Raw genomic sequence first — 144,179 nt, 5'->3', positions numbered from 1 at the left:
CCAGAATCTCTTGGATCATCTGTCTGGGTCTACCTTGATGTTGGTGAATGGCATTAGGAATCCATCTGTAAGCAGGTCAAAGGTATGGAGTGAAGAATTAATCCTGTCTAAGCATTATAGACGTGTGTCATGCATAGTCTCAAAACAACTAAAAATAAGCCATTTCCCACTTATATTGAAAGACAACCTAATGTAGTATTGAGTATTATGTTTGTGTGCTGCTTATGTTATAGAATGAATAATTAAGCGAAGAAAGATGTAAAAGAAACAGTCAGAATCAGATTAAACAAAGTATTAATTTCTTGGAGAATATTAATTTTATGAAATGAAGTAAGAAGGAATTTCTTATTAACATTTAAAATTATGTTCTGAATTTTCTATTTATGAAAGATTTTTTAAAAGTCCATGTCTACTTAAATTATAATTACCACAGCATAAAGCAAAATGAAAAATATATGCATTGAATGACAACAGATGATATTCAGTTATAGTTCTAATTTCTGGATTGAAATTAAAAACAAAAGGATGACATCACTGAAGTAACTGTAGTTATGAAGTGGATTGAACTGATCAGGTTATGAATAAGAAATAATAGGAAATTAAGAAGTAAAATTTGCATACAGTAAATTTTGAGGAAAAAAATTAAGTTTTCTGCTATGTATTCTTCCGAGAAGATCCTGGAATACTCTTATTTTTAATATACATGGTTGTGGAGAAAAAAAATCAGAAACTTTCAATACCTCTTGAAAAAGTTCCTTTGACAGACCAGGAACCTAAAATCTGTGTAGACTAAGCTTTCCTTATAAAAGAGGGCTTTTAGAAAGACACCTCTTCAGAAAGACACTCACTTCAGTTTCTTTTTGTGGTCATGTATTAGTGGGAAGAAATTATAAAGAAAAGATGATAGACTTCTGGCAGGTGGTTTCCAAAAATGCACTGCTGAAGTGGTGCTGCTATGCTACACTTCACTATAGTGAAATGTCTCTTTAACTTTTGTAGACACTTTACTGTGTAGTGAACTGTCACTACAGAAATCAAACAGAACAGATGATCAGTATGACAAGTGTAGTGAAACACAGAAATCCTAGTGATACATCCAGTATTATAAAACTTCATCAATGAGAATCAAAATTCCTGTGTTCTAATTATGCAAGAAGAAAAAAACAATGTTTTCTTTGTCTGAATTAAGATAGGAAACATATAGGTACAATACACAATCAAATTTGCTGCATCCTGACACCTATTATGTTTTTTTAGGTGGTGGCATATCTAGCAAGGAGAATGATTCTTAACCTGGTGAAAGACACCTAAATTGAAAAATAAAATGGTTTATTTTGCCAGAAGTGTTAAATACTCTTTTGAAGTTGTACTAATGTGCAGAAGAAAAATCACAAGAGCTAAAGAGAGACTAATAGTATCATAACCAGAAAGCATACTGGCTCTTAGTATGTGTGTGAGAACTGGGAAGTCTTGAGTTCTGGCCTCTGCTCCAAAACAGTTGTTTGTCTGTTTTTTGTTTTTTTTTTCCATGGGTTTCCCTTTTATGCAGTGACAGATCTATTTCCTCTCTCCCAAAACAAAGGTAAGAACTAATGGTTTTGGCACAACTTTCTGGGAAGTGAAATTTAATTCTGTTACTTACGTATCAGTGAGTAACAGCTGACATGTATTAACCTTAAAAATGTTGATTTTAACTTCTTAGAGCACATAGAATACAGAAGTCTTTTATGAAGTGTTGTTAAGGGCTATGTATAAACCTCTAAAGTATTCTTTCTGACTTTCACAGGTGAATCTCACTTTATGTTCATACACCCGTACTTGCCCAAACATGTGATCAAGTTGACACACTGCTATATTAAAGTTAATAAAACGAATCCTACAATAGGAAAGGCAAATAGGCTCCTCTAGTTAGCAAGTGTTTACTGCACTCATTAGCTGTAGTTTTACTAAAGAAACTTTCAGTACTGCTCAGAATTCACCTAAGAGCTCTCTTGGAAATAAATAGTGAAACTTCTTCAATTTCTGAGGAAACACAGTTATGTTAATGTCAGCAATTTAAACATCTGAATTTAAATGTTTTTGCTGTTTCTAACTATAATATTAATCTTTTCTCCAGTTTTGATAGCTGTCTACAGTAGAACTGGAATCTTGCTAAAAGCAGTATGATAAGCTGTGTGATAGCAATGATAATTTTCTGAGTTAAAAGAATCATTCAGAACCGTGAAAGTGATCAGGAAGTCAGCAGCAGAATTTTAGAAAACATTGTTTTGCTTAACAAGAACGACATCTTGCTGATGGATGATGCTATTCAGGAAACAATTAAGAAACTAAAAAAATCACACAGGCCAATAACCAGTAGCATTCTACAGACATCACTGTGGCAGGAGTAGATAGCGATTAGTTGTATATACCTTAGAACATTATGCAGGGAGAAGAAGAGATCCCTAAAGAATAAGGAAAGTCATGCTTAAAGGTGATATCCAAAAAAAACCCCCAACAAAATTAGGAGCTCTGCTCTCACTAATCCCTCATTTAAGCAAAATTCCCCTGGAAAATTTTAAGATCTTCACCTTTGATAGAAGAAGACACACCTGAGGAGCAAGCCAGTATCTGCAAACACTGAAGGGCTGCTGAGGCTGAATGTGGACAGACACAAAGAGATCAACAGAAAACTCTCCAAGTGTTTCTTTTATTTAAAAAAAAAAAGACTTCATTTAGTTGTGGATGACTGAGTTCATTCTAATATGATGAAGTCATTCGAAAGGTACATCTACTGTCTAGCAGAAAGATGGACTTGCAAAAAGGACTGCTGGTCTTTGGGGTGATGTTTTCCAAGCAGTTGCTTCCATCTGTTGCTGGCATGATCTCATGGGTGAGTTTAATGACAAAAAAAAGGGCAATTTTTGATACCACAGTGAGGAGGAAGGTTAAATTCTTTGTCCATGTCTGCCTTGTAGAGGATGCTTGTCTACCAAAGACTGTGATCTACAGTAGTGGCAGACTAAGCAGTAGACTGTTCAGAGAATAGAAGATGGATGGCAAGACAGAAAGGCTGCTGAAGAGGCAAAAAGGAAAGTGGAGCACAGTGAGTACGTTAAGTGTACCTAACTCAGACTATGGGGCAGAGAAAGGAAGCATGGGCTGAAGAAATGAACAGAGATGAAAAATTGTGTGGTTTTGGCTGCAGTCCTAACTCTTCTACTAAGTGTCATCTTCCAATATATGAAGTAATTTCATATATTTCCATCAGTAGTTTCCTATGTGGAGTGTGGATAATATAGCTTAGCAAACTACCTAGCAGAAGAAGAGCAGGAATAAATTAGCTAGTTTATGTAAACTGTGTAATTAAATATTAAGAAAAGGCACTGTCTCTGAGACACAGAAGATACTAATTCAAATAAAGGCCCAACATGTAAAGCAGGAAAGTAAAAGCACAGTTTAATGACCAACTTGGTGAATAAGATTACATGATGTTTTTGTGCTGCAGTGTCATAGAAGAATTAGCTTGTCACATTTATTATCTGTTTTACTCATGTGTTAAATGGTAAGAAAATGACACAGACAAGTAAGAATTAACCAGATGCTGTCCACTTGTAATTCTGTTTCATTTTATCAGGGGATTATTATAATAAAGTCCCATACTATACATACTAAAACTGTTTGCCTTTTAGGGTTACATAAACTCTGTTTTATAATGCATTTCTGCTTTCACTCCAATCAGAAATTGATTTTTTTTTTTTTTTGTATTTTGAAGAGTTGAAAATTTTGCTTTAAGTTCATATTATTAGTTCAGTCTTTAAATATCTTCTGCAGGTGCTTTTTGTAATAAATTGTATAAACTGTAACTGATAGAAAAAGACAGCAGGGAAAAAAGACCTTAAACATAGGAAGATTAGTAGAAATAGGTATACAGGCTATGAGGATTCCAGTATTCTCTGCTCTTACATCCTTTGCAATCTGTTACAAAAATACACTATTTCATAATTTGTCACTATGAACTATGAACTATTTGATATTAGTAAGTGTAGTAATAAGAAAGTACCAGTACTTTATTGGTTCCTCTAAATAAGTAAAATACATTTTCCATTGATGCATTACTTTCCATCATATACATTTCAAGGAACCTAACAGTTAATGAAACATCCCTGGTAATATGTCAACGCAATTAAATTTTACATCTAATGGAAAAGATAAGGGCTATAGTTTTATATTAGAGGAAATAAAACCTGCACAAAGTCCAAAAATGATCATCTCAGAAGGCAGAAGTTCAAGTAACAATGTTCAGTCAATTCCAGCTTTCCCAATGGCAGTTTACAACATGCAGGCTTTGTCTGGAAAAATTTATATGCACAAACTCACTGACTGGAAGGTCAGTGTCCTTAAATTAGACCACACTTGTTAATTAATGCATAGAGTTACTGAACCCCTCAAATCAAAAACAACTTGTCTGCATCGTGGACACAGATATCCAGCAAGTATGGATCTATGAGGACACTTCTTTGAACTTGTAGGAGTGTTTTTACTGTGTCTTTAAACTCCAAACTCCCTGGATAAGAATATGTCTTGAAGACAAGAAACTTCCTGTAAAATTACCGTGTGTAGTCTATGATATCTTCAGCCATGGCTTTCCCCGCCCCCCCCCCCCTTTTTTTTTCCTTTTCTCCTTTTGGTCTATTCTGTGGGGGGATTCTGGTCCTGAATTATGATCTTGTATTTTCAGAGGGCCACAGTTCAAGCATACGGCTTAACTTTCAAGACCTTGATCTTTTAAATGTGAATCTGACACACTTTAAGGCCCTGCATGGATTTTGAAAGCAGGTTATATGCTGTTAAATTTATATAACCATAGCCTGCTCTTTGAGATCTAAGGGATGATTCTGTCAAAGAATGACTGGAGCACAGCAGACTTATAGCCAAGTCTTCTTTCCTTATTTTCACCCTACACAATTTGCCATATTTCTGTTCGCTTGAGACTGTCTGTCAGCATACACTTTTCATGCAGTTTTAGAGAAAAAAAGTGTTCCATCATTATGGCCTTAATTTAGTAAAATGAGTTGTAAAAGTAATAAGGAAAAGGGGCTTTGTCTGTGTTTTTTTTTTTTTTTTTCCTTTTTTTTTTGGTCATATGAAAAAACTAACAGATAATAGGACTAGTTCACTGTTCTTTAGACAGGCTCTTAATTTAATCCAAATTCTAAAATGTAGCCTATTGGTGTAATCTGAGAAATGAAGGTAAATGTTGCGCTTTCCCTGCCTATGGAAAAAGTACATTTTCTTCCTGGTTTTCAAAGGCTGAAGAAATACCTTCATTTAAAAAAAAAGAAAAAAAGGAAGAAAAAAGCCCTGTTTGTTTGCATTACCCTACTCATTATCTGCTGTTTACTAGGAATATGTGTAGGAGCACCACCTGTAATGAATGTTTTTTTCTGGGGGGATGTTTGTTGCCTCCCCCAACGAGAATTTGGTATCAAGTGCTGTTCACTGCAGAGCTGGACCAGCAACCTCTATTACATCACTGCTAGTTCCCTGAGCCATTTCAGGTTAATACCATCTGGACATTCCTATGTTTTGTAGTAAACGTTTGGGCTAAGGTATAGCCTTTTTGTTTCTTATGTTACAAATCCATAAAAAAGCCATGCACTAGCATTTCTAACATTTCAAAGGGATAAACAGAAATGCCTACTTCCTCATATAACCTTTAAAAAAAATCAGTACAATTTTAACAAAGGACAAAAGTCAGACATCTCTGTGTGCTGCAGATAACTCCTAAAATCAGCTTTACTAACGTGTCACTCAGAACTGCAGTAGCTCCTTTTCTTAGAGACATGACATATATCTTGCATTTTTGATTAAATCTTCCCAAAATTATATAGTAAAATGCCTCAGTGCTATTCTAGTCATTTGCCAAGAGGTAACTTGGCAAGGACTTTCCATATTAAAAATGTGGTATTAGGCTTTGCTTCTCTGCCTTACTCATTTCTTTTATTCTGAAGCGTTTTAAAAGAGAAGATATATAACATGAAGCCTACATGACCTTTTCATTACCTGTCTACCTCTTGTTATTGATTGTCTTTTTTTCTTTGGTTGGTGATATCAAAATCTGTCCTAAGTAACCACCTGTACATAGTAGGTTCTACTCATGCAACCACTGCTAGCTTTTCATGTCAGTCTATTCAGTTACCTTTCTGACTAGCATTTCTGTTCTTTCTGTAGTTAATGACATCCCTTTCAGTGCAAGCTCTGAACTATGCAATATCATCTTCAGTAAAGACATGAACCACTTTCCTTTGATTTTTCTGTTCCCTGTTTTAGCTTTTTTTTTATGGGCAAATATTCTAGTTCTGTTTTTTTCAGAGATCTGTTTTTTATTCTCATGTTTTTCACTAAAACTATTATCATTTGTATTCAGAAGTTCCTATACCTTCAGTGTGCTGGGGGCTGTATAGTCCTAACAAAACATCCAGAAGCACAAACATTCAGCACTGAGATCACTCACTATTTTAAAGGTTCAGAAGGTTTCCTTTTTCCTACATTTGTTTTTTGCTCAGGTGAGGCAAATTATGTCCTGAAAAAGAAAGTTAAATTGTAGCTAAGCAGTTGCTAACCATTGTCTGTTTGCTTTTATTACAGAGGTATCTAGAGGTCTTATGACTGAGATGGCATCTTGCAACATGCTGTGTCCGCTGTGATGTGCAGGTCATAGAACTACTTCTATCCAGCTTTTTTGTTTCAGTGTCACTGAGGCTTAAGGACATATTTTCAGATAGTTGTGAGCGCATGTGCTCTTTTAAATTAAGGTCTTAGGTTCTGCTTCGGCAATCAGAATTAGGCAGGTGTATGGTGTCATGGGCACACAGTTCTCTGCTCACTGTGAATGCAATTACATGCTGAAGTCTTTGCTGACAAATCATACTGAAGCTAGAATGTGCACATCTGTGGGCAGATAACCATTGTTCTTAATTCATTAGAAATGACATGTACACACACACAAAGAGGTATGTCTCTGCAGCCCTAATTAATACATTCAATGAAATGTATTAATTACTTTGGGTAATGTTTCAGTAGATATGGGATTAATAAGTAAGTAAGTCTTTTCAATAATACTTTTTAAATATACTCTTAATTTTTTCATTCTTTTAAAGGTATTTTAAATTTAATTATATGTATACACATAAATATACTAATATGTATGTATGTGTGCAGATAAAAGTAATTACACATAGCCTTAGTGAAAGGTCTTAAAACCCAAAAGTACAACTGTTAAGAAGTTGTTCATTAACAAAAGTGAATTCTGTCCCACAGTAGATGTCAAGGGATTTTTCAGGAGAAATATGAGAGAGCTGTGGCCTTCTCTGCCTTCCACCTCCCATAGGCACCCAGTCATATGACTGGTACTGACAAACTCTTCTCTGTATAGACCATGTATCACAGCTGTGTTGCCAAGGGATTAGTCCATTGGAGGGAAGCAAACTGATTTTTTTCCACTGTTAAGCAAAGCTTTTGAATGGTCTGTATTTAACAACAGCAAAAGTGTCTCGAACATTAATTTATAGAAATGGCAAAATCATCAAAGCATTTTTTCCTATTTCTATTTTTGTGTCACAGACTTCCTTTGCATGCCTTTCACAGAGCCCATTCCAAGCTGACATCTTATATTTTAACCTGAAATTTACATTAAATGTTAATGTTTGGTACTTCTTTTTTTCATCCCAGCACTGTCAGAAATTGCAAAGATAGTAAAAATAAATAAAGTAAGGGGACAAGAGAAGAATCAGCTGTCACTGGGAAGAATTTCAGTCAAGATTCATTCTTAGTTCTAGCAGTTTGAGTAGTTTTTCATTCTGTGCTCTTTGGGTCATTTTTTTCTGGTTTTAGTTAGAAATGCTTGTCCTAAATTTTGCTTAAAATTTTACACCTTCTAAGTTTAAGATATGAATACTTCAAATTAAGGCTTTATATCAAGAGGCTGTAGGGGTACAGAAAATAACACAAAAATGATTTTAGTCCTGTCCACTTTAATAGATAGATTTTCTTCTCATTGCTGACAGAAGCTGATTAGTGCCTAGGGGAAGAGGAAAACAAATCAAGCTAAATAAAAGGAGATCTGAGGTGTGATATAGTTAAACAAAACAAAACAAAACAAAAGGAGAAGACTGCTAGAACAGTGTATGCGCTATGTATTTACTTTGTTTATAATGGCAGATGAAGTTAGTGATAGTCACATTCCTGTCTGCTTTGAGCCACATCAGAGGGGAATGGAAAAGAAATCAAGTAGCTTATACCTTGTGAAAAAAAACAAAGCAAAACAAAACAAAAAAGCAAAAAAATCTGGTCAGTTCTCTTTATTCCACTAAATAAGATGAAATAATCTCCCAGCAGACTGTGCAGTAGAATAAAAACAAAACCATTTCCATTCAGGAAAGGGTCTCTAGTGAAAGAATAAACTACATGAGCAAAGGCTTCCAAATACTATAGCTGCAATTTCTTTTAACTTTTACTTTTTAACAGAAGAAGGGCTACAATTCTTCCTTGGGTGCAATAGTGGGATCACAACCTTGAATTCAGAGTTTTTAATAGCTTTACTTTCTATTTTTAGATGGAAGAAGAGCTCTCTCCGTTCCTTGATGAAAGAGTTTTGAAACCCACAGACTTGCCATAGAATTTTAAATGAGAAGTGCTTATTTAAGGGAGAAATGTAGCATCCTCCTGTGACTCAGCCTTCTCAAATAAACATTTTTCTAGTCTGGCTTGCTATTCCCCACTGTATTTCAAGCTGTGTAGGTAGCAGTAGTAATTTTCCTCTCTCTTGCTCCCTGCAACAGACCCGTCCCAAATAAAGTTTATTTTCAAAAGTTCTTATAAATAGCACAACAGACAGAAGTTCCTAATCCTAGGAGCTGTGACTATGATAATGCCATCACTGATTGGCCTCCCTCTGCTTCCACTGTGCTGATGTGCCCACCGCTGCTGCTGTACTACCATGCTAACAGAAAGCAATGTAAGTGATTTTTGGTCTTCACTAGTTGTGCTAATATAGGAATGCCTTTAGTTGCGAATACTTTTCTCTGCTACCCAGAGCTATCATCACCTGTGCCACAGTCTCAGTAACACATACTGACCTGGCTGAAAGATTTCTAGTAAGATTTCTAATTAATCCTTTTTGGTTTTTGTTTTTTGGGGTTTTTTGCTACTAACTTGGTGGTAGAATCAACATTTCAGCCTATAACTTCACAGACATTGGATTTTGCAGTTAGTGTTGCAATATCTCGAGGCATTTGTTAGAAGCATTAGTTCCAGATGTATTCCCTCAGATTCCTACTCTGACACGTTCAGACAAGAAGATGAAATATTTGCCTGCACTCTATTACAATTACATATTTACAAGACTAGGGTTGATACTATATTTTTAGTCTATTTTCTGCACTCCATTTTCCTGAATGCCACCAGTAGTATTATGTTACCTTCTGTTTGAGTTCATTTGTCTTCCAGGGCTGAAAACTATATTTTTCTGTGTTATCATATCATCTGAAGAGACAGCCTGTAACACCTTGCTCAGTCTTGTAACAGTTTATGATAACATGGAAAGTGGGGTTAAATGAAACCAATTTTAGGCCAGTTATTACCCCAAACTGCGTGCAAGACCTAATAAACCTTTCTTTGCTGAACAGTAGTTCAGTAGAATCTGGTTTTACTCTTAGTTACATACAACGTGCGACCATTACGTTACATAGTAGGTTACGCCTACAAAATTTTAATCTTTGTGGCAGCAGTGTGCTGTTAAACATGAAATATAAAAAATGTTTTGTTGGATATTATGAACAAATATATGTAGATGTTTCTAACATTTGAAATATTGTTGATGTGTTTCCACATTTTTGTCTTCTGATTGGACAATAAATTTCCATTAATATAAAAAGTTGGAATATCTTATTCCCTAAGGCAAAGGGAAAATAAGAATTTTTTTGTTGTTGTTCTTGCATATCTAAACATAGATTTATTGTAATGAGGTTATGACTAGGTATGCTTTATGCCCCTTATAGCATTCTTTACTTCCACCTACTGTGATGTTGAGTTTGTGTCCATGTTGTAACCTATACTAGTAAAATTGCTTTCAAAATTGTTTAAAATACATCTCTGTAGACACAAATTGTTAGAAAACTTCATTTAGACCAATGATCTGGATTACTGTAGAGAACAGAAGTAAATAGATTCTCCCTTGCTTCACAACATTAAGATCCACAGATTTCAGATCTTCTCTCATAAAAGTGAAGGGAAACATATGGACCTACAAAAGCTTCTTTGAAGGTTAGTGTGTATTCTGCTTGTTAAATTTAGGATCAGAGCTAGTGTGATTAACCATTGTTCTCCTTTGAATATTTTCAGTTTTATTGTGTTAATTTAAGCTTTAATGTCTAAGTCAAAAGTAATTTGTCTAAATAGCTGTTTGAGGGAACTATAATATTATGCTCTGCAATTTCATTCAGGAGATATAAAGTTGAGGCTACAGAGCTGAGCAACCTCCTTGAGAATAAATTTAATCCAGGGACTACTATACTTTTTTTTTTTTTTTAACCAACTAGTTAACTTCTATAATCTTGGACACCTTTAAATTCAAGTCATGCATCTTGGTATTAATAAAAGGAGTACTTCAGGTACTAATCCAAATAATTAAACAGGGTTAGACTGTGAATAAAAGGATATGTTCATTATTCTTTGTAAAACGTGAAAACTAAATCACATAAAATTAGATTTAGGAAAGAATGATGTTGGTTATTTGGTTTTCTCTTTCCCCCACCCTGTCTTCTTTTTGTGTTGCAGAATATGAAAAAAAAAAAAAAAAAAGGAGAAAGGTTGTGAGGTAAATAGAAAGGAAAAGGGACGTGCAGAGCACATTTCAGAAACAAGTATTTTTTCATTAGAAAGTCTTAAAATATGCTTTAAAAATTGCAGAGCTTTTTGAAAGAATAATTGTAAGTAGCACAGATACACATTTTCACAAAGCAGCTCTATCATGTCTAATAGGGTCTATAAATTACAAAGCAAACATGAACAGAAAAGTTAATACATTTTGCATATAAAAAGTATCCCATTACAGGCCTATTTAGCATTGTTACAGAAGGTGCAACTCTTCCTTAATGAGAAAAGATATTACTTAAATATAGTGAGAAGCACTTCAAACATCCACATGCATTTCAGAAATTCCTGATATTTGATATTTGACTCTATATTACCTATTGTCACACATCATAGAACTGATTTACTCAGAAAAAGATCTATGGAAAAGATCAGCTCTCATACTCTGGCTATAGTGAAAGATCCTGACTTACATCAACCATGATGCGAGTCTGGGCCACCACTTTCACTTGCAGGCCTACTAGACTTTAGTATAAGAGAATACATAAAATTGTATCATAGAACCATTTTCATGTAGAAGATAACTGTAGACTTCAAACATTATCATTGTTATCCCATACTATTTCTTACCTTATGTAAAATACTGTGAGAAAGAATAGGTAAGACTATTAGTAGTAGTTTAGCACGTAAGTTTCACAACATTATCTACACAATAGATGATTTGTGTCAGCTTAGCATTAGGTTAGGCTAATAGGAAGTGACATAATCAGGAAGCTAGTACTAGCGATGTCAGAGAGGTGAATTGCAGCTTTGCAGAGGTAAAAAAGTCAGAATAAATAGCTTAAGTGCAAAGTAGCTCATAGATATAAATTATACCCTATAACCATAAGTGATTACCTGTATAGATTAAGATAATGTTATATTAGTGACTAAAATGTTAGAAGAAGGATGTCATACCAGATAGTGTTGCTCTGACCTTGAGATACATTAATGCAGAAAATTACATCTTGAAACATTTCAGAATTGAGATGCTAGTTAAGTTTTATACCCTAGGAGATTAAAACTCCTTACTACCCTGCTCCTTAAAATAAGCATTTTTATCTTTATTACCCTTTTTCCTCCTTTTTTTTCTTGTCATTTAGTTCCCACAGTATCACCAACTGCATATGCTTTGTATCATTATATCCAAGGTAATAGTTATGTCTCTATTGCACTGTTATTTATTTACTCAGTACATTACGTCATTAGGTTGTTAGGTAATATTCTTTTTATCTATTACTGTCAATATCGGTTACTACTGTCATTGCGGAGGCATCCTTTAACAAGAGAACTATCATATGGTTCTTAGCTACTGTTTGGGAGTGGGGGTGTCAACAGAAGGGCAATGGTACCTCTGATACTCCAAGATGAGACACTGGGTATGAATGAACTCGTTCAAATTCAAATATGGAAACAAGACATTCAAGAAAGTCACATTCAGGAAAGGAAATTTTGAGCACATTTTTATAAGCAGATTGTGCTTATATGCTTCCTGAGCTGTGAAGGGACTAACTCACTGGAGCTTAGCCCAAGGGTGGTAGGCAAATATAGCATTCCAACACTTCATTAGTGGCACCTAGCTTTCTGTTCAAAAGTTTAGAGGGGAGCATGCTTTTTGTTCTTAGCCATATCAGGATGATCCAAATTCTGTTCAAGGCTCAGTAAACATTTAAACTTGCGATCATTACTGTGTTTATGTTTTTATATATAAATATATATATATTTAAAATAGACTTTTAAAAACATGAGGCATGCACAACTTTGTCAGGCCAATAGGCCATCTATGCAAGTCATCTCAATAGGACTGTTATCTCTCAGTAGGAGAGAACTCTTATCTCTCAGTAGGAGATGCCATTTAGGAAGACTGTGCAAGCCTGGCTACCCACCAAGCCTGATTAATTTAATTGGCCTCTGTACCTTCCCTAAGTCTACTCTGATATTCTTCGATATAGCAACCTTAAACTGTCCATTCAGCAGAAACCTTGCTCAAGATATAAATGTGCCAAAGGTTTTAAATAAAGACAAACTGATTCCCTCTGTCTTGTTGCCATTAACCTTCCTGATGATGCCCAACATTTTGTTGTCTTTTCTGGCTACCACCATGCATTGAATTGAAGATTTCAGATACCTGTTAACAATGACTCCAAGATCTTTATCCTGAGTTGTAAGTGCCAGTTCCAGCCTCAGCCACATGTAGGCATGGTTTAGATTATGTTCCCCTGGATGTATGATCTTGTGTTTATCTGAACCGAAGGTCATCTGCCACCTGTTTTGACAATTAACTCAAGTTTGGGAGATCCTTCCGGAATTTCTTGTCATTATTGCAGCTGTCAATTACCACAAAGCTTAACCTCAGTGGCACTGGACATTTCACTGTGTGCTCCTTTCTTTAGGTTATTGCTGAAGAAGTTAGCTAAAACCAGTCCCCGTCCCAGTCTTTGAGGGACTCCAATACAGACTCTTCCTACTCTGAAAAGTGAGGACTAAGCCCTCTCCTGCACTTTATGTACATAAAGTTGTATTCAGTCCCTTATGAGACCAATCCACCAATTTTGTGGCAACTTAATTTCTTTAATAATTTTTTATGTGGAATCTTGACAAAGGATTTTTGAAAGTTCAGATATGTCTACTAGATTCCTTTATCTGTGTGCTTATTGATACTCTCATAGCACTCCAGAATATATTTCCAAAATATTCTTGACTTAGATGTTATACATAGTTGAGTGGAAATGAGGATGACAGTAGGTACATGTTTTGTTTGTCCAAAATACAGAGACGATCAAAAATATTGAGGTTAGTTGTTTACATACTCTTTTTCTTTTATATGTTAAGATTTAAATCAAAAGTCATATTTGTTTCCTTGAATGTATCTACAACAAAATGGCTTTGCATTCGCAGTTTCATTCAACAGTTTACTTTAAAAATTATCTTTGCTGGGATCATTTTCTCACTGTTACATATAAAAGTTCATATTACTGTAGAGAAGAGAAACAAATGTGTTTCTTTAAAAAGGAAAAATGAAGCAGACTGTTCATTTCAGAACAGAACAATACATAATTTTATGTAAAATTGTGAAAAATCAGGGCTTTATAGTTGGTGTCCTGAATATGTGTTTTGACATTTCTGTGGAAATAATATCTACTAGCCAGAAATGCTCAAAAATCTTGAATACTTGTATTATAGTATTTATTATATAGCTTACAAGTAGAGACAATTACTGCTTCTTCGCAAGCATTTCTTACTCTTTCTGCTGTGCAGTCATTTGTGGCTAGTGTTTCTAGAGTTGTAAGAAGAGACATCAGTTTTAAATAGGAGTTTGCCTAAAAGAGCTAGAGATTTTGTAAGCTGGCCTGGACACTGGGACTTTTAAAGTATTGGAATTTAGAGACATAGGTGCTATTCCTATTTTTGCTAGTTAAAACATCATGATCTTCTAAATGTTTTCAGTTAGCTGATCTGCAAATGCTAACTAGGATTGGCAGCCTTGGAAAAGGTTGCTGGAGACTGTACACCAAGAGGAGGATGCATTTAAAGGGTAGTTGTGGAGTATTTAAAAACAGTGATTTTTCCAATGCCGTACAGATGTTATAGAAATATTTAAAGGATTTACATAGGAAGAATATAAACGTTTGACTGGCCTGTGTCTAAGTCTTTATTTCAGACCTTTTTCTTGTCTGTGTTTTGTGACCCCTTAACATGCAAACAGATACGAACTTTTTTATTTCATAGCCTGTTTAGAAGTCTAATGAACCCATACTGACAAAATCCTGTATGGCTAGTATAGGAAAAACAGACTGCATGTGTTCGATCATTCTGAATAAAAGCAAAGTAAGAGCAGAACCGTATCCACACTACTTTCATTTTGTTTTCAAGTCTTCCATATCTGCCTGTAAGACACAAATCTACATGCACGGTAATGTTACTGTAATTGCTTTTATTCATAGAAACTTATATTGTAAATTTACTGCTGTTTTCCACTAGTCCTCCATTATTAATACTCTGGTTTTTACATTAATTCAATCAGAGCAGCAGTAATGTTGCTACTTCCTCTTGACCTTTCTCTTTTACCTGCTTATTTTACCATTCAGCATTATCAGTGAAGATAAGACTGATTCTTTCTTATATATGCCATATCTTTTCCTCCCTTGTGCTGTTTAGCTGTCACAAAGAACTTTGCACTGGTATATTCATAGTTTATGGTATTTTCATCTGTTGTCAGCCTGTAGTATCCAGTGTTTTATTTTCTCGCCACTATTACCTTTAGATTGTTCCCATGATCCACACCTTTTCCGCCACCATAGTAAGGGGGGATACCTCGAGATTGGTCCCATGATCCACACCATTTTCCCTCGCAGAGTAAGAGGAGATGTAAGGAAGCATGTGCATCTGGGGGTTCATAATGAGCTAACTACTTCAATATGACTATGTAAATTACTTTCTGAATGGAAGCAGTCATGACAGATTCAACTCACCTAATTTTAACTACCTAAAAATTAGACATTTTGATTAAACTGTTTATCCACAGTGTTGCAATAGTCAATGAAGAAAAATTGACTGCGTCCAGAAGGAAGTTCTTCTCCTCATCTTTAGATCTCTAAAGTTAGGTGAGAGCCTTCATTTACTCCCAATGATAGCTGCTAGCTCTCCAATCACTTCTACTGAAGTGAGTTGGATTAATCACAAATTTCCATTCCAGATAATCTTAATCTGTCCCACCTTTTATTTTTAGCTGGTAAGAAATGCATCTCTCTTACCTGAATTAAAATAGGATTCTCCAAATTTGTGTTGGGAATTATTGGCAAAGTAGGTGAAGGTTGAACTCTGGATACTTGGAAGTCAGACAAGGTATTGATTGATCTGGAAAGTAGCCTGTGGCATCTTTCTGGACCTGCTTATGCAAGGGAGGTTATGGTGTGCTTCTGGTTCAAATAAATAAATAAAAGCCTGCAAAATTATGAGAAAGGTAGTATGTTCCAGTTTTGCTTTCCATGCAGATTTTTTTCACCTAGCCAGTCTCAAGAATTACAACTACTTATGACAGCAGTGCATTTTTAATTACTTTCTTGACGTGAATCAATTCACATTGAGACAGATTACTTCCCAGCAATCCATTTGGATCATTTCATTGAACAGTTAATTTCAGCCTCTATTTGTGAACTCTCTTCAAAAGCTGAATGAAAGCTGTGAGGTTTTATTTTTGTTAGGCTTATTGGAAGTCAGAATTTAACTAAACTGCGAATGCACAAAACATTCAGCATGGATTTTAGCTTACATGGTATGAATCTAAAATTCTTCAGAACCCATTTGTCAAAGTCTCAGCATGTTTTTGTTACAAAGTAAATGTATCAGTTACTTAATTCCGTTGTTACATATTACTGTATTATTTTCTGCATTACATAGTCCACCTGTTCAGCAATCACCCTTAAGGAACTCTGATTCTTGTCAGCTGTGTAAGTGAGATCTCTTGGATAGTATATTAAAGCAAACTCCATTTCTCAGATATGATTGCCAGTAAGTCTTCCAGTGTTAGGAGACCAACCAGATCCCAGCTCAGATTTTTTCAACAGTTATTCCAGTATATACACAGAGACTCAATCTTGGCAATGGTTAGGGACTAAAGGGAGATATCAGTGTCCAACTTCCTTCTCTATCCTCCCACTTTAACCTAATGGAGACCTCGATGACGTAGGCCCCTGAGCAGTTATGCTTGTTGCACGCCTCTGAAACAGTAAAATTTTTTGCGTATTCTTGGTCCAAACTGTATGGCTGCAGTGGGAAGATGGCGGCATTGTTCCTTCATTCATAGACTGAAATACAAGTCTTCCAAAACCAGACGCTGGTTCTGATCCTCTATCTCACAGAAGCAGTTCAGTCATTGCTGAACACGTTTGCGTCCTATAGCATAGCTTTTTCATCATCCCTAGTCCAATTTAAAAAAGAAAATTAGCAGTTACTTACATCTTTAATACTGAACGCACTTTTAAAATTTTTGAAGGGTGATCTTGTCTAAGAAACTCAGGATAAGAAATACCATCCTAGAAAACTGAAGATTCAACCTCCTAGCTGGATTATCCTGGAAATGGGTGAAAAGAGTATACATACAAAGACTGTAAATCATTATTCTATTACTAAGCCAAGACTTGCTCAGTCATATATGCTTGAGAAGGTGATTGAAGAGAGAATATCACGTTAGTGATGTATGCTGTACCATTCACAGTCAAGCAATATTAAGCCAATGGATTACACAAACAAGAAACACATTTTAAGTACCAAAAATACTGATAGATTATTTTGTAAGTGAGGGCCATGTTTCTCATTTCATACAAAGTTTGATAACTAGCAGACCTCATCCTCACATGCAGCTCACACATCTTCCTCATCCTCAATACTTGCAGTTGGAAGAGTAAAAGGTGTGTAATTTTCAGATTTTGGATTTAAAAATATTGTGTTGCTGAGAAGTTGTGCTTCTGTATGAGCTCCCTTATAAAATTCCATTTATTATGTAGCAGTAAAAATGAGATAATAGTCTGTTTCTGCACTTCCACAGAAGATGGCCATTTTAATTTTCTGCCTCCCTCTGTGGAAGTCTAAGTAGCAAAAGGGACAGATCACTTAGATATCTGAAAACAGCTGACCTAAGAAAGCTGAGTTTCACTTCATTTTGATAATGAAGGACAAGTCTGTGTGGATAACCAAAACATTTTTGCACAGACATAGCTATTAATAGAATGTCAGGCTTTAGGCATGTTTGTGATAGACACAGTATTAGAATTATCTGAACACAACACTCCCTCCTTTCTGTGTTAGCAGTCTTTTTGCCTTCTACTGGAGCATGATTAAACAAGAAAAGAAAAGCAGCACAATAAGGCTATAAATCCTGTGGATCTGCAGATGGGGATGCAATATAAAAACCAACTAAAATGTGAATGTGTTAGGCTTCTACCCTATCAATGACGTATCAAGATGGCCTAACCTCAAATTTCACTTGTTTAACTACAGTAATAGTTATGGAAAACTATCAATTATCAATACTTAAATAAGTTGCTATAGTTCTCTGGTTTCGAACACTAATTAATACTATATTTGCCTTTGTACCATTTAAACTATTTTTAAATCACAGTATTATTGTTTTATTGCACAGTTTGCAAAAGGTATCATAAAACTAACGCTCATAAAATAACATAAACTGATTACACTAGTTGTTGCAAATTGTTTGTTAATAGAATTGAATATTCTGGTTTATTATTTTTAATTGGGTATTATTTTCTCCAGTGAATAATTTCTGCTCATGACCTGTGAATACTCTCAATTTGCAATATGAAGGAAAAGTATCTCTGATTTGGTAATTGCAGTGGTTGATGTTCACTATTTTTGTGACTGGATCATGTTATTTTGTCAGGTAGCAAACCAACCAAACATAACTTTCAAGAGTCCTATCACGCTGTAGAGGAAGTGGAAGTGGAAAAAAAACCCAAACCTTTTAGATTAGAATGATGATCAAAAGAGAAGACTGCAGATGGAGAGTGAACAAGAAGACAAGTAACTGAACAAGGAATGAAAGAGGAAGAGCGAGTAAAGTCAATGACTAAAGGAAAGTTTGTAGTTATGTGGTTTATTTATCATTAAGAGACATTGCTGTGAATAGAATTCTTTCTGGTGGAGCTAGATTACTAATTTTAATTTCTGAAAAAAAATGGTTGTGCAGTTTGCACCGGTAGCATGTCTTTGTGTGCACAAACCTGTCATTTTCAGTTGCCTAAATCAATTTCTGTGCTTTTTCCAACTTTAATTAAATTAATATTTGTATTTGGTTTAGTTGCCCCCAGGCTTCCTGATTTGACTCTTTATTTGGTTATAATGAAGAGATTTCACAGAAGAAAAAGATGATGCAATAATCAAACAGGCAGCTACGTACTTGGCAGGCAAAAGGGCTTTGTTGAGTATTTTGGTTGTGAATTATTAAATTATAAGATGCGTGCCTTTAAGTTTTTCAGTATTCATTATGTGTTTGGGAACCTTTTTGACTGTTTTGACTGAAAGGCAAGAAAGAGGATCCAGGAAACTACAGGTCAGTATGCCTCAGTCTGGCAAAGTCCCCAGGAATATTGTAGAGCAAGTCTTCCTGGAAGCCATTTTACTACACTGGAAGAGCAAGAAGGTGATTGGAAGCAGACAGGATGGATTTACCAAGGACAAATTCTGCCTGTCCAACCTGATTGCCTAATGATGGGATGACTAGTTCTGTGGATGTGAGGAGAGCAGTGGACATTGTTTACCTTGACTTTAGTGAGGCTTCTGACATGGTTTTAACATTCTTGTAGCCAAACTGACTGAGTGGGCTGTGTGGGCTATGAGGTCAGTGGAAAGCTGCCCAAACCATCAGGCTCCGTGAGTAGGTTTGAAGTCCAACTGGTGGCTGGCTACTAGTGGTTTTCTTTGGGGGTGATACTGAGGCCAGATACTCTAATGTTTTCATTAACAACCTATTTGATAGTACAGAATGCCCCCTTAGTAAATTTGCATTTCACAAGAGGGTGAGGGGAGCAGTTGATATGCTGGAGAGCACACCTGCCATGCAGAGTGATCTTGACAGGCTGGAAAATGGGTTGACAGGAACCTTATGAAGTTCAACAAAGACAAGTGCAAAGTCTGAGTCTGGGATGCACCAGTCTAGGCTGGAGGCTGACCAGATTGTGCAAGTCTCTATTTGTTCTCTTCAAGTACCTAATCGGTGACTGTAGGGAAGGTGGAGCCAGACTCTTCTCAGAAGTGTGTAGCAAAAGGGCAAGAGGCAAGACACAAATATTGCAGCAAGGGAAAGTCCAGTAAGACATAAGGGGGAAAAAAAATCACCATGTCAAATACTGGCACAGGTGCCCAGAGAGGCTGAGGGCTCTTCATTCTTCAAGGCATTAGAAATCACCTGGAAACACACCTGAGCAACTTGATCTAATTTCAGTTATCTGTGGCTTGAGCAGGAGGTTGGATCAGATCACCTTCAGAGGACACTTCCAGCATGAATTGTTTCATTTGAATGATTCATTATTAATGGTAAGCTATCATCAGCACAATGCCAATGTCTGCCCCCTAGTTTTTAAGATTTACAAATGAATTTGAGAAATCATGGGTTTTTATATTCTTTTTAAAAAAAAAAAAAAAACAGTTCACAGTAGCTCAGACTATAACATATTAGAAACAAATTAATAAAAGAAAAGTCATTCTTAGTAGTAGCTCAGGCTCCAGGGCTTGCCTACTAATTACTGCTACCATGACCTTGTTGTCAGTTAAAAAGATGCATATTTGTTTAGCAGATTATTTACATTATAGTAATCACGACTGGAATTGGAGACTACTTATGCAAGGTAATGTGCTTGCCAAACTGGAATCAATGTGAGCACATATACAACCTGACTATCATATGCCAGGTGCTAGTAAAAGAACTGAACTGTACATAACTACTACTTCTTTTACTTCCCCTCAGGGCCCTTACTTAGGATCATCATTAGGACATAAATTCAGAATTTAAGATGCAGTGACATCTTTAGTTAACAGTATTTGCCTTTTACTAATGATGGACATGTCAATGATATGAATAGTTACAGCATGAAAAATATGGCAGAGGAATCCAAAGTCTTTGCTCATTTGCACAGAACTGAGCTTTGTGATAGAATATGTCTGATTAGGAACAAAATAGGTTCTAGTGTTGTCTCATGCATCATGGACTAGACATGGAATAAGCTAGCATTTTTTCTCTATGAGCAAAATGAGGTATTCAGAAGAATTCTAAACTTTTGTGTTAAAGGCAATGGCCAAAGAAAACCAGAAACTTAAATCACTTGGAAGGAGGTTGTATTCAAGTTATTGCTGAATAATCACTTAAGATTAGAGTTTATTGTACCATAGTTCAGCAAAGTGTTCAGCAGTGGAGGATAATTCAGCAGTAAAAATTTAATCTGCATAAGGTGTGGTCCTTTTATCACATAGCTGGAGAACTAATGAGAGAAGACATTATGAAATGTATACTTGTTTTATATTTTCTTGCCAGGCTTAAGTATGCCATGGAAAGACAAGTCCCTGATAAATTTAGGGATTTGGATGGCCAATGCTGCATCCTTAATAAAGTAAAAGTAATATGAGCACTGTGTCATCCAGCCAAAGCCTTTTGAAACAAATTTAATCTATCAAAACTTTTGAACAAGTCAAATCCAGAAGAGCAAAATCATATTCAATCTGTTTCATGTCCTGTGAATCATTGTTTTGACTCTGAACCAGAAGTCCTAAATGAGGATTTATTGTATGATATCCCTCAGCCCTCCCTTTTGAAATGGAGAATCTGAGCGAATCAGCCCTTTTCAAGCCTGTAAATGGAAAGGGAAACTTGTCTGAGTCAGTCTTTGGAAAGGAGAGGCTCCGGTTTCCGGAAAATTGATGGAAGTGGAGAGTGTAGAGACTGGAAAGAAACAGGGGAGGCCCAAAGTAAGAATCTGAGAGGATGTAACAGTTCTTTGTCCAGTCTTTGAGAACTGGGACCTTTGAAGGCATCTCCGAGAGAATTTGTGAAATTTAAAGTACTCTAAATCACATTCAAAAATCTTGGGCTGAGAGTAGCATCCTCAGTTGAATCTGTTATTGTAATGCAATTAAATTCAGTAATGTTGCCCATTACTAGCAATAAATAATGATTTACTTAAAAACAAAGTTAACGAGGTACTCCAGGATTGTGTTTTTTTTATTTTAAGGATATATTCAGCCTTCAGCTGAACTGAACCCTAGCAGTAAAACTCAGAGCAGCCTGATCACCTTGAGTAATAAAGCAAGAATAAACTTAATCTATATCCTGCAAATGGAATGCGTTCTTTGACTTATGATATTGGATGAACTAGGATAAGAACTGCTCTTGTATATATTATATATGACATATAAACATGCACACACATATGAATATAAATGTGTGTGTGTATACATGTAGGTATGTATAAGGGGACAAGTAGGTTTGAGCCATAGGCTCTGTTTTCTTTTCTGACATGTTTACCCAAGGAAAAAAAAATGTTATTTTGTTGTTAAGCAAAGGGTAGGTGACAGATAAAAATAATTTAGATCCATATAAGTGCCTAAACCCTTTATTCCTATGAGTGTTTAGACCCTTTGTTTTCTTCCGATGTGGTTTTAGAGCGTAACACAAAGTCCACTGAGGAGTGGGCTGAAGTCTTAACAAGAGTCTGGATAGACTGGAATTTCTCTACCATATGTACCAGATTTTGAATCAGTCCCATGCTGAACAACTCATTTGGCAGCGTTTCCTATACATATTCAGTTACTTTTAAAGATAAATTTTAAGCAGATAAAAAAGGATGAAAGAGAGAGCTTTCACTATTGTTCTTATAATGGAAGTCATGTATGAAGAATTAGTGAAAAAATAATAGAAACAGTAAATCCAACAGCAATCATTTATATTAACTTTTCCTCAAAAACACCAAATCTAGTGATCAACCTTACGTTTCTGGGGTTTTTCTTTTTTTCTCTCTGTCTTTTTTCTTTTTAACCTAGGACTTAATCTTTAGTGCCCCTTTCTGAAGAGATTTGTTTTTTCTCCATACTTGCATATCTTGTGCATGAATATGACTGTTCAGGAATGTTGTAAAAACCAGTATCAATGATGTATTTATGGTGTATGGTGTAATTAATTTACAGACGCCTCCTATAAATATCAGTTCGTGTGGATTATTACCCTCCATTTTAAAGTTATTTGTGCTTTTTTTTTTGTCAGTTCTTGTTTGATACCAACTTTCCAGACAGAAATGAAGCTACAAAAACCGTTTAATAAGAAAACTGCTTCTCTTAGTTACTATGAAATTTTGTTTGCTTCTCTGCTCACAGTTTTTGTGTGTATTTGTGTTGGACTGATTGTACTTTCATGGCTACTAATGCAGGAGTTAAAACGAGGTAAGCAGTCAATTTTTAACCTTTTCAGGAGTTCTTCAGTAGCAGTTCAGACTTTTTCAGACTTTGTCATTGTATTTTTCAAATTTCATGCTATGCTTTTAATGCTTGAGGGTTTTGTTTTTGTTTTTTTTTTTTTTAACACTCTCCTCCCCTTCTCCACTGGAAATAGATGTAAATAAAATACAAGCACTTAAAACATGATCTGAAGCCTGCTGAAGTCAAAGAAAAGACTTTTAGTGTTTTAGACTTTGGAAGAGATCCTTGGAATACAATCCAAGCTGTAAAAGTTTTAGCTATTCAGTCAATTCATTAAAAGGAGAACATAACATTCTGAATTGTTTCTAAATTGTGCCTTTTTTTTCTCCATGTGTAAGGTTTGACTCAAAAAGACATTGCTAATCCACTGAAGTCTGTGAGGAGTTTTAGGTGTACTACATCTCTTGGAATCTTTTCTTTATTATAAAATAATTTTAAAGAAAAATATTGCTGTGAGAGAGATCCTGCATTATACAGTCAGCTGCCAGCCTTATGTAAAGTTAATTGTCGATATATAGTCAATGCTCAGAATGTGATACAATCAAGCTACTGATATTGGAAGTAAATTAAATTAAAAAAATCTAAGTAGGATGATTTTCAACTGAAAATGAAATTTTGGTTTAAAAAATTTGTTGATTAAATGTTGATTAAATCGTCAACAGTTGACATCTTGACAGTACACAGCATCATTTTTTTTAATCTTTGTTCTACACATTTCAAAATACCAGCATTTCCCAAAACATAAATTCTATTCTCAATAATTCTTGGCACAAAGAGATTTCAAGAATATAACAAAAGAAGTATAAATCCTTGAATTACAATACAATAAGAGGCATTCTCTGAAAACAGTAAAATCAAGGGAAAATAAGATTTAGAGGAGTTGACAGTTAAGAAAATAAATAAGTAAGATTTGGGACTTAAGTAGTATAACAAAGCAGAAAAGCGTACACAACTTGTAAAAATTAAAGCAATGGAATTACACTGACTTGAAATACCTTCAGAGTTTGACCAAATGTTTATTATTATCACTGATACCAGCAGCAATTTTTATTTACGTGGATCTATATTTTTGATTGTGAAGAAATGCATCTGTATCTATGTATGTTTTTAATCTACCAATCCTAGTAGCAGAAAAAAAAAATTCTAAGACATTAAAGTTACTGACACCTTCATTAACCAAAAGTTCAAACTAGTTTATACTAAAAAATACAAAGACTAAAATAGCTGTAAGGCACATGTGAAAATCCTGTTTTATCAGAATGCTGCTATTTATTCTTTTGGTTGCTGTTGTTTCGTGTGCTGGATTTTAAAACTAGTCTCCTTATTTACTTTATTCTCCTGTCACCAGAACACAAAGATATTCTACTAAAATAAAATGGGCCTATCTGTGATGATGGTGTATCATTGCATCTAGGTACAGATAAGCTTTGAAGGTAAGAAAGGCATAGGTAGGAATTTTGTCATGTACAAATAATAATTTTAAAGCACCCTTTAAAAGGAATTATGTTTGGCATACAAAACAGAAAGAAAAAGAAAAAACCTTAGTATTTAGAAACCTTTGTTTAAATAGATTTGCAATTGTTGTAAGACAAAATGACCTTTGAGAAACTTAAAACAGGCTAGTGTTACCAGCTGATATTAGGAAGCTGGTGTTACTAGGTTGACACAGAGATCCTGTGCCCTCATTCACAAGCTGTTTATTATAGTGTTTTTTAGTTACCTGCTTTTGTATTAAAACTGATTTTAGATCTAAGTACCTTCAATCACAACCTAAAAAATATTGCACGTAGTGCAATTGTTTAGCAAAGGGCATTTTCTATCAACCACGTCAATTCAGGTTTTATCTGAACATTTCCAAAGTGTTGTATGGTGGGGAATTACTTTTCATGTATAGTGAATTGTTTTAAGCATATCTTATATGCTGTAGCTTGTTAAAAGTCAAGATTAAATTTGCAGTAGGGACCGATTATCTAGTTTCCTCATAAATTCTTCCAGCATTTCATGTATACATTGGTAAAAGAAAGGTCAGCTCAAAAATATTTTAACTAGTCTGATGTAAGTAGTGTCTTCAGTGCTGCCTTCAAAAATGATGTACGTTTATATAAAAGATACACAGATTTTAATATAGAAAGTGTGAAGTAGTAATTATACTTTAAATCCAGAACACACAAAAAATTCATAATTCAGTAGCCATCACCCTTTCTACATGTATTTGTCCCCTGTATGTTACACATAGCTTGACATACTGTCTCCTTTAGCGATTGTCTCCTTCACAGTGCTCCTGACAAGTCCAGTGTTTAATACAGAATTGAAAGTAATGAGAACCAAGGACACATAGCATTCATAAGAATACGTTTATAGTTGGAAATACTGTCCTTTTAACAGATGAAAATCATCAGACACTTTTTTAAATCAGCAGTAGGTAAAGCAGGCCTGATTAGACAGGAAAACAGAAAGCTAACATTTGCTGTATTGATGATCTGTGTGTAATAAAATCTAACACAGTGTATTGCATATATTTCTATATAATTCAAACATTTTATTTTTAATAATCCAGCTGAAGCAGATGGAAATACTTATGGCTATGTGGGGACATTTAACATACTGTCTGGGGCATCATTCAGTCCTGAATTGCAAAACAGATCATCAGCTGATTTCAAGATCCTTGCCTTTGATGTTGAACAATTGGTAAGAACCTACTGGTCTGATTAATTCAAGAGTATGTGATAAGTGTATGTTAGCTACATTAATTTCCTAACAAGGCCTGCTGTTGATGCCTTTTTTCTCTTTCCAAATTGAGATATTTTAGGTATTAAGCCTCGTCAGAACTCAGTATATTATTATATGTGAAGATCAGTGAAGCATCGAAGAAAAAAATTGGCTTCCATAGCCTAGATTTGAGGAGGAAAGATTTTTGAGTGTTAAAGTCACGAATGAAATATGCAGCTGGGTGTATTTTTAATTATCATGTTGGTCCAAGATTTTTTTTTTCTGTATAGATACAAGAAATCTTTCAAGCAAGTCTTCTGAAAAATGAATTTGAGAGATGTGAAATTTTGCAGTTCAAGTAGGTGCAGTTTACTTAAACTTTTCAAGTAAATGTAATAAAGTCCTCATTTAGCTGTTTCTTTCAGAAATAGTTGCAAATAGCTTTTAAAGAGATCCTTCGGAAATTTCTATATTATTCCTTCTGTTTCTTTCAAGTGCTGCTGTGGGAAGTTTGGCACCACTGTGTTCCCCTGGGCAAACTTCCTTTTCCGACTTCAGTATGTCCATTCTTTGACCAGATCAGTAAGGCTGAATACTAGCCTAGCCACTAGACCTAGCCACAAAACATCCATATTTGAAAGAAATGCTAAAAAAGCTCTCTTTTTTTAGCAAGGTTTATTAGTTGTGCTACATCTGCAGGGCTGTCAGTCCTTGCCAGCTTAAAGAAGGTTCAGGAGAGAGGTCTAAATTTTCTTCTGGCCTAAGCTGAGATGAATGGAAGTACACTGATATGTCCATATGGCCACAGACCCCACTGAATTTATATCCTTTGAGGCGTTAACAAGTGGGGCTGTCATTTGAGACCAGGTAAAGTTGCACCCTGTGTGTCCTAAAGAGGCACAGTAGACATTCTTCAGTTATTAAAGCTTGTCAATATCCCATTATGTCGGTTGTCTTACTGAGGACCGGATGTCAAAAAAGTCCAATAAATACAGAGAGTGATGCGGTATTAATCTTATCTGCACTGTTCTAGATAAGATCCTGATTCAGCAAGGCAAGTGTGTAGTACAGTCTCCCATTATTAAATAGTTTCAGATCACTTCCATCCTATCCCTGTGATTGTAAATTCAAGGTGGATCATATGCTAATTTTTTTTCCCCACTACAGGAAATATGAAGAAGGTCTTGAAAGCTCCAAGAGTTCTGCAATTGGGTAATTACATGTTTACTTATATATGGGCAAGAGACAATTATTCTATTAAGTTAGAAAGTTCTACTATGGGACAATGAATGGATGAAGGAATATGGCTTAGGGATTAGATAGGTCCCTCTGAAGAGCATATAAAGCATGCTTTAAAGCATACCTTTTCTGCAATAACATTCTTTAAGATTACCACAAAAGAAAATGTAATAGTCCCTGGTACTGTCAATTTAGAAAGAAAAATGGAAAGGTACAAGGACAGTGAAATTGTTTAGAAACTAGCTGTGAAGGAAGGGATAGTAGTATGTGCTGAGATTGTTTATGGAAAGTTGCTCAGGCTTGGGGTTGATCTCACTTGATATTATCATTAGTAACTTCAGATTCTTAAAAGTACATATACTAAAGAAAGATCCGATGACATAGTATGGTAGGCAATAGCAAAACAGAGAAGGACCAGGACTCTGGAAGAACTGAAAGACATTGAGCAATGAATGACAAAATTAGTTGTATTATATGCAAGACTATGAATTTAAAGAAAAGTTGTCATTGCATGATAACTGATGATGTTAGTAAACAGCTTAGCTGTGGAAAAAAAGAGAGAAGTAGAAAATCCTATATATACCAGCCATCCTTTCTATATAACTGTGATTCACTAATATGAACTAGCTGTAAAAAGGCAAAAGATTACAAAGCAAAGAGAGGTAAACATTAATGCTACTTAATAAATATGTTCATTAATGATGAATATCTTTCCGGAGAACCAAAGTTACTGTGTACAATTTTGATATGCCCTGTTCAAGAAAGATGATTTGTTCCAACTGGAACAGGTGCAGAGAGGGTTACTAGAATGGTCAGGGAATTGAGAACAAACTAGAAGACATTGATTTGTTTAACATAGAAAGAGAAGGATGAAGAGAGTATATGAATGCCTTCTGTAAAAACATTAAGTGGATAAATTTTCAAAGGAAATATCAGTTCTCAATTTCAGTTGAGAGTGCTAGCAAAAGAACACTAGATATAAGCAAAGCAAGAATACATATGTGCTGAAAATGAAAAGCAGATTTGAATTAGAATAGTCTTTTGATTGGAATAGAAGGGACAAAAGCCTAATTAGTTAGAAAGAGGGAGTATGATCACTTTGAGGAGGATTTTTTAACATCAGGGGAATGGAGTAGGCAGTGTGGGAGTAGGTTCCTTCCAGGCTTTTGTCCTTGTGAGGTGGATGCAGAGCTGTACTATTTTGTTTCATGCAAATAAAATGGGATTTATCTCACCAAAATTTAAAATTTCTCATCAAAAATGTAGACATGTCTGAGCTAGCTGCTCCAGACTCTCTTCATAAGCAATGGAGGAAAAAATAGTTATTTTAGGGTTTTCTCATCTGGTCTATTTTGGATGCCTTTTTTAGGTGAGGATCAATTATGCCAAAGAACAGCTTATTTCTTTCCATCAACAAGAAAGGGAATCTAGATAGCTGCACTGAAAAAATCTGTATTTGGTCCGATCAATACAACCTCTACATCTTGAGACAAAGACCATAAAAGTTACAGAAAAGCTGATGTCAGTGAGTGTTGGATCTGGCTTTTAATATATCAGAAATGATCTGTCTTCCTTTGTATTGTGAAAATACTTGAAGTACTACTTTATCTCAAAATTATTTTTATAGCTGACTCTTTTCATTAAAAAAGTGTTTACCTGTTTGGGCAATCTGCTTGTTATTTCATCCTTGGAACTCCCCTGAGTCACAAAGATAGCAATAAAAGCTTTTGTTTACTCAACATGGCCTAGAAATTATCAGAACCATGTAAGAAATTAAAGAAAGACAAGAGTTTTTCAATATATTGCTAACTGTGCTCAGCACTATGGGAGGATTAATCACTCTTTATCAAAAAGCACTGCTGAGTTAGTTGCGATTGGGTAGTAAAAATGCTTAAGAGTGAAAAAAGATTGCACCTAAATTAAAGTAAATGGAGAAAAACTTTCTCTTCTTAAGCAAGCATAACTCATACTTTGACCCTACCCTAATTTAGCTACAAATATAAAATATAACAATTGCATCTAGAAAAGATGGGAGAGAGCAAGGAGACAATATTCTAGACAAAATTGAGGTCCCATAGAAGTTAAAAATAGTTTAATCACAGATTTCAAATGATCTATGGTTTCAGCTCTTACTTTTTCCTTATGAGAATCCAGGTAGTCACACAAGAGATTCTCACAGATGTAGAATCCAAAGATTGTTACGGATGTTTGATTTGCAGAAGTGGTCACTTTGTATGATATTTTAATAACATGAATATTTCAAGGCTTACCATCAATATTTTAGGGCTTAAACTAGGAGACCTGTTCAATAATCAATAAACCTACTTCTCCTTTAGTTTATTCAAGTCCAGCTCCAGTGCACCCATATCAATGGATTTTAGATTTTTTTTTTAACTGAAGAAAGTAAGAGGAAAAAAAGAAAAAAATTGTTTCTTCCAGGTTCAAACCTTCCTGAAAATTAAGAGACATTTCTATGTGTCGTGTTGACCAGCCAACATGTTATGCTACTTCAACCTTTTGCAAAATTCTGTCTAGTTGATAAAGTCAAATATCAAATTTACTTAATTATCTTGTTTAACTAACCATCTTCTCTGATGTTTTATGTTGCTAGTACTGTTGTGATCTTCAGCCTTTATTTTGCCCAGTGGGTCTCAACTGAGAAAACAAAAAATGAGCTGGTTTGGGGTATAGAAGCAAATAAAACTATCCTTACTCAGACTTTGAAGGTTGATGTGAACAGCATACAAGTCACAGGTAATGCTAATAAACATTTTTCTCTCTTTAAATCCTTGAGAGCTACAGTTAGCATGAAAAAAAAACTTCAGCTCCTAAACAGCAAAGGGCTTGTTGCTTATGCTCATGGGTGCCCTCCTTTCGCTGTTGCAGAAGAACTTTCATTATCCACACAGGAAAACCATTTACAAACTAGTCAACTAGAAAGTATGAGTCAGCTTAGCATATGTCCAGTAAGGAGGGAATAAAAGGATGAAGTGGTTATTTCCCAGTGAAAACCAGTCAATTTCACCTCTTTTATGAAGCTTAATATTTTTAATTTCTTTGTCCCTCTAATTGATGCAATTAAGACCCAACTGTGTTGTTTCCTAAGTAAAGGCAATTATCTTTCTGTTTTGCTAAAAAATAAGGAAAAGTGCTTGATCTCACAGTGAGTGTGGATTCATTTATGGGAACGATGTGAGTAAGAACAAACTGAATATAGGAGTGTGGCCTCAGGAGAATTATACCCAAGGAGATGACTTCATATTTCTGTAATGCTTAAGCAGTATGTAAATGGGAAACAGGTAATGTGGCTTTAAAGACTAGGTGGTTTTAAATTCTGTAAATATACAAATGTGGTGATAACATACAAGTACTAGAAAATTTATCAGGGCTTAAGTGGAAGCCCAGCAAAAGCAATGGGAACTTGTCTTTTGACTTCAGTAAGCTTCAAAACAGGCCTTCACTGAGGAAGAGGATAAAAAGTAATTTGAATCCTTTGAAGTGGAAGTTGATTAGCTGACATTTGAAGACCTGCTGGAGATACTGTTAAGTAGCTAGTGATTGCCTTAAGAGGAGTGGGACATCTGGTGCGAAATGTCTCTTACTCTATATTGAAAGGTGCATTTCTTGCTAAGTAATTCAGATATTCAAAGGCTAAATTCAGAGTCTTGACATCTTTATTTCTCTTTACTACTTGCACCATCTATAAGAAGTTGTTCTAAATAACTGCACATCACTGTGGAAAGTGATTGCTCATTATACCTCAAAAATGCCATTGAAAAAAATTATGAAGAGCTTTTTAAAAGGTTGTGTATCTACTGGTGAACTTTGAAGTAGTTAAACTTTCTTGTTGTGCATCATTAAAATGTCTCTCTTAAAATGAGACATCATCTGTCCATTCTATCAGCAGTGCTGCAATAAAATAACAAGTGCAACTAATTAACAATCATATAATAACAACAAACTAACGTAACATATGTAGTACTTTTGCTTCCTATATTTCAGTGTGCCCTGCAACAGAAGTCTTATTTCCATTTTAGAGAGGGGGGAACTAGGACACATAGGGGTGCGACTTGACCGAGAACAGTTTCTATAGTTACCAAAAGAAACTTTTTTTTCTTGCAAATTATCCCAGGTTATTTTTAACTCATTTATCTGCTCTAAATACAGTTCTGTAAGACCCAGGTGCACTGAAAAGGCACCATAGTATAAAAAGTGTCATCTGTATGCTTAGAAAGATGCATCTTACGTTACAGATGGAGACTTCCCAGATAAAGACATTTTACATGGAGGAGAATGAATAAGGATTGAGGATAGAAAGGGATTAATATAGACCATTCCTCCTTTGAGTAGTCATAGAGTTTGAGGAAAAGGCTGAGAACAGGAGGAGATAGTCAAAAAGAGGGAAGGAGGACACTGCTAGAGATTCAGTTTTCTTTTTTAACTTTCCTTTCTCTCAATAGTATAAAGCTCCAGACTGCATTATAAAGAGGGCTTATAATGAACTTGCTTTTTTCCAGTGGCTGCTGAAAATCTTACTACAAAGCTGCCTTTAACTTCATCAGGTTAGTAGCTTTCATAAAACAGAAACTATTTTTTGTTATCAATGAAACATGAAAATATATAAGACTTCCTGTTCAGCTGGTGTAATTTAGCATAGCTGCCTGGACTGTTGGGACTTGGCTGCTAAGGGTTCATTAATTGATGTTTCAGCTGCACTCCATCACTTCTGACCATTTGAGAAACCAGCAGTCTGAAGACTATGAAAGCTTTAAGAGCTTAGTTAGAGGTTCAAAACAAAAGTTGAATCTCTGTCAACCAGGTTGTGATTACAAGCTGAAGTTTTGTTAAGATTCAGATGGGTAAATGAGTTTGGGAGTCCTACCCTTGTGTGCAGCTACTGATATGCAGAGCAATGTTGATGGATTTTCATTCCACTGTCACTGGAAGTCTTATGACAGTACGATAGGATGCAGAGAGAGTTTCTTGGTCTCACAAATTCACTGAGTACAAACATGCTGAGAGTAAGTCAGACAGCTGAAAAATACAGTAGGTGCCTTGTAGCGCTAGATCAAAGTACGCTTACCACATACAAACTACAATTATTCTTAAGGGTGGTGTACCATACCAGACGCCTCATGCAAGTTATGTGGGTAAAGAAATACTCCCTATATACAGACCTACAAATATAGAAGAATATATTTATTGACCATCTAGTTACAGTCTTAACAGTGAAAGAATTATTATTAGTCCAATTACAGGGATACTAGCATGTATAGTCCAAAGTGTCCAATTATGACAGCTTATTCCCAATACTGATACAATTAAAACTGATCATACACACTTTTTCTCCTACCTATCTCTTTCTCTGGTAATGTGCTTGTTCTTTCAATGCCTCACTGTGTCGTAAGGTCAATGTTGCTATTCATCCTCAAGAAGAAATGGGGCAGGGTGGGAGGGCAGAGGAAGGGGAAGGGAGTTGTGAGTTGTCAGCACCCCAGCCTGAAATGGGAATAATGTTGGTGGAGATCCCTTCCTCCTTGGTCTTCAGTCTGCTTGGGGTCATTTTTATATGTTCGTCAACCCTGCTTACTTGTTCTTTCTTTATCAGTACGAAGTCTATGGTATATTGAGTTTTGCTAGATGCAGTATGTTTACATATGCTGGGTGCTTCCTTTCAGCTTTATCCAGTTCACAAGTTCCTTCAGTGAGTTCCTCCAGTAATTGACCATTTATGATTTGTGTTTATAGCCCTGATGCTTTTGTTGTTATCCTGTGCTTTTGCTTTCCTGGCTTCTGCTATCAACTTGTGTGTGCACTTTTGGGAGCCCCTGTAACAATCCTGTTTTTCCTCAACAGCCTTCAAGATGTAGCTTGCTTCCAACGTAACTGGCATATTAGCACAGCCTAGTCATGCATACATCCTTGTTCTAGGGTCATTGAGCAGTTCATTCTCTAAAATATTGTAATGATCCATTAAAGGGTAGATAGATAAATAGGTACATAGGTATGGATAAAATACTTCGGTAAATACTCAGAGGCTATGAACAATGTCTTTTTTTGAATACAGTTTTGTGAGAGTAGTCCATCCAGCTGTATCATCTCCCTGCGCCTTCGGCTGGACTCTCCTGTCTTTCTGTGAGAGGAACTGTCTCTTCAAATCTACTAACATAGAATGCTCACTAATCCATTTAGTACAAAATGGCTTAGCTCAGCCTAATAGAATTTGCTAAATCAGAGAAAATTATTAGGAAGTCTTCATGCAAGTTTCTCCATTACTAGATCTGGAAGAGTAGTAACATCTAACAGAAATAATGGTCTGTGATGGCCAATAGTCACCAACTTCTTCGGCCAGCAGTACTGGTAGATGATGAAGCACAGAGATGGCATTACTACATTATTACATCTTCTGCTTTCCAGTTCTTCATGTCATAGGTTAAGGGAGAGGCTCCATTAACTGTAATACCATAGGAGTCATTTTCAGCTGAGGACATCATCATATTCAAGTATTTGAGTCTTAATATAATAAATAAAAATAGTGCAAAGGCATACTAATGTAAAGAGCAAAATGAAGACTTCTTGGGAGCTGGGAACCTCAGGGTCACCTTCAGTAAGAAGATTGTTATTAAAAATGTCACTAATGGGAAGATGTGGTGGAAGTCACAAATAAGCATTCCATTTTTTCAGGTATTTTTGCAATTTAACTATCAGTAATGTAAATCTGCCCATATATCTATGCATTTGTGTATGTGTAAATATAAATACAAACATTTGGAAGTATACCTGTATGTATACAAACATAGATACTACATAAGTTTAAGGCTCTTCTCCTCATACTGCAATAACTGGCTGAGCAATGTTATATAAATATAAGTGTATGTATACATTTTAGTTCTAATACTGAAGTTGTCATAACTTCTTGTTTCAACAGATCCCACAAATCTAATTACAAGCTCCCTGACGCTAACTTCAGGTCAGAACTTTTTCATATCATGGGAAGACGAAAAAGCATTGTGGTTGTTTTAATGGAAAAAAATGTCTAAGTTACTAATAAAGACTAGATAAGACTAGATCTAAAAGAACGAGACTAGATCTAAAATAATGAGATTTAAAATACACTTGAGCTCCACGTTATTTTTCTCATGTTTGTTTTGAAATTTGACCTTCAGGATCAAGATACTCATTACCTAAACTAGGATTTTTGGATACATCAAATATGCAGATTTAATAGCAGCAGACTTAGCTACTGCTTAGTTCTGCCCAAGAAACTGCAGAGGGTATCCTAGAGAGCAAGCAGTAATGTTCTAACCCTGGACTGTGTTTACCCAGGTTCAGAAAAACTCACCACAAGCAAGTCCTTAACAACTACAGGTAGGTAACTTTCTTATGGGGAGAAGCAGGGAGGTTATATGAAACAATCTGAAATCTTAGACTTTCACCATTTCTATACATGCTGTTCTTATACCAGTTCTTGCATCCTCTTCCTACAAATATGTAATACATAGGTGTTCTTTTGATTTGACAAACAAGTCCCCCTCAAAGAGGGGGGACTTCTAAGCATGTGTCATCTACAAACATGGTATATATGGAATATATATGTTGATATATATATATGCTCACAGTGAGTGCTCGTTTTTGCTCCCTATTATTTCTGAGGGGTTTTGAAAAATGTGACACAGATAAACTCTCATTTGACTTACAATGGATGGAAAACCAATGCTGTTTGTATATTTGAAAACTTCTTCCAGCTTCATTAAATAGTGAAATATATAAGACATTCATAAGTATTTTCGAATGGGTTTAATGCACTTAGTACCATCTTTTAGTAGGAACACCACTGTTAGTATTGCAATTTAGAGTAATTTGCTCTTTTGAAAGAAAGTCAGACGTTTCACTAGAAAGTGTTAATTTCTCTATAACCAGTAGATGGCAGTGCTGCTTAGTTTTCTGAACGAAAGAATAAAACTAGAATTGATCATGTCCTTTATAAACGTTTTCTTGCATGTTGAGCTTGTGCTAAACATATTCATAGATGATTGGTAGAGTTTTTGTTCTAAATCTAGAATGCAAAATCTCATCTCTGTTTATCTGTGGCAATTCATTTGCCGTACCTCCAGCAGTCCATTAAAATGTTTTTGATTTGGTGCAGCTATCAATTGGATGCAAAATGGCAGCTCTTTTATTTTAAATTGTCTCTATTGCTAGTGCTGAAAGTGTTTTGTAAAGCCCTTTGAAATACTACAATACATTCAAATAAATTTTAGTCTTTTTCTCTGTCAGTTATACAGAATAGTATGCACAGGATTACTCAATCTGATCACAGAAATAAAAGCTTTATGGAAAACAAAGAAAAATACTAAGAGACTACAAGATCAGTTTTACAAATGAATATTTTTGCTTCTTTTTTAAGAAAATGTGACCTTTACCTGGGAGCATTTACTGAAATAATGAAAGGGAAATAAGGAAAGCAAATATGGGGAGCTATGTGAATAGTTTCCCTAGTATTTAATGAAATATTCAAGAATTTTAGTGCTTCTCCAAAGCTTATTGTAGCTGAGTGGTTTTGTTCACTTTAATATGACCTGCTTCAGTTCTACAGATATCTAAGAACCTGACCGATAGCATATTCTGCATGGATGCATGTTTATGCTGTAGGGAAATGCTATTACTGAGATTCCACAAATTTCAGACTCTACCCATGCATACTCTACCAAAATTTGGTCTTAGTTTATAAATTTAATCTGAAATTTAATTTAATCTGAAAATCTGAAAACAATAGTGTATTTCTCCCTAGAGATTTCTGGTATTTCCAAAGCCAGTCTTAAAGGCTTTAGATTTTCAAAAAGGCTGGTCAAAAATGGGATTATTTATCATGATGAAGTTTGACATTTTGATATACGTATTGAAATTAACAAAACGAATTGCATTTCATTCAATTAAACCCACAGATTTTTCACTGTAATTTAAACCAAGAAGTACTTTTCTCACTTTAATCAAGTATAAGAAATTGGAAAATTTTATTTTTTATGCATAAAATAGTATATTTGGGCAGGGGGAAGAGATAAGAATTAATGGAAATTTTCTGATAAACCTACTTCAAATTTAGTTTCAAAAATGTCACTTCTTATAACTTTCTCAACTCTGTGCCAAATTTATCTTTTTAGGATGTGATATTTCACTCAGGGCTTCTAAAAATGCAGTTTTATAAAAGACAATAGAGTGGTTGATTTGATTTGTGCTGGACTAACCAAAAGTAAGTACATTTTCCATTGTAGTGTAACTGCATTACTGCTGTGTTGTTATTGCTGTTTTCCTTATTTCAGTTGAGTGCCTGTCTCCTGCTGAACTTTGTGCCGATGGTGTAACCTGTATAGAAAAAGATTTATTTTGTGATGGAGCCCTGGACTGCCCCGATGGTTCAGATGAATCTGAAGAAAGATGTGGTAAGAATGTAAACCACTGTCATGCAGTTTTGTAAACGTACTTAAATTTGTCAATAGACTAAACTGCACAAGGAAAATGAATTCTATGGAAGATAATAGCATGAATGATTAAGAATAGTGTTATAATCTTTATCTTGTAACTGGAAACAATGTTCTTAAAAATTCATATTAATAAATAAGGTTAAATAATGAAGAAATATCACAAGCTGACTATATTAATATAAAACAATATGTAAATATGGAAACTCTTTATGAAGTTATATGCCAGTAATATCAAATAATGTTCTATCCAAATAAATGAAAATATGACCCTATACAGATATGAAGTCATGTTACCCAGCATCAGAAATCACCTAATGTCGAATTTGGAGCCCGTAGAGAAGTTTCTCTTTTGATGATTAGTAATGATATGCAACCTTAAGCTGATATTATTCAAGTGTTTATTATATCCATATGATCAGAGAGTCTTACCGTGTTTAGAAAACTGAGAGAGAGTTTGCAAAACCACAGTTCTCTCCCTCAAATATATTAGAATTGGTCAAATCATACAAATGATTATTTGTATCATCAATATTTTCATCAACATTTCAGAGTTATGGAGGTATCACACTTGCTCAATTACAATATTTGTTACTTTTTCTCAGTGTGCTATCTTCTGCTTTTGCACTGAAACTAAGCTCCATCATTAAGAATATCATCATACAAAACACTTTACAAACAAATTTTCCCAAGATGCAAATATACTCAAATATATGAATACTGTATCTGATATATGTTTTCATAAAGAGAGCAGCTATAAAGGTATTCTCCTTACTAATCTATCATGAGGAAAGATATTAGGTTAATAGCTTTTAGCTGCCTATGTAGAAAAATTAGGCAGGGAATAAGCTAACATACCAGGGCCTATTTTAAAGCTGCTAAGCATAACATGGCTTTAAAACACCTACTTGGCATTTGCTGCCCCTAAAATCCCCTATGCTTTAACTAAAAATATACTCTCTAAACTAAGGGTATATTGACTGTACTTTTCACTTTAGATAATGTTATATAATTTCTTACTGTATTGTAATTAAAAATATAAAATAAATTAAATGGTAGTCAATATTTGCCCTTAGAGAAATAATTAGATAATGGTGAGTATTTTAAAGAGAGCTTAAAACAGTTCATATTCAAGGCAATAGGGAAACTTTCTTTTTGTTTCAGTGGGAACAAATTTAGATCAGTGTGACACCTTTTTGAAAGCAATTGTGACACAAACATTTGAGTTGCTGACACTGAAGGGTGCAAGATGATGATGAGAAGATCGTACAAACTTGAGACCTATTTGGTTTTTAACTGAGTAATTTTATATCCTTTGGCACCAGTGGGTTAGGAGGAATCTGGAAAGCTTATTTGCATTCTGTGAGAATCTCCTTCTAAGCTTTCCTGGGAATAATGGTGGGGGCAGATTGGTCTGAGCTTTCAAAAACATGTAAAATGCTGGGCTCTGGTTTAAAAACAAGCAAACAAAAGACTAAAGTTTTAAAAAGAATTTAAGTATACTCACTCCAGGCATGATACTGAAGGGTGGTGACATGCTGACACTTTCTGCCAGAAATGGAATTTTCTTGAGAAGGAAGGTGAATTGCAGACCTGCCCAGTATGTGCACTTTTTTGAGTACAGCCAGCTCAGAAGTGAAGGGAGGCTCTAACACTCAGTCCACCCTTTTGGGTAAAGCATCCATCAAAATACTTAGGTAGAATATCCTTTGAAACACATCCTGCCATATCCTAACAACAATGGGCTCTGAGCAGTTCACTCTACAGTTCAGGAAATCAGAAGGTCCTAAAGTAGCTTCAGCTAGATCTCTGTTCCACTGCAAGTGTTGAGGCAGCACAATCCCAAAGAGTTATTCAGTCATTCTTTTCTACCATCATACTGTTGTTGTTTTGGGCTGTGGGTTTTGTTTTGGGATGTTGTTTTGGTTTTGTTTGGTTTTGTTTGGGCTTGTGGATATAGCTAAAGAAGAGTGCAGATCTTTTTAATATAGTTAAAAAGCAGTAGTATGCATCTCATCAAAATGAATGCTTTTTGGTTACTTTGATTACATCTGGGTTTACAAGGTTTGCTCCCACTTTGTTGAAGATCTTACAATTACACCAGTTATGTAGGAGAGAATTTAATTGACATTTCTACATTGGTCAACACAGAAAAAATCAGTTCACCTGCCTGCAGTCAAAGCTATGTAGACATAATTCAGTTCTGCCCTGGAAGAGAGTGGTATTCTTGTGGTTTGAGGTAGGAATTGTGCTTGAGCTCTTTAGCAGAGCTGTTCAGATGAAGTACAGCCTCTTATGCACATGGCTTTTGGATCCGGTTTGCATCTCTTCCTGAATCACTACCAAATACAAGTCCTGACTGCCCTGTTCCTCTGAAAGTCAGGATATTATTTCTTGATCATAGTCACATTTCCCCAGTCAGTAAAAAATATGCACAACCGAACTGAAAATTTTAAAATGTGCATGCATCTGAAAACAGGCAGAATATTGTAAAGAAACTAGCTGTAGTTACAGTCCACTCTAGGGAGCTGGATGGCTTGCCCCTGTTCATCTTCACTGATGCCTGGTATTGGCAAGAAATTCATTCAGTTACCACTACTTTGCCAGTTTCAGTTCATAACTTTATGGAAATACCAGAATTCTGGCTGGAGGAAAAATTGTTGCTCAGGCTGTCACCCTTATTTTACAATTAGCATCTTAAAATTTCCATCCAAAAACTCATAGCTTTTCCAAACTTAAATATTTAGGTTTCCTAGCAGACCTTGCAAAAACAGTGGAGCAAATGGCAAGAAGACATATGCATGTTTGGGATACCTGCCAGTTTTTCCACCTGTTTGACTTTTCACTTATGTCTTATACCTAGAGTGACCCAACACAGTCATATAATAGCTGAAAATGTCTAGATTTTCAGAAGTGTGTCAGTTTTACAGTGAGGTTTACAGCCAATTTATAATTCCTGCTACAAGTGCTCTTGCACACAACGGAGTTGCTGCCCTTTAAACAACTCTGTTTTTTATATCGTGATTATTATTCCCTGTAATACTTCTGAGTTTAACATATGTTAGTGGTTTTAAAATATAGGATAGAAGGGTGAATTTTTAATAGTCTCTTTCTGCCTTAGATAGAGTTCAGTGAAATTTATAAGATTCTCAGCAGAGATTCAGGCAACTGAATACCTTTATATTTTGCTTTTATTGATTAAAATTATCTTGAAAGGTTTCTTTCTGGCTCTGTGATGGAATGCAGTAACAAAAAGCCGTCGCAGCAGTGCAGTTAGCAATTTCAGTGAAAGGGTCTCCAGAGAAATGTGGAAAGTCTGAACGGCATCTATTAATAATGGTCAGCATTGCTGAAAAGCAGCCATGTAGCACAGAAGTGTAAGGAAAGGGAGGCTGGAGGCTGAGCCTAGGAGATGTTTCTATTTACGAGCTCCAGTTATTATATGTCTAGGGTAACATTTTGTGATTAACTACTTCACAGCATCACTACAGTACTGAGAGAGATTAACCAAATGTAAACCAGGAAGTAATGTACTGCCATTGGCAGAGAAAGGCCATGTCAATTGAAATGTTTGGGCTTGATCTGACTTTTTTCTAATGCAAGAAGTTTCTCCCTTGAATTCAATGATAATAGGATTACATCGTCTAAATGTGCCCTGTATACAGTGTAAGAAATGGGCAGAAAGAGGTACATGTTGGGAAAGCCATGAAAGTAATCCTACAAAAGACTTCTGTCTCATTAAGAGAGCAACTGAAGCTTTTTTGAGGGCTCCAGGAGGAGGCAGAAATGTACTCGCACCTGTGAGGCTGCCAGCCTCTGACCACAGCTGCCTCCTTGCTGCGACAAGGAAGCACTGGGAGCAACATCAGGTTCTTCAGGGAAATAGGACCAGTTCCAGCTATCCTCATGCTAATTCCTGAGATGCTAAGCTTTTAGGCCAGAAATGAGCACATTTTTGCTTCAGTCTTTTTTCTGGTTTCAAGTCACTCAATAAGAAGAAATAAGAAGAAACAAAAGAAAATAAGAACAGAAAAAAAATTTGGAAGAGAGCAAACTTTTGTCATTAATTTCATTAGAATGCTATGTTATATCTTTTTTATTATTGTCGGTGCTATAAACTTTATGGTTTATAGCACAAATGTTTTTTGTAAGACAAGTCTTGTGAACCACTTTTTAAGAGCACCACTCTTTTGCACACTTTATTAGTAACATGCTGAACACTTTCCTTAGAAATTTTCATAGAGATCCATTCCTTCATGTATTCTTCACAAACTAATAATGTCACAGAGCAGAAACTTCCATTTCACACTATCATTTGCTACCATTTCCATTGACTATCTAGTGCTGGGGTCAGCTGCTTTGCCCTTTGTGCTTATGGTATCTCTTACTGTTTCTGATGCTTCCCTGGGTTCCTCCTACCCATTGCTTTCCATTGGGTGATTTCATGTGGAAGTACATGTGCTGACACCTGAAATTCATACCATGAATATGTCCAAATGAGGAGCTGTTGGGTAGATAAATGATTTTTTTTTAATGTCTGCGTTTAATATCTTGATTTCTTCTTTCATTCTGCTGTTTTAGAATGTTATATGAATACTACCTTTAGAAAGATATCTGTAATGCTTTCTCTGCCCAGTAATCAAAGAAATTGGACTACTGCTGTTTCAGAGAAATAGTTGTAAATATTAGCCCACTGGTAAGAACAGAAAATACATGCATTCAAATAGACAGAAAAAATATTTCTATGCCAATACCCAGCTCTAAAGTTCTAATTTGTTCTGATAAAAAGGCTTTGTATAATAGCAATTATCCCTGTTATGGACCTATTTTCATTATGTATTTAAAATCATGTGCTCTGTTTTTCTCCCAAAGGTCATGAAGACTGCAAAAGGACACACAATTTTATTCCAGTTCATTCATTAAAAGTAATATCACTAGTTAAGTTCTTCCTGCACAATCTTTATTATCAGCGTACACCCGAGCCTGATGGAAACAAAGTTTGATTTTCATGTTCCATGTTGTATTTGTTGCAGTGGTAGTCAGAAGGATCTTTGCATTTTTAAAATGAGCAGACAAAGAGACTCGATTTATAATTCTATATTATCATTTCCCAGAGGAGGACTATGTTCAATAAAGCTTCCATTTAATTTTCAATATGATTTATTATTAACAATTTGAATAGCCATTATAGGTATGATTTCATTTCTGATATTAATGAAAAACTCTATTTAATTTCTGATTATCTGCCTCAAACTGATGAACTTGTCCTTACCTCTCCAGATAATCATGTATGACACTGATTTTATCCTTATTTGAAAGCTCTATGATGCTTTCTGAAAAACTGAGGAAAAACCACCCTCAGACAGAATCTTTCCATAATGTTCAGTGAGGATGCAGCAAAGATTTCAGTAGTGCTTTAGTGTCTACCTGAGTAAAATAATTCTACATAAATTTAACATGTCCAACCTTGCTGAGGTTTAAAAATACAGATTTTTTTTAATCACTGATTTTTAAAATTAAGAACATGCATAAAATGGAATAACAGCACTGAAAAAAACAAAACTAATAAAAGCCTTTGAAAATATAAAATGATGGATGAGATTTACTTTAGATGAATGAACTCAATAGCTGGCAGGAAGCTTGAAATATATAATTATTTCTTTGAGTACTTAGTAATATGTAAGGCAAGGAACTAGGAAGCTTATAAAAGTAGAGATAGCAATAGTTGACTGTATACCTCTTTGCTTTTATTCATGTGATAATTTAAAGTAGCAGTAGATAGGAACTATTAAGGCAACATCCTGTTTCCTTGCAAATGTACAAAGTAAAAATGAAAGAAAGTACGTATGGAAATCGTTGGATTGTCTTTAACTTAAAAGTGAATTATCTGTTCTGCTTTTCTTCACATATAGTAGTCTGAGATCAAATAGTCATAGGAATTAGAAATGGGAGTAAGCTGGTAGTGTGTTTTAGTTTATCTCCTCACTGCAGCTTACAAAGCATTTGCTAGGTAAGATATGTAAGCCAATAGCTCAAGTAGTCCTCATTTTGGCTCTGCTTCTGTTTTTCAAGTGGCATTTTGACAAATGTTCATAATTTTTTTTTTACAGCTGCAGTTTGCGATGGAAAATTTATGTTGACTGATTCCTTTGGGTCTTTTCACTCTATGAATTATCCAAAACCTTACAATGCAAGTATTGTTTGCCAATGGATTATACAGTAAGCCATTTTCCAACAATTTTCTACCTGGCATTTATTTGACTGTGAGATAATACTATTTCCTGCACGTCAACCTTATGCCTCTTTCGTTCCCAAACCCCATCCTGGCAAATCTGTAATAGCATTTTCTCCCTTATATTTGCACAACTTTTCTTTAAAATCTTGCATGCCTAAAAGCCATAACTATATCACTAATTTTACCACATACAAAAATTCTGATGTGTGATTTTCAGAAATCTTGTGTATTAAATGCGTGCACAGGAATGTATATGTAAGCTCGCAATAAATCATGCAACTCCCTTTGTAAATAATTGCAAGGTGCATTTCAATGTACTACAGTAAATGTTAGTCTTTGGACAATGATTTTGTATAAGACATCACTGTTACTAATAGAGGGAATTTTCAAGAATTCCCTTGTGATTTAGGGGTACACATTTCTTTTGGAAATCAATGGTACTTGTACTCCTGTGTCATTTAGAAATATATTTTAAAAGTACCTGTGTATCATTTGAATAGCACAAAATGCCTTTCATGTCCTAGGCACAAGAGATGGGAATTTTTTTATCAAGTGTATATATGTACAGGGAGGAACAGCTATCTGAACTTGACACTCCAGGTCCTCTTTGTAGCCCAGGGGGAAAAACAGGTAGTTGTAGTATGTGATAAATCTCATCCTCAAGCAGACATCTAAAATACGTTAAATGAATCACAAGTTTGAAGCTCCTGAAAATCCACACGATTGCCAATTCAGAAGTTACAGCTGTACTGATAAGCAGTGGTACTTATTATGGCTTTTTAATAATGGCCATTCTTTGATTTTGAGAAATATTAATTTGGGAAAAGAGTTTCAAAAGAGATTAAGGAAATGCCTTTGAAACTCAGCAATACTTCGACTTCTCATTCCCACAGGCTCCTTTGAAAGCTCTAGCCTCTGAAGTTTTTCAGGTAGGTGAATACTACTTTCCACTTCACCTTGACACTTCAGGAGGAAGTCTTATGTTTTTCTTCTGTTTAATACATTTGTTTCTTCTCAGCTTCAGCAGTACAATTTGCCAATAATTATGGGCTACAGCTGGTTTTAAAATATAGTGTGTCTCACAGGAAAAGCACAAGATTGTAGCCTATTCATCATAAGCCTGACTTGTTCCATAATGCATGGTGTCACACAGTTTGAGCATGGTAAACAGTTATGTCTCAGGTGTGTTACTTTCTTATAAGCTATCAATGGAAGCACTCTAAAATTTTGCATCAAAGGCTGCTATAGGTACAAGAGGCATCGTATTGAGTAGACATCTATATCTATCTACATAGTAGTACACAGTTATCAGAAACTTAGTTTTGGAAAAATTCATGAATAATTGCAAATAATACAGAACAGGTGTTGCAGATCTGTGTAATTAGATTGATCAATGACAAAAGCAACTATCTGGTTTTATTTTCCAGTTATCTGCTTTAGAAAAATCTGACAGCGCTGACAGTAAAGTCCTGAAAAAATCAGTAGGGTACTCAGATTTTGTCTTCTTTCAGAGCAGAATGGTTTCTCTAAGGGAACTTTTTGGATTTTGCAGTAACCCATAAGAGACATTTTGTGTTATTATTTCTATTACCCCTTTAAAAATTTGTTACAAATCTCCCTATAGAGCATCCAAGATTTAATCTCTTTTCCACCTTTCCTTCCATCCAGAAAAAATTCCCATAACCTTTGGTAAAAGCTTTTACATTTTCATCCCTCTAATTCTTTCCTGAACAATAATGTAATTTCCTCTCCTTTTAAAAGTAAGAGGAGCATGTTCAGTATTTCTCCAAAATATTGGCTCCGCATTGCCTTTCAGCTACATATTTTACGCCTTTCAGTACCAGGGATATTTTTTTCCTGCGGAGAAGAAAAAAAAATAGAAGATTATTAGAACTTCATTTGGCCTCTCAATTCCAGAAAACAGCAAATAGTGGTATAGGGAGCTAAGCCAACAGTGATAATACATTTTTAGAATATGGACTACCATATGTGTTTGGTTGGAGGGCAATGGGAGAACAACTTACATTTAGATTACTAAAAGATTATAACTGCAGCAAAATAGAAAACAGCATTTTTTACACTTTAGTTAAAATGACTTTTGCTGCGTGATGGTTAGGCTTGATAACATGTTCCCAAACAGTAGTTCTGAGATCCTCAAATCTTCTTGCAAATTCTGGTTTTGGCATAAGAAACATTATTTTGGACTTTCAGGAGATAGATTTTGATATCTTGCTATTCATATTGATAACATACGTAATTCCTCCGGAAGACTACCTGAACAGTAAGACATTATCCGTCAATAACATGTATTAAAAAATGAGTGTAATTTAATAAGCAGCAGAGAAAAAGACTGCCCAGCTGAATACTAAATTCTGAATTTTTTGAAGATGTCCCCAAAGTGTACTTCACTCCAGTAGCTAAAGGAGTGTTTCTATTGTTCCAAAAGGTTTGTGCCCCTTTCCTTCGGTAATTTTACAACTAGAAATTCCCCAAATAGTTCATTTTGATTAGTACCCTTTTAATGTAATTTCACCTTTTTTTTCTGGACTTATGTTCAGCATTCAAGCAAATGATTAATTCACTACAGTCAAAATTATTGAAGAACATAGAATTCTGAAGCTTGTTTTTCTATTGTTATCTTAGAGTGCCTCAAGGATTATCCATTAAACTGAACTTCACTTCTTTTGATACACAACAGTATACAGACATTTTATATATATTTGAAGGCAAAGGACAAGACAAGATTTTAAGAGGTAAGGTTGTTTTTCAGCCAATTTTACGTTTCAAGTAATAAAATTTAAGTAGTAAAACAAGTTTTTTGAGGTGGAAACAAAAGTGTGTGTGTGTGCGTGCATATGTTTAACTGAAAGAACGTGTCTCTGCACAGTTTTCTCTGTTAGGTAATTGAACTGGAAATACTTTATGAAGTGACCAGATAGATGCTTACCCAATACATAAAGAAATCTCTAATTTTTTAAGGTCCATTTTGAACGATCTTAATAACTTGACCCATGCCATGGTCTATGGGGTCCATGTTTCATTGAAAATATGTTGCCCAAAGAGCCTTTAACATTGCTCACAGTGACATAAAATGAAGGCGTTTAGACTGAAGGTAATGGGAGAAGTACTATGATGCTGCCATGTTCATTATTTGCATGGTGTTGCTTTGCTCGAGCCTGGAGAGACTGATGATCACTTTCCTCTATATTCTATTCTATAGAACTGAGATTTTGTCAAATCTCCACCAGATTAAGTCTGTTCAGCTGAGTTCTGTCATATATGAGGGTTTATACAGATAGGTAGAGATACTTCAGGTATTTTTGAAAGCAGGAGGAGAGTGTGAATGAAAGAGATAGTAAAAGAATCTTGAGATACAGAAAGGAAAAATTCTACCCCTTTACTACTGCTCTGAACTTAATCCCTTTTTAGGATTTCAAATTGCATGTGAGACATTGTTTCAATATTTTTCTCTGAAGCAACCATTAACTCTCACAATTTTGAGGACTGCTATGGAAGTGACTGGTGACATAAAAGCAATGTTAAAAAATGACCATCAGTGGATTGTCTAAAACCTCGCAGTTTGAGGGATAGATCACGAGGTATGGGAAATACCAAATGAAAAGGAAAGAAGGATTACAATACATCTCCAGATTTAGATTGTCCATTTAAGTAAATAAAAATAGTCTATGGAGGAGAAGGAAGAAGAATTCATATATTGTACATATTGTACATATATTGTACATATATTGTACAAGATGATACCCATTGTCTTTCCATAATAATTTGGTATTATGTTAAATTTATAGTATTACATGTAGACAAAAAGTTTTGAAAAAGAAAACATCCAGAAAAGGAAACACTCTCTATCTATTTGAAATTGGGCAAGGACTGCTGAAGAAAAAGAGTGCAAGCAAATTCCTTTCACAGAACAGGAGAGAATTCAGGATTTGCTTCGTACTGAATACAGTGACTAATCTGACTGTTGTTGCCTGGAGCCATATCAGGTTTAGTTGGGGGAGTAATTACATTGCTGTATTCTCATTTGTATCAGTCCTTTCATTTCACACATACAAAATTTGTGTGTGTGAATTTAAAGTAAAAATTTAGAAATATTGTAATTGTTCCTGTATGTTTCTTCATGCATATATTGCAAAATGAAATTATTATGTAATTTCATAGTTTCTTTACTCCTTTAAATTCTTTAAGTGTATGTACTGATTATTAAACCCTGAAAGTATGTACATGTAATAAAAATATGTAGTCAACATTGAGATTATAGGGTTTCAGCATGCATATATGTAAAACTTCAGAATATTTACAGCATAGTGCGCATGGATATGAGGATTATAATGTTGAATATATGGTTGTTATCAAATAAAAAAGTGTAATCGCAGTGTAATATAAAAGACTTTTCTCCATTAGTTGATATCCATATTGAAGCTATGCGAGATAGGATATGTAGAATAATTATGCCAGGCAAACAGCTAAATGCTGTTCTGAGTTTTGAAGGTGTTTTAGGCAAGATGTACAGTACAATAGAGGGAGCATTCTTCAAGACTCTTAAAACTAGTTCACTCTATTTTCATAACATTGATGAGGATTTTATTGCACATGAGATTGTTTTCTCCCTGACAATTTTATTCTTTATTTATTCTCAGCTTCTCTCTCAGGGACTAATGCTGAAACAGTTTACATTTTTTCTAATGAGGCTACAGTAAAGTTTGAAACAGATTATTCTGAAAATTATGATGGTTTTAACGCATCGTATACTGCATTTAATACAAATGAGCTAAACAGTAAGTGGTTTTTTTATTTTTTGTTTGTTAACGAGAACATTTGATGAATCTGTATTTTCAGTTTGATAAAGGGAAAGAGTGGAGATGGAAAGAGACGAATCATGTCTGGCCTCAGTCCTGTAACTAGATTCATTCTGAGAAAGTTGTTCCTACCAAAGATCAAATCATTGATATCAATAGGACTGCCCACAGGCTTACAATCCTGGTTCTGGTCACAGGGTGAAGCTTTTAAAGTTTAAGCTGTTAAAATAAAAGAGTAAAAGTCTGGCCATATTTCCTTGCGTTTCTTCACAGCTGGTTTATCCACTACTGAACATAGCAGAATCACTGACGCTAATTGTTACTCTGGTCACCAGACAGTGCCTGTTACCCAGACTTTCTGAATTCTTAACTCATTGCTACAAGTAGTAGTGCCAAGTGGTTAAACCAACATTCAGGAAGAATCCCGCTTCAGTGAACAGACATTGGAAAAAAATCGAGACGAAGTAAATCTAGTGATAAACAAAATGCAACAATATGACTCATGCTTTGGTTTTCTCAGATGGGGAAGATTTAGATGAAGATTGGGCAAGTGGAAGCTAAATTTAGGTTGCTAAATTTTGACGGGTGACATGACTAGGAAATGATATGCTGCAGGAAGGGCCAGCAGATTCTTGTCTTGTGGAATCTCTTGCTGTGGGCTGACTGCATTTCAAGGCATCATGAAAAAGACTGAGAAAATATTACAGGAAGGAAAGTGATGAGGATGCCGCAGCAAATATGTAAGATTGAAAAGAAGTGGTAAAGGTGAAGGACAAGGAAAAGGATAGTGCTGGTGCATGGAGCACATCCTTTCACTGCTGAGCGTTCAGGTGGTAGCTCTGAGGGGGAGCCCTTTCACCCGGAGCAGCCCAGGCCTCGCCTAAGAAAAGGGGAAAAAAGAGGGGTTAGCCCTTAGCGTTAGCTGTACAAGGGGCCATCTCTCATTCCCCCACTAGGCTGCCAGCAAAGGATCAAGAAATATGGTTGATTAATGAGCGCAAGAACAGATAGGGCCAGCCCTGCTGGTGCTACCACACCACTGGTGATCATGTATTGCTTGGCAAGTACAGATTACAGTTTGATTTGAGCAATGCCGCTACTTAGGAGAGCAATTTGAAAGTCATTGTGGGCTCCAGTTTTCAAGCACTTTTAAGCATTTACATTGTTTGTTGTGCATTCTTACGTAATTCTGAACAAATACTTAATGTCTCTGCCATTCTTATTTACTGGAGGCTTTTATTCACAGACGATGAGAAAGTCAATTGCACTTTTGAAAATGGCTTTTGTTACTGGAGTCAAGATTTAGATGATGATTCAGACTGGGAGAGAAATCAGGGCCCTACTTTTCCCTTTTTGACTGGTCCTGATTTTGATCATACATTTGGCAACCTATCAGGTAAGGTCAACTACAAATTACTCATAGATTAAAGTAAAAGCTTTCTTTAACTTATGGTATGTCACTATATGACAGATTCCTCATAGTGACACTTTCGGGATGTAATTTTATCTGCCGTGAAGAGATGTGATGTTGAATCAGATCTTGAATTAGGGCTCCCAGACAAAAAGCTTTATGCAACTCACTGCCATCTTGTGTAAACATACCAAAATTAAAAATGGAACTAAAGAAACATACAAAATGATAAAGTGTGAGGTGTTGAAGTGTTTCAGTGCTATTAAGATGCCAAAGATCCTTATCTGAGAAAGATCTTTCTATTATGCAACAGTGTCATAGGTCAAATAAATATATGTTTATCTTAAGAAAAAACAAGCATATTTACATTTTAGGGAGATTACTTCAATTTCCTCTGTACCTACTCAGGATAACCTCATGGAATATCCTGCAAGCCTAAAAGTTCATTTTAATATGTTGTTGACTGATAAGCATAACTTGGATAGCTTGGGATCATCATTCACTTTTATTATTTATTTATTTAATAATTTAATGTAATAATTTAATTTTTATTTAATTTAAATTTAATTTTAAATTTAATAATTTAATAATATTATTTATTATTTATTATTGGGTCAGGAATCTTCCAAATCATTTGTCTCTGTCTGTGCTTTTCCATTTGTTACTATTTTTAAACACAAACAGTTGTTCTCTTAAAAAAAAAAAAAGAACAGTTATTCTGTGTCCACTAAAATATATTCATTATTTTACAGGATTTTATGTTTCAACACCCATGGAATTTGGATTATTCACAGAACTGAAAGCACGGCTTGTGAGTTTGCCCTTGGTCTCTTCAGACCCATCTTGCCTAAGCTTTTGGTATGTTATCTAACCTCTATAGATTAAATAATTCCTAAGCATATGATTTGTTTTAAGACTAAAGCCAAATAATTTTCTTTCAAATGTATTATTAATCAAAGTCTGTGTACCAGGAATACATGCCTTCTTCTAGTTAGATTTCTATGACCAGCCTGAGACTCTAAGCCTGATACCCTGACTCCATTATAGGTTTGAGTCTTGCAGTTAGTTTTAATGTAGCTACGTTTTCACCCTCCATCCAATGTTCATTTCTATAGAGAAATTATATTAAGAATCTCTGAAATGTTTTGGCCATGAAGCTTAACTAGACCTGTACCAAAAATATAGCAAAATACTAAGTAAAAATCTAAAGATATGATTCATTTTGTTTTCATGCTCAGCACAAATTAGTCCTAATTTCATGAATTTTTTGTAAAATTACAAATTTGATATTTTTTCCTGAAATTTGAGGAATTTCGCTTTGATCTAATAAAACAAAATGTTGCTGTTACCCCTGTAGGTATCACATGTATGGTGCTAATGTTTACCGTTTGAGCATTAGCATAAGTGATAAAGATGGTACGGAAAACATAGTTTTCCAGAAAGAAGGAAACTATGGAAACAACTGGAATTTTGGACAAGTAACTTTAAATGACTCATCTTATTTTAAGGTTTGTCAAACTATTAGTCTTTTTTTTCCCTTTCTTTTTTTAAGCTATATCAATATCAGGATTTTCTGCCAAATGAACGCAATGATCACAGCTCCTAAGACAATATCTAGTATTGCTTACTAATGCATGCTATCAAATACAAATTAGTATGCAGAAGACTGGGGTCCCCATTTGGATTTTTTTTTTCCTTGGATTTAAAGTATTATTATTGTCCATTATAATAACGAGAAAACCTTATTGTTGTCACCAGACCATCAATGTTATCACTGAAGAGAGCTTTCCACAGAAGTGGAAAGAAGTGTTCAAAGCGTATCGAAATCTGATGAGATCTGAAAATCTTGGCAGTGAATGAAGTGTGAAACATTTAGCCATGCCAAGACTTAAACTGGAGCTTTAGATTCTGAAGCAATATTTCCACTAATTATTTACAGAAGAGCTCTCTGAAAGTGTGTTCCAGACAGAAATGTATTTGACACCAAATAGGTAACAGCTGACCTGAAATACCTGTAAACCAAAGAAATTATTCTCTAGGAGACTTACACGAGACCATTCCTTCAGCAATTCTGTACTGGAAACAAATTCTTTTTATAGGTATTTGGGATGGCTTGTCCTGTTGTAGTGGTTTTTATCAATGCAAAAGCACTGCCAGAAAGAGACATTTACCATCTGAGGAAGCAAATGCATCTGTGACCTAGGTTATGTCAGATTTCTAGGAAATCTATGTTATGTGATCTCAGGAAGAATATTATATTTTGCTGTGTGTTTCACCGTTACAAATTCCCTGGTAATGGGATTAATTTAAATATGTGGATGTAAAAGCACAAAAACAAGCAAACTATAGGTAAATCAGATTAATTGCATTTATTCATGGAGCTATGTCATTAACCCAAGAGACAGTTTAGACTGACAAGATGATAGTGATACAGAATGTTGTGTGTTAAAAATGATATGTATTTCTATATAAAAAAAAAGGTTGAATAGTTTTAAGTTATGTTAGTAATTTATGAAGATGAAAAATATTTCATTAAGTTAAAAAATTCTAATTTTTTTTCATGAACTTCAGGTTATTTTTGATGCCTTTAAAAGGCCTGGTCAAAGTGATATTGCCTTGGATGATATTGGCCTGACAAAGGGAAAGTGTAATGAAAGTATTTATCTAGAGCCAACTGTGGTTCCAACATCTCCGACTGTGCCTTCACTTCCCAGTAAGTAAATATTAAATTACAATTGATTACCATTTCCTATTAGTGTATTTGTGTTTGAGTAAGTCAGGATTTGCAAAAACTCTCCTCTTTATAAAGTTCTCTCTGCAGCATTATGATATTCTCTTCAAAATAATGTGTTAGGGATCCTTTCTCATGGCTCCGTTCATAGCAATGGAACTGGTAGATCCACAGCTTAAGTTATCAGTACGTTAGCTTCTCAGACTTGAAGAATTAAGGATAACTGAAGAATTCAGAATTTGTCCCGAAAATCTTTAGTTAGTGAAGCTTCCAGAAAGCCAATGAAGGAGAGGGAAGACAAAAGAGAAAGAGAATTGCTACCTTTATATTTAAAATAATAAGTAATGTACAAGGGGAATAAGTGAATGAGCAATGTCACATAATAATATGACTGTAGATCTCAATAGTAAAATTTTTCCATGCTCTGAGAACATACGCACATGTGTGGGCTTCAGCAGAACCAAAAGTCCTATGTTCATGGGAATAAATCTATAATAGTGACAGACTGGTTTAAGAATGGAGCGCACAGTCTGGAGATATTATCTGGAACAAGGCTCACAACAGAGAAGTTCTTTCCGATATCCATTTGGCCATGTTGTTGTTCCTGCTGTATTTGGTTACATTAAAAACAAAAACAAAAAAAAAAAACAAAAAAAAAACCTCACAGTATTTCCATCAAATCTGAATAGGAAAACAGAAAGGAAGAGAGTTAGCAGTTCATATGATTTGGGAGGAAATGAATGAAGGAAAAGGAACAATCCAAGGACTCTGCCTGCTAGTGAAAGGTTTTAATTTTTGCATAGATTATGAAGTATTTCAAAACCAAAGCCTAATTTTTGCAGTTTTTCTTTTGTTAGCTCTATTTAGCCCTGTGGTAAGGCAGGAGTGATAAGTAGCTGTTCACTCTAGTAATGAGAGATGGGTTTTTTTCCTGCCTGGTGGAGCCCCACAATTTCTGACTATCTCCTCAGCACCCCTTCTGAACCTTATGTCCAGTGGGAAATGAGGCAAGGATTTTTTTTGTTTGTGCATTTTTGCCATCTTCTCCAAGTCAAATAAAGGTTAATTAAATACGAGCAATTCTGTCTCCACCTATAGTGCACATATTTTTTCCCTAACATAACTGCATGGCTCACTCTATCCCACAGGAAGACACAGAGACTTAAACGTCCTCAAAACATTCGCATTTCATAGAACCAGTTTTCTTGCTTAGATAAAATATGAAGGAATACATGTAGCCATAATTATGCATCTGGAACATGTCTATAAAACAATGAAGAATGACTACCTCTGATGTTAACCAGGTTCACTTACATTGAAAGAAAAAAACTGGTACAAACATGAATAGAGCTTGTGGAAAAATCATTAAAATATTTCATAGGGTTTTGTAATTTATTGTTAAAAAGCCAAGAACTTTTTGGAAAAAAAGAGTTCTATAAAAGGCCTTTACCCAGATGGTTTGAAATCATTAAAACACTGAGTATGTTCTAGTACTGCCTCCTATTAGATTTATTGTCATTTACAAAGCACAGCTAGTTGCTGTCTTGACTGCATATAGTGAATAACAATGGTCTAAGATTAAAGTAATAGGGAAAGACTATTTGCAATGTATTCATGCTGAAGCACTGTGTACTAGTACTGTCATTCTATCATCATGTCTAAATCTAATGCATTAGGACAGGCAAGAAAACAAGAGCTTCTAAATACAAGAGCAAAACTCAATTTTAGAGCTCCCTCATGATCTCCAACAAAATATCTCTGTCATCAAAATTAAGTTTCAATAAACACTGAAATTAATTTCAGTGATAATTTGCCAAAATTAATTTTGAAATTTTATTGCAGTTTTCATTAATGTTAAACAGTGGTGATGTGCTGATGTCTGCCACCTCTAGGACTCTTTCAGATGCTGTGGGCAAATCTGCCTCACAAGTTATCATTGCTCAGTTGAGGAGAGGTAAAAGGTCTCTGTGCTAAGTAGTGGCTCTGTGCTGCTGTAAAAACTCCAAAGAAAAGTCATTCAAACTGTAGATCTCTGCCCAAAATATGGTAATAAAATCTGAACATTCAAAAAAAGGAAGTGGTCATGTGGTATATCACCCCACATGAAAGAGATTAGAGAGGTCCATTCTGTCCTTCAGTAAAAATAAAGCACAATCTAAGCTGTCATTGGGGAAAACCTAACTTGTTTGCATTCTCATATTGTTGAGGCATGCTAAGTATATGATGTCTGTAATCTGCTGAAAAACATGAATGTTATCAATCATCTTCAAAGATGTATGGCATTACTTTGATGGATCTGGTGCAAATTTACTAATGCTAATGGTTTCACTACAAATGTCATGATTATAAACAAAAGATGAAAGAATTTGAGCTGAGCCAATTTCCTTTGCTAGACTTAGAGCTTCACTAAGAGGTCCTGGCATCATTCACAGTGCCACAGAAGCTGATGGAGAAGTTAGGTTTTTTTTCTGTGGGAGGGTGGGAATGGGGGGTTAGTTTTGATTTGTCTTTTGCACAAGACTGTCAGTCTACACTTTCATCCAAAAGAAGTATTGCTTTCATCTTCATACCCATTTATAAGCTGTCTTTTGACACAAAACAGTGTGGAAATTACAGTGTAGGTAGATGTATATGTCTATATAAATTAAGGTTTTGGACAAAGCACAGAGGAGGGTTTTTTTATGAAGAGGTCATGTATCATTTTGCCCATATAAGGTAAATGGTGTCATATTCTGCAGTGCTAAGAAAATCCCCCATTATGTTCCACGAAAGAGACAAGCTTATTGGTGCTGATTGCTACTTGGTCCTCTAATGAGCATCAGGCATACAATCCAGAATAACTCTATAAAACTTTGTTTTTAAAGATCGCTGGCAATTAAAAAAACAATATTTTACTCAGACATGAATAAAATCAGTTTCTTCCAATGCTTTTCCATGCCAGAGAAAGAAGAAAAGAATCATTACTAATGTGCTTTATATGTAGTCAATACCAGATCGGATTTCACTATAAATTGCCCAAGTTCTGTTATTCTTAAGAAAGCTGATTTTGCTCTGCTTGTGTCATCAAATGATACTGGCTCAGAATCATATATTCATTATGCAGCTTTAGAATAGTTATGTTACGTGTTTGTACGCACAATAATATTCCAGAACAAATGCCAAAATTATCTTTATTTATTGTTAATTGTATTTACAGAGTGTAGTTATCATTCTAAGACATACAGTTGAAACATAATATGCTGGTTAGTCAAAGTGTGTCATTGTTACAGTTCCTTTTCATTTCAGAGAGTTCAGTGTTTCTTACCAGGACTGATTTGGACAAATAGAAAGCTCTATGAGAGTGATGTCATGAGAAAGTTCAAATCTTTCCTGTATTTAGTGGAGCTTCCTGACAGTGGGATTTAGTGGATAGCCTCAGAAGGACTTGTGTATTATACACGTCTTAGGCAAGTGGTTCTTAGTATGTAACTCTGACCAACTTATCTAAAAGCAAAACTTAAGCCATAACAGCAGATAATGTTCAGCCAAAGTCTGAAAGTTGACAAAATCATTTTTCATTTAAAAAAAATATAAAAACAGGAGTAGGTTTCTTTCTCCTTAAGTTCTATTATTTGCTGGAGGGGATAGAAGACCAGGGTTTATTTTTGAAAGAAGTAACCGAGAGCAACCAAAGTGAGAAAACACCAAATTTCTCTCTGATGGTAAAGTTGACATTCCTCAATATGAAGTAAACTTTTGAAAACATGGAACTGATATATTTCAGATATAAATTGTCTTCCACTACTACATATTTAAAGAGAATGTTGAATATATAAAGCACAGTTAATTGTGTCTGTGTGTGTGACTATGTGCATACGCATCTCTATAATATTTGCTTTTAAATACCTGGCAAGGAAAATTTTGAAAACCAGAAATCTACCAGTTCAAATCTAAGGATACCTTATATTAGTCCCTCAGACTATTCCATGAATGGTTGTCATGAATACATGCTGTATAGTAACTAGCTCATAATAGCTTAAATTAAAAAAAAAAAAAAAGAAAAAAAAGAGTAAAAAGAATCTGGAATTTGGATTGAAATGCAAAATAATTCCCTTCTCATTGCCCCATTATCCCTCCTATAACCCCAAAATCTCTAGAAGTGGTTGTGATTTTGAGTTCAGTTGTGCAATAAGATGAGGTCAGATTACTTCAGGATATGGATCTGAAGTTATGCTTCTCACGCCTTTTGAGGATATGAATCACAAATGGAGGATGACTCCCAGGTATCTCTGATAGCCCTTTTAAATTGTTCATATAATAGAAAATGATACTTTCAATTTAAGTTAAAACCCAGTATCCCTCAAAGGTTTTTAGGGGCTATAATTAATGGCAGAATTGGACCTAGTACCTCTGTTTGCATTCAGTGCAAATAGAAAATGCATTACATGTTATATCTTCAAAATCCTAATCTAAAAATATAAGAGGAATGATAGGTAAGTTCATTAGTTGTCACAAATCGCAAACCACAGTAATCCTATGCTTGCTTTACAAAGTTATCATCAGCAGAATATTTCAGTGGAAATCTTTTCTAATACTAAAGTGAAAGCAGGTGTATTCTGTTCATGCTGTTAAAACTGTGTTTTACGATGTACAGGTAAATTCCTTAAAAGAAATAGAACCACCAATTTAAAGCAAAAATCTGATGTATATAACTATAACTTTAAATTTTATTAGTGTTTATATATAATTACATATCCATATTTATTATGAGTAATTTTTTTTTTTTTTTGGAACAGTTGTTTTGAGGAAAAGGCAAATGCCTACTTTTACCATTTAAAGGGTTTAATTGAGAGAGCTTTTAGGGTCTTGATGAAGTCAAAATAACAGTGCGTGTTTAAAATACTTAAATATCATGCATTTATATACTGGTACTGTGGTTGTGACCCATTTACCTAAAAACATTGCATAGCAGGAAAGTTATGAATCCTATTTTTGTCCAGTCTTTTAATGCTTTGTTTCAGAATACATACAAGCTTTTGTACCTTTCTGTGCTATCATTAGGGTGAAAGGCATCATCATAATTAGAGAGGCAGATAGGTGTAAATGCCTGCCAATTTTTTGCAGTCCTTTGTATCTAGACCACTACTAATATATCTTGTTAGGCCATGCACAGCAGATATCATCCAGCAGTTCAATATAAAATTATACTGGAAATTAATCAAAAAAAAATCTTAAATATTTAAAAGTACTGTCCCTTTCATAACTCTTTCATTGAGTATATACATATTAGGAGTGCTAGTTAGTGTTGCCTGGCTCACTAATGCCACATAACATTGGTATACATCCTTGTAACTGTATTTTCACAGGGTCCTCATCTCACTCTCACATACTACATTCAAATATATTTGGAAAAGCCTGAATACCTGTGTAGGTCTCTTCAGAGTCCCTCAGTGTACCCTCCTTTCAAAACAAACCAATCCAAAACTTACAATTCTGTTTCATGATTTTGTATTCTAAAGATATTCTGGAAGCTTATATTCCACTTTTCCTTAGAAAAGTTTGAAGTGTTTTCACAAAAAGTGACTAAGAAGTATTATCAGCTTTACACCAATGTAGCAGATATGCTAATAGCTACCAAAATAGTAGATACACTAATAGACATACTTGTTTTGAACTATAATGGGTTTTGAACCTCCTTACAAAAAAGTTTAATTTGAAAGCTTCATGTTTATTGGTGAGTTAAGCAACATTAGTTACAGTAATAATAATTAAGTAATAATACATTAGCTAAGTTTAAGAAATCAAAGAAGATACTGCTGTTCATTTCTTACCAAAACTTTACTGCAATACGATGAAGGGTTCACCTGAGCACTTATTTTTAGAAATTTTTAAGATATTTTTCAGCTAAAATTTGGCTAGCAGTAAACTTTCAGATAAACTCTATTGGTTACCATTATAGCTCCATGTGGCGTTGCTCTAGAGTTTATTTGTTTGATGAGGAAAAGGGCTTTCTACTTAAGGGTATCTCTGATAATACTGCAAGAAGAGCAATTAGGTAATAAGAAATGCATATATGTTCATAAATAGATTATATTTGGAGGAGGAGGGTTTTCCTGTCTTAATTTGACATATTCTGGCTTTTATAATAATGTACTAATTATGATAGTATATGATAGAGTTAACACACAGTTTCTTCATGTTTTCTCTCATGTGCACAACTTGCAGCCCAATAGTCACCAAATGAGGGTCAACCAGCTACATGGGGAAGACCTCATAACACCATCACGAATGTAGTTGTGCTCAGAGGCACTAGAACTTCGCAAACAAAAATATCTAACTATAGCTGTAGATAACACTGTGGCATTGATTTTATGGGTCAGCAGATCTGACTTAGACACTCTAACTAATAAGGACAGTGAAGTTTCTACACACCTTGCTTCTCCAGTGCTCTGTGACCTCATGGGAGTAGTGACTTCTCTCAACCTAAAGTTTAAGCAGTATATTAACGGCACCATAACTGAACACTTGTAGTGATAATTTTAAGTTGAATTTCCTGTACATAAGATTACTTTTTCCCAAATATATACAGCTGAAGGAAATAGCTGTTAAGAGTATAATCTGTAGTATCTTTATTATCAACTGAAACATGATCTTTGTAGATAATAGATTGCAAAAGCGAGGCAGTAGATGAATTTTATTTCTGATATGTTTGCTTTTTCAGCTGACTGTGGAGGGCCAGTTGAACTCTGGGAGCCAAACAATACATTCAGCTCTGAAAACTTTCCAAATAATTACCCTAATCAAGCTTCTTGTAAGTCACTCTTCTCTAAATGTCCAGCAAAAGTTTAGTTGGATAGAAATAGAGGTTATAAATCTGCTTTCCCAAGTCAGATGCTGTAAAGCAAAAAATGATCTATGTTATACATAGTGATTATATACAAGATTATTTGTCACATTTTCCCAGTTGCAAAAGAATTAGTTTTGTTACTTTATGGAAATTCACAGTTGTGATGAATGGTAATAAATGTATGTATGTATGACTTAGAAGCCTAAATCCAATTTTCAAAAGTTGTTCAGTTAACCAAAGTCAATGAAATTTGAGATCTTGACAGCACAAGTCACTTATAAAGATAAGATTTAGACTTCTAAGCCTCTTGGGTGATCTTGAACATTTTAGCAGAGATTTTTTCCACAAATCCTTCAACATGAAAATGACACCGTATATTCATGAAAATGAATGTAACAACTGGAAAGTGTTTTGTGTGTGTGTGTGTTGTTATTTTCTAGGTATATGGTATTTAAATGCTGAGGCGGGGAAAAACATTCAACTTCATTTTCAGTCTTTTGACCTGGAAAATATTTATGATGTAGTTGAAGTCAGAGATGGCAGAGGAGCAGATTCCTTGCTTTTGGGCAAGTAACACCACTGAGTACTAAGATGAATCAGACAGCTGGAGCAAACTAATGGATCTAATAGGGAATTAATTCTCACTAACTAATTAATTATTTCTCTCTAATTTTATTCTACATTTCTTCATCTTTATGGGTCTTGGAAATTAGGAAGAAAACTTGAGAAAATTTATTTTATGTGGCATCACTTTCACAAATGTTTCCATATGCTCAGCTTTCTATACAATCCAAAAGAAATTGACTGCTCAATCAATAAGACTGCTAATGTGTGTAGACAAACAGAAGCATAATCATCTCTTAGTCAAACCTTATTTTGCTGTACTGAGGTGTCAAATTTGGAGTTGAGCTTTAGTCCATGCTTTCTGATAGCAGTGAGGTTCCCTTTTGATCCCAAAACATTTGAAATATATAAGAACTAAATAACTAAAAAATGTATTCGTATTCTCCTGGGGAATAGCTGTTTATACAGGACAAAACCCATTGCCAGATGTCTTCTCTACAACGAGCCAGATGACAGTACTCTTCTTAACAGACACATCTTCAACTAAGAAGGGTTTTCTTGCAAATTTTACTTCTGGCTACCATCTAGGTAAGTGTATTATCCCTTGTATTTAAGAGGTTATAGCGAATGTCAAATATATTTGATAAAAGATGGAGAGCAGAAGGTGGATCTCAGTCCTTGAGCAATAGAAATATGAAACAATTAAAGACAAAGTCTAGTGGCACACTCATCTGCTTTTCACTTTTTCTGGAGTGAAAAGTGACTTTCTTTTTACTTTACTGTAATAGAACAAAGGCTGTACTGTCTGCAATTCTGTGTGATATCACTGAGTCCGCAGAAAAATTGACTCAGTATTTTGACCTATAAAGCATCTAAATGATAAGAGGCAAATATGAACTATTCTGTGTACAACCCCCCCAAAAAAGAACATCTCCTTATGACTCATTCGAGGGTGTCATTAATGTCTATTTAAATAGCATTTGTAATTTTTATTATAGATCACACCCACTAGAAGAGAATAATGTATATGATAGCTGATTAATGTTTGTAATATGGTCCATCTAGCATCTTTAAAGATTTGGTCTTTAATGTGAAGGGTCTGGGAAAAGTTAGTGTTTAAAATATTTGGGCAGCAATGTTTCTGCTCCCAGCCATTTCCTTGCTGAGGGAGTTCTGTTTGTGATTGTAATGAGGGCCTACAATGAGACCTTTCACTTGTACAAGTAATTCTGCAATTGGGTCTCCAAAAACATGCAAAATAGAGCCAAGGGCTAAAGATGTGCAACAGCAATATGCTTACCAGGAGAAATCCTCTCACTAACTCCTCCTCTTTCTGAAATTAAGTAAAGACTTTGTTTTACTTTGGCAGAAATCTGACAGCAGAAAGAAGAAAAAGGAAAAGCAATATATGCTCATAGATAATGTAAAATATCTAGGCACATTTTTCCTGGCATGATTAGCTGGTTGTAGCTCTTTTATAGATTAATAGTAATATTAATTTCTTACCGTCTGAAAAAACTTGTCCATTGATTTTACCATCATAAAATCAACTTAACTTAGTCTCTGTGTGCAAGACTGAGAGGTGGGCTCATATGCCTATTTCTCTGCTTCTTGTTCTCTATCATATTTGTTCAGTCCAGCAACAGTATGCTTTTTTTTAGCTGGTTCAGCATCTTTGCCCGCATTTGCTGTAAAATGAAAATTAACCTTAGTAAGGCAGAGTTCTTAAAGTGACAATTGCCAATTCTGGTTAAACATATTTTAAAAGGTTCCATTTACAGAAGAATTATGCTTATTCATGATCTTTCCAGCCAAAGGACACAGGCTGATATCATCAGTATGCAGGCCCAAGGTTAAAAGGGTTGTCAGTAAATAAGTGAATTGTACAAGAAAAACAAATTTTTCTCCATATTTTATTTTTCTATGAAATGTTGAGATTTTGATTAGGAAGCATAATTTGGCAGTGGATAATTTTTGACAGTATGCAATATAGTAAAACAGCTTATTCAAAAATCTTATCTTCATCTAGCTGTCTAAGTGGGAACTAAGTTCTACAGAAAATCTGACATCAGCTGTGGCCACTAAACATGTGAAAATCTAGTTCAGGCTTTTGGGAAATCCTGTCCTTTTGCATTCATATTGTACAACATTGCCTTATGAATGAATGTATCATTTAATATGGATATTAACAGTCCAGAGGCAAAGCAATAGTCTTGCCTTAAATTAGACTTTTGGACAGTAAAATATTCAGTAGGTATGTCCAGGAAGGCAAAGTAAAGAAAATAATTTTTTTTTTAAATAGAATTTATCTTTATGACTGTATATTTCCTGTAAATTATATCAAATGGTGTCATTAAAAATACACTTTGGCTAGAGAAAGAATTATAGCATTATATTTATTCTATGTGTAATCTGCTTTCATATATATTTGATACTTCTTTTGAGAATGCTCTCTTCATTGCTCTCCGTTACTTTTGTCTCTTCTACATTTCTTCCCAGACAGGTCTCAAAAGGATGCTCTTGGCTTTGGATGGTGCTCTACTTGTATGTTTTATCTTGAAAAACTTAAATTCATTGAACTTCTGTGAAAGTGCCTAATATCCAGAAATTGCATTCCTTCCACACTTTTTAAAAATTTGAGAAGTCCTAGATGCACAAAGGTTGATAGGATGCTTGCCTTTGATTTCTGTGGGGATAGGATTTGATCAAGATTTGACTCTTCTTATCCCTCTGAAGTTTAGTACACTTAACAGAAGAGCACTAGTAACTAAGGAATATGAACTATAGGAAAAACTGCAAGATATACTATATATTTTCTACTTAATTCATTTCTGTAAATAATTTTGAAGAAGAAGAGAAAAGGAAAGAGAAAGGGAAAGGAAGGGAAAGAAAAGGAAAGAAAAAAGAAGAAAAGGAAATCAAAGGAAAGAAAAGGAAATCATAACAGGAAAGGAAAGGAGGAAAGGAGAGGAGAGGTTAGGTTCTGGGTACTATCCACTCAGTTTTTCCTTCAGATGAACTGGAAGATCTCCATCGAACATGAACCTTGAACAATAATTACAGTTTCATCTTCATTTCCTGTTTTTTTTTTTTTTAGGAGCTTGTGAACCTGAAGAGTATCACTGTGTCAGTGGAGAGTGTATACCATTGCATAATCTTTGTGATAACCTCCGTCAGTGTGAAGATGGCTCTGATGAAGCAGAGTGTGGTAAGGTTTCCTTCACACAAAGAAAAGGAACACGTGCATATTTGGTAGAAATTACATAGAAAAATAGCCATGCAACCTCAGGTGGTGTAAACTACTGCAGCTGCATGCAAGTCATAACAATATAGACAGAAGTGTCTGGTTGAGTTTGTCTGGGACAAAAAAACAAAGTCAGTTCTTTAAGACAATGCATGAAAGCTAGTGGAGATCTCTGGGAAAGGTCGGAAGTTCCTCTGTGCTTAAAACTATGGCTGCTTATAATGTCCTGTGCAAGCCTCAAAATTAAATAAAAACTTATTAATGTTCTCTGCCTGTATCCCTTTCATATCCCAAAATTCTATCACTTTTTGCTATATTTAATTTGAGTTTCACAGCAATATAAATGCTACAGTATATGGTAGAGAGTAACATTCTTCTTGTTGGAAACTCCCAGCTGATCCCAGGCCTGCAAAACCAAACTGCAGCACCTGACAACCCCCCAGCCTGTCTGGATTCTCTCTCATGCAGGCACTGATGTAGAACAAAGGGATGGCACAGCTGCAAAAACATCATCTGCTGCTCACAGTGGATGTGCAGGTTCCTATGGCAAGGAGAGCAACAGCTGGTCTTGCATAGCCATCTGGTAAAATGGTTCTTTCCAAAATTTAAGTGTACAGTATATGGCTTTATTTCATATAATGTAGAAATAACGCCCCCTAAACAATAATTTAAATATAAAACCGGTGTTAATATCATGTTGGTCCCAGCAGAGAAATTAAACTGCTATTTCTGATAAAGTGCTGTTCTGACAATGCATTATGGAGCACTAATGGGAGAGTTAAAAGCAGGCTTTTAAGCTCATATACAACATAATGTTCCTTTGTTTTAAAGAAGACATTTAGAATTCAAGTACGTTCTTGGAAGTGTGCTGGCAGTTCGCATTGATTTCCACATCTTTTATACACACACAAGCGCACACACACACACACACAAAAGTATATGTATATGTATATCTGAAGGCACAGTTTCATTCTTCCAATTAGTGCAGTTAGCTATTTTGTTTCACGTGTACTCTGCCTTTAGAAATGCATAGAAAAAAATTCACTTCAGCTTCTTAAACAAAGAGGACCTGGAGAGGATTTTTCTGCCATTGTTAAAGAAGATATAGATTAGGTAACCATTGCCTACCTTAATATTAAGTATATTTTCCCAAAGATTTTGCCATGGATTCTTTCTTACTTCATAACAAATTACTTCACGCTAAAGGGTTGGAAGAATTGTGTCCAAAAACCCAGTTAAACCAATAAATTTGCTGAATCAATCTAAGCCTCAAAATGAAATGAAAATTTAATTATACACTCTGACACTGAGTCTTTTCAGTGTACAAAATTGCTACTCATTTTCCTGAAACCCATTTCAATTTCTCATCAGACATGGCAATCTAAACTAGGCAAACTGCCATTTTCAAATACTCCAACTTCTGAAACTTCCCAGGAACTGCAAAGAAAAGGTCTATCTCATCCTTTGCAAAATTCTGTAATATATGACGTTTGAATTAACAGCTGTTAAGATTCCATGTTAAGATTCAAGCTTCTCTCATTGCTTACCAACACCTCAAAAGCACGTCATCAGTGCATCTGGAGAAGAACATGGATCCAATGAGGAGAAAGGAAAATGAACTGTAGTTCAAGCAGGAGACAGGAAAGATGTCAAAAATAAATTAGAGAAATCTCACAGTGCAAGCAATTCTCAGATCTTTCAAGACTATTCTAAAATTCCTCACAGCTGAGGTTTACCATTATTTAATGATGGTACATGACTTCTTGCATACATGCTGCCTGCCTATTGAAGAGGCATTTTCAAAAGTATAATTATTTTTACTATGGTGTGTGAGCTTTATTTTTTGTGGAAATATTTTGGTAGAAAAAAGGTTTTCTGGACAGCTAATATTTTTCAAAATTTTTTATTTGTGCCACCAGTAAATTAAAATGCATTGTTTTCTCCCACCACCCTTTGTTCATGCTAGCAATAACCTGAAACGTAGCTTGGCTCCTGAGTCATAGGTGTGATTCTGTTGTCCTTCTGTTGACCTGCTGGACAGACGTCCTTAGTCACTATGCCAGTAGCATAAGATTTTTCACAAAATACTCAATGAATTCCTAATAAACCATTGAAATATTTCCACATTTTTGTTCTGAATATTTTGTTTTGGAAAAAATTTTGATAAAATATTGGTTTTCAGGGTGATTTTTTTTTTAACTAAAGCTGCAAAGAAAGCAAACAGTGAAAGTTCCCATAGCAACAGGAATTGGAAAGTCCAATTTTTCAGTCAGCTCTGGTTTTTGCCTCATATCCGATCTATGTTACTGAGCTTCATGTAGCTAAATTTTCTCATAGTAGATGGAAATAACATAATGCTTGCCAAGATGAAACCTTGGTTAGAGTAAATGGGAGATGTGCTGCTTTACTAAATCTGCTGAAGAGTGTTCGTTTGTGAGACACCTGCAAAATACAGACTATAAAGCTCTCTGGTAGCAGAAATACAGGAGGTGATAACCATAGCATTTCCTTCCTGGGAGACTGCAAGATCTTTGAGACACTGGGTTTCTTACTACTGTAACGTATCTTAACTTCTTTTGTTCTTTGCTGGCACTAATAAATCTGTCTATATTACATTTATGTGGGGTTTGCGGGGGAGGGGGAGGGTTGTTTGGTTGGTTGGTGTTGTTGTTTTAAACCTCCTACCTAAAACGCTTCTGTCCATTTTGGTCTACAGTGAGATTGCTTAATGGTTCTGTAAGCACCCAAGGACTGATACAGATCAGGATTGGGAAGGTGTGGAACCTGGTGTGTGCAGATAATTGGAACAAACAGATTTCAGACAGTGTTTGCCAGCTGCTGGGGCAAGAGTGAGTGTATTCTTTGTCTTTTTAACTTGTCTGCAACTCTGTTAAGTCTGTGCATTTGTGTTTTCTTCATCATTTCACTAGTGTCTTTACCATCCAAAAAGAGACATATGTACTTTTCCATGGTAAAGTGCTTGGTCTGCCAATGTATTTTTAAGTATCACAATGCCTGAGATTAAAGCTGCAGCAGACAGCAGCCTTGGCTGCTCTGCTATTATATTAAAGTTTGTTTCAGGTAAATTCAAGATAACCACTTGGGTATTCTGCAGTTGGGCTCCCAGTACGTTTCATACCTGTCATTAGACCTGATCTGTTGAGATAAGAAGCTATATTTCTTCTATCAGGAAAAACATGTGATCGGACTGAAGCCACAAATTTGGCTTCAGTCAGTATTCAGCAAGATTCCCAGGGAAAAACATGGGGAGGATTGGGTGAAGAAGTTTTGTTTTTTAACATCTATGGCAAAATTTATGGCCCTAATCCTGGCCTCACACTGTATGCAACTTCACTGCCATCCACTGAATAATAAATGGTTTTCCTGCAGTGCTGAGGTTTTTAGGGGATGTCACTCATCCAAGTAATAATCAAATGAAAGTCGTAGCTTGCAATTTATTATGTTGGTCTCCAACCAAAGTAGGATGCCTGCAAATGCTTTTCTGATAAATTAATTATAGAAAAAACATAGTTAAAAGGACTTAGAAAAATATCCAAATGTTATTTAAAATTATTTTTAATCATTAGATGATAGAATGTATGCTGTTTTATTTTTTTCTTTTCAGGCAGGTATTGTATTTATGTACATTTCAGATACCTGCATGCACAAATCCTGATTATAATTTACATATGTAGTTATCTCATTTGTGATGAATATAAGGACATAAAAAGTATGACTAAAGGTCCCTTTAGTCACATATCCTGTCCTTTGCTGGCTAATAGCCTTCTTCCTCCCCCTCTTTCTCCACTTTCCTCCACTCCCTTTTCCTCTACACCTTCTGGAGACTGCTCATTTCTTGGTCTGATTGTTTAATTTACATTTTTATATTTCATAAGCTTCAGTGAGCTCTGTCTTCCGGGATATTTTCTATTAACTTTAACTTACTCATGCTTTTGTCTCCATAACATTCTGTGGCAATACATTTCAGAGTTTGTCTCTATAAACTAGTCAAATACACTCATTAAAAAAAACTCCCATTAAGATAAGTTTTCTGTATTAGTTCTTTCTGATTCCATTGTTCAGTTTATTACCTCTTCCTATTGCTAAGAAAAAGTATTTTTAAACCTGAATTGTGTCACATTCTCTTATCCTAAGTAAAATTTCTGGTTTAGATCATACAGAATAGCATAAATTCTCCTGCTTTTCTATAGAGATAATTTTATTAGACTGTATGCCATTTCTGTTAAAAAAAAAAAAAAAGAGGGGGGGAAAACTAGACAGAAACCACCATATCTTTTTACATAAGCTATTAGTCAGGTACAATACAGTAAAGATTTTCACTCACTGCTGATCTGTTTCATATTTATGTATTCATGCAGAATTTCAAGTCTGCCTAAACAATTAGCAATCTGAAGTGCCACCTATGCAGTCTGTCAATGTAATTTTGATATCCACATCACTGTCCTATACACACCTCCTGGGGAGAAGTGGCTTTGCATCTGACAATGAGGGGGAGGAGAAGTGTTGCTTTAAGTGTTGCTTAACACCATTAAGCATCACTCTATTCCTGCTTTCTATGAATCCCCCTGTAGCAGCATATTTTGTTACTAAATGGATGTTTGTAATAACAGGTCTTGGGTTGGCTGTAACTCATACTGCTATATTGAATAATTATCTAGAATCATGCATTATCAGAGAAAGAGGCTAAGGTTCATCTAGGATGATTTACTTTTGCTGCTAATTTCTTATACATTTGCTAGTTTCATTTACTGCTCAGTTTATGAAGAAGACTGAAATGATGAGTCCTGTAGGTATCCTGATTATTTATGTAGCTGGGCTAGAAAGTGTAATGTTTCACACAGATTCTAATAAATTGCACATCTGAATCCTTTGTTTTCATTTTTCGCATATGTGAGTGCTGCATTTGTGGTATGTGCCAGACAAGAAGCACATCTAGAGGGATGTCCATGTGTTCATCTCCAAAATGTAGATCAGGCAAATCATTTACAAATACTCTTAATCTGAGCAAGGTACAGAAATGGGTGCAATTCAGAAACCTGAATGAAAACTCTTTGCTCAGCCTGCTTGAGTAATTGTGTACATCTGATGTCAGTGCTAAAACGTAGCTTCTTCCATGAGTATTGTTAGCATTACTTTTCCTCAAACCACAAAAAAGTCAGACTGAGAAAAATGTTTGTTGTCCTATGTTAAGCTCCTCATTGAGCTTTTTGCCATTCTAGTGGTCCAGTTTGTTTATTAGTCTAGAACTGGAGCCAGCTCTGGGCAGCTGGTCTGACCCATTCCTGGGTCATACCTTGCAGTTTTCTCACACTCAGAAGTCCAACAAGGGCTGTTAGTTCAGGACATTAGTGTTATCCCTGCATTCTAGTTCATGAACTCATAAAATTCTTGAAAAGGAAAAGAGCTAATTGGAGTAAGATTTCTTGTTTGAAATGCTTGAGGAATTAGGTTTTCATTCTCCCCACAAATGGTCAGTAGTAACTACAGGCCTAACTCTTTCAGACACAAGAGAAAATCCTTTCTTTAACTGTCAGACTCAGACTCTCCAGTTTGTTGAGAATAGCATATATGGTTTAAAGAAGCTGGAAATGGTCCCCCCAAATTTCTGCACAAGGACATTTTTTCCAGTGGATAAATTAGGATAATAAACAGGCATAGCATGACCTTCCCTGGTATAGAGCCTGTATGAGTTGTGTGCTGAATATAACACACAACCTGGTTCTCATGGTGTTCAGAATGTTTGCAGCATTGAGGACCAGAATTAGGACAGTTTTAATAAACTTGGTGACAGATCTAGTGTCATGTCAGTTTTCACCAAGTAGTAATGTGCTTCTTGATCTGAAAATCTCTGGAGGAGTCTCAAAGGATTTATAGGTCCACAACTTCACTTGGGATCATATACTGCTAGTAAAGTTGGCTGAATAAACAAACCAAGTGCTTAAGAAGCTTTGTTTCAAATCCAGAAAATGCAGAGGGCTTATTTATATTATAAATTTTCATACAAACAAATTTGTGTGCACAAAAGCATTTAGAGAACAGCTGCTCTTCATATGAATCTATATGTGAACAAAGCTATTTATATGCCAAAGGAAGTGCTTGCTATTAGTAATTTGCTACTATTCTTCAGTATTTTTTGTTCTCTAACTAAAACATTAGTAGAAGAAGCAGAAACACTGTCCTGTGTGTCAAATACAAATTAAACAAACTGGAAACATCCTACAGCCTGAAAGCTGACCAATGCATTATAAAATGTGTGAATATGTCTTCTTCAAGTAAGAAATGTATGGATTTTTTTTTCCAAACAGGAAAAAGTTACCATTATCAGAAAATTGGCACTTCTATTCTTATTCTGAACACTTTTTCAGCATGGGACCATATTATCTTAATTCTTCATAACATTTGGTAGTGCTAATTATTACAGAGCACATCTGAGACAGAATTAGACTGAAATCATAGAGATCCATAAAGCATTCAGGTACCTGAAGACCACCAATGTCAGAAGAATTTGCTGCCCAAACACCTCTGTAGATCTGTATGTAAGAAACTTGCCTAAGATTATTAAGTAAATTCTGGCTAGTGTGCAGGTCGAATGGAATGATGGGTATCTAATGCCTAGGTTAGCCTCCTCTTAAAGGTGTTTCTGTCACAGCCTGAGAAATTTCTAAAATATCACGTTCATTAACAGAAGTCCTGTGGTTTAAAGCCAAGTTATAGCTTTAGGACTTGGCCCATTGTGTTAATTTTTTTTCCTTTTGAAATGATAAGGGTCTAAGTTGTTACAGGTAAAAGCTATCATAATACAGCATTATAATTCCCCCCATTTAAAAAATAAATGTAGTTTGACTGTTGATAGTTCTAGCAAAAACAATCTTATCAGAACATTTTTATCATAGGTACACTTAATCTATGTGTGTTAAATGTCCTCCTGAATCAATGAAAATAAAAAGGCTGTAACACTGAGTTTCTGGACCTATAGAACAAACTATATTGTCATTAACAAACTGACTATCTCCCAGAAAAGCACATGATTTCTTGTACTTACAGAAATGCTTAACCCCCATCATTTACTAACATATTAATTAAAAGACTATATCAGATTGATTTTGCAGTCACTCAGAGATTTTAGGAATCTCCATTTATGTATGCTTCAGCAAGTCAAACTAAGAAAACAAATGAATCCACTAAAAATATCAAAGATGTTCTCGAAAAAGGGCTTTAGATTATATTTCAAAAAGTTAGGGAAGCTAAATAAAGCCTTTATGGTTATAGATAAGCTCAGAGAAGATCTAAACTGTAATCCAGAAATTACAACATTTATGAAAAAGAAGGAGAAAAAAGGGAAATATTTTGCTCAGTCTTGGCTGAAAAAGTCTAAGAAAGACAGTGCAGTGAGAAGGGAGATTTTCACAGGTATTGTGAGGTCATTGGGAGCTTTGACTTCAGTAGAGAAGGTTTATAGTGTTTGCCCTGTTACAAGATCTATTACAATAATCTAGTAAAACACAAATATATTCAGTTGAAGTATCATGATACAATGTGCCAGAGAAAATGTAAGCCAACAATATTTATCAGTGCACATACTCCTAGCTTTTCCTAGCAGCATGTTCATTTTTTACATTAGGGGAAAATCTCCCACTCACTAACTTTCTCAAGAACAACTTAGTGGATATTATGCACATTTGCTGCAGTTGTAGCTTGGTGATTAGACTGGTATCTGTCAAGTTCTTCAGAGTAGCATTTAATTGTACCTACTTGGTTTGATACTTTGCTACTCTTCTGGACTGCCTAGAAGCTCAAGTCATGGTTCGGGAGGAATCTGTGAAGTTAGTATTAATGTATTGGCATTTTATATTGAAACCAAATGCTGTACAATAGGCTATACATATGTCTAGGGGCAGAAACAAGAGAGCTTTGCCATTTCCAGATTGGGTAATGCTGTAGTGGTGCCTTTTCCAGCAGGGTGTGCTGTATGGCTTTCCTAATGGCACAGTAGGAACTGCTGAACACCTCCTTTCTCTTATGCCTAGCCTTACTCTTCATACACAGGAGAATTGATTTTTAGGCAGGTACTAAGGCTTCATACATCCCAGGAGAAAGAGATTTACTACACTCAAAGAGTTGACATGATAATTCCTGGATATATAGGTGCTGCTTGTATATTGCACCTGTACAAATTGTTCTTTTCTTGATCCTGAGGTATTTGTGGCTAAAAGGTCAGGTGGGAGCAGGCCAAAACAATTATCTAGTCTGACCTCAGGTGCCTTTTTGCTCTTTTTTCTCTTCCTCAAGAGAAAGCATATATTTTTCTTGGGTATATGGTCCAAGATGGGCATATGCAGTTTGTATCAAAAGTTTGTGATGCAGAATGGGCTATAAACTAAACCTGGATATGGGTTGTAAAAGCCAAAACAGCTTATTCAGCCAATAGTACACAGAATTGTTGTTGTTCAAGAGGCCATTGTGGAAAAACTGGAGTCTTGGAGTACACTCCAGTTTAGATGAACTCTCCTATTGAATAGCAAACAAGACACCCTTGACTTATTCCACAAATAGTTATTTTGATTTCAATACATCTATGAGGTGGAACATACTTTTAAGGAAGATAGCACTTGTTCCCTTAAATTCTTCTTGATGAAAAATATGTTTTAATTTGTTCTCTGTGCACAAAGGTATAATAGTGATGAGATTACCCGTCTCAAAAAACAAATCTGTGATATCCCAAAGTTCAGCTTATTACTGTTCATTATTCCATGGAAAGTTTTGGCTCCATACAGTTAAGAATTGCCATTGCAACCCTTTGTTGTGGCATAGAAAAGCAGAAATTGATAATTTATTGCCCTTTAATTAATTAATTTCTGTCTCTTTCAATATTATTCTGGCATTATAAATCTTAGCAGAGGAGGTGTGTGTGAAAGTAGGTGACACATTTTAATCCATGAAAATTTCAAGCCTCAAAACTCTGGGGATAAATAGTCATTATTTTACAGAAAAAAATTGCTGCAGTTTATTCTACAACACAGTCATTTCCAAAATATGCTTCCACCAATGAAACAAGATAAATTTCTCGAAATATGCATGTGTGTCTTTTCCTTCTAGGGATGCAAATACATCGTCAGCTATATTATTCACTGGTGATGGCCCATTTGTCAACGTGACTGAAGCAGTTAACCAGAGCCTAATATTTACACAAAGGTAGGTAGAGGGACATTTCTTCCTCATACTAAGGAGAGCTTTAAGCAGGCTGATGTTCATTTTTATAATGATTTCCATAATAAGTTCATTCAGAGGTAACATCCAGTATACAAGGTCTAGACTATTTACATACCTAGGTTTTATTCTCTGTCTACTGCTGAATTTTGTGTAACATTGGGCAACTCAATCTACCCCCTTTCGTTCTTGCCCATTTGGTCTATTGTAAATTTGAGAGGTACTTGCTACATTTTTAGCTACCATTCACTACAATATTTTGTGAAGTCATCACACATTTACTGTGTAAAAGAGAAATACTGTTATTTTTACAAAGCATTTCTATTTAGAGATCTCTAAATTATATGCACTTTGCAGATGGAGAAATGAGAGGAAAAAAAGTCTTCTGTCTCTAGTGTGTCTCGGATTCAATGTAAATACTTTACAAAAATAATGAAAGCATGTGAGTTGGAATCAATCCAACACAAGGAAAGAGAGAACAGAAAAAAATTTAATACCAAATTAAAAAAAGGCGCATGCCTCCTTCTCCTACTGTGAAAAAATATACTTGTTTACATTTTTGTTCATTTTTGCTTTCTTATTTTATAATTTCATTCATATTAACATTTTAGTGATGCTTGTGTTATGTTTGGTCTATGTTAACTTTTTTATTAAATTTGTATATAAATTTGTATATATTAAATTTATATATAAATATAAATTTTACATAAATTTAATAAATTGACTTCAGTTTATGTTTATGTAACAGATACAATTACATATATAAATATAATATAAATATATATTTATACTTAAGCATCAGTAGAGGAATTAAAGAAAGATGGAGTGGCATTTGCCCGTAGTTGTATTGGAATTACCACACTAGGTTCCCTCTACAATCAATAGAAAAAAATAGGCACTTCCAAATTGTGATTCATCTGAACTTTGCTGGAACGAGATGAATCACACTCTATAATCCATTGATTTTATTGATACACACTTTATATTTAAGAAGGCTAAGGTAACTAATCCGTGTACAGATATCTCTGTTTAGATATATGAATCCCACCTGCATAAGTTTTCTAGATTTGTCTCCACAGTTTGAATTGAATCATTAGATGAGGTGATCCTCAGAATACATTAGATTATATTCTGATTTTTCTCAGTCCAAGTAACACCTGAAGTGATTCTGAAGGAGTGTACAAACGGGCAGTGTGTTTTATAGATTAACTGTAAATGTAATATTTCCACAGGGCTATATTCTCAGGAAATCCTGGAATTTACAGTATTTTTCTAAAAGGAGAAAGACTTGCCATCATTGAATAAAACAATATATAATGACATAAATTGCTGTCTTTCTGCTTGTAAGATGGCTTGTTATAAACATTTTCCTGGAATCCTACCAAAAGCACTGATGCAGAAAATCACAGTATAATTGCGAAAATGCTGAAACCTTGTTGAGGATGGCAGGAGTCCATTTTCTTTCTGGTTTCCTTTGTGAAAAATATCATACAGTAGCAAACCTGCAGAAGATTCTTAAATTGCTGTGAAGTATTTTATCTACAGTAAAAAAAAAGATTGATCCATTTTATGTTCTAATTATACTGTGTTAATCCCAAGCATTTATCATTCTCACTGGTGGTGAAAGGGTCTTAGAGTAATGGAACAGCATTGCAAGCTGTTTTTCTTTTTTTCTTAAGTACATGTCTAAGCAAGGATTGCCACAAGAGGTCTTAAAAATTTTGCAGCTATGATTTAAAGATGTCTTCTCTTAATATCTGTTAAACACTAAGAAGTGATTAATTCAGGAGGAAATGGAAGAAATTCGTTCATCTTGATTGTATTCCTGTTACAGAAATACGTTTCTTATATCATTTTTCATCTGGACAGTTAACAGGGATCATTTTACAGGGTGACACCATTACAGCTTCTCACAAATTTGTTGTTCATATACTGATAGAGAGGAAGATCAGAGAGATTTGTTAATTACAAAAAAATCATTAACTGGTAAGCGAGCTATACGAGGTGTTTCTCATAGTGCTTTTAGTCTTTATTCAAACATAGCTGCCAGTAAAGGAAATAAGAGCACAGATAATATGACTTGAAAGTTGTGGTGCAGAAACAGCGTAACTGTTCTTCTCTGATGCCCTTAGGTAATATATTTCTTGGCAGGATAGCTTCATCTTGGGCAAAATCCTGCCTTGAAGAGGTATGTGAGCAAAGTCCACAGACATAACTGCATTCTACCAATCTGTCCCAGCTACTCCAGATTTCTGCCTAGCTTCTTGACAGAAGAGGGCATGCAGCAGGGCCCAGAGGACTGATATTCGGCATGTGCAGTACCTGTGTTGCAGTTCCCACTTGCCCTTCTTCTAGCACCACTATGACATTGTGAAAATGCTGGGTCACATCATATTATTTCCCTCACAACAGATGTCAAATTCTAGTGTAAAAATAGTGAGGAATGCTTTATACTATATTAAATTATATTTATGTAACCATTCTCTCTTTCTCTGTTTAAAAATAATGTGGAAACACATACTAAAAACTATTCCTTGGCAGACTTTTTTTTCTCTGATATATTTCTGTATGTATCTGCTAGCACAGTCACTGTCCCAAGTGTTCAGATTCATTACAAGGTATGAAGATAATCTTAAAACCTCTGGGTATCAGAAATGCTTGAGTAGTTTTGATATGTGGTCTCTTGCTCTTTAGACTCTGACTTTATATCTCTGCTAAATAATTCCCAAACCTCTGTATGCAGCTATTTTTTTTACAGTACACTGTAATCTTGGTGAAAAGATACACTGATACCAAACTAACCTTTTTTAAAAAAATTCTTTGGTTACACTGATATCTAGTGGTAAGTTACTGAAAACTTCTCAAAAGGTAGAAAAAATACCATATCCAGTTACAATTTTCCTGAGAATCCATTATATGCAGATGACTCTTTTCCCTAAAACACAAGTGGAGTCTACTTTTATTTCCATAATATACACCATCTAAGTGTTCATTTAAAAAAAAAGTGTATGTTTAATATTATATGTAATAAGATGTTGTGTATTTATAATTAAAAATAATTCAAGCATGGAGGACTATAACCCAAATATACAATTTAACATTTTGATACTGACAGAGTAAATTGATGAAATTGTACATATATTAAAAATACATATATTTACATGTATTTTATATATAAATATATATATATATTTGAGAGACATTTAGTGTTACCTGGTGTGCAGATACTTGTGATTTAATTGTGCTTTCATTCTAGAGAATATTGTTTGAACAATCTGGTGATTCATCTGCAATGTAACATGAAATGTAAGTACATATATGCTGAGATCGTTTCACACAAATCAAATTGTTCGGTCCATAAAGTCTAATGTTATTACTTGAATTGAAAGTTTAAGGAATGAATTATAACAACTCTACGCATAATAATATAAACACAGGAAAAATTACAGTCTTCACTTGCTTCTAGGCTCAAATATATGCTAGAGATGTGTCTATACTGAAAATATATAGCCAAAATCTAGAAAGTCTGAGGAAATAAGACATCTAAATCCAAGTTATATATTTACCACATTCTGGATTTTACCTGTAAAATGTCAAACTTTTCTCCACAATAGTAGTATTTATGAATAGTAGGTCAGGAATTACAAAGCATTTTTCCAAGAATATTAATTAGTCTGATAAAACATATTATCTCTCCCTACAAATCTACAAATCTTGATATTTATTTATTTATTTATGTATTTATTTATTTATTTATTTTACTTTAGCTTGTGGAAAACGCCTTGTAACTCAGAACAGCGGAACAAGGATTATAGGTGGAAGCGATGCCGAAACAGGGGCTTGGCCTTGGATAGTCTCACTTCTTTATAATTCTGGAGCTATTTGTGGAGCTTCCCTTGTCAGTGACGAATGGCTGGTGACAGCAGCACACTGTGTATATGGGTAATGTTCATTTCATCCTTAAGCTAACACATGCTGATACTCCCGCAAAATGCAAGTATCCAAATGGTGGCTACTTTTTAGTAAAGGTGGGTTGAAGTACAGCCTTGAGCCATCAGTCAGTTCTGTGTAGGACAAAACACTTCCACAAGATCATACTGAAGTCAGTGGAGAGTTATGCATTCACCAGGGTCTGATCCTTTCTATCTGATTGGAGCACTAGGTTTGCACTTCAAACCGCAGAAGTCACACAGTGGCATATTTAATGATTTTCAAGTTAAAAAAATGCTAATTTTTAACCAACATAAAAAAAAGTTTTCATGTTGGAAAATGAGTTTCTTAATGGTTCAAAAAAGTCATGATAAAAATGTTTTTGATCAGATTGTCCACCTCCAGCCAATAACTACAGTAAATACAAATGACCAACAGTTTTCAGAGCACCATTCTAGAAGGCACTAAAGGGGAAAAACAATCAAAGTAATGAATATCCTTAAAAGCGAACAGAGAGGAAAAGGGAATGTTTTAGAGTTTTGAGGGGGTTTTTATGTTTACTTTAGAATGAAATTCATATAATTTCAAAAGTGACTGTTTCTCTCCGCTGACCACAGGGAGTCTTGCTGACTAGCTGAGATAGATAGTCATGTGACTTCCATGCCATGTCTTTTCTTTTGGATTTTAAGAATGATGATGAAACTTTTGTTTTATGTGCAAGTTTGCTACAGAGACATCAGATTATGTGTAATTTGTGATACTGATATAAGACGTTAACCATTAACTCACTGTTTAATTACTGTGTTTTGAATCACACGTGGAGCTCAGCTAAAGGCTCTTTACTTGCTGATAACCCCTTAATCCTTATGGAAACAAAGAAGCATTTCCTGTCAATGAAAGATTTCGCTTTAAATATATGGTATCAATACTGAGCATTTGCATGTTACCTGCAATTAATGTGAGCCTCTATTATTTAGTTGAATCTCTGCCAATGATGTAAAAGAGGACCTCATACCTCATAAAGGTAAATTCAGTGTTGCCTGTTCCTCCTTTCCACTTTGAAAGATTGGTCAAGATTTACTGAGCATAACTGGGGTGAATCTTGATTTATTTGCATTGATTAGGTAATACAGAATATCCTCTAGGTGGTGGTATCTGCACCATTCAAAGAAGTGATGCATATTTATATATAAAAATATATTATATTTTCCAGGGTGTGCTTCTGTTATATCTATAATGAAAACAAGTGCTGTAGAAGCCATCTGGAAACTGGAAGGGCAAAAAATAAATGTTAATATTGAAAATTACAGTACAGCTTTAATTATAAATAACTAAGTAATATAATGCAATGGAGCCTGTGCCAATATGACAATGCTCCCTTACTTCATGGTAGGAACTATATTCCATACCAAGCCATAGAAATGAGGAGGATCAAGCCCTATTGGTCTGCACACAATAAATCCATAACTGTCTTGGTACTTCCTTTTTTGTACTATTTTCACTTAAATTTAATTTTATTATCCTGATTTTGCTGGAGTTTTCCCTAAGTGAGGGCTTGGAGTTTCTCCCCTTAATTCTGAGCATTAAACTTAAATGCTCCTAATTTATACCAAGATAACCTCTTGAAGTCAAACTAAAAGATCAGCAGAAACCAATTCAGTACAACAATCAAGTTGAAGAGAAAGAGTTTCGTTTTTGAAACTATGAACTTGCTTATTAAAAAACTGGCAAATGGCCAATCCAAAATGTGGATTATGTCATAGTTTTTCTTAACATCCCCTTTTCAATTTAGATAAAATATTAAAAAACCAATTCTCTATGAGCCGCAGCATTTTCCCATGATAATTTTCAAACTGGTGCCAATATTAATTGCATGGTAGGCGTTCAGCAGTATTCTCTCCAGTGGTTAAAAAGCCATAGTAATTTAGTCAATGTCTTTTCCTCCACTGCACTACAGTCTGGTTAATTCTTTATAAATAATGCATTATAAGCTTAACATCAAAATCCAACCACATATTTCTACAGTTTAATTAAGACAGTATTCTATCACAAAATTGTAAGCACATCCACTACATTCTCCTGTTTATTACAACAGAATGTGCAAATGCTGTACATTACCATGAGGTTAAAGATTAACGTCTTGCCTAACATATTTTTCAAAATTTTCATTAATCATTGATAATTGTAAATATTCTTTTCAACTTCTAGGAGGCATTTAAAACTATCTCAATGGAAAGCAGTGCTTGGCTTGCATGACCAATTGAATATGACATATCCTTCAACAGTAGTTCAAGACATTGATCAAATAATTATAAACCCTCATTATAATAAAAGCATAAAAGACAGTGATATTGCGATGATGCATCTTCAATACAAAATGCAATATACAGGTAGATGATTTGGTATTCTCCTATATTACAGACTTACTCTATTGTACAAAACTCTATCTCTAAGCACACGAGGGTGATGGGATGGCTGTACTTTTTCATAACCTAATCATCCTGGAGTCAGTCCAGTACTTCTTGAATATTTTGCCTGAAAAGCAGGTTTGAATCAGTGAACATTTTCCTTTATGACTTCATAAAGCCTGAATACAGGAAAGAGGTTGAAATTGATTGCTTATTTCTCATTCACAGATTACATACAATCTATCTGCTTACCAGAAAAAAGTCAAGAGTTTTTACCAGGAATTTACTGTTCCATTGCTGGCTGGGGTGCAATTGCAAACCAAGGTGGGTAATCTGCTTGGCAAATTATGACAGGCATGAAGCAATGAGGGAAAGCCTGCTCCCAATTTCACAGGGGTTGCTAAGGTCAAATAGGTTAGGTTATGTCCTCCTCCATACAAAAGTTAGGTAACCATCCCCTGCCACCTTTCTGCCCTAAAGCTAGGTATTGGAGCTATAACATATTTATCAGAAAAAATATGTATATTTAAAGTCATTAAATTATGAAAAAATGTTATTGTGTTCCCTTTTGTTAGGATGACTGTTTTTCTCAATATGAAATATATACATCTGATTTCCAGTTGCAGGGGGAGGAGGTGGGAGATTAATGTTTCTGACTACGTGCAAATGATTTCCCAGAAAAGTCAGCATACTGACTACACTGTGAAATGTATGTTCTGTTCGTGTATCACACACTTGGGATTTGGAGTCACTGCTAAATAATAAACATGTCATTTAAGTTCTACAGTTGCTTCTACACATTTGATTCCACATTTTCAGAGTAAAATTACATGTGGAATTTTGAGCAGGAATTAATAACATAAATTTTTATACAAAATTGAATTAGGCAAAGTTCCACAATGGATAATGATGAAATATTGGACAATCCAAATTCCTAAGCCCTTATTTAGCCCTTAGATCTCTCCACAATAAGTTCATATTCATTGATTTTAGTAACCTTAATTGAATTATAACCATATTCAGTCCCATTACAGAAATGAAAGACAGGATTCAGTCAATGAGCACCATTTAATCAGTGATTGTATTACAGTGGTATAAACCGGAAGAATACAGGAGTGAGACAGGGCTTCCTGCTGTTCTATAACGTCCCTAGAATTTTGGAATAAGAACAAAATTACTGGTGTTCTGAGTACATTGTGTATATTTACTACAGTGGATAAATGTACTCTGTATTTATTTTCATCAGGTCCCACATCAAATATTTTGCAAGATGCAGAAGTCCCTCTCATAACAAATAAAAAATGCCAGCAATGGATGCCAGAATATAATATTACTGAGAATATGATCTGTGCGGGCTATGACGAAGGAGGGGTAGATTCCTGTCAGGTAAATATAGGCAAATCATTTCCACAGTCAGCATACAGCACATCTAATTACTGAATAACTGCTCCCTGGTCCTCTGATCATTAAAACTGAGGTAGTCACTATCTGCGAATGTAATTCCTACTCAAAATGTTTTGTCCATTTTATACTTTATCAGGATACATGCTATAAAGATAAAAATCTATTTTGTGTCTATCTTCTTGACATAAACAACCATGGAGGGATATGAGAGTAATGGAAATTTTCTGCACTAAGCTTTGAAGAATTACTTCTGAGTAATTCCATGGGGAAAAGAGGAACGTGTTTATGGAAAAGCAGGATACAGAGGAATAAGCAGATCCAAGTCTCAGAAATACCTCAGGCAGGGAAAGAGTGAGAGCAATGATGCTTTTCCCCAACATTTGTAGACTCCAAAAACCTTTTGTGAGTGGATGCCACAATATTTTGGAAAGGATGGCTTTCTGCATTGCTCTCATAGGCTGCTTCCTGAGGATCTAGTTTGTGTCCATTCTAGCTCTGCTAATATTGGACTGCATCTCCATGAGAATGTAGTCACTGTTGGCAGTCACATAATTTTGCTTCCAGCAGTGCGGAGTCTATGGTACAGAGACTGGCTGATTCTCCTAAAGTCTGATGAGGAGCATTCTTAGTAATTGCTTTTGCCTCACCCCCTACAACCCTAAGCCTTCGTCAAGTGCAGTGACTTTGGCTAGTTTAGTCCACAGTCCAGAAGGAGGAGTGTATGCAAGGCTACCTTCACTCACCATTTCTTCAGCTTCTGTGACTTTGCTTTTTGCCTTTTGCCCCTCAAACTAAAAAAAAAAAAGGAGCGTAGCACCATAGGCTGATAGAGAGTGTAAGAAGTGACCTGTGTTGTGATCAATGACCATTCACATGTGAGCAAAGAGGAACAAGTGAGTCCTGACAGCGCTTCAGCCTTTAGGCTGCTGTCACAGCCTTTGAACTTTTGCAGATGCCCTAGAGCCATGGGCAGAAGCATTTTAATGGCTGAGTCCCCACAGAATGCTTCTGTGCAAAGCTCCATTAACAGGGCTGAATGAAGACAAAAATAATATTGGCTATACTAACTCACTCCTGAATAGACAACAAAAACTAGTCATTGTTTTCTTCTGAAAACAACATATTCAAGGCCACTCAGGATGCGCAAAGTATCAAATTTGGTCTCCCATACTCTCTTGGAGTCTTGTAATTGCTAAACTATTGAGAAAAAGGTGGAAGAGGATACCTCCTCTTCTGTCAATCTTGCCCTCTTTTTTTCCTCTGAATTTGAAATTGCAAAAACTCTGGGGTGACACAGAATAGAATTATATTTTTGGGTAAATAATTTCAGCTAAAAGAAATCCTACACTTTTACCCAGGCTTTGTTAAAGATGAAGGGCTAAGCTAAGAGTAATAAGCAAAAACAAATCATTTGAAACCCAGTCTTGTACTGAAAGATCGATAAAAGCTTAAGATCACATCCTTAAAAAGAAAGGGGGGAAGGGGGAGAAGATAAAAAAGGAAATGGATCACTTTAAAAATTCTCAGTATAAAAGAATCCACACTGATCTCACTTCCAATGCCCAAGGCATACCAGGATGCAGTCAATAAGATGAAGCATCAACATGAACAAAACATCATAGACAACAAGCTTTGGTTCAAAGTTGACACTGTTCACTTTTAACATTTGAATTCCATATTGCAGGGAGATTCAGGTGGCCCTCTGATGATTGAAGATGGTAACAAGTGGTTTTTGGCAGGTGTAACATCATTTGGCTATCAGTGTGCACTTCCCGAACGACCAGGAGTGTATGCTCGAGTCACCAGGTTTGTGGACTGGATCAGAAAAAACATCCATTAGCTTAATATTTTTAAGGATACAAACAGATTTTAAAGGTTGAAAGGAAGCCAGCATATAATCATGTAAAACGGAGTAACATTCAAAACTCACAGTTAAAAGAAACTGAATAAATATCTCTCAAAATGCAGTCTAGATTTAAATTTTGGGAAGAAAATGTTAGTTATTAAGAATTTCCCTCCTCAACTGAGGGCAGTATTTCAATTAATAAATAGTTTTATCATTTTACTTTTTCCTTCATATGACATGTGATTCTTCTATCTGCCTGTAGAGGGGGAAACATTATTTTCTTTCAGCATCAGTACACAAAATGTATAGTGGAGGGCTTCAAAGTGTTGGCAGTAATAATAAAAAAAATTGTAAACTACAAATGCTTTATTGGAAAATAGTCTAAATTATTAATTTCAGGCCAAGTATATTAACTATTTTTAAGTTTAATGCTGCATTTCCCAATGTGCATTCTCATTTCAATGCATAGTGAATTAGCTCAGTAATCACCACATATCAAAATGAAGGTATATGCTCTCTGTTTAATCTGGGAGCTCATGAGAGCTCTTCTATGTTGTCTATTACAAAAAGCTCTTCAATGAGCTTTATAGATTGTGCATGAAGGTTGATCATGTATCATGCTGCTTTATAATGAATAAACTGAATGTAAGCCAAAAGTTCTCTCTGGTGCAATTTGTTTGTAATTAATGGAGTTAAATAAGGACTGAATATAGCTTTTAAGTCTTTTTAGGTAAATGTTTTGGCAATTAGTCAAGTAACGATAGAAATGTGCTTGTATCCATGCAAACACAGACTCACAACACTGCAACTTTTTTCATATAAAATGTAATTAATTAAAAAAAAAATCTAACGAGTATCAGCCATTCCTGGGTGACTAAATGTGTAGTAGGATTCCTTTGATATATGTTTTTGGCTTTCTGTACTAGGGTCCTTTAATATTAATTGTGTTTGGAATAGAAAAATAGTACAGTAGCCCATTAGAACATTCCAAATGGCAAAAGATATCAGAAAAAAAACATTGTTTTATCTTCCTGAGCTCTTTTCCAAAGAGGGTTCTATTCAAATGTAAGTTTCTGCTTGTTGAAATGGCTAATATTCAACTGTGCAACAAAGTCAGTGTAATACGATGCATGTCATTTATTTTTCCTTTACAGCTTGGTATTGGAATTTTTTTTTATTTTCAAATTTTTTTAATTTCTTGTTTCAAAATACAAAAAAACACATGTTAATTTACTATGCATGTTTATCTATGGATATATATATATACACACACATATATATGTATACACGATTTTGTAAGGAGGCCCCTCACTTGGTGCTTACAACACTAAATGCAGATATGAAGTGCTCAGAATATGACACTAGATTAAAAACACAGTTCTAAAGAGCATCATACTAGTGACTCTACCCACCTGCTGCTTTTCAAAAATTTTTCAAAAAGTCTTGATGCTTCCCTTTGTTGGTCTTATTTATTTAACAAAAGTGCATGACCAAATAAAATGTTTTAGAATGTTATATTTGAGACCTATATAAAAAAAGGAGCAAATAGGCATTGCCAAGCTTTGTGACCTCTCAAAAGATGATCAGAGTGAAGTGATGGTGCATATTTAATACATTTATGGCTTATCTTACTAGAGATTTTTGATAACCGAGTAGTTCTGTTAGCAGCAGCACAGATAAGTGTTTTAATGAGCTTGCCTTAACTAAATCTCTCAACAAACTATCTGTCAATGCCAGAGTAATTTCTGAGTTCATGAGTGGGCTCACCCCAGTATTGCTTTCCCAACAAGCTTTATCTCAGAATTAAATAGAAATAGGGTAAAGATGAGGAAACAAAAAGGTTCTTTTGAGCAGGTGCCACATCAGCACTCTTTAAAGGTTTGGTGTTCTTGGGAACAATTCTGAAGTCCCAAACTGCCATCAGGTCTTCATAAGAATGAGGGGAAAAGAAGAAAAAAAAAATGCAGCCTCATCGATACAGCTGTGACCACAAGAAGAAAGACAAATATAAAGAAATCAGAGAGAAGCTAAAGGGTGTGTTAGACTCCTGTTTGATATAAACCATACAGCATCAGTCAATTCAGTCTCAAATGAGATTCCTGAAGAAGGTCCAGAGGTTACAAATTCTCCCTGATCAAGCATGGTAGCCACTCCCCCCCCCTCCCCCAACCCTACCTTTTATTTTATTTTATTTTTTTAACAACAGGAAATCTGGGCAGAAATAATCCGTCTAGAGCAGGAGGCAGCTATTTAAAATTTATTGCTGACTAGAATACAGATAGTGACTCCTGCTTTTTCAGCTTTTCCATCCTGCAGAAATGTTTAGTTCTCCAGAAGACCAAATAAACCTGCTAACCAATTTATAACAGGCTGAAGAATCTCTTCTCCAACATTACCAGCAACACCAACAGATGCTTCTTGTTGTCCACAGCAAGCCTGAATAGATGTAGAAGGAAATTGTCTTTTTATCGTTGCAAATTAATTATCTAAGGGTAGCTGTTTCTAAACTGTCTGGGAAAAAAAAGTGGAGTAAAATGACAAATTTTGCAAATCCTGTCTTTAGCAGTGGACTATTCTGTTTCTCCTATTCCTCTCCCTCATTGAAAAACAGCCACTGAAAATAAAGTGCATTCCACTATCAAGTATAAAATGATGTGGATGAAACAATTAAGTTAAAATCCTTAATTAAGATGTGAAATGCAGAATTACTTTAAAAGATTCATTTTTTGCTGTGGATTCTTTTGCTGATAGAATAATTGCTCAGAAACTTTCTAACTGCCTAGGACTGTCACTCTTACTATCCTAAATGCTGTATCTTTAGCCAGTCGTTATATTAATGAAATAAATATAAGAGCCAACTCAAAGTGGGTCTCAGTTACTAGAAAATTTGCTTCCCAGAAATACAGTAATATACTTCTATTTATGTGCAGTCTTTGCTTCCCAAAATGCAAACTACAGATTTATTTTAACTATATATTAAATGATACCATTAGTGTGAAAAATTTCCTCTTTAAATCTCAAGTATGGAAATGCATATGAAATGTAGAATACTAAAATTAAAAATAAATATTTCAGTAAATTTATGTCTAGAGAAGATCAACATAAACTCCTAGTCAAACATATTACAATCTCCATTCAGCATCCATTATTTTAGTTGCCTGCATTAGTCTGATGAAACCAGTAATAACCATACTGTCATCACCAAGTTAAAACATGCAAGTAGCATGGATGATTTTGGATTTGAGTCACAGGTCAGTTTACAGAGTCCGAGATGCTCTGAAATAGGGCATGGGAACTTGATGCTGACCAACGCTTCCTTGCCCTGGAGAAAAGTTAAAGGATTAAAGAAAGAAACAAGAGCAAATCCTTGGCCTTCTCTTTGAGAAACTTCTTGACAAATGGCCAAGACCATTATTTAAAAAAAAACAAGAAAAAATGAGGGGGCATGTTTCTGGAACCCCAGACTGAAGTCATCCCATCCATCTGGGGACCATTTGAGGTTTTCTTTTGTCCTTCAGTTCCTTACCTCACCTACTGCTGCCATTTGCCAAGAGATCCAGGGAGAGAGGGAGCAGAAGGGAACATGGTAACCACAAGCTGACCCCATAGCTGTATGTAAAAGCTAGCTTCTTCTAAGGAACTTCAGCTGAAGTCAGTTGCTTGTAATTGCTCTTTCCCCACTCTGGTAAATTTAAAGTGAATGAAGGACAGAAAGAGTTAATATCTTTAAATAATAATTCCATTACCAGTAATGGACCATGTCACACCTGTTGTTGTTGTGGATTTTCTGAGCCTCAACAAAATCCATCAGAAGAAGGACCAGCATACAGTCTAATTTCTAGATATTGTTTTCAACTGCAACACAGAGCGATCTTTCTCCCTTTTCCTCTTACCTCCTATCTCCCTTAATAAGTGGAAATACAGGAAACAAAGATGAAAGAAGAATTTATGTATGTATGGGATTTGTATACTTTACATGGAAAAGAATCATCCACTTAAAAAGGTCAGTCATGAGTCTATGCACCAGTCATGCTAAAACTTTGTCAAGTTCTGGCCTTCTACATTGGTAAATAATACATTTACAATAGTGTTTTTTGTATCATTCTGCTTTCCTTTAATAGGATTCTTCATAAGATTTTTTTTTTTTTTTAGATTTTATCTGGAACCTAGGAACATCATCAGATAAAGTTCATAGAAATGTATTTCCTTTCCTTAAACAGGGAGATTATTGGATATAAATACTTCCATATTATCTGTATTTCTTACTTCCATATAGAATCTGTGAGTTCAATACAATTAAAGCATTATTTGCTAATTTCCATGTCTCCTTCAAAGAGTTTAAGACAGATCAGTACTGATAACTGCCCAGCACCCCCTTTCAACCCATAAGACTTGCAAGGGAAAAATGTTGTTTGCATCCTCCTAATTGCTGCTTGAAAATAAATTCTGTCACTTCTGTTGCACTACTTGTAATATAGACTTCTATGTCTTTACATGACCATTTGAAGCAGAAAGTATAATGAAGTGACAGTTCCGTGGTGTTATGTAATCTTCATTCTCCCTGCTTCCCTATTTTCTTTAGTAAATTCTTTTTGTGGTCTTAAAGGATTAAGTTTTTACCCCAAATGTTCAAGAAAGATGAATCTCTTTCCCTTAGTTGAGTTAAGCAATCCTTAGGTCAAGAAGGAAAAACAAATTTCATCTTGGTGATAATGCCAGATCATAGTATTTTCTCATATTTAACATCTTTTTACATAGATTTACCTAAACAAGTAATTTTAATCTTAAATTCTCACCTATTGTGATACTTAGCCTTTTTGTTCCCTGAGAAAAGAGTAAACAATGTTGTGTTTAAACAACAACTAACAAAAGCTACAATCAAAGCACATCTCATTAATGTTGTATCACTGACCAAATGATTTATATTGACTTTGGACCAATAAATACGGTCCAAAGATATGGTCATTTACTGGCAAAGTGAACTCATAATGTCAAATGACTTCTATGAATCCTTGAGTTTTGCCAAAGCAGATCAATGTCACAACATGGCAGCTGTCTCTACCAGTGAGCATAATTTATGTAAGCTAAAATCTGAGAATCAAGAACTGTCTTAAAAGTATGCAAATAAATACTGAACAAATGTTTTGTATCAAACATTTATGCAAAGATAAATAATTTTGTTACACTGTAAAATTGTCAGTTCAATTTACAGTACATCAACTAAGTTACAATGCAGGAGAAATTAAAGGAAACGAAGCTGTGTTTAAATACAAAGAATCTTAAAACTGACATACATTGCCGATATTTCCCCATAAAAACTTCAAATGCACTGTTCATTTCATTGCTTACTACTAGCTGACTTATGTCTCTTAGCAAAATAAACACATATCCTTTATTTAGCATGGCATATTTTGTTACTGAATTAACAATCAAACATTATATATAAAAAGAATGATCCAAACATTTGCCTCAAGGGGGAGCTTACAGTTCATCTTGTTGATCCTTTGCAATTTTCAAGCCATTCCAAGCTAATGGTCTGAGATGACACTATAATACAGTCTGACTGCAAAAATGTTATTTTTGCTTCATTTTCAGTCATTAAATCATTATACCTCCATGCTACTGTCCTTCCTAGGTGTCTTTGAAATCCATAGTGTGGACTGGTTTGGACTGGTTTTTGTTCTTCCTTTACTGAAAAATAAAAATATAAACTGTTTTCAGCACACGTGTCCCTCTGTGGTCCTGATTCAGGTTTGTGATCAGTTCTGGATATTTCATCCCTACTTGAAGGCCATCTTTATTGTCTACATAGCACAGATTCCCTTTCTACAAAAGGGTTATGGCCGTGCTGCATTAAGCATAGCACCACAGTGGTCAGTCAAGGCAAGCAACTGTTACCAAAGCTGTAAGACCACAGTGTTTAGGAGAGCTCCTCCCAAGAACTGAAATTATTCAGTATATTTATTGTTTTCAGTTCACAATCATCCACACCTACTCATATTGAGCAGTCTTCTCCAGAGATGGACATGGATGCTTTTTGACCTGGGTGGTGGGAGGCTGTGTGCTTCCCTCACCACAGGCCAGTACAACAGGGGTACGGGAGTGCACATGCCCCGGAGCCTGCGTCCAACGCACCCAGGCTACAGCCCACCCGCCCCAGGCAGCTACCATAACCCTGCCTGCACTCATCCTGGAGCTGCACCCGTGTGACTGTGATGCACTAACAGGTGCTACCCTGTACAGGTAAGTCAGAAAGTCTTTTCCCTTCAGCGCTTGACCTAATTTCTAATGAAATAATGGGATATGAATCAGACTCCTAGTGATGAATGACCGTAGTAGAAAGCTTCCTTAAGCCTACTTTTCACTCAAAACTGTTTTATTTTTTTTAATGGAAAAGATAAAACTGTTCCCAAAAGTATTTGCTCTGCAATACTGTAAAATGGTCAGTCTCTAATATGAACAAGAAGCCCTGAAGTACCCTTTAAACTGAAGCCAGTCTTTCCCCATGGCTAGCATCTTGTCTGGTACTACTGCCGCAATGCACCACCTTCCCTCACTTAGATGACAGATGACACTGCACTGTTGTCTAGTGAAAAGAACGGGCACTTAATGAGCCACTGCAGCTGCATTTCAATCAAAAGATTCTAGACCCTGGCCAGAATATTTTGCACTTTAGTATTTTTTCCAATTAAGTAAAAACCAAAGGAGGAGTAGTCTTTGTGCTACTACATACTTCTGTAAATTGGAAGCCTGGGAGTCAAGAACCCAGCAGTCCTATATATTCAGATATAAAGAAGTTTAAGTGAGTAATGTGAGTGAGTTTAAGTTGATTTAAAGTGTACTTTGAGGGAGCAGATGGTATAGTAATCTTTAGTCCCTCCAGACTTACCTCTGAAGTCCTACAAAGTAATGCATTATGTACCTGAGCCCATTGAAGTAATTGAAAAGACTCCCATTGATTTCAGTGGACTTTAGATCAGGCAACAATGCTATAAACAAAGCAATTGCAATGGATCAAACAGTTCCAATATTCTTTCTGTAAGAAAGAGATTCACTAGTGCCTTCCAGATTAATACAGCTAAAATCAGGCATATTTTGAAAATTGCAATGAAATGTCTTGAATGGAGAGTCCTTGCCACAGAGCAAGAACAATTTCTAAATACCTTGGATCAGAACTTTAGTTGTCATCAAACGAACATATCTTCAGCTAACCTATGCTGATTTTCACCAGCTGTACATTTGGTTCAGGAAATAGATTTTAGTTAGAAAGTTAATAAGGTGTCATAAATAGCTTGAGGATATTACTGTGAAATGTAATCATAGAAACTGAGAAATATACCAGGTTGGAATTTAAACTTTCTGCAAGGCATTCAGATGATAATGGAGATGGGTCTTTGAAGCAGTTTCTCCTTGCTTCCCTAGAAGAAATGAAAGGGAGAGCATCTAAGCATGAATGAGCTGATCATTTTTACTAGCTACGAGGAATATGCTTTGCTTTGCCTTACTACTACCCTTTAAGAGCCCACGCCAGGCAAAATTAGTCATGACCTTTCAAGCTAGGCATGTCCTGGTTGGCCATGGATTGTGGCTTTCAGAGGAAAGGTCACCATGTTGTGGAAGCCTAAAAAAGAATGAGAAGTCAGGTTCATTTGGAAAGTTGGGGATCCCTCCTTCCCCAGCAGGATAGAATTCCTTCTCTAAAGCTCTGCAGTGTCCAGCTGACCAGTGAAAGTGGTTGCTTCTTTTTTTAGACTTGCTTTTCACCCAAGAATGGTGTATTTGTGATGAACCAAAGTGATTGACAAAAATATTTGGTAAATACAGATGAAATAAAAGTGGGAAACATTTTTTAGGAGCTAAAATCTTTGTTTTGACAGATACAAAAGAAAATACTTCATTCTGGAGATACCAGTATATTTTCTTTTGACTTAAATTTGAAGGAAAAATACATTTTATTTTCTTTAATCAGAAGTTTTGATGCAACACAAAAATGAACATTCTGAAAACAAATAAACAAAGAAAAACTATTTTGGTTCAATTTTTTCCCCTTGTTTTTGTATCAGTTCATCTACCAAATCAATTAGCCAGAAAAAAGTACAATTTTCCAAGCCAATTTCCAGTATCTGTGTCATGCAATTTCAAATTCCTGGAAGTTCAGATGAATTATTTCTGGATGAACTGCTATAGCAAAGGCCTGATCTAAGCCCACTGGAGTCAACGCTGCTATTGCTATTGATTTCAGTGGGCTATGAATCTCATTTTCTTGCTAGGACTATTTGAGAGCTGAACTGATCCTTACTTCAGCCTCACAACACTCTGTTTTTTGGAGAGAAAAAACTGCCAGAAGAGGTATGAACATGTATGTCATTATACTTACCAAGAAATCCACTCTGTAATTTAGATTTAAGTAATTACTATTGTTATACACAGGATTCCCTTATTACTGTTTTTGCTTTGAGTGTCCATCCTTTTATCCAAACCTCAGCACTGGGACTATATAAGCTTTCATAAGCATGAATTTGCCTGCCATAACTGAGGTTTAAAAATGCACATTTTCCTTTTCTTTATATGAAAGTGCATATCTTTAGGACACGATTTATTTTCTAATGCAGATCTCAGAATATCTTTTCTGTATGTTCACTCCTCTCAGTGGGATATGTTACTAAGGAGCATCATGAACATCACAGGGTATGCTGATGCAGACATGAGCAGACTGACATTTGAAGTGTTTTCTCACTTGCAATAAGGTTTTCAAATATTTGCAGAAAATTCAAGATGAAAAGCCACAAAGATGGAAAATAAAGGCTTAAAGTGAGGATGAAAAATTTTCTAATTTCCTAAGATAGTCATATCACATTAGTATTCCTGTCATTTCAAGAGGGATAACAGAGCTTCTCAAATTATTACTGTTGTTGCTATTTTACCAAAATAGTTTTTAGCCATAAACAAGTTTCAGTTAACTGTTTTTTTCCGAGCTGCATTAGAATGAGAACACTTCCTGAAAAAAAAAAAAAAAAAAAAAAAAAAAAAAAAGAAAAATCCCGGAATGAAAAATACTCTCATAAGTTTCAGAAAGATTAGCCTGGGGCGGAAGGGGGGGGGGGGATGGAGAATATATGTATTCTATCTTGAGAGCATATTTTGAGAAAGGTAAAATGTCAAAAAAAAGAAAAAAAACCTTTAAAGCATGAATTGAAACACATACCCTTTCATAGGCTAAAAGGGGTTTCTTATTTGTATAGTAACACAACCATTTGACATTGTATCTATCAAAGAACATACAAGAAGTAAAAAGAAATTGCAAAGCCTGTGGCTCCAAAACACTTTTTTGCTTTTTGTTTTCAATGTGTCTGCTGTAGTGGCCCTTCTTTTACTCTTACGAGATGTGCACTGAAACAGAGGTAACCAGCTACTGGCCTCACACATTTATCCTTGGAATAAACTGCCCTTTTGGTCAGAAAATGATGAGTCCTTGAGTTTTTCCTCCATCAGTGAAGACCCCCCCAGTTTTTCCCCAAATCCCAGATGTTGTAGAGGTGGCAATCATATTGGAAGAGGTGAAGTAAAAATGCTGACAGTGGCTCAGCATATCAAATAGTCAAAGATATCTTTTTCAGAAGTGGGTAAAATCCTAGTGGCAATATACTTTGAGGCCTGTATCATTGTGGAAAAGCCTGAAGGTGAATGTTGAGCTGTAACAGCTGTAAACTGCTTGGATTTTAAGAGATGAAAAGATGCTTGTTCGCATATTTGGCAACAGATGTAAGCAGTCTTTCAGCATGAATAGCTTGCCAATGGAAATATGAATTCTGCATTATAAAACCAGTTTAGATCAGTATTTTACCTTTTATGAAGCATCTGGAAACAGCAAGTCCCAAAAGCCACCAATATCAACAGCAATAGTGGTATAGTGGGTATTATGACATATATTAGATTTGGAATTATACCTACAAGACAAATGTTTCTCATTAATGCCTCCCATGCTGAAATATTATTTACCATATCAATAAAAGAATCTAGAGTAAAATATCAGAAATACATTGGCTTAAATAAAAGAACATTTCTGCATTCCTTCTATAAGAAGAGCTCCAAAAAGAAGAAAGATGTGGTAGTGTTAGCAAGAAAATAATGCTTCCCCAGCATTATGCAAAATATGACCTTAAAGATTTAACTTCTGACATTTTCTTTGTGCATCAATGCAAAATTTCCAATTTTTTTTGATTGCAAATTCAAGCATTTAACAAAGTACATTTCACAGCCTATTATTTTTATGGTGTAAAAAACCTGTCTACTCAGCTGTCCTTATATTCTCACCCATGTGGGACCACAACAGGAATGAGCCCTGCTCTTGTCCCTGCCCCTTCCTTTCTTACAGGCGTACTTACACTGCCCCTGGCTAAAGGGCGGGGAGAGCTGAAGCTACTCCCCCACAGGTCTCTGGGAAAAAGGAGAAGAGAAGTGGTAAGAGGCTGGGACTTTTAATCACTGCCTAGAATAGCTGACTGGCTTTAGTTTCCAGAGAGGGTCCAACTGCTTTTCAGTAATTTTATGTCCATGTTTTATAGCAATATGCATTTAAGGTGCTTATTGTAGAGACTATTTCCTGCCTATCATCCTTTTTCTGAATATATTTTCACTAGCAAGCATAAATGTGAACAGTCAGCTATCACACCTTCTTGTTTGTTGGGTTTGGGTACAGCAGTATTATGTCAGATATTAAGTCTTTGCACAGTTCATGGAACTCAGTATTGATTTCAAAATCAGTTCAGTAGTATATCTGTTCCTCTGGAGTTACAAACAACAGTGGGAATATCAGTTAGGAAACTGGCTCAAATCCAGCCAACAGGGGTGGAAAAGGAATGACAACTTTCCATAATCTAGTGCTGGAATATACAAGATTCTGAGTGAGATGAGGAAGACCTCAGAGAAGGGGGGGAGGTGAACAAGGTGTTGGCTATCACAGCCTAAAAGGAGATGTCCCATAGGTGAGTGATCGCTGGGGAAATCTTGTGCCTTAACAGAGATTCACCAAGTTCACAGAAGCACTGTACAGATTTCAAGGACTGCTGCACCACAGATCTGGATCAAAGTTTGAGGTGACAAGCAATATTTGGCTTCTATAGGTACAAAAAATAAATAAAGGACCAATTCAAACTCTGGAAATGTTATTCAAGAGTATACTTTTTCAGGGCATTTTCTGGGGCAATAGATAGCTTCCTCCCATTGACAATAATGGAAATTGTTCATAATTAATTTAACCAAGTCTACGGTTAATGTTTTTAGCAGACCACTAAATTCATATGAATACATTACCTGTTTCAGTAGCAATAACATGATACTGATCTTCTGGTTTGTTTGTATCATAAGGATTTCCAGCTGGCACTGTTGGAAAGATACCTGAAAAAGATATTAGATGTTTTAGGAAAACAGTAAGTGCAAAATATGGCAGTTATATTGTTAAATAAATAGTAACTACATTTGGAAGAATGAACATTTTCATATTCATATAAATGAACAATGTTCATTTATATCATTGAATATAAATATGTCAATGTGATTTTATTGCAAAATTGGGATTACATCTGGAATACTATTCTGAACTATATCCATACATCCGTAGCTATTGTATACTCTCTATAGGATTCATTTCTCATATATTCCAGTGCTAATTTATGCCTGCTTTTCTAATTTATGCATTTTTTTTTTTTGGTTCTTGTAAATTATCTTTACAATTATGGATTTACCATTGCAACTCAATTTATTGAGTTATTATTTTACTTTCAAAATATCTTACCGTAATCTAGCTCAGCTCTGTCTCCTAATTCTTTTTCCAAGACATTATCTGTTAAATCAATAGTTGAACAATGAAAACGTGTGTAATAAAACAGATTTTTTACATTAGTTTACATGCAGTACCACAGAAACAGATGTAGTCTCCAAAACAATAATTTCTTAATTCCTCTGTATTCAGTAAGTACTTCTTACCAAAGACTACTTGGAAATTAGTATCAATTCACTTCCAGTTCATACTTTTTTCTTCCCCTGGAATTTAGATAAGTGAGTGGTGTAGTTTAGTCTAGTTCCAATGTTTGGTTGCATCTGCTAGGTTACTGGCTAAATCACTGAATCCCATACTTTCTTGTGCTGAATAAAACTCCTGAATTTAGTTTTTTAACATATCCAAAGTTTCATTCAGGTAGATGATCCTAAAACAGTTGAAGAGAGGAAGTGTTTTTTATTAATACTCAAGCCTTATCCACATTTTCAAGATAATGGTCCAAAAATATTAGCTATGAACCAAAACAGAGAAGTGGAAGTTTGAGGCTAGATGTCAAGCTTCATCAGGTTTGATTTTGCAAGAGGCAGCCCTAAAATACAAGCAATGAGCAGGGAGTTCTAATATATCAGACAGTAAAGAAGTAAAATTACCAAAAGAGGAATGACAGCATCATACTTCTTGTAATGCATAATAAACTGGACAACTACTTCATATCTGAGCCATGCAGCGGAGACTTGTAAGTTTACCTAGGGCCACTGCTATAATTAAAAAATTACTCAGATGACAGAAGGAATTCCCTCCTAATGAAAGGATGGCCACAGATGTGTAATTGTTTGAATACCATTCCTTTATCATAAGATTGTAATAATGCCCTAGTACTATTAGCCTGCAGTTTACAAGCATCCTGATAAGTGCAGAAGACAGAAATGAGAAATCAAAGAGGCAACAAAGTCTACTAGAACAAAAGCAATTATTTCAACTACTCTAGTAAAAGCTGGCTGTATTTGGCCATGAAAAAAGAAGATACCATGATACCACAATACCACAAAACTGCGTTGCTGGCTCTAAACAGTAGGAGAAGAGATGAGTTTTTAATTTGATTGCATATTCAAACCTTCAGGAGCTGGTCAGGGACTTAATGTGGTTGCAATTGCCAACCTATAATCAAGTTCAAGATCCTGAAATGATCAATATGATTTAAAGGTAGACTATATATTGTCAAGGGAGGTACTATAAAAAGGATTTAAGGCAAAATGGAAATAGCTACCAGAAACGTAGCTGCTGCTTGCTAAGACTGCCTAATGAAGCATAGCCCTGAATTCACTGCTGATACAAATAGATACAACTCCATTATTGCCACCTACAAGGTCTCAGTTTTGGCCTGTGAGTGATACCATACACCATATACTCAAGACAGAGGAAACAAATACTGCCGGTAAAATTGATGCATTTTGTATTAAAAATAACTAAAGCTGTTGCTATTACAGTAATTCAGAGGGAAAAAAAAGGTCTTTTGTATGTCTCACCAAGTTTTAGATAGCAAATGTAATCTTGTTACTTTGTGGTACTTTCTTTAGGTAGTGAAAGAAATGTCATATACCTATTTATATACATCTACTCTTCCATGTGATAGACAAATACATTTCTGGAGAACAGTCTGTTTCACTAAAGAGCACAATTCCAGCCACTTTGAAAAGTAAATAGCTACAATTCAGCAGTACTGCATTTAGCTGAATAACAATGTCAGTCTTAACGACATTCTACCTATATGATGTTGCCTTATTGACGTGACATTCCTCATTATATACTATTAATCTACTTCTATACGCTAAAAGAAATATAGATTCATTTTCACTGTTACTGTTCTCGCTTTGTTTTCTGCCAACCCCAAATTACCCAGCAGTTTTTGATAGTGAATTAATAATTCTGTATGAGATCACAACTGGAATGGGTAAGTAGCTCACTATTACAGAATAATTATTTCGCTTACATTTGTTTGTTTTTAAAGATATAAAATACACTTGACACTAAGCCCTTTTAATCAAACTTGCATTTTCCAAAATAAAAATGTGAAATTATGTTGCAATTGTAATAATTTAAAACTTTAATTTTATTCTCTCATTTCAAAATAATTGTGACCAATCATAAAAAGTATTGATTAGTGGTATAGGTAATTTCCCTGTATGGCATGTGTGACCAAGATCAGCAGGAGACAGAGATAGCCACTAATATTTTTTTTGGTGAAATGTTTGGACATATCAAGCCTTCCAAATATTATTCAGTATTTGCTGGCTAGATATCCTTCTCATTAAGACACCAGAGTAAGAAAGTTATCTATCCAACAAAACTGGTGGAAGAAAATATCTTGGATCTCTACTGACAGATGTGTCTCTACTGAGGGATTGCATTCATTGCTAGATTGTGAACACAGAGATAGCAGGTAGGAAACTCTGCAGACTTAGATAGCTCAAATGGCAGCTAAGAACAGGGTTTCATATGCATTCTGATTCTGTTGAGTCAAATTTGTGATGTGTCTGCTTTTCAAAATCTCTTTGAAAATATTTGCACAATCTTGCTGAAAAACATGTTTTTCATTCACTGCAAATACTACCAAAAGTAGAAACTGTGACAGACTCAGTTTGAAGTTTGCTTTTCATGTCCTTTTTCTGCTTGCACAAAATTCTAGCTTATAGTCATGTTTCCTCTACTGGCATATGCAGAACCTATGTCATGCCTGGAAGTACAGCCAAATTGCATAAGATCTGGATTTTTCTGTCACTATATTAGCTAGTATACATCTGCTTTTCATATGTAGATATCTACGTGTAAAAATGCAGAACTTTCTTCGTGCTGTTCTGGACTTCTGTTTGCTTTCTTTAAGCCAAAACTTCTAGACAGCTGTTGCACATAAGTTCATATAAATTGTCAGAGATGTGAAATTGCAAGGACAGAACACTTTTTGCAGTATGACCAAGAGATGCCTTGGTCATCCTGCTTGATAAGGAGCAGAGGAAGTGGGAAATGGCTACTTACAGTGCTTTGCGGAGAACAGAGTAACTAGTGAATGAGTTAAATCAAAATTAAACTGAGAATACATAAGAGTGAAACTAATTTTGAAAATATTCTTTATTGTAAGACCTCAATTTAATGGAGAAAAATACTGGATATAGGTAAGTAAGTACAACTTTCACTAGATTTCATGTATTACATCCCCTATTAATGCTCAGTTGCTCACACACTAAATGAATCGTAACAACATGCGGTTCTGATAGTGTGGCCACAAGATACTTGCAGGTTCCCTCACAAAACAAAAGGCATTGTTTTTCCAACATTTCCCACCTATGAAATATGACTTCAGTTCCACCTACCTGGGCCATACTTGCAGATAAAATTGTGCTTCATGTTGCATCTATCATCATTCCATTGATAAAGATATGGCCCTCCCAGACCAGGATTTGCAGTTGGCTGGTGATACATCACAACACAGGCTTCACTTCCACAGGAAGGCTCATCTGTATACCAATTTCTAGACGTACACATAAAAACATTCAAATATTGAAGATTAAAGATTCAGCAGAACATCTAGGGAAGCAATTTACATGCATGAAGAAATGACAGCCACAGTGGCCTCATTTTCTTTGAAGATAAGTGGTATTTCCCACAACTCCTCTGGGAAAGAGTTTAGAGCCTAGGCTCCAAATCTCTGGTTCTTAACAAATTCTGAACAGCCAAAGCACCTCTGCAGAAGTGACTCTCTGCCATTCTGTTACCCAATTTCTTTCTTATCTGACCCTCACCTGACCCTTCATACTCCAAGTCCTGTAAGCTGCTACTAGGTCTTCAACTTAATTAAAAGCTTTTCAAAAGATGGGGTAGAAACAAAAGAATTTATGTTAAGTAGCATGCATTAACTTCCTTGCTGGCTGGCCTTCTGATCTGAGGTGGCCAGTCTCCTGCAGAATTTGTCTGCCTGCTTGCATACCACATCCTAAATCCTCTATGTGGGGCAGAAAATCTCTGAAAGCCATGGAAAGGCAAACTCGTGAGATAAGAGTAAGGAGAACTGTAGAGTGAAGCCACATCATGTCATCTTTCTACAGCTTCAAATTCAAAACTCTGGCTGCCAGCTCCCTTTTATCTGAAGAATTTAGGAAGTCATGATATTAATTTCATGGGCAGCAAGTTTTCATGCTTGTTTATAAAAATATATATTTGACTTGCTAAACATTGCACTCTATTTCTCAATGAGTGATTTCACAGACTCACCTGAATGGTGAAATGCTTCCATCAGCCCATTTGTAAAGGTCAGGGCAAGCAGTTGTGGCTAGTCCATCACTGCTTCTCCACAACCCAATCCAGAAATCACCATCAGAAATCCCAGAGCCTGATTTGGTGAGGTTTTGTAACATGTTTTCTATCAGTTGCTGTTCAGCTTCACTTTCCAAGCTCAGTAAAGCCCCACCATCAATTTCACAAGCTTGGCGGGCCTCCTGAAAGCCCACACGTCTAGACAAGTCCTGGAAATATGCTATCTTGTAACATGAATGCTTGAAGTCACCATAGCACACCTTCTGACCTGAAAAATACAAATATGAGAGTGTTTAGAGCATGTTAATGAATATCACAACTGAGAAATATAGCATGGCATGAATATAGTGATGTAGGAGGAGGGGTTTTTTGCCCCTAATTTTAAGGACTCATAGTGATAGAGTTAACACTGCTGAAAATCTTAGCTTGAATTTGCTAAGGTTTGCAAATATCATACAGCTCACAGGAATTGAGGGCTTTCTTCCCAAGGCCTATAAAACTCTCCAAAACACAAAAGACTCCTACTGACTTCTAGAAAAATGATCTCTACTTAATGACTATACCATTGGGCCCCTCTGTTAAAGCTAGGATTTAGTCTGGAAAATACCCTTCAAACATTTCACACTAGTAAAAACTCCACTTCTGCTGGATAATCAGCAAAAATATTTGACCATTCAGGACAAAGGGTTTCAAATTCTTGATTTTCAGTGGCAAGGAGAAGTCAACAGTTTCTTCAGTCTGTTATCTGACATTGAGAGGCCATATTCACATCGCACTCATAGCTAAGTGAATTAGTGAATTCACTTATCTACTGAACTCCATTATGTTTATGGGGGGTGGGGGAGGGAGTGCACAGGGGAAGAGTTCTAAAATTTATATAAGGAAATAAGCTAACCATCCTTTTTAAAAGATCAGATTTTTCAGTATGGAGTTTTATCATTGGAGAAGAAAAGTATGTCAGTTTGTTTTGATAACTAAGTAAGAATTATTGAAAAATACTTAAGAACTACCAGACACTATCTAGACTGTTTAGAAGCCAACAAATTCTATCCTTTTACTGCCTGTAAACTTGAAATTTTGAAAGGATATTTTACTGTATCATATAATTTTTGCATTTGAAAATCTTGCATTTATACCCATCCTTAAACAAATCCAGATACCTCACTATCATGTAAATAACCCTTTGGCTTTACCTTTGAACAGGTTATATATATATATATATATATATATGTTTTTTAACAGTAAGATAGGATAAAAAAAAAACACATTCTCACTGGGAAACAGCAACATCATCCTGTAACTTAAATTCTACATTTGCCAGTGCTTTTCTATACACAAAAAAAAACAAACAGTAGTGAAAAATAAGGCCTAGAAGATGTAATGAAATTTGTTCTTTTCGCTTTAGAGATACTTCATTTTCATATTTAGTGACAGAGAAGCATGTGCTCCTTCTGTAGCAGTTTGCATACTGCACAGTAGCTGACTGAAGTTTTGTCTCTATTTACAGGTGCACAGAGTACAAATTCAAGAATTTACAGAGAACAATCAGGACCGCATCAAAATTGCATGAACATAGAAACATAAAAACATGATCATCTCATGCATTCTGGCTAAATCTATAGGTAACCCATATTGCTGGAATCTTTTTTATCCTGGCAAACTATCTTAAATTATAGGGGCAGTAGGGACAAACACCCTACATTGAGTTTTTCTAGTGTTTCCTATGAGTCTTTTAATCCATCTCTAAAACCTTTTCTTTACAACAGCCTATTAAAATTCATCTGGGAGAAAAGATCCTCAGTAAGAGGAATGTCTTTCTGTCTCATTCTTAGATAGACTTGGCAGACAAACTTCCTTCCAAGGAGTCACCTTTTTTTATTTTTTTTTAAATCAGTGATTAACCTGCCTAAATAATATAGGAACAAGAACAACCTAATGTAAGGACAAGCTTGTATCACACAGACCTGCTGAAAAAGCCAGACTGTGACATAGGAAGAGAGCACCTATTTGGACTTTCTCTGACAATGTCCTGATTCCTTTCCTCCCATTTCCCTTTATTCTTCTAGGTTAAGAGCCTTGCTATCAGTGAATATAGTTAAGGTTTGTAGTCCCAGCTGGGCTATGGTGCTGAAAGATCAAGAGTCAGACTCTCCATCATTACAGATGCGTGCAAGATGTTTGTTAAGACTTCTTTAACAAAAAACTATTATCGAAGTAACAGATTTAAGTGCTAAAAAGCTAAGTGTGAGAACAAAAGCTACATTTATAACCATGATTCATCCCATGTGTGTGTATGTGTATATATATAAAATATATATTTAATGTATGTGTGTATGTATGTTGTATGTTACGATTGAGTCCTACTAACCTGATCATAACCTTTTTCTTTCCCCAGAACCCTAAGTCTCATTCGCAGGATGCAGAGTGCACAGTGAAAGAGAACCTGTACAACATTTTCATCCTCATTGTTTGGTGAGTGACTATGGCTTATAGCCAACATACACATATGTATATGTGTGCAAACATCCAAAGGCTAGTACTGAATTACGAGTGACAAGAAACATTTATAACGAAAGAGGCATCACCAGTTCTAACGCACTAGTTCGTATAATTAAAGGTTAGATTCAGAGCTTGAACTCAAGATCAGTATGTAGATTAATGGAGATTTCTCTATCCATTGTTGTGTTCTTTTTTATTTCCCAGTGGATTCTTAGGAATTTTTTATGACTTCTTTCATTTTGTGCACATACTCCCCATCAACCTTAACAAGTAAATTATGAGCAAATTCTGGTAACAAAATATCTCTATCGTCATGATTTCGCTCATGCAGGAATGCCCAAATCAAATCAGTTGATTGGCCACTACAGATGTCAATTCATATGCTGTGACTCCCTGTCATGGTGAAGTAGCTAGCTTCCCATCCATTCCTTCCCTCATCTCCTCTTCTCCCAACATTTCTCACATGTCTGAGGCGACCCTGTGCTCTGTTCCCATTCATGTCTTCTGCTTTCCAGTTCTCCTTGCCAGTGACAGTCCCCAAAATTGACTCCAGTGACCTATCCAACAGGATGCACAGGTCCTTGCAGGCCAACTGTCCAAGCATCTTGAGCATATTTATCTTCCAGCCAAGTGCAGGATGATCAGTCAGTTGCCATTTGGAAACACTTTGCCAAACAGCATGTGCTTTTCGTGAGTGGCTAGAAGGCTTACATCCCTAAGCCATAAGCTCTGCTGTATACCAGTCCAATACAGAAGTTGCATCAGTGTCTAAGCTCAGCTCCATCACCCACATCAGGCTGAGGAAAACAAGCAGGGAATGTATGGAGCTGGGAGAAAGACAGGCACTGGTGGTACAAAAGGGCAGTACAGCAGCTCTAGAGATGCTATGGCAGCCCCAGACCTACCCTCATTTTCTGGAGCCCAGTAACAACAGCTTGCCACTATTATGCCCTTGGAGCAGGAAGCTGCCTTGGAGCTGTCCAGAACATAAAAGCAAAGGCCCAATCTGTACCCAAAGGTTTTAACTCAAATTCTTTTAGATAAAACCTCAAAAATGTGTGAAGATCCTTATAATGTTTTCAGATTGATTTGAATCATTTTTGAGGATACCATTGTTATTACAGATATTTGTGTAGGGTTAAGTAACTCTGTATACAAAAGTTAACTTGTACAATTAATTTATTTTATAATAATTTTAAAATATAATCGCTAAGTTGCTTCTGTTCCATTTGTTACTCTCTACATCTGCAGCAAAAGAAATAACATTTCCTCCTTACATGCCGAATGCTCATGCAACAATATAACCTCAAGGCAAAATGGAGAAAACAGCAAGAAACTAAGAAATATTTGGGATGAAGACTCATCCTGTGTGAATGAGATGTCTGATGGAAAGTACTAAGCTTTCTCCAAAAAGCTGTGAATATTTTTTGTTCAGCTAATTTAATTCCTTCTGTTTAGGCACTGACTACTCTGGATTTTTCCTTTCTTCTTCTGAAAGAGACTTTTATCATCTTATCTGCTATAGCAGAACTAGTTCAATGTGTTAATGGAAAACTGGAATTTCGCATTAATAGCTAGAAAAATCACTTGACATTTTAGTGCTCTTCTCAGAGCATGCTGAGATGTCAAGTTTTCAAGCTTAATTTTTAACAGCTTTGTCTCCCTGCTAATTTATGAACTACAAAGCAGAAATAATTTAAGTGAAAAATGACAGAATGGACCACGTATTGTATGGCAGACAAAATACATATGAAAACATTAACTATAAGCTATTTTGCCTTTTTCTAACATCTTTACAGCAGACAACAATCCCCTGTTAATTCAAAAGTAACATTTGCTATTTCTACTTTTTAAGTTTAATTCCAGTTTTCCTACCTTTACCATAAATAGAAACCAATTTTGTATACAATTCTATTAGAACATATCACGCCAAGCTACTACACAACATGAATAAATATAGGTAAGTAAGACCTTTACAATCTTTCCATAAAATCTGCCATAAGCTGCTTGGGAGATGAAGAATGACAAAGGAAAACATTTTGCTTCATCCCAGGGCATGCAAAAAAAGGACAAAAATGTAAATTTACTTAGTACTCTCTTGAGCATGAGGCCAAAGATCCAGCTAATGCATTCTGTAAGTTTTAAGAATTCATTCTTACTATTATCCGTTATAAAATGCTCAGACAAACTGAGGTTTCAACCAATGCCTCTATCCAACTTATCTGCAGATACTGCATCTAAAGGTGGAGTGCCGATATCTTGCTTTTATGGAGTGCATTTTCTCTTAATCCTTGGCCCACCTTTCCTCACCCAAACAGAACAGCTCAGACCCTCATCAGAAGGTGGCATAGGCACAGGCAAAATGTAGGGGCAGACAGCGAAGGATTGGACAAGATAGAGTTAAGGAGCCAAAAGCCTTGGGAGGAATGAATAGCAGTATGTAGATAAGGTAGTAGCCGCATGGGATGAGAAGGAGTGATGATGGGAACTTGACCTTTGGGAAAGTACCGATCCAGGCTAGAGTTTATATAAAGGGCTTGCTTGCTTGAATAAAGTTGATTCTAATCCAGCACATCGGAGTCCATGAATCAGACTGCCACAGCAAAACATGTGCTTGGCTTGGTACCATGAATCCACATTACCTTTTCATCAACATCAGAGCCCTAGAAAGCAAAATTGCTTACTTGCTTGTGAGAGAATAGTGCTGCATTGAAGCAATGACTAACTGACAGTTTGGGAAATGCTGCTTTTTGCACTCTCCCATCTTTGAGCTGGGGTCAAAATAGCAAGACTAGCTCTCCCCAATTTCCTCAGTGGAAGTTTCTTCAATTTTCTTCTCTTTCTCCTGAATGTATCAGGCATAGCTCTGACCCTGCTCCCTCAGCCTTGGCAATTTCAATTGCCTGTACTGCAGAGAAACCTGACTGTCTGAAATTGCCTCACTTTTACTCACTTTCTGTCTCACTGTCCCATTAACAGAAGAAAGCAGACGTACAGACTTGCTCTAAGAAGTGCTAGCCACCATCTTCCTCCACATGGAACAGTTTCATCCTTGGGCGTCACAGCAGCTCCATAACATAATGTTTTGATGACAACATTAAAATAAAAATAGCTTTTCATTCAAATACTTGATACTCCATTAAAACATTTCTACAGATACTAATTTTGTGGGGGAAAAAATCTCCTTTAAGAGAATGAGAAATAACCAAACAGTCAGTGGTATTTCAGTTAATTAGGTCTCCATTATGTTCTCATAACGATGCACCATTAAACAGAAATAATAGGTTCCTTTAGGTCTGCCATGACAGATAAATCATAACAAAATGTCACTGAGAACCAAAATTACTGACAGACTACTGAACTCAAAGACTCACCACCCTAAGTGGTCCTAATCATGCCCATGGGGTGCACAAAGTTTGTCTGGGTAAAGCATGCAGCTTGAATTTTTGGAGATCTCGGGGGCTGCCTGGCAGAAGAGATGCTCACCACTAGTGAATCCCATCCCCCTTCCCTTCAAACCTCGGGAGCAGACCTACAGTCCGGTGCTCACTTCAGCTACCATTAGCATACACCTAGGAGATTATTAGCAGGGAACTGCAGCTGTGTTCCTTTGTTTTCTCTTTTCAGAAGCTATGCACGTACATAAACCCTGCTGTAGCAAAGTCCATTATGTTTTCTTACTGTGACACCCTCCCCCCACCCCCACCCCAAGATAATGAATCCAGCAGAAGCAGCAACAGGTGAACATTTGGTAGAGGAGTGTGGAATATTTAACACTGAGCAGAGTCCCACAGGTCAGAAGGAAGCTGATGGAGGCCTCTGAAAATAAAGTAAGAAAACTAAGACACAGACTTAAGTGAAAGTGATCATGCATTAATGAAGTAATAATATGAATGAGATAATACCATAAGAGAAATAGCTACATAAACTAAGCAAAATACTCCACTGGCTATATATGTTTCTCCCCTTGCATTATAATGACTAGGCTTGGACTTGAGCTTGTGTATATCAGCACGTTCACCTCAGGGGCAGTGTAACCAGCGCTCAGGATACAGGGCACAATTTCTTTTCACCTATTCTTGTTTCACCTAGCATTCCCTGCTGAGTAGTGCATTTTAGAATGCGGCCAATAAGTGGATAAAAGGTACTACAACTTTCTAATCACCTTTTAACTCAAGTCTGATGCATTATATGTTACCTAACCTTTGTATCATCCAGTCAGATTTTGATTGAGCTCAGCTGCTGGTCATGCTGTGATATATTATGTTACTGCTGTTCATGTTTTACTGTATCATATTTGTGTCCATCCAGTCTACTGAATTTAATTTGCATTTTTGATGATTCATATTACTTTTTCTTTCCTTGAATTACTACTGTGATAAGATTTCATAATTACATTCTGTCTTCCTTTACAACAAAAGTGAATTACCATCTTCTCCACCAAGGTCTGTAATAGTGAAGATGCGTTGCTCTCTAATTTAGTCATAGTACTCAACTCAGAAATGTTGCCCAGCTCATGCTCCTGACAAATTTAAGGAGTTCAGTGTGCTACCAGTTTTGCCATTTAAATACAAACTGCTACGCAGATCATTATGCCAGCCAGTATCTGTGTTAATATTTTCATAGGTAACTCTTCCACACCTTAGAAGGGTAGGCGAAAAAGTAGCTGTTAACATCCATAAGTCTGCAGAAAGAAGAGCCATTCATTATTGAGTCATACTATTTCTGGTTCGAGGGTTATAGCTAAAGGTCATAATGGTGTTTCTCTAATGTGGAGGGGGGGGGCAGGGGGGTAAAAAAGTCCTTTACCAAAGGTTCTAAGTCCCCTTCAAGGGCTTACATGAAGTACTCAGAGCACCACATTTGCCTATTAAGCAAATATTTATACTTCATAGAAGTGCAACCCCCCCCCCCCCCAAAAAAAAAAAAATACTGTGAGAGGCATGGGCAAAGCCTACAAGCCAAAGCTATTCAAAAAGTACAGTTTACTGGTTCATTTTAGGAAAGAGAATCAGTATCTCTCCCAGCAATGAAGATGTTTTTTTGTGTGTCATGTCACTAGTTCACAAACTATGTCTAAGGTGGCTTAATAGAGTCTGGCTTCAGCCACCTGTAAGCCATTTATTGCAGAAATCATCTATTAGCCAGAGTTTTTACAACACTTTTCATAATGGAGTCCCTTTACTGATAAATTCTTAGGCATCAGCATATTTAAAGTGATAAAAGACAAAGAAACCTTAGTTCTCTCTCAGAGGCTGGACAACCTTTCTTTAGTTATTAATCATCTAATATCCTATGGAACAGCAAAGATGATCTGATAGAGATCCTCACCCACCAGCAAAACAGCTACCTCCAGGATTAATGTAATTCTTGCACAGAAAAAGCAGGGGAATATGGAAATTTAAAAGGAAAAAAAAAAGAAAACTGTGCTGCATTGACCATACAGAGATTTAGTACAGTTAGACCGAATATGTAGCTACACAAGAAGCCATTTGTTTAATTCAGGTAAATATCTTTATTTTCTCTTTTGCCATGGGGAACTGGTCAAGATTTTAGGTTCATCTATTGCTGAAATTGAGTTTTCACCTGTAACACCAGCTATTATTTATGTTACAGTGTTGCCAAATGCTTTTGAGGACAGGGAGTTGCCTTGCTCGTTTTTGAAGAACAGCTATTTCAGCTAACCAGCGATGCTATAGTTACACAAAGCAGAGCTATCAGAAGGGAGACAGTCTGGCTTGTAAAGTGGCATTGGGTAGTGCTGATTTGAATATTTGCATTTTATTAATCACTGCCCCCTTCACTAATACTAACTGTTCCATGGATTTTGCCATCTGGCTGAATGCAGCCATGATTAAAATTAAATCTGATGGCTTCCCTGCCTACTGTAGCAACAAGGTAACTAGTCAGTAAAATAGTTAAAAGTATGCACATATGAATGCTGATATTCACCTGAATTGGTTACTATTCTAGGGTTTATTAAAGCAAAGTAATTCTGTCCTCAGAATTTGCACTGCTATAGTTCTTGGGAAGATGGAAGCAAAGGCTTTTCACCCTGCAAGACAGGGGTAATTTTTTTTTTTCCTCCATTGTGCTGAATGAAGTGCTGGGGGGATTTGCATTCCCCAGAGCAGAAACCAAGTTTGTCTTGATTTCTGGAGTCATGGATGTGGTGCTTCAAACATTGCCCTGTTCTTGACATGCTAGAAAGTAGAGTACCTGTCCTCATGAAAGGGTGTCATTTTTCCCAAGCATTAATAGGTTTATTCATTCATTTCTCACAGGAAATACACACAGGTTCATTTCTTACAATTAGCTTCACAGCACAGGCTGCAGGAATCTCAGGTCATTGCTAAGAAGTACCTTGATATCTAAATCTCATTAGAAGCTAATTAATATTTCACCATCCATGATTACCCTTGCAGAAAAACATACCATTACAATAAGTTGAATCAATGCAGGGTAAGTGCCCCCCCCAACTGGGAAATGAATATCAATTTTTATGAAACAAAACAGTTTCAGTCACTCCTTTGAATGACATGTCAGTGTCAGAAAATTAAATCTATACAATATTTCCTGATTAGTTTTTCTGGTCAAGCCATTAAAACCATGACAGCTTTCCCTTCCAAGTGAAACACACCTATTTTTGACATGGGTTCTGTTTCAGATACTTATTTCATAAGTTTAAAGCCCAAGACCTGTACAGCTTTTCCTGTCATAACTGTTTTCTTACTTCTGATCATGTGAACTTTATGGGTACATAGCATAGAGTTGATCATGATAGACAGTCATGTATTCCTATATAAATGGCAAAGTAGTATTGTCCTTGGGTTTCACCATCTAGGCAGAAGTGTCACAGCAACTGTGACAACCCTCTTAAATTGCTAGCTGACTTCTTTTTCCCACATTATGAAGGAACTGAGACTAATGTCAGACCCATATCTCTTCCCTTCTATCTTTGATGGGTCTAGCAGTGTTGTCACTGGGAGAAACGCAGAGCCCTTGGCCTCACTGAGGCATGAAGACAATGCACTTAAACTGAGCCCTGGCATCTATGGAGATTAGATGATTTAAGCTAGCACTTCAAATGGAATATGCACCTTCTCAAAGAGCAAAAAGGAAAATCATCAGGAGCATATGATATGAATGCATCTTGCAAATGAAAGTGTTTATGATCTGGGACCTCAGTTTCTCTTACAAAAAAAATGCCTGCTAAATTACCTTAAGTGTAACACTCAAAGTCTTCAAAGGTTACACTCATGAGGTATAAACAGCCCCATTCACCTCCACAGATTCAAGCAGAGACCAATGATAATACCCAAATGTCAATACAACCTATTCAAAGTAAGAAGAAATATGAAACATTAGAAAGATCTATGTATATAGTCCATTCTGAGTTTACCAAAGACTTCAACACACTTACTGCTGATGCTGCTAGCAGTGATATGATTGTTTTCATTTTTCTGAAGACTCCTCATCTTTCTGAAGTTTGTTTTATATTGATAGTGTGCGTATGTCTATATATGTATACACATATATTAAACAAAATGTGTGTGTATATGTATCACATCCTAAAGACAGGCCAAAGATGTTCTATTATTTGATCTGTTTAACAAGAGCCATTAAGTACTAACACCAGAAACACTGACAAGACTACTGGCAATCTGAGTCTCTTTATCTATAGATTTCAGTGTGGCTGTAAAGACCAGAACAGATTTCCTAGACATTTTTAGACAGAAGTAATATGCCTGTGTAGTAAGTTGTTGTTAGCATTTTGTGAAAGACCTTTGACAGAAACTGTAGGGTCCAAACAGCTTAAGCAACGTGTGTGACAGCCTAGGGGAACAGTCATTGAAATACACTGATCATCAATCATTATTCAGAACCAGCACCATCTATTGTCTGCTATTCTTTCAGTGAACTGTGAATTCCATTTAGCTTGTTAAATGGATTTTCCTGGATCTGTTACCATGATACCTGTATTTGCCACAGATGCAAGTAAAACTTTTATATGTATGTATGTATGTATGGAAGTATAAAAAGGAAAATCATATTCACTTCCTTAGTTTATGGACCTAAAGCTTCCTAGGGTGTAACACCTTACATGCATCTCAATATAGGTGTGCAATGGAGTTGCGATCTTTTTGCAGTAGTTCCACAATGAAAAGTAGTAATAGACGAGTCCTTGCTCATTCACCTTGTACTCAAAATACTGGGGAAAAAAAACTTTCAGGCAGGAACTTAGAATTGGTGACAGTTCACCTAAAGCAAAAATATCAGAAGGGTCCTTCAAGGGGCAGAGATAGAGGTTAGAAGAGTTTTCTTCTAGGGCAAATTATCCTTTAGCCAAATGGAAGTAAAGCATAGCTGTTTATATCACATGTATACAACCCTGTATGGGGAAAAATAGAGATAGCTAGAGTGGGATTCATCTCACATAACTTTAGCTGTTCGTAACATAGCTGAATGTACCTGACTGGCTCACTTGCCTCATTGTATGGACAACTGAAAACAATAAGCATTTCTGGTATATGTATTATTTTCAAGATCTACATTAAGATCAAGTTAATCTCACCCTAGAAATACCAATTTTTCCTTCACTGCCTATAAGGCGAGCCTAGCGTGATCAGCTGCATACTGCTGCTACATTTATATTTAGAGCCAGGCCAAGTGTTGAGTTAGTATTCTTAAGATCGCTTGGAGCTGAAGGTCCTCCTGTCTGTCAGTGGTGGGACTGGGGGCTTCTGCAGCAACAGTCTCATCATTTCTGATCAGTAAGTGCTTGGAGTGAATACAAAATTGTAATGTGGAAGTGACTATCAAGCCATTGTTACATCTTTTTTTCCCCCACGTTAGTACTATACATTCTTATCTCTTTACTGATCAATGAGACTGATTTATGACAAGAGAATATAGTTATAAAGATTGTCTTGAAATAAAAATTACAGAATAGTGTTGTAAGTTCACAGATCCATTTATGACTTAAGGCATATTTTCTGCAACAAACAGCTTATGATTGAGAAGTTTCTTCTTCACAAGATCAGACCTGAACACCACAGGAGAAGAAAATTCAAGGTACAGAACAGGAGTCCAACAAGCAGATGAGACACTACGCTACTACCTAGCTGCTGCAGTGGGACAGCACAGCAGCCTGGTCTCACTGGGAGCAAGAAAAGTCCCTTAGGGGTGCAGAACATCCATCCTGTCCCACACATTATGGCTAGGGCCATAGCCTCCCCTCATCTCGTAACTCCTTTCATGCTTCCCATCCTAGGTGTTTTCTCTTGAGACCTTAAGCCAAACTGAGGCATGGGGTGTACCAGGGATTGCCAGTCTCAAGAGTTTGAGAATCACACTGCCTTACTCTGTCTTTGAACAAGTTACCAAAGAGAGGAAATTGTATTCCTGGAAAGCATAGTTGGCTCACCTGAGCCAAGAGACAATTTTTCATCGTTCTTTCTTCAGTATTCTGAATAGAGCTGCAATGCAGCCAGCCTGCAAAACTATCCCTTGGAGGCAAGGCAAGCTTTACAGGGTTGATACAGGGAGATTGCCTCTAATACAGAAGTTAGATTCCTGAAGCTGATTTCTACCCTGCTATGGTATTCATCTACCATAAAGAATCTCAGGTTATCAAAACTATGTTCTCATCTGAGTCATAGCAGCTTACCTAATATATCTTTCCACATGATACAAAAGCATTTTTTGCTTAGGAGCAAGTGTTTAGAAGTAGTATTTATGTATGTATGCCCTAAAGTCATCATCATCTCATTTTACCTTAAGCACATGCTTAACCTAGATCATTAAGTAGTTCCCAGGAAGTCATAGCTCAAGATAGGTGCCTTAAGAGAGACTTAATACAGGAGTTGAAGGGAGCTAAGTGCCCAGCTTCCCTTGCAGTCATCAGAAGGAAGGAAAAACAAACAAACAAACAAACATGTCTTTAGTGATTAGAGACCTACATTTAAACCAATCAAACAAAAGAGATCTTGTACCATCTGAATGTCAATTAAAACCTTTAGTATGGAACCAAATGCTGCCAGTATCACCATCATGGCCTGGGAGTGAAACTACCATCTTTTCACAACTAGGCATTGTGGTCAATATACAACCGTTGCATGTCTATAGTCATTTCTAGACTATATTGGCAGAAAGTTTTTCTAATTATACTGTTGCAGCTTCTCAGAACTACAAATATAGCAAAACAGCCTTAAAAATAACAGTCCATGTTCCTGAAAAGTAGCAGAAGCTTTCATCTACCAAAAATGCTCAAAGCTTGACAGGCCGAACTCAGGTGTAATAAGCAGGCTAAGCCAATTGAACTAAATTAAATTGTATCCTTTAATAAAGCGTTTATGTTATCGCTATTCAATTCAATACCTGTGAAGGTGCATCTTTAATTATCTTGCTTTACAATATTTTATGACCATCTAAGATCAGGTCATAAGCTACATGCATGAACACATCTGTATTTTTAAAGGTATCTGAAGTAAACAAGCCTATAGTTTAAGAGCAACTTTCGTTGTTTCACAACTTGACAAATGCTTTTGCTCATTTTTAGTAAGTGTTATATATCCAATTATTTTTGCACCAAAATAGATCTGTATTGCTTCAAAATACTGTATCAGTATTTATTCTCCTCTAGATACTTTGCCATAGCCAAATGTAAAATTTAAAAAGCCATAGAAATACAAAGTGCCAGCAAACAGCCATCATTAAGGCATAATGTTTATGATTAAGACATAGGTTGTTAAATGGTTAGTAATAAGATTAGCTTGCATCTTTCCTGCCCAATGGATACTTAAAGTAATTGCATCTTTGCAAACTGCATTATCATCACTTCATGTTCTTTATGATGTCATGGGGCAGCAAGGCAGACTCAGCACTTTTTCCTGATCCCACTTTGGTTCCCCCCCTTCCCCCTTTAAGAATCAATTCTCTGGCAACACTAGATATTCTGATACAGGAGGCTGTGAAACATTGTAGTCCACATGAAAAATTGCAGTCCATTGGTATTACTTCTGTTTAACAACTCCCAAATTAAAGATGACTGATAAATACCACCCAAGTGTGAAAGACCTGACACAGATAATATTTGATTCTATCCTTGAGCAATTAACACACCTGGAGGAAAAGAAATGGAACCCCCTTAGTTAAAGCAGTGGCATATGGAAAAAGCAGACCTTTCCTTTCATGCCCTCCTGACACTATGATCAAAATTGCTACAGTTCTGTAATTACTATGAGGTCTGATGCAATCTTAAGTTAATGGAAATCTTTCCATGAATTTCAACTGGCAGTCAAACAAGTCTGTTTCAGGAATGTTCTGTGTGAGGAATTATATAGCTTACCTGGAACGACAGTGGAAAGATTCCTACTTGCTAAACATCGTTGTGACTTAAGCATAAATTAACAGTTTTCCAGTATGCCACACATCTGTTTCTATAAGATGTAGACTAGTATGATTTGAAACATGCACCTGTTTAAGTCCACAAACTGTTGCTTCTTATATACAGATAAGCTACATGGAAGTGAAGAGAAAGAACATGCTTTCAATAGTACTATTTCTTGTTTGAAAGAGTGTTGATACCACTACTACTACTATCCACGCACATGTGGCAGGATAGGGGTGTGGTTCTTGCAAGAGATAGCCAGTTCCCCTGTCAGTATTTCAGAAGATACTTGTGCTCTGCAGGCATAATAAATATATTTGGCTATAACCATCTTCAAATCCCCTCCTGTATTACATTAGCCAAGTATCCGCTAGCATAGCGCAGTGACATAACATTCATCATATGCTTTGAAATGCTTCACAGTGAAATATGAGGTAGAGCCTGTACACTTTCCAAAACCCGAAATCTCATATGCATCTAAATAGTCTGATGAAGCAGTATACATATATATACACACATATTATTTTAAAAGCTGGAGCTCTGTTCAGTTTGCTATGTATGTCACTTGAACATGGAAGATTCAACTCAAGGGTTAAGGAAGTGTTTCCTCAGCCACACATTGACTCCCACACAGAAAATTTTGATGCAAAACACAGACCCAGGGATAAGCAATCCTCACTGTTCCTTAAACTAACAAAGCACATGGATATGGCCACATACAGTACAGCAAAGTTCTTAGTTTAACATCATGGCAAAAGTAGGTAAAATATTTCAGGATATACTTTCAGCAGGTATTATCTTTTTCAAAGAATGTTACTACTTAACTATTGTTTCCTGAAAGAAACAATTTTGCATTTAAGACCAACAGCACACCTTAGTTCTACAAATGAACTTGCTTCAAATAAGATATCACTGAAATGGTCAGCAACTGCACTCCACAGGTGACTAAAAAAAAAAATCTTAATTCAGCAAGCGTTTGATACAAAAAAATCCTAAAACTAAAAGCATATTAAAGTTTCTTGACATGCCACCATTATAGCACCTGAAACAACCTGTATACAAATAACTTGTGTTGTTTTGAAACTGGTTCAAAGATGCATTCTTACCTGCATATACAGAGACTGACACACAACTTGCTAATGAGCATTGCCAAGTGTGTCAATCTTTGTTTCAAGACGTGTAAAGATTTGTTTGTGCATCCATATGCATTCAAGAGCGTGTTAGCTTCAGCTTGGAGGATTTGGCCCAGAATTCAGTCAGAAGTAGCCTTTCCATTAAGCCTAGCAGCTTCTGAGCTTACCTGCTTGTGTGCCAGAAATGCACAGTGGGATTCTACAGCTCTTAAACTAAGCCTAAGTTCACATTCTAGTTATGGATGGTTTCTAGGGTATTGTCTTCCTCTTGGTTTTGTGGCAGACCTGAGAAGAATTGTAACTACACACAGACACACACAATAAAATTATGATTTATGCTAGATTTTAAGTTTGCTTCTTTCTAACTGCATTAGAACATGAAGAAACATTCCTGTATAGTTGCAAACAAGTCTCAATGCACTATTATTTCTCAGTAAGCCACTGCACCAAGCACATTCTCTTTTGAACTGCTGTGTTCAAATATAGAAAGAACTCTATTCTGCAGGCCAACAATCAAATCTAAAAAGCTACCTGAAAAGCCAATACCATATTGGCAGGCACCAATTTAAAACACTGAAGTCTGACAACCTAGGTTTCTAGCTCTCAGGACATAGAGTTATTAAAGACACAGCTACAACAGGAGATGTTTAAGAGATGCCCAGTAAAAATATGAAGTTAGTTTTCACTGTGCACTCCAGAAAAAACTTCACAACAGCTTGCCTTCTATGCTTTTAATATTAATGAGTAATTTGGGTCCAATTTCCTTATTGTTGTGATTCATCTTCCTTTAACTTAGATTTATACCTTCATTCACTGCCTTGATAGCAAAACCAAACACACAGTAACACCCAATGCAACATACTCCACACAATCTAAAACCGGACCCCCCTCAGCAATACAACTCCTCACCTAGAGTATCGTCCTCTCCCCTACACTAAGAAGAAAATGCACATTACCGACACTGCCCCAAAAAGCAAACCTGCTCTCCGTTGTCCTAGACAGGTAAACTTCATTATGGCAACAGCGCTGGCCCAGCTGCCCAGACCACACTCGGGGGATAAGCGCCCAGACAGGAGAGCGCCAGGAGCAGGATGCGCGGAGGGCGCTGGTGTCCCTCCCTCTCGCCCGCCCCGGCCCCACTCACCGCTCAGGACCCGCACGGCGAGCGTGCACGGCGCCCACAGCGCGGCGGCGGCCGCCAGCAGCGGCACCAGCCGGACCCCGCGGGCGGCGCCCATGGCAGCGGCGGCCCCGGCCGCCCTCCCCGCGAGAGGTGCGGGGCTCAGCCCGGCTCGGCTCGGCTCGGCTCGGCTCGGCTCGGCTCAACGCAGCGCCCAGTCGCGCACCTCGCCGCCCTCCGCGGCGCCGCACATGCCCGCCGGCAGCGGTGCGGTGCGGTGCGGTGCGGTGCGGTGCGGTGCGGTGCGGTGCGGTGCGGTGCGGTGCGGTTGCCCTCTGCGGGGCTGCCGTGCCGGCAGTGTGCGGGTGTCGCGCTATATAGCGGCGGGGCGGCGCCTGGCTTAGGGAGGGCGGCCGCCGCCGCCAGCAGCCCCCGCCCCGGCCCCGCCGCCGGTCCGGTCTGGTCTGGTCTGGTCGGGGGGTGCCCCGAACCGCGTGTGGGGACGCTTTGGGCCGCTGCTGCAAAATCCCGCGCTGCTGGGGTCGCTCGTCAGTAATAACTTACTCACACCTCGGTGCGATCAAGACTCAGATCCATGTGGATTATGTGTCTATTAACGGCTATCTAGTTTTTTTTCCTGTAATCTGTGTTTTCGCTCACAGAAATAGGAATTAATACTTTTGCCAACTTAAAAATACATATACGTATAAACCCCAAACCTCCTTTTTCTCTCTGCCCTGGAAGATCCTGTAGCCAATCGTTGTCACTCTTAAAACGCAGTGTGGTAATTCTTTTGCACCTCTCCAAAGGACTGCTGTAAAGACTTTGTCCTTCAGAGTCACGTTCGTAAGGGTTAAACAAACACGGTTGGTGGATTTCCAAAGGCGCATATTCTTTCCATGCATCAGTCTTGTGTGCTTGTGAAAGGTTTAATTTTCAATGGGACAGACCATTATAGAGCATAGGTTTAAAGGACATCCTATATGCAAATTCTTCAGCAGTTTGCCAGAAAACTTCTTTCTTTCTCAGAACTCAGCTGGAGATCATATATATTTGTCTCATCTGTAAGTCATTTTCCCTCTGGATGCTTAGAGCCAAGTTTGAAGTCAATATATCTCAGATTATTATGGATTTCTAAAACACTTGATGGATTTTCTAGCTGCTTTAAAGCAGCTACCTGTGATCTTACTGAAAAATGCGTATGAAGTTTATAAGCAGCAATGGAAAATTATTTGAAGCGCTGCAATGTTTTGCTCCCAACTTTTTTGATTACGTAATAACAGTTATTTATTTGTTGGACTGATAGAGACTTTTCCCATTACTTTAAGGCTTCCAGGCCAATCTCTCTCTCTCTCTCTCTCTCTCTCTCTCTCTCTCTCTCTCTTTTTCTTTTTTCCCCAGATCTATATCTATAGGTAAGTTAAGCACTGATCTAAAACTGGTCATACACAGGTAATAAAATGGAGAATTTATCTGAACTCTCCTTGATATCTGAAATTCAACCTTTTCTTCATGTGAGGCTGATGGTATTGCAGGAGGAGGAAAGGATAACCAAAAAAGTATGACAGATACACTGAGGATTTTGAAAAATGTATCATAACCAAAGCCTTATAGCTCTGTATGTTTGTAACTTACTCCAGTGCCGTAAATATGAGGGAGTTCAAGTCTCACTAAATTATCCAGGGTCGTAAGTTATGTCCAAAGGAGATGGGGAAAATTACAAAGATGTTTCAAGTTTTCCAGAGTGCAATAATCTCCTACTCTTTCAGGAATGCCTAGTAAATATAGTAAGGGATGAAATCCCCAGATTGGTGGGAATCTTATCTTGAATACCTGCCACAAATACCAAAAAGATCTTCCTACTTTTTCTTATGCATTTGCAAGACTTAGTTATCTTATCATTTCATAAAGGTGCAGTTTGTTGAACTGAAATTATATCTGTCCTATATTTGCACAGCTAAAGAAGCTATCCGGGCAGCCACAACACCGTCTCTTTTCCAATGGAATTAACAGCATGCAGAGGGAAACATAAAACAAATTCTGTCCTCAGTGAATTATCCAGCACTTTTTTGACATGCTTTATGCTAGTTTATTAGGCAAAATTGTATATATGCTGACTGTTCCTGGCATTGTGGTGATCTTTGGTGCACTTATCATCACACAAGTCTCTTGGAAAAAAAAAAAAAAGAGTATGACCAGCAGTGTTTTAAAACCAAACAGCCTTGCCATACTTTTCAAGCTCTTCTTCATCTTACAGCTACTTGTTCCTGTGGGCCTGCTGAAAGAAAACAGGGCACTGTGGTAGTGCTTCAGAGGAATTTTCCTTATTAATGGCAGTTCACACCAGGTAAGAAGCTACTTATTCTTCTGTCTACCTTCCCTGGTCCCTTTCATAGTCAAAGTATATTTCTTTTTTTCAGGAATAGTGTTTTCAGTTAAAAATAATTGCTTCCCAGACCTGGCAACTGCATAATTTGTAATTGTTTATCTGGGCCTACTAAAAAGCCTCTACAGAGGAGCAGTTGGTTGCCTACCTCAGGGACCACACTTATGGCCTTTATGATACATTTGCTCTGTGTTGGTATCCTGCTTTTCTCCTTAGTATATATCTCATTTCAGGATTGTGCATAACATACAATGGCATTGTCAAGTGACTGAGCAGCCTGGAATTTTAATAAAATCTGATAAATTGTATTACAGCTCAAACCCTGACAACATGTATTTTAAGGTTCTGATACTTAGAACATCTATAACTCTAGTCCCTTAAAAGTTAGGGTATTCCAACTATCTCAAGTTTATAATGATTGCTGCAAAATCCTAATACCTTTTATGTCCATGAAACATCTCTCTGAAAGATGGACTACCTTTTCATTGGCAGCATTATTTTGCCACATAGCAGGTTTTGTTTCCTAATATGGAAAAAACAAAATCGGAAAGAGGGTAGTTTAGCTGAACATTATGTTGTCAAAGTATTGCTATCTTCAAATCAGGGCTAAGTACCTTTCTATGAGTTTTAGTCTAACACAAATTGTTTGCCTAATCACAGGAGAAAATGGGTAACATTGTACACTTTTGTTTCACTAGATGTGTAAATCATTGGATGATCTAATGGCATTCAGCCTGTGAATTTGTGAATTAACATGATCTTGCAATGCCAATGTGTGTCTCTCTATTGCTTTTTAACACTTAAAGACCAGATTTGGCCAATCTTAAAAGAAGGGTACCATTTAGTATCAGTAATCAATTTTCAAACAGGCTTAAAAGGGAAAAAAAGGAAGTTATAACAGTCAGTCAACCTTTGCAGCTTCTTTTGAATTCCTCTGTTTTACCATTCACCAAAGTAGTAGTTTTTTATACTTTGTTTTCATGAAGTATTGTTTAAAATATCAGTGACACCTGTATGCTCAGTTAATTTGTCATCAAAGATTATTTTCATTTTCTTATTAGCTTCCCCACTCATCTAGCTGCCTCAGTGTACAGTAGGAGGAGAAAATAGTTTTGCTTGTTTACAACAAGCTATCACACACAGGTAATTTATTAAATAACATTAGTACAGTCTATCAGTCTGATATCTCATTGTCTTCCAAAAATGGTTTAAGCTACTTAGCTTCTCCTGCCAATTTTCTTGGTATTTTAATGGTATTATAATTTTTATGCTTTTTTTTCTTGTACTTATGGAAAAGAATTCAGTACAGATCCTAAAAACATTTGATAAGAGACAGGATTTACTAAGGGGGGAAGGGAATAGAGAAATTTTAAGTTTTCTTCCCCTCCTCCCTCCCCCAGGAGAATGCAAGGTAACATCCACACTTGCAGTTAATGCAGCCCAAAAGAAAAAAGGAGGAGGAGAAGAGAGGAGAGGAAAGAAAATGTATCATTGTTTGCAGTTCAGATATCTAAAACATGACAGTGTACCAAAGCTACCTCTGACTTAGCAGTCTTTGTAGCCTGGGACCAGCGAGCCACACATGGATGCTGACACCCCCGTAGCCCAGTTCAAATGGCATTGTTCCCATGTTAATCCATCCAGCCTTGAAGCCAACTCATTCGGCGCTAACTCAGGTATTTCTGCAGAGTGCTGCATTGCACAGTGCAAAATACCGTTGTGGCTGTATGTGGAATGCAATACGACTCACAGTTACAGAAAGTCCTGCCAAGGAGGACCAAAGTAATTTAATTTCCTTCGATTATAACCCATTTAGGTATAACATATAGCAGAGGTAGCTTTAAAAAAATGAATAAAACCTTTTAGATAAACAGGGTCCCTTAAAGGCCACAGGACATTTTTTGCATATTACTACAAACATAGTAAATTCATGGAATTTTTAAGCATTCTTAAACTGCGATACCTCGTATTTAGTTAAGGAGCAAGCTTTTTTTCTCCCTTAAAATTCTGTTAAAAACTAGTTCTTCAGCAAAATCATCATGGCTACAAACCTAATTTATTCATTTTTCTTGGTTTTAGTTCAGACTATTTGGTAGAATGAAACTCTGCAAATGTTAATTAAGCCTATTTCTCAAACCAGATGCAAAATGTTAACCCTAAGTGAGCAGCAGTTCTGTCCTAGACTGAGATAGCAAGTCCTGCCTCAAATTGCCAGGATGGACATTATGACAACTTCAGAACTTTTCTAACGAAACTGTGTTCAAGGTGAGGAGTTAATTGAAAACAGCTTTTGTTAGAAAATTCATCTTTCTGGGTAAAAATAATGCTTCATCTGAATTCACAGTTGGGTCAAATTTCTAGTGACTCTTCTTTCCCTATCCTCTCAGAGCAAGTAGCAAGTGCGCAGAAGTATTCTCCAAGTCATATGCCCAGCTTCAAAGTCCTGGTGGCTGATACCAGAAGGAGATGAATTTACATATCCTTGGGTGAGTAAAAGAATATACCTCTACTTGATTTACTTGGATGAGAACTTAATCCCGATTATTGGTGTTCATCAAATATCACATAGCAAAAATTCAGGAGAACAGAGGTGTTAAGGTTAATACTATTCCACTGTTTTAGCCTGGTTTCCCTGTGTATCAGACACCATGATAGGACCTCATTTGGACTCTAGGGTTTCTGCGTATTACAGATATAAGCAATATTTATCTGAGCCTTGCTATTGCATTCAGCATGAGAGTATAAACATTTCATTTTCATTGTTACATTTGTGATTGTGTAATTTCACTTTATGCTCATATATTTTATTAAAAACATTATGGTTTAGAATTTTCTGTAGAGTTCCTGGAGAGTAAGGTAGTTTAGGTATGTTACAAGATTAACTCATCAAATTTTCAGACTTTGTTTTTAGTGCTTCCTCTTAAGTAATGTTGTAAGAACAGTTGAGCAGGACAGATTTGCTGCGAGAGTTGATCAGGTGCTTTTGTGAATGAGTAACCATGCAAGAGAGAGCATAGATTTTTATCTTGTACTTCTTCAGTTTATAGTGTTATTTTTCCCCCACAGCTGTCTGTTTTTAAAGCATGACTGTTAGGTCAACACACCCATTCTCCCCTTTCAGCTGCTTTCAGGCTTCTGAAAAGAAGACATGATTAGAAGAAGGTCTGGCAACCAATAAGGGTTGATGACAAGTAGGCCTGCTCAGCAATTAATGCATGTTTGCTGTCTTCCCTTATTTTGCTTGTGGAGGCTGAGCTGGTTGGTTGTGCTTTGCTGTTTCTTCTTCTGGTTAGAGGTATTTGTACCTAACAACCGAAGAGTTTTACTGAGGCTGTTAGGGACAAAAGAATGACTCAGGTGAGTATTGCAGTTATTTGTCAGGGTATGTAGATAGTTGCTTTTATGTACTTTTTTGTAGTTGTATTTCTTATCTGTTTCTTTAATGTCTATCCTGTTGTCTTAAGTGTGATAACTGTATGACCATTATTGTAAGGGTACTTCAGTGTTATTATGCCTCCTTTGTTTTTTCTGGAGCTCTACTGCTATTAAGGCCTGCAGCTCATTCTTACTCCTGATAAATTTGAATCATGCTCTATAAGCCTTGTAATGCTGCAAAAGCAGCACAGCAGTGCTGCTTAGTCATGCTCTCCTTTGAGCATCAGTGATACTGCCATGTGCAGAACTCTCTCTGTTCACTGGTGCTCCCAGTTCACTAATAAAACTATTTTTCTTCTCAGGATCTGCTGCCTCCTAATGCTGAGACATGGAATTCAGACACTTCAGATGAAGAGGTGAGAGCCCAGGCAGCTCTGACTGGTGGGGATGTTTTCTCTCTCCCTCCTTCTCTGTAAGGGTTTAGTGTTTCATAAGCAGAATAAGAAGTCCTGCCTGTCATTCATTGTCTCCTCTTTCTCTGTTTTAATGACCTAAGTGACTCTATTGCAACCCTACATTTGAGTGGAAGGGAAAAGCCCCTATATTTCATAGGCTAGTTCTGTTTCTTAATGTGTCCTTGATGACAAATTATGTAATTTGATTAGAACTCTTATAATACAAAGTTGTGAACTTGGTGAAGTTTATAATGCACCTGCTTCTGCCTCTTCCAAGCAAAATGGGAGGAGAAGGGGGCAATGTTGATGCTGGCAAGTTGCAATCCTAAGTCTTCCTTGCATAAGCAGCTGTTTGAGTCTCTTCCTCCTGACTTGGATAGGTCAGCCCATATTACTGAGGCAGCCTACCTGATACTTTTCTCTATGACATAAAGAGTGAAAGAGGAGATGTTGCATGCTGTGTCTGAGCAGGCTAAATTATGCTTAGAGTCAAGCTGGATGTACTAAAAGTGAAAGGTATGGGTACTGTGTGCAGAGACAATTTCTTGCATCTCTGCTTGTTGAATTGCATGGACTGTATGTCAATTGGGTGTTAAGATCAACAGAAGCAAAAGTGCAAGAGCAAAGGGGAAGGGATATCAGAAATATATGTGAGCACAGGCTGCTCTGTATTGCTCCAGAGGCAGTTGTACTCTGCTTTAAACAGCTGATCTCTTAGGTTTTTCTTGCTGCCCTTCTGATCCCAATGTTCTTGCCCACAATGACAATATTGCTTGAAAAAACTCAAAATAGAAATTTGGTTCCTAGAGTAGAAGAAAACTAATACTCTTCAAGGGTCCCTTGAAAGTTCCTTCGAAAAAAAGGCTTGACACAAGTAGGTTAGCTTACATTAGTAGTGTGTAGTGAGTATTTTCCAGCCTTGATTGAACTTCCAGGTTGGCAAGACCTGTCTCCTTAGGGCAGAAACTGAAGTAAGAGCTCCCTAAATCTCTGACCTGCAATTCTTTGGGCTTATGCAGGTTTATAATCTGAAACTTTCACATTTCCCCCTAGCTCAGGACATTCTCCTGTGCAGGCACTGGATCTGATCAGTTTTTATCACTGTGTCCAGGTTTCCACTAAGAAAGAGTTTCACTTGCGCCTGGGAGAGGATAACCTGGATGATACTCTGGAGTATGACTTCTCTGGCCCAGCCTTGAGAAAAGAGATGCCAAGATCTCAACCTCTGCAGATGGGAGGCTGTAACCTAACAACAGGCAGGAGCCCCAGGAAAGCGAAGGATAAAGACTAAGGGTTTCACATCTTTGATGTTTGTATTCTCTGTATGAGAAGTCTCTCATCATCCTAATTCTCAGGCTTCAATACTGAAGATTATAAAATGGGTGCTGATATCCTCATCCTGTCTTCCTCTTCATTCCCCCAACCTGCCCACACACACTTCCCGCAGAAAATAGACCTTTGCTGTGCTGGCTTTGTTCTAACCTAAAAGTCTCCAAAAAAGAAAAGGGGGGGGCGGGGTGGTTCCTGAAAGTTGGGTCCCACCTTTTGCTGCAAGCAAAAAGGTGGCAAGTGGTCTCCAGGTGACCATGACCAGTGGCACTCATGTAAAGCTCAAGGTTTCTGGCCTACCCTCTGTTTCAGCTGCTGTCCAGGACAACTGGATTCCAGCCTTTTGCTGGCTGGGCAGCCAGTCTTTCAAACTTGTGTATGCTTGTGCTCTGTATATAGTTAAAGCTTAAAATTAAAAAGGTTTTTGTAATAAAGATGGATTGCTTGCATACCTGCAGCTTGAGAAAGGGGGCTGGGGCTGAGACTGGGGGTGGGGGAAAACTTAGATTCAACTGGTAGCTAGTCACAAACAAGACAACACCTGCAAAAGCACACACTTCTGGTTCAAACACACCTAACCTTTGGTGTTCGAGTTAAGAAAAGTACACAATAAGATCTCTTTCCATTGGTATACTGTATTGCTATGCATATGGTATTGCCTGTTTTGTTTGCTGGTCTCTTAGTATTTCATTTCAAAGACTAGACAACGTGGCTCATCAACATGATGTAGTCCTCTTTCTGAAACTGAATGGTTTGGCATGCTAAAGCTCCAGAATAGGCTAAACCAAATGTCAAATTGTTATTCTAACCTAACATGTAACAGTAAAATAGTGAACTTGGGTTTGCTCTTTTGAACTGTAGGTGGTGGTATTTTCCAGATACTATGTTTATTAAGCCTACCCACACCTTAGGGGACTACTTCTCTAATCAGGAATAACTTGATCACAGATACTTCTCCAATGTGGAAAACCACTATGGTCTTACAACCTTCAGTAGGAAGGTGTCAGTGGCTCCTCAATGTCTTGTGATTCTAATTCATGGAGAGTCAGGATCAATTCTGGTGCGGTTCTCAACGGTTTTGCTAATCAGTGTCTGGGGCAGATTTTGTAGAGGTGAGGTGGCTGATTCAGCAAAAAATAGAACTGATTTTCTTTAGGACACACACTGGTATCTCTTTTTGCTAGCAAAGCTATTTGTGATCCTACCTGGCAGAAGCAGGAGTGTTGGTTATAACCACTGTTCTTTCATCCCTGGAGAGGGATTCAAAGTTGGGGATGCCAGGAATTCTGAAGGCTTGGCTCTCGTTCTTCTGTCATGTGGAAAGATTGTCTTTGCGTTATAAAGGTGTGCCTTGTGAGTGATGCTGTGAAACTTCCATGATAAAACTGAGCTTTGGCAAGTAATCTCAGCTGAACGTGTTAATGACTTTTAAATAGTTTTGCTTTCTTCCTCTTCCTTCATTCCCCTTTCCCTACAACTTCCCGCAGTGAACTATTTAAAAAAAAGAAAAAAGAAAAGAGGAGTGGAGGGGGGAAGGAAGGGGGCAAATCTCCCACGAAAGACTCTGCAGCAGCTTATTTGATGGATAACTTGCATAAAATATGAAATCATCCTCTAGAAAGTGTAATCATAGATTTTTACTCCTGCTTTAAGGAGAAAACTGAATAATCTCATGAGACTCTATATTGTTAAATTAAAGCTTCTGGGTTTTTTTAGAGGCAGAAGGACTCTTTCAAGGAGGAAGGGTTGCTGACATCTTCAGCATGAGTGTTTTTTCCAGAGGAATAAAAATTCCTAGAAGAAAAGTTAAGTTACTAAAAGTCTGAAAAGAACTATGTAGATTTGCAGCAAGAAAGTAGACATGCCAAATAATCTTTAGGAACAGAATCAAAGATTACTTTTATTGCAAGAGGATGTATTACTCAGGATACCACTTCAAAAGTCAACATTTGGGGGGGTTGTATTTGCTAAAATAAAGCGAAAGCAAAAACTGACGTGCCAAGAATGCCAGTTACACTTGCTATAATGAAAGCATTCTGTAGTAAGATTATGCAATATATATTCTAACTTTAAATATATGGAATACCTTAGGGATACCTTCTTGTTAAAATGATTTTTGTCAAATTCCACATTGCATGAGTTCACCCATTGTTTCATGAATTTCCAAATTTGGAACGCCTTCAGCTAACTAGGGTTGAGTTCCAAATGACAGGCTGCATCCACAAGGGGTGGGATGAAGAATGTTTTATGTCCTCTTATAGGAAAGACACTGCAAAAAATTGCTTTGAATGTTTATTTCTTCTGAAGTCTTCTCCCCCCCCCCCCCCCCCCCCCCGGTATATAGGTTCCTGTAAACTCTGGCCTTATAGTTTTGTAACTGGGTAGTAGAACAAGTCTGATATTAGACAAGATATGTAGTGGGATGCAGAGTTCCACTTTTCTCACTGGAGAAGCTTCCATCATGTGGCTAGTCCACAAGTCAGGTAATTAAGGATTGCTCCTTACCTTTTGGTATCATCTTCCCTGTGGAGGACACTTAATTAGTCTGTGAAAGTGTCTCTGTTCTCCTCTTTCCCCAAATCCTGCTACCAAGCACTATAGTGGGGAAAATGCGACTTAAGTAACACTAAAATGGTAGCTACTTCTCATAGCTCAGTTAAAGAAAAAGAATTGCATAAAAATAGAACAAAATTGGGTCTAAAAGTGAATATAGAATCAGGAGTCTATTACCCTCATACAGTTTAGCAATTTCCAAAGCCTCAGACTTTAATAGAACTGCTTATGTGAGCAGGGATTACTTAAGAACAGGAACAGAAAACCTTCTTCTTCATCTTTGGAAGATCACATTAAGGACAAAAATCTCTTTTGGAGTTGTTGATAATATTATGATATGCTTCAATAGTAGAAAAACTTTTTTTTTTGGTACTTTGTTTCACAAAATTCCTAAATGAGTCAAGCAAACTAGGAAAACCATTTTAGTGTGATATTCTCTGCCATCCAGGTGGAGTAATGATAGCTATAAAGTAATAAAGTGCTGTAAGCATGAGTGCTCTGACTCAAAGCAAAAAGTCCTTGTATTCTATTTAGTTGCTTCTGGAAAGAGAGGGAAAAAAAACACATTTCATTTGGGCCATGTATCCATCCTTGTTGAAATCTAAGGAGAATTTGAGACATAGTTGGTACAGTCAGGAATATTAGGCTGCAGTATCTTGCTAACTCAGCTTTAGCCAAAAGGTTAATTGTGGGTAGTTATCTCTTCTAAGGATTTCTTTTTTTTCTTCTTTTTTTTTTTCTCCAAGTTCAGGAAACTAATAACTTAGCACTCACCTAACCAATCAAATAAATAATGTAAAAATAAGTGTGTACGTTTGGGGGTGGGGAATGGTGGCAGAGAAACCTTTGTACTTGTACTTGTGTAGCTATTACTTTCCAATTCCTGTCTCTTATGATTTCCTCCAAAAATATGAATATCAGACCATTTTCATCTCCTTATCTTAGATTCTCCTTTTTCTCCTTCATAATTTTTTAGATGAGACCAGTCCGTTCTTCATCTTTCATTGATGTTGAACATGAGCTCTTGCACTCTCAACAGAGCCATCTAGTTTTATCAAGGGATTTCTTGACTCCTGCATGCATCCTGTTAAACTATTTAGCATTTTTCATGTTAGGACTTACTTTCCCACTCATGAAGATGAGTCTACTTTAACACATCATAATCTCTCATCAGTTGAAGTCATTTGGCTACTGCTTTATCATTGTTTTACTCTTCTTCATTGACATGACTTCCATTCTGCCAGTGTTTGTTGCATGCAGTTCTCTTCCTGTGGTCCTCTCTTATCAATAGAAAGATTCAGTTATTAGCATGCTCTTTCTTTATAAAAAGTGTGGAAAATGCAAGGTTATTTAGCCTTTAATGGAAGTAGAAGGTCACTTTGGCATATACAAGGTGTATATTTCTGTTCTGTGAGCAGGGAGCAAAAGTGATGAAAGTGAAGAAAAGTGCAGAGCTCCTTACTGTGTGGCTCTTTCAGCTGCCTAATGTGGAAAAGCTGAGAACATTTCCTAGTGAGATGGACTAAGGGATTGCCACCAAGTGACTGCAATGGAACAGTACTAGAAGTAGCTGCCTTAGTTGGCAGAACTGGTTAGTATGTTGTGCTACTGAATTAGCTCAGGAAAGGATTGTGTCTGATCTGATTTAGAGATCAGAAAAATGTTACTCTATTAGTATTTCCTAAAGAGGCTTATACTGCCACCTTCTGGGAGCGTGAAGAGGGAAGAACTAAAAAAGACTGAAACGAGCAACATGGAGCTTAGGAAAATGAATTCTGTTAAAAGACTAAAAAGCTCTTCAGTGACCTCTCAAACCAGTCTGCAGAGTTCAGGAAATAAGGAGACTGAAGTCAGTTTTGCATCATCTTGACCTCTAAATAGCCTATACACTTATATAGTTTTTGATCTGGCTTTGACGTATAGATGAATAACCAAGATGATCTGCTTACATCTTTCAACCTTCATTAATACAATATTATGTTAATGAGAAAAACTGGTCAAAATAACTTTAAAAATTTCTCACTTTTTGCCTTTTTTTTAAAAAAATTTTGTAACAAGTTCCAGAGGTTTGACTCTTGCTTTCTTAATTTTTTTTATTATTATTTTACAGAAACAAATCTTAGTATACAAAATCTCACTTAAAAACAGGAAATACTTAGTTTTTCTTGTATTTTTTTCATTCTTTTGTTTTGGCTGAAATTGCCTTCTTCCCATTACTACTTTCACACTTTTCACTTTTTGACAAATTATATCTTCCAAATTAGAACTCTCTATGCTCAGAGTCAAGTCTTCAAAGAATTCTAATGGCACAAGTAGGAGGATGCCAACCCATATTTCTCCAAAAAGAGAGAGAGAGGAAAAAAGCATGGCAATAGCATGTAAAAAAGGTTTAGCATGCTTTCTGTAAGTAATGGACTTTGCACCCTATCGCGAGATCATTGCATGTGCTCCATATTCCATAATTTCTATTTCATTGAATTTTCAGATTCCAGGTCTACTTGCATATCCATGAAAATCAATATAATTTCTGTATCCATTTATTAAGTTGTGATGGAAAGGATGAGAGTCATCACTGGCTAAGTTTACTTTGTTCAATATGATACAGCATCAGCTTAATAGCCTCTGAACATATCCTAACATTTAGCAATATGCCACTAATGTTGCAACCATTTCTCTTTAATAGTGATTCATATACCCTGTGTCTTCCAATGCTGTTAATATGCTTCCACCTTTAAGGACTATGTAGCTTCACCTGTGTAATTGGTGTGCTTTGAGCTGTATTGCTACAGGTTCAAGGTGGTAAACAAAAGTGGTGAAGGAATATAAATGTTGATTCTCTTTAATGCCTTTTTTGTCTGTATTTGTGACCAACAAGATGACTGTGTATCTTTCTCCAAATGTCACCTTTATATGAGCTTCAGATGCTTGTTCTAAAGGAGGAAAAAAAATTACAAAGACAATGAGAAGATCTGTGTAAGGATACCTCTGTAACCGCACAGGACTGAAAGGGTTCTCCTAGTTCATTGAATTCATCTGATGTAGGAGATAAATCATCCTTAAGAATGCCTTGGATGCCAAGGTCAGAATTTCTTTAAACTCCTGTAGAAGTAATCCTATCCTTTGACTCACTGATAATCTTGATGAGCTCAGTCTTAAACAGGTGAGGCTGTTGTGATAGAAAGGATGTGAGTCATCACTAGCTAACTTCTAGGGCTTAAAGAGGGTTTAGTCACTGAAAACCCTTTTGCGCTGATCTAGGCAACACATGTAGCCATCATAACTCTGTGTGTGCTAGTAAGTTTTTCATAGAAACTATTTGTGCATTGACCATATCTGAGATTTTCCTCTTTAGTTGAGGGATACAGCAAGTGAAAGTGCACTATTAAAAGTGAGCTGAAGATGTTGAACAGGAACCCTCAATTCTGCAGTCTGGAAGTGTGCCTATAGAGTTACTTTGCTATTGATACTGAGAATTCCTTATTAAACAGAAAACAAGATCTACTAAAGACACTTCCTTAGACAAATATAGTTTCATGTGCTTTTTTTGCCCCACCCACCCCGATTATTTGAGGCAAGGGAACAGAACTGTCATGAGCCTTGTGCAAAGGGGTATGCTGAAGACGAGACACAGTCTTTCAGAGTCAGTGGAAATGTAATTATTAATATCAGTGGGCTCAGATCCATTCTGTAGATCCATTTGACCTCATCTGCATTCATTGGCAGAACACTATGGTACTTGCAAACGGGGCAAGTGAAATCTGATCTAATAGGGAGAGGGAAGAACTATGTTGTGAGAACTAGGACACAGGATCGCACACTGCACCAACTGGCATTATTGGAGAAATCCTCATTTGCTAACAATCTTGTTCTTTTGCAATATGCAAGAATCAGTCCTCTTAACAGTTGAGAATTATACCATGTGGATGGCATCCTTGAAAATTATACCATAATGAGTATTCTGCTTTTTAAAAACATTTCCTGAATAGTGTTATGTGAACAGTAATTAATTCTGCTAGGCTCAGAACAGGATTATACTACTACTGTCTAGTCTATCTAATCAATTTATGTGCATCAAAACACCAAATAAAGAAACAGAAATGGGGAAAAATATTGTCTGCAAACTTCATTTTCTTGTGCTGTGAATAAAAATACCAGTTCCCTAAGGAGGAAGAGAATTATGCTGAAAGTCTGGAGTAGCATTCATGGCATGACAGCTAATATAATAATCCTCATTCACGTCATCCTCATGAAATAGAGGAAGAGAACAAAGGTGAACTAAGTGGTCAGAATAAGTACTTGGAGTTAGGGAAGGTACTCTTGTAGAATACAGACTCTTCTGCATGCTGTAGATTTAATTTTTACAATTTGTAATACAGTTGATCAGAAAACAGAATCTTCCTTTGGGAGGTATAGCCTAATTTTTCCACAATTGGAACTCCTGAAATGAAATGTGAATGAGAAGATTCAAGAAAGATCATAGTAGTTTGAAGCTATAAATGTGGGTGCATCAAATACAGGAGGTTTGTTTTAATTTTAAATCTGATCAATACACCTTAATTCTGGTTCATAAATAAAAGCAAAGCAGTTAACCCGAAACTGAAAATTGCAGTGGAACCATCTTCTAAGAACACCAAAACAACTGAACTTTTTCCTCCTGGGAAAGAGCAACTATTTTTGACTCTTGCCAGTGGTTCTGCAGGGCAGAACATCCTATTACTGATGCTGGGTCAAACTCTCCTTTGTTTTCCCTCCAGATATGCCCTGGAACTGCATGGTACTTCTACTCTGGTGTTTAGAACCAGAGTACTGGTCCCAAAGATCCGATATACAACTATTTTGTGCTTAGGAGAGAGATCCGATTTCTTTCTGTTCTCTTTCTTGTTTTAAATTTGCCTAGAGATAATGTTCAAAGATGGTATTTCATTTCATGCCACCATAATTACTGGCAAGCTGTCCCTAATCAGTTCTTGTTTCAGTTATCCTCTCTGTCTCAGTTTCTCTCTATTGCCTTCTCCACTCCTCCTTTACTCACTTCCTTATCTCTGCATATTTACTTTTCTGAAGTTCAATTGCACAATGCTAGTTTGAAGTGCAGCATTACCTACATTTAAAGTCAATCCAGGGAAACAGATCAAGATTGGGTGTCAAATATTTTGTCAAACATCTGTATGTCTAGTTCAAAATGTGAGCGTCTTATATCTGCTAAGGAATGCTATTTCCCTGAGTCTTCTGGTCTACTATTTATCTGTAAATTGGTGTTATCTGATGCAAGTTTTGAGACAGTGCATGCAACCATAATAAGACAGTAATATTGAATAAATTTTATTCTCATATCTGCTCAAAGCCTAGCCTTAGTAACTGGACATCCCTTATTCTACACCGAAAGCTTAAAAAGACAGTTCATACTGTATCAAATTATTTGAAATGTATAATCGGCCAACTGGACACTTAGTACAAGGTATCCAGTGTAATAACAAAATCTTAACATTCAGAAGAAGAACAGGTACAGCTGTCATTGTTTTCAGTTGTCAGTCTTGTTCTAACAATAATTAACTGAAACTGATGAGAAAGAGGATACTTTTGTCACCAAAGCTGCGTTTGAGAGAGACTTCATTTCTAGTTTTCCAGCATCCTAGAATTTATCTATAAGTACTTCAGATCCCAATCAGTAAAGTAAGGGTAGTAATACTTATCTTACGCTGCTTATCTTGGATATCTATCTATATGTTTTCTTTTTAAAGTGTTTTTCTCTGAGGCAGGAATGATTTCCTCCTAGATCCCACACAAGTGTGTGGCCACAAGAATGGTTGGAGCTTTGGGACAACTTGGCTACATAAACAGTAATGCTGTGTGCTAATCATTGCAATGAACAGCTGATGAGCATCTTAGCTTGTACAGAGATTCTGAGGTTTTTCTTTAATCATCAGCAATTCATGTCTGCTGTCTTTGCCAATGCATTGTATGCTTAACCATCTCAGTTGAGGCAGGGCGTTAGAGCAGAATGCAGTCTTTTTGTAAACTTCATCTGCAAATTAATCGCCCTCCTTTTTCCTGTCTGAAAGAGGAAAGTATCTTTTTCCTTCTTCCATTTGAGTTGGCTGGTAATTAGTCTTCTGATCTGCCTGTCAGTGGGACATCATCAGGCACTTGGATGTCTTGACAATGTCTTCAGCTGACAGATAAGGTGGAAAAACAATTCAATTTTTCCATTGTCCTCAATATTGAAAAATCTCAATATTTATAGTATTCATAAGTTAGCTGCTCAGTATTCATATATTTGTAGTTACTTGCCTACCTCAGCTCTTTCAATAATGCTAACCAGTGAGATGAAAAAAACACTTTTTATGAAGAATTGCATATTGTACTTATGGACCTTGTGCAGCATATCATTTGGACAAATAAACAGTCTAAAAAGACTGGAAAGTTTAGAAGGAATATAAATGGTAACAATATAAACTGTTTTATATTAAAAATAGCTGCATCTTAAATGCTGTGGTAAAAAGCTGATGAACATGCATAGATTACTGTAGAACTACACAAAGAGTTACTAAGAGTTTGTCAGAAAAGTGTTTAGGTGAAAAAGGCTTCTATTTTTCCTTTATCTAAATGCATCTGTTGCACCTCTAAAGGAAGACAGTATTGTAGGATTTGTGAGTTTTTTATCTTTCTACCAATCCAAAAGGAGGGGTTTATACATCTGATTTTCAGAGTTCCTAGTTTCTTCACAGAATGTTTGAGGTTGGAAGGGACATCTGGAGATCATCCAGTTCAACCCCCCTGCTCAAGCAGGCTCACCTAAAGCATGTTTCCCAGGATCCTGTCGAGATGGTTTTTGAATACCTCCAAGGATAGAGACTCCGCAACCTCTCAGGTTAACCTGTTCTAGTGCTATGTTATTCTCACAGTAAAGAAGTTTTTCTGTTCAGACTCTGTTTCAGTTTGTGCCAGTTGCCTCTCTTCCTATCACTGGGCACCACTGAAAAGAGTCTGGCCCCATCCACTCTACACCCTCCCTTCAGATACTTATACACATTGATAAGATCCCCCCTCAGCCTTCTCTTCTCCAGGCTGAAGAGTCCCAGCTCTCGCAGACTTTCCTCATATGAGAGATGCTCCAGTCCCTTAATCATCTTAGTAGCCCTCTGCTGGACTTGTTCCAGTAGCTCCATGTCTCTCTTGTACAGGGGATCCCAGAACTGGATGCAACACTCCAGGTGTCACCTCACCAGGGCTGAGTAGAGGGGGAGGGTCACCTTCCTTGACCTGCTGGCAATACTCTTCCTCATGCAGCCCAGGATATCATTGGCCTTCTTGGCCACAAGAGCACATTGCTGGCTCAGGGTCAACTTCTCCACCAGGACTCTCAGGTCCTTCTCCAAAGAGCTGCTTCTACAGCAGATCAGCCCCCAGCTTGTATTGATGCACTGGCTCATTCCTCCCTAGGTGCAGGACTCTGCACAACTCTTAAATGCAAAATCCAGAATTTTGAAGTTTGTTCTGATTTTGGCATGCTGCAGCTGTGAAAATCCATTGTCATAACATCTTTGGCTTTATACCTGTAATCTTGTTTCTCTCACACCTTCTGTAGAATTGCCCTAGCTGAAGCCAGTATCAGCGATGAGACTTGTACTAATTGAAGCATGGGTGAATTACTCCATCAGAGACCTCATTGCTACTGGAAAAATGCATGAGCTGGGGGGAGGGGGGGCAGGAAAGCTTGACTTTCAGATTTGAGGATTCTTTGACAGAGCTGGTAGTAATAAAATCCAAAAAAAACACCATTTTGCATGTGAATTGAGCAAATTTGATATAAAAGTTACTCAAAATGCACACAGAAGCCTGAAAGCAGTGTGGTGTGGCATGAACATAAGGCCTTTTTGAGAGAAGCTATTTGCCATACACAAGTCTTACAAACTATTCCTATGTACTATTTTAAAGAACACTCTAACAGGTTCTATATGAAAAAAAAACTGTAGATGACTGCATGCTAATGGAAATAAATTGAGGTGAATCTGCCTGATCATAATAAATACATTTTTAAAGATGTATTTTTATATATTATCTGCCTAGTACACTTATGCCCACCTTTACACATCTATATACATTATACATCTATAATACACTTATGCGTACTACAGATAGCACTACGTTCCTGTGGACAACTTGCTTGTCCCATCAAAACTTTTGACAGACGCCAGCTGAAAGGCTGTCTAGCCAGCTGTTCATCCCAAACACTGAGAGCAAAGTCCACCAAATGGATCCCTTTGCTGTCTGGGCTTTTTAATTTCCCAGCAGGTCATCTGAAGAAAAAATGCAGTTAAACCTTCCTGCCAACTACATTAGGTAGTCAAAGGAATACTTTGTTAATGTAAGGCTCTGGCTCAAACACGTCTCTGTCTGGCCTTAACTTGGTCATCCAGTTGAATAAAAGAGGATATGCTGCAGAAGTAGCTGTGAGTATCTATTTCACTTTTGCTTTCTTCCAAATAATTTTTATGTAACCATGCCATTTCAATAAGGCTGAGGCTATTTGGAGCTACAGGACTTCATTAGAGATTTTCTATGAAAGCTCTACTAACTGTAGAGCGCTGCTTTTTTCATTTTAGAAGAATAAAATAGATAAAATATACTTCCTATTTTAATTCAGAGGAGTAATTCTATAGGGCTTAGGTTAAAAGAGCCTAAGAAATCTTAGGGTATTTAAAAACTGACCTTTATTACAGCATAAAAGCACACTTTTAGTGGTTCACTACAAAAATTACAGTTAAGGGTATTACCTTAGAGTGTATTTCAAAGAATTCTATTATCTGGCATAGTACTTTAGCTGGTAAAAAGTTTGCTTGATGTATATACATTACTTTATTGACTTGCACTTTACTCCATGATAGATTTATTCCTTTAAGTGACACAAGGTAATAAATTATAAGTTTTCAAATGAAAAACCTTTTTATTGGTGCAATGGAGAGAGAATGAAAAAGCAGTGTATAAAATCTTGGCACAAGCAGTCTACACTTGTGAAATGAAGCCAAATTAACAAGGAAAAACCTGTCAGGAAAGGATCATAAGCAAGCTGTTCACTTTCCCATGTTTAAAAAAAAAAAAAAAAAAAAAAAAACTGAAGGCATGGCTGTGAATTTTTCACTGAAGTGCAAGTAGTGGTATATTTCATTGCATTATGGGGAAGAACGGTTTCCCCTGCATTAACAAATAGCCCATGGCACTATTTGCAACAAAGTTCATCATAATATATTGAGGGTTGAAAAAACTGAATAGCTGTGTTTTGGAATGGTGTCTTTCATGAAGCCTATAGCTTGAGTGGTTTTCAAAATTAGATTTGCTCAAATTGCTGACACAAAGATAGAGGTCTTGTATGCATAAGAAGAAGCTCAAGTGCTCTTTCATCTTTCTTGTTGAGATTTGAAATAAAGGCAGGCTGTACAAAGACAGGAAGATTGAGAGGTTTTGAGGAATTGGAATTTAGACTGTTAGAAATTACTACGAGGTGATATTAGAGCTTTTCAGTTCTAGTTCATTAGTGATTTGATATAATAAGTCTCAAATCAATATTCACCTAGGGTAGTTTAAGATCTGTATTGTTCAGTAAACCAGTGAAGTCTCCTGATGTTGTTATTGTAAACTTGATTGGTGTCTCCGTACTTTATGCGCCATCCATTATTTAACTCCCACCCTACTTTATTTCATTTCCTCTTCCATCCTTTTTTAAATCCACCACTGTTAATATCTAGCATGCAAGCCCACTGAAGTCAGTATAAATTAATCAATGGGAATTAGTGAGCAGTGGTTCATGTCAAAGGATAGCATTAAGATGTCAGAGATGCTCAGACTTCCTTTGCTTCTCTTCCTTCTGATTTTTTTCCTTTTTTGTCCTGTTCCCACTGCTCTATCAACACTTTGCACTCGAGCTGTGCCTGTGTGATAATACGCTTTGTCTCCTCTAGCTCAGTTCTCATCCTCAATTCCTTTATTCTGTTATTCCTTTATTTCTATTATTCCTGCAAATAATAGTTTGGCGTGGTGTGAACTAGTCAATGAAAGCTTTCAACTGGACAAAGTCAGTATATCTTGGCCAAAAGACAGCTTCTAGAGAACAATCACTGTTTGACATTCCTGGTCTATGACTTTGCATAACCACTTATGTTTTTCTGGTTAGTCTTTAAGAAACCAGATATGTGACACTGCAGGGGTGGTCAAGGAGGAAGTGAAGATCGTTTTTGCATAAAAGAGGTCAAATGTAATCAAATGCAAATGATTCTTATGTTTAGACACATAATAAAAATAAGTATATTGAAAATTTTTCTTATTTCCTTATAAGGACATCAGAGCGTATTACTTCAGTAACCACACATAAGTCTTTTATCCCTTTTAATATTTACTAGCAAAGGAAGCGACTCCAAAACTTAAGATGAATGTTCAGCTGGTGAAAGCCAAATTTAAAAAGGAATTAAGTAACTGCTTTTCCTTATGACTTAAGAAAGCCTCATAGGTGATATCTTAGGGACAAATATTATCACAGGTCCTCAATTGTTCTAGTTCTTGGTTTGGTCACCCTTCCGTCTATCCTTGCACTTCCTATTTGTTGCTCCTCACTGAGGAGGCAAATTTGCTTGTTTTGTCACAATTATTTCTTTGTTCCTATATGGCCCTTTTTATTTCAGCTACTATTATCCTAAGAAATGACTTGGTTTTAGATGCAGGTTGCTCAAGCCTTGGTAAATGTGTGACCACTGATGTGACTAGATGCTTAACAAGGACAAAGTATTTTTATGTAGAACTAGGAACCAACACCAAGAAAAGGAGATTTTTAAGGGAAGGTGACTCCAAAGACTGTTTTAGTGTCCTGTTATCTTTCACCTGGTTCCAAGTTTATTATTCTCTGCTCCTTATTGAGGCATCTTATTTGACCTTCTGTGGGGATGTAGCTGTTCTGTTTGTTTGTTTAGACACATTCATGCAGTGCTTTGTTATCGTGGCTTTAAGGCTGTGTGGTTTTTTTTGTTTGTTTGGGTTTTTTTTTTGTTTGTTTGTTTGTTTTTTTTTGTCAGGCCCTCTCTGAGTTAATGAGTACCTTTTTGGGTTACCTGAAATGTAGGTACCAACAATGACGTTTCATTATGACATTTGTGAAAGTTTGGGCTGCAAAGTTGTGTGTGGCATTGATCAACTTATTATTTCTATGTAGTGAATTAGTCCTTGCCAAAGTCCCTGCTCTTCTGGCTATGTCATTTCTGTCTTTCAAATCACCTTGTTTTAAAGCTAATTTCAGTGTCTCGCTCTGCTACTATAACAACTGTACTGTGGAAACACTCATGAATGGAGCTAAGACTAAGAATTCAAGAATCCAGATTAAATAAAGGGTTAAAAAAATCTTTCTATCCATTCCAGCAACCTACCAATTATATTTCTTTTCTTACTTGATCAATTATTTTAAGACTTTAAAAATGACCTTAAAACTGCAAAGAAGCTGCAACATTAAATTGGGAGTACAAAAACCTGTCAGCACAACAGCAGATCAGCCTATGTGATCTGGGGATACTGGCTTGTGGCTCTTCCCATAGCTTTATAAATCTACCTGACCTACTCGTTCATATCATATATGAAGTGATATAGCCAATCCTGTTTGTTTTTACTATAAGTGGTGATGCATATTTCATTGATGGTTGCTTTTTGACACTCATTTAGGTAGCTAATAGAAAAAGCAGAATATTATCTCACTGCTCATTTCATTCTATTTTAATCCTGAATTAGTTTACTTAGTGAAAATACTGAAACTGTTATTCTATGAACTGCAGAGCTGATGACAGCACAGTTCAATGTTCCCATGGAAAACTATTTAAATAATTCTGATTAAAATCTCTCAGGTTTGAGATGTTGAGATGTTCCATGGCTGAGCTGATGAAACCAGACATACTGGTGGTTTAGAGACATTCTTCCTTCACTAAATCTTAAATAACCTTCCTGCCTAGACTAAATCAATCCTGATGCACCAAATAGTATTAGTGAGAGAGTAAGCTGCACTATATTGACGCAATGGTACCATCATTGTGGTAGCTCTCCATTAGAAGATCCTGGCTCATGGGTGGTTTATTCACCTGAATTACTTTGCCTATGCAGTCATATAGTAGCTCAGCAAGGCATTGCGACTTTTTCTTTAACTGGTTCTAGTACTGGTTCTAGTATTATAGTTGTAAAGAAAATAGAGACTCCAGAGAGATGGGACTATGCTATCAGGGAACCTTTTTCCTATTGATGTCTCTGAGCACATCTGTGTTTCCATCATTCTTCATGGACTTTCCTCACAGTCATGTGTCGTCAGTCATAGTCTATCCAAACATAAGTTTGCAAGCCTGATGGACATGTAATGCTGACTTCTATATATAGACATGTGAATAGAGCATGCTTTTGCTGGAAAGCCATAGCCATAGTCAGCAGTTAACAGATCTGCAATGAGGAAGACAGAAATTTACGTTTATTGAATCGGGATTAAGCTTTGCAGGTGTCAACCCATAGAAGCTCACAGAAACTTCATGGCCAGCAGCCATGCAAATTGAATATCTGCTGAATAGAGTGTTAAATTAGCAGGGCTGCTGAAGCAGGCTTGCTGATACAACACTGTCATATTTTAGTCCATCAGAACTGTTTTGTGCATGCTTTTGACAAAAAAGATGAATTTCACATGACAGATCTCTTGTTTAGGGAGATGCTGGGTGATTAAGCTGTTAATACAGTTTTTTTATTATTCCTTTAGAAGTATTCAAAAATTACTTCTTTAAATACAGCTCAACATTATGTGGCAAAGGTTGAGGCACCTGTGCAGCAGTGAATGAAGGCTATCTAAATATGAATGACTAATTATCATGGAACAGGAAAACACTAGTTTTCTTTCATAACTGAAATGGCTTCATCCTATTCAGAATAATCTGTTGGGAAACTAATTAGCATAAAGATGGAGTTTTGATAAGTAACTTTGATGTTCATAATTATAGTAATTTTTGTATAATTTCTTTCATTTATGCTCATGTTTCATTTCAGTTTTCTCTTTCAGTCATAAAAGCTGATATTAAATTTTAGATTAAAGCTATCTGGCTATAGACAATCTCCTTAGGAAAACTGTTCTTTGTATGATAACAATAGATTTAGCACAAATTTACTGTTACGATTTCTTTCCATCTCTCTGAATTTCTCTCCTCTACCATAATAAATCACATAAAACAGTGTGGCAGAAAGTGTCTAGAAGTATCAAATTTAACAATGTGGCATAAAAAGAAGGTTTTTTCACTTTATTTGTATACTATTCAAGATTCTAGGCAAAAATGCCAACCAGCATTGAGCAATGAGGAGTAGAAATATTTGGATTAATGTGCCATTGGAACAGTAAAGGATAATCTTCCTGACTTAGCTCCTAAATATGCAGGAGTAATGTCTGTCACAGAAAGGTTGCCAGCCTATACTGTTTGTTCTTGTGCATGGTGATATAAAAACCTTGTCATGCTGTCCTTCCTTTCTGTAAGGATTTATAGTGTATCTCAATCAACTAATAAATCTAAATTTTTATACATAGCATTTACACAAAAGTAGGGGGAAAACAGTTTAGGCATCACTAATGCTTTTCAGATCCATTTAAATATGACTTTACTGAATAATTGCTACATCTGTCCTCTCATTTGCTATCTAAGGAGTTAACTACTAGATACTCCTTGTAGCTAATTTGGTGTTAAATTGCTCATATTATTCCCCCATCAGGAAACAGTACCAATAAGGGAGGGTTTTTTTCTTTTCCATTTATTCCAGTGTTTGTGTGCGTGTGCTGTTGTGGCAGTGTTTAGGAATTAATAGAATTTGGAGTACCTAGTTTTCAGAACTCTGTATAGAAACAACATATTGTCATGAAGTGTACTCTACTACTTTTTTCACAAATTCCACTTGCACAGAAAAAGTTAGCAGGATCCACATAGTTTGTATAGGTAAAATATATTCCTGGTTGCCCAGAACTTAATGATCCTGACTACATTACAAGAGGAAAACACATGAAATGTATTGAGGCTGAAGGATAAACTGTTGCATATGTGGCCTCTTCACCAGCAAGCTCTTGCAGATGCTTGTGCTTAGTGGTTAGTTTCAGGGAGGAGAGAGACCAGCAGTGGATGAGGACAGAGTCAGAACTTGAGAACTTGACCTGTGCAAGATTATGGGACCTGATGGACTGCTGCATCTGCAAGTGCTGAGTGAACTGGTCAAAGTCATTGCAAGGTTACTCTCTTTCATATTTGAAAGGTTGTGGAGATTGAGGGTGGTCCCTGACAAGTGAAGAAAGGCAAATGTCACACTAATCTGGGGGGCAGAGAATGAGGGAGGGGAAGTCAACCCAGAGAACTGCAGGATGGTCAGCTTCACTTCAGTCCTGACGAGCAGTTCCACTTGAAACACATTTCTGGGCATATAAGGGAGAAGGTGGTGATGGGGAACAATCCCTGTGGATTTACTAAGGGTAAAATAGTGCCTAACCAATCTGATTGCCTTCTATGATAAAATGGCCAGGTCTGTGCGTGTGGGCAGAGTAGTGGACACTACTTAACTTTAAGAAGGCTTTTGACACTGTCTCCAATAATATTTTATATCCAAGTTAGTACTTTACAGTTTCGATGGGTGGACACAATTCGTTGTATGGTCGGACTCAGAGAGTGTAATAGGTCATACTCTAATTGGAAGTCAGTAACAAGTGGAGTACCGCAGGGGTTTATCCTGGGACTCGTTCAGCTTGACTTATTCATCGATCACCTGGAGGAGACGATGAAGTGCACACTCATTAAGTTTGCAGACAGCACTGAATTGGGAGGACAAGTCAATATACTTGAGGGCAGGGCTGTCATCTAGAGAGACTTAGGCTGGAGGAATAGGCCAACAGAAACCTTATGAGATCCAGTAAGACAAATGCAATGCCTTTCCCATGGGAAGGAAGAGACCCTAACAGCCCTATAGGCTGGGAACTGACTGGGAGGGGAGCAGCTCTGGAAAAGCCCAGGGATCTGGGCTGATGGGAAGTTGAGCATGAGCCAGCAGCATGCCTTGGCAGCAAAGATGGCCAGCAGTGTCCTGGGTTGTATGAACAGAAGTACAGTTGGTATGTTGAGAGTAGTGGTTATCCCCCTTCACTTGCACTCAACAGCTCACATCTAAAATACTGCATCCAGATTTTGGCCCCCCAGTAGAAGGCATACACTGATCAACTGATAAAAGTTCAGGAACATGGTCAGGGCTTGAGCACTTGACCTATGAGGCAAGGTTGAGGGATCAAGGCTTGTTCAGGCTGGAGAAGAGATGGTTTTGGAGGGGATTTAACAGCCACCTTCCCCTACCTATGGGGAGGTCATTGAGAAGATGGAGCCAGGCTTTTTGCAGTGGTGCATGGCAGGAGGATGAGAGGCAATGGACATAAATTGAAACAAGAGAAGTTCAGACTGGATATAAGGACGCATATGTCCTTTTTCCCCATAAGAACAGTCAAGCATTGGAGTGGGTTGTCCACACTGGTTGTGCAGTCCCTGTTCTTGGAGGTTTTTCAAGACTTGACTGGACAAAGTCAGTCAAAAAGTCAGCTGAGCAACCAGCTCACAGCTGACCCTGCTGGAGGGGACTAGAGGTTGGACTAGAGACTTTCGGAGGTCACTTCCGACCTGAATTATCCAATGATGCTGTGATCCTAAGGATGGTTTGGAGATGCTCATTTACCCGAAGTCATTGGCAGATTGATCTTTTAATGAAATTCTGTCTTTCTGTGATCTTGATATGACTTTATTAGTTACAAATTACATACTTCCCCTAATACGGCAGAAATAACGATAGAAAGACCTGTGAAAAATGCACTGTCTGATGACCTCTCAAAAAAGTTGATTCAATTTCAGTTCTTTTTCTGATTACTTAGAATTTTCATGGACATCACAAACTAGGAAAAAGAATCTATTTGGCATTTTGAAGCCAGATTCCTTAATCCTGTAGAATTTGCTTTCCAGAAAAACACACGCTTACATTTTCTGGTTCCTGCGCATCAAGGTAAAGGACTTTTCTCTCACTTGTCTCAGAAGTCTATGGTAGTAAATAACTTTCTGAAAATGAGAATAATTTCCTTAATAATAAGGCTAGGTTGGCTGTTTGTTCTTTTATTTTTTCTGCTATTCACATCCAGTTGCTACCATAAGTAGAAGGCAGAGGGCTGCCTTAGTGACCTGCTGCTACCCAGAAACTCACTCTTCCCAGTTTGCAGTTGACTTCTCAGGAAGTAAGAGCTGTTTCCCTGTCATATCTTTTTGGGTCTGGTCTTTTAAACTTGGAATATCCCCCCATTTCTATACAAAATGTGGTTTTAACTTTCTCTTAAGGTGTACATGACCACAATACTTTTCCAGAACATTCAGTTCTAATTTAGTGTTTTTGATGTGTTCGAGACCACTGCACAAGAATGTTTTGATAGCACAGCTGTTTCCTAGGAGTTCCAGATTCTGAACCCTGGAGACAAAGTAAGTCTAGAGAATCTCTTCTGGGAACTAGGCTTATTTCAGTGTTGTTTAGTGACAAATAATTGGAGGAGTCCCCATTAATTTTCCTGAGTTAGAGAAGCATTTCTCAGATTTATTTATTTTTTAATAGGAGCAACAAGCAAAATAAAGCAGATCTTTATTTGATTACAATTTGCATGATTACACTTGACAATTCAGAAACTTACTTTAAGAAAATTAATGAGAATTCATCAACCACACTGTTCTGTAGCTTCCAGCTGACAAAGTTATTTACACCAGCACAAAAGAAATGCTGTGAAAAATGTGGAGATTAAGAATTCTATTTGTTTTTTATCAGTTGTGATGAAAAATGTAAATGTCTGATAAATAAAAAAAGTATCCAACCCAGTATCAAGCCACTGATCTTTCTTTTTTTTATGACTTGAACAACAAGGTTTGTTTTTTAATTGTGTGATAAAAAAAGGAATAATCAGATCATCTAATTAGTAAGTCTGTCAGTGATATTAAAGAAACAAACATGAGATGAAATATTTCAAATTTTTAACTAAATGATAGCAGTAAGACAATTAGAAACTGATGTGGCAAATAGCATTAAGCCTTCACTAAAAGCTGTCACACCAAAATGATGAAAATCTTTCATCCAATTTGAATACTGTCCTTAACTTAATTCTTTTTCAGAAAATAGTGTTATTTAATTTACCAGTACACTGAGTTAGAATAACCTAGAATTTAATATGAAATAGTGTTTTTTCTAATGTACCAAAATACTTAATCTCATCCTGAAAGACTAGCCCCTGTTGGGAGGAATACACCTGGTATAAGTGTTACAGGTTTTTTTGAAAAAATAAGTCAAACGTGTAAAAAGTTAACAATATTTTGGCTTATAGCCATAATCTATTGCCTTCCTTGGCTGTACGCACTGAACCAGAATCAACGGTTGCCACACAGCTTAGACTGGTCTTCAGTTACATTGTGTTTTGATTGCCAGGAAATCCAATTGGCAGAAAAGGGATTTATCATGTCTGTCTTCCTCCCCATTTTTTAGATTCTTTTTCTCAGCATCCTTGTGCTACTTTCTCCTAGGTACTTTCTACTTCTTCTCTCATGTCATCTTTATTTCCGTGTGTCCATTTTTATCCTCTTCTTTCTCTCTCCCTGCCTACAAGTTGCCAACTCCTCCAACACATGGTTCTGGTAGAAAATAAAGGAATAAAGATGAATGAGTTTGAATCAAAGCATAAACACAGACAAATATAGATGCAGGCAGAGAAGATATTTTGCTTGCTCAGGAGGTACTGCGAGGATTATCAGTCAAGAATATCCAGCATTTATCCATGCTGAACTTGTGACATATTAAACCATTGCACAATATAACCAATGCTTTAGTTTTACAGCAAGTCATCATTTGTTCAGATAACAAGATACAAAAACAATTTTTTCTACCATGTTCATTGAGTATGAAGACAATTTCTTTGCCATGCTAAAACATTATTGAAACTGCATCTTTAATATATTAATGTCCCCTGAAAAAATAGTTTTAAACTATTGTAAAAATTGTCTTTGAATCATTATGATAAAACAGAGAACTCTTCTCTTAAAAGCAGCAGTATTTTTGAGTCTGAACAGCTGCCAAAACATTCCATTTTGATGCATTTTACTGTATAATATAACTTCCATAGCCCTGCTGGAGCTACTTGGTGAACTGTTGTATTTTCTCTCAGTAAATGCCCCCCTCCTGAAAGACCCTTAGGATGTTTATATTTGAAGCTGGAAGTTCATATAGGTAAATCAATTTTCTCTTATTCTGTATATATATTCTATTTGTCTCAAATCAGAGTCAGCTATCAATGATATCATGATGCGTCATGGGTTGGGCTGTGTAGCTCTAACTTGTGGTATCTGCAAATGGCATCAACCAGAGCAATTCCAAACTTGCATTAAATGCTCACAGGAGTTTGGCTCAAAAAATCCACCCAGACAGTGTTGCAATGACTTATGCCTGAACAGAAGCAACAAAGACGGTCAGAGATTCATATTAGAATATGACTCTATAGTGAATCATACCTATCTTTCAAAGTAGTTCTGAATTCCATGCTGTCAGAATACACAATAATTTCAAACACAAGATTTATTGTTCATCTGTCCTCCCTGCTACAAACATAAAATGTATTGATCTTTTTGAGGCTAATTTTTATTGTAGTACGAGACATTATGACTGCTATTAACTATGATATTGTATGGACAGTGAAATAGTCAGTGCTATTAGTTAATGTGCAAGCTTATATTGACCAGTAATTTTCAACAATAAATGTAATGATGAGAGACATGAGTGTTTGTTCAGCGTTTTATTTTGACAATCCAACAACTAGAGAAAAACTCAAAGTAGAAATTTAGCTATGCACTAAAACTTATGCTGTGATTTTCATCCATCTAGGTTTGGCAAATCTGGCTTTGAACCAACAGTCTAATGACTTTAGCTCTAGAAGAAAATCAATGGTATGCAAATATTTATTGAATTGTCATAGACTAAGCAGTGCAGCTCAAGGATTTAAACAGAAGGATGGGTCTTAATTCAAAGAACAAAGACATATTTCACTTGAAATCTAGTCAGTGTTTGTGTCAGTAGTCTTTTTGTTTACTAGATATCACCATGCTCTTAAAAGAAAAATACTAGGAAACTGAGTGGCAAACATCTTTAAGACAAAGTATAGCTACCTCTTTTACCAGCAGTCATGCTAATTCTCTATCTGATAGAGAAATATTTTACTTTGTGCATGTGAGAGCATTTTTTCTATGAATCCCTCTACTGCTCATCAGCGCAACAATAGACCCCGTGGAATAGTGCTTCCCCTGACAGAAACTCACATACGTGATTTCAGTGAAGTTATGTTTGTTTGCCTCAGTGAATGCAGTAACTTTCAGGTTGTGCCCACGATGAGGTCAACACTGAAGTGTTAATGCAGTTCTGTAGCCCAGTTAACATGGTTTTCTCATTACTAGGGGAAGAGGGCAGGCTTTGTGGTGCCCTGCCTGCATAGGAGCTCTGATGGTGCCTGGGCTTGCCATGGCCTGAGCTGGGTTTACCAGGTGCCTTGTGGGCAAGTGAATGGGAATGGCTTGTTCTGGTAAAATAACACCTAGATTTACAGTCATAAAAAGGAAATTCATATTTTTAAGACCAGATAATTTTATAATTAAGTAAATTAAAGATATTGTTTATTTGGTAGTCTCCTTTCAGGTATAAATAATGTCCTTTTTCAATCTTCGAAGTCTGAGTATTGTCATTAGATAATGTAGTAGTTGGAGACCTGCAGGCAAGTGAAAAATAGTTGCTACCTATTTTATATCACACTGAATGTGGTGAAGTAAAGCAGAAGAATAGCCTGACCTCTCTTTATTGAAAACTAAATGATTTTTCTGTTAACATTAGCCTATACCACTAAAAGCTGAAAGATTTATTATTAAATTACTAGGAAACACAAAGCATTCAATTAAGATTGGAATCTGTGGTTGCATGTTTTTAATTCTTCATCACAGGCAGATCTTCTTGAATCACTCATAATTTATGAAATACTTTATGAGAATATGCGTAATGTTCATTCTTGCAAAGAAGGAATTAGAAGGAAGTCAATTATTTCGATGACTTTATATTATTAAAAAAATTATTTCTCAAAAGTTCTGTCAGTTTTTCTCGATGTGAAATTAAGTACAGGATAGTTGTGTTCAGTGGAGTTTTTCTTCTTTTAAATTAACAAAGTTGCATTATAGCCCAGTAAACATGCTTTTTGCCATTACTGGGGAAGCAGCAGGCTCTGGGGTGCCCTGCCAGTGCAGGGTCTCCAGCGGTGGCCAGGCTTGCCATGTCCTGGGCTGGGCTGGGCTGGGCTGAGCAGGCACCTCGTGGCCGAGTGCCCATTGCCCAGCCTGTCTGAGCTGCAGCTCCGTGAGTGCCGCCGGGGAAGGGTCTGACAGCCCCAGGCAGTCCCTGTCCTGCAAACAGCCCCTGGGGCTGGGGCTGCAGGGCAGCTTCACCCCTTTACTGGCAGCAGGAGGAAGGGGCAGGCGGGGAGTAGGAGAGTGTATAGAAAGAAAGCCAAGTGCACACTGAAATTGAGGTGAGGACAACATCAGAAACAAGGGTTAAATACTAGGAAGGTTTCTTTTATTTATAAAACAACTTTGTATTATTAATGTGGCTTTTTTTGTATCAGGTAAATTAGAGTACTCAACTGCTAAAATATTAACTGGACAAACAATAAATGGCATATTCCCATTGCTGATGACAGTATTTTGAGTGTAACAGTATTTACCACAGTAGTGGCAATACAACTAATTTACATTAATTGCATTAATTAGTACAACTAGCCATTTATTA

The 144,179-nt window shown here is 36.3% G+C and overlaps 2 protein-coding genes across 3 annotated transcripts; one reads left to right on the top strand and one right to left on the bottom strand.

Annotated features, from left to right (window-relative positions):
* Positions 1-22,630: 22,630 nt before the first annotated feature.
* Positions 22,631-81,599, top strand: TMPRSS15 (transmembrane serine protease 15). 2 transcript variants are annotated; one of them, XM_064523587.1, is made up of 28 exons: positions 22,631-22,836; positions 25,430-25,560; positions 25,872-25,939; positions 26,749-26,793; positions 29,432-29,574; positions 31,338-31,382; positions 33,749-33,790; positions 34,147-34,188; positions 36,141-36,260; positions 42,410-42,518; positions 45,178-45,287; positions 47,193-47,330; positions 48,598-48,747; positions 49,515-49,620; positions 50,120-50,270; positions 51,334-51,475; positions 58,194-58,283; positions 58,760-58,885; positions 59,340-59,471; positions 61,981-62,091; positions 64,844-64,976; positions 71,245-71,340; positions 74,612-74,661; positions 75,123-75,297; positions 77,494-77,675; positions 77,922-78,017; positions 78,940-79,079; positions 80,782-81,599. In XM_064523587.1, exons 1-28 carry the CDS (start codon positions 22,692-22,694, stop codon positions 80,935-80,937), a joined length of 3,174 nt encoding a protein of 1,057 aa, XP_064379657.1. In that variant the 5' UTR covers positions 22,631-22,691; the 3' UTR covers positions 80,938-81,599. The 2 variants fall into 2 exon arrangements, 1 of the variants encoding a protein (XP_064379657.1); XR_010392338.1 differs by lacking the exon at positions 77,494-77,675 and having other exon boundaries at positions 80,782-80,918.
* A 4,486-nt stretch (positions 81,600-86,085) lies between these two features.
* Positions 86,086-113,292, bottom strand: CHODL (chondrolectin). Its single transcript, XM_026107994.2, has 7 exons — positions 113,199-113,292; positions 96,989-97,298; positions 96,091-96,248; positions 92,738-92,785; positions 92,257-92,340; positions 90,788-90,890; positions 86,086-86,634 (listed from the first exon to the last, which is right to left on the bottom strand). The coding sequence occupies exons 1-7, from the start codon at positions 113,290-113,292 to the stop codon at positions 86,550-86,552; spliced, it is 882 nt and encodes a 293-aa protein (XP_025963779.2). The 3' UTR covers positions 86,086-86,549.
* Between the last annotated feature and the right edge of the window lie 30,887 nt (positions 113,293-144,179).

This window comes from Dromaius novaehollandiae, chromosome 1, assembly GCF_036370855.1.
Source record: "Dromaius novaehollandiae isolate bDroNov1 chromosome 1, bDroNov1.hap1, whole genome shotgun sequence".
NCBI classification, from domain to species: Eukaryota; Metazoa; Chordata; class Aves; order Casuariiformes; family Dromaiidae; genus Dromaius; species Dromaius novaehollandiae.
Note: the sequence above shows the minus strand (reverse complement) of the source record. Positions and strands in the feature narration are given on the sequence as shown.

Excerpts from the sequence above, each read along its gene's own strand:
- TMPRSS15 (XM_064523587.1), top strand. The coding sequence starts at position 22,692 with ATGAAGCTACAAAAACCGTTTAATAAGAAAACTGCTTCTCTTAGTTAC. Across the intron at positions 33,791-34,146 it reads CTCCCTGACGCTAACTTCAG|GTTCAGAAAAACTCACCACA; the intron begins GTCAGAACTTTT and ends GTGTTTACCCAG. Across the intron at positions 47,331-48,597 it reads TAATACAAATGAGCTAAACA|ACGATGAGAAAGTCAATTGC; the intron begins GTAAGTGGTTTT and ends TTTTATTCACAG.
- CHODL (XM_026107994.2), bottom strand. The coding sequence starts at position 113,292 with ATGGGCGCCGCCCGCGGGGTCCGGCTGGTGCCGCTGCTGGCGGCCGCC. Across the intron at positions 97,299-113,198 it reads CGCCGTGCGGGTCCTGAGCG|GTCAGAAGGTGTGCTATGGT; the intron begins GTGAGTGGGGCC and ends TGTATTTTTCAG. Across the intron at positions 92,341-92,737 it reads CAGAGCTGAGCTAGATTACG|GTATCTTTCCAACAGTGCCA; the intron begins GTAAGATATTTT and ends TATCTTTTTCAG.